The following is a 144,179-nucleotide window of genomic DNA, read 5'->3' on the forward strand; positions in this document are numbered from 1 at the left end:
GTCTTTGGCTTTTCAGCTTCACGGCAGTGCATTCACTCTTCAGCTTCACAACAAGATATCTACTCTAGCTTTAGTCATAAGAGGCAACATAAACTCATAAATAATTTAGGTTAACAGCTTTGCAGTGTTTAGCTTCACGATCTAGCAGGTCTGTGTGACTGGGACTCTCTCACTGGTGTTCTCAGTGGCCTTTTCAAGCCCATCTCTGTCATCACTGTACTGTAACAAGAAACAGGTGTTACACCAGATGATGGCCAGCTTCCTCTCTCCCCAGTGACAGACGCACAACCACATCTCACTCCACAGGGTCATTAATGTGTAAAATAAAAAAAATAAAAAATAAATAAAAAATAAAAAATAAAAATAAATTATTAAAAAAAGAATTCTTGAAGGGTTAGGGTTGGATTAGGGGATATCATTAGCTCAGTACAAAACAACAGGAGTCAATGGAAAGTTTCCACAAAGATTTGTGTATGTGTTGTTCCCCTTCTGTCACTCACTCGACATTGTGTTGATGTAGTGACATTAGGGGTCGCTCTTGAGAGCCCCGATCACCTCAGATCTTTGAGAAAAGGCCAACGAGTTTTGATGAGTGGAATTTGCATGACGAACTCACGAGGTCGTGGAGGGCACCTTTCGATGTCCGAAACAGACTTCCGGGTTTGACGGCGGGATCAGGCGGTTGTGATGCACCTGTGCCCGCAAAACGCCGCCACCTAGCGGGATCGTCCAGCGCTCCCCTCCAGAGCCTGTAGGACTACATCGTCTCTGGCAGCCAAAGCCTACAGTGCCGCTGGACAGGCCGCCTCCGCCCTGCATGCCATGGCCCTCCTGCAGGTACACCAGGCCAAGGCACTAAAAGAACTGCACATGGGTAGTCCTGATCCCGATGTGCTGCAGGAGCTGCATTCGGCAACCGACCTCGCCCTCCGGGCGACGAAGGTCACGGTGCGAGCACTAGGGCAGGCGATGTCCACCTTGGTGGTCCAGGAGCGCCACCTGTGGCTGAATCTGGTCGAGATGAGGGACGCAGACAAAGCATGCTTTCTCAACGTGTCCATCTCCCAGATTGGACTTTTCGGCGACACCGTTGAGGACTTCGCCCAGAAGCAGACAGAGGCCATCCAGCACAACTTGCCCCGGCGCGGCTCAAGATCCCACACCCCGTCTGCTCGCCGAGGGCGTCCCCTGCGGTGGCGAAAGTCCAGGTGGCTCCGCCTCAGCCCGAGCCTAGCTCTCAGCCCCAGTGTAGAGCCCCCCGGAGGAAGCTGACACCCCCATCTCTCGGGCCGGCATGAGGACCCGGAAGGCTCCTAAGCGCCCCTGAGATGGACGACCCAGGGAGTGAGACGTCCGCTACAGAGCTGGTATCCAGACCACTCCATCCCCTGCTGGAGGGCCAGGAGGTAAATCCTTGGTTTCCTTTTATGTTTGCCTTACCCCAAATGGGCTGCAGTACCCAAATTGTCAAAAAAAGAGCGGTTTCCTCGCTCCCTGGGTCACATAATCAGTGTTCACGGCCGCCAGATATGAGCATTCACAGCCAGCCCCGCGAACGTGGCCCTCCTGCCTACGTGTGCCATGCCACACCTACGGCCAGACAGTTGTGACGAGTCTCAAGGAAGGCCCAAGAGGCCCTCCTCCTCAGTCGCTAACCCGCCCTATGCCGGGTACGCAGAGCAAGGTAAGTGCTTTGAGGTCCCCCTCAGCGCAGCCGCCTCGGGACGAAGCAACGCTCCTCGACGTGGCGTTGCCTGCTCCCCCCCGGCACAAGGCCCCACCCCCAGGTACGTCAGATGCGATCATCCCCTTAGCTCGCCCGGAGCTTGGACGCATGGCTAACGCTTTCCAACCTGTTGCAGTGGCTGGCCAGGACCATCTGACTCGGCTACACGATTCAGTTCACCAGGCGCCCGCCCTGGTTCAGCGGCGAGAACGTTGCCACCCTGTGTGCGGAGATCACGACCTTTCTACGCAAGGGCGCGATAGAGCCTGTCCCTCCAGCCGAGATGGGGAAAGGGTTCTACAGCCCTTACTTCATCGTACCAAAGAAAGGCGGTGGGTTGTGGCCAATCTTGGACCTGCGAGTTCTGAACCAGGCCTTACACAAACTCCCGTTCAAGATGCTAATGCAGAAACACATTCTGGCGTGCGTCCGGCATTAAGATTGGTTCGCGGCGGTAGACCTGAAGGACGCGTTCTTTCACGTCTCGGTTATACCTCGACACAGACCCTTCCTATGGTTTGCTTTTGACGGCCAGGCGTATCAGTACAAGGTCCTACCCTTCAGCCTGTCCCTGTCCCCTCGCGTCTTCACGAAAGTCGCAGAGGCAGCTCTTGCCCTGTTAAGGGAAGTGGGCATCCACATACTCTACCTCGATGACTAGCTGATTCTAGCACACTCTCGGGAGTTGCTGTGCGCGCACAGAGGTTTGGTGCTCAGGCACCTCAGCAGTCTAGGGCTTCGGGTCAGCTGGGAAAAGAGCAAGCTCTCCCTGGTTCAGAGCATCTCTTTCCTCGGCATGGAGTTAGACTCGATCTCAATGATAGTGTGCCTTACAAGCGAGCATGCGCAGTCGGTGCTGAACTGCCTGAAGTCATTCAGGCAGAGGACAGCGGTTCCACTGAAACACTTTCAGAGGCTCCTGGGGCATATGGCTTCCTCAGCGGCATTCACACCATTCGGGTTGATGCATATGAGACCGCTTCAGCACTGGCTTCAGACTCAAGTCCCGAGATGGGCATGGCGCCGCGGCACACATCGCGTAGCTATCACGCCGCTCTTTCGCCACTTATTCTGCCCTTGGACAGACCTTGCATTTCTACGGGCAGGAGTTCCCCTACAGCAAGTGTCCAGACATGTCGTGGTCACCACAGACGTCTCCAAACTGGGCTGGTGTGCCATGTGCAACGGGCATGCAGTCTCCAGTTCCTGGTCAGGACCACGATTGGGTTGGCACATCAACTGCCTAGAGTTGCTGGCTGTACTACTCGCCCTATGGAGGCTATTGCCATTGATCCAGGGCAAGCATGTGTTGGTCCGTTCCAACAACACAGCGACAGTAACATATATAAATCGCCAAGGTGGCGTATGCTCTCATCATATGTCGCAACTTGCCCGCCATCTCCTCCTCAACGCCACAGCAGATGCGCTGTCGTGGCAGGTAACGCTTAGCGGAGAGTGGGATTCCACCTCCAGGTGGTCCAGCTGATTTGGAGTCGATCCGGCAAAACACAGGTAGACCCGTTCACTTCCCGGGAATCCTCCCACTGCCCGTTCTGGTATTCCCTGACAGGAGCCCCCCTCGGGACAGACATGCTGGCACACAGCTGGCCCCAGGGGCTGCGCAAATACGCATTCCACCCAGTGAGCCTTCTTGCACAGACCCTGTGCAAGGTCTGGGAGGAAAAGGAACAAGTCACCCTCGTGGCCCCATACTGGTCAACACAGACTTGGTTCTCAGACCTCACGCTCCTCATGACAGCACCTCCCTGGCGGATTCCTGAGGAAGGACCTTCTTTCTCAGGGACGGGGCACCCTCTTGCATCTGTGCCCAGACCCCTGGAATATATATATCTGGCCCCTTGACGGGACACGGAAGGTCTAAGCGGTCTACCACCAGCAGTCATAGACACGATCACTCAAGCCAGAGCTCCCTCTACCAGGCAGCTTTATGCCCTAAAGTGGCGCTTATTCGTGAATTGGTGTTCTTCCCGAGCCGAAGACCCCCAGAGATGCTCAGTCGGGTCAGTGCACTCATTTCTGCAGGAGAGGCTTGAGGGGTGGCTGTCCCCCTCCACCTTGAAGGTTTATGTAGCCGCTATAGCGGCTCACCACGATGCACTCGACAGTAAGTCCCTTGGACAGCACGACCTGATCATCAGGTTCCTCAAAGGCACCCGGAGGCTTAATCCTCCCAGGCCATGTCTCTTCCCCTCATGGGATCTCACCGTGGTCATCCTGGGCCTTCGGAAAGCCCCATTTGAGCCGCTAGAGTCAGTCGAGCTGAAAGCCCTCTCCTTAAAGACGGCCCTCCTGATCGCGCTCACCTCCATCAAGAGGGTGGGGGACATGCAAGCATTCTCTGTCAGCGACACTTGCCTGTAGTTCGGTCCGGCAGATTCTCACGTGATCCTGAAACTCCGACCAGGCTATGTGCCCAAGGTTCCCACGACCCCCTTCAAGGATCAGGTGGTGAACCTGCGAGCGCTGCCTCGGGAGGAGGCAGACCCAGCCCTGTCGTTGCTGTGTCCGGTGCGTGCTTTGCACACCTACTTGGATCGCATGCAGATCTTGAGACGCTCTGAGCAGCTCTTTGTCTGCTTTGGTGGACAGTGGAAAGGGAACGCCATCTCCAAACAGAGGCTTGCCCACTGGATCGTGGACGCCATTGCATTGGCGCTCGGTTTCTAATATCAGGATTCTGTCTGAGTGGCCTAAGAACATAAGAAACATTTGTCGGGACTGGGAGTATAAATGTTCAGATAGCATGGTGGATATGAACAAATATGTAAAGATGAAGAGAAAATAAGACAAGAGGCAAAAGAATGGGATATACAGGGAAATAGTTAGTTTTGGATTCAGTTATTGTTGTTTGATACTTTGTTACAGTAAATAAAACAACAAATAAAGTTTTGATAGAACGAGGAAAATCAACTGAAGAGTTGGTTGTAATGTACTTACTGTAGAGGGGTATTCTTGGGCTCCACACCATACTATTTCAACTTAGGGTTTTATTTTTATTATTATTTTTACTATATTTAATTTAATTCAGTTTCTTAATACTCCAAAGCATTAGGCACATATTAAACCTCCAACAAAACCTTTCCCACCTCAGGCATTAAAGTCTTATATTGAATTTTGTGTGATACAGTCACCTTTATCTATAACTCTGTTATGGACAAAACTGAAGTTTATATATATATATATATATATATATATATATATATTTGTATATATTTAAGTCCTTTTTTAAAGTGTTGGTTCTCAAAAATCAAAAAACACGTTCTTTGATATATATCAAAGAATGTGATTTTTATTTTTGAGAACCAAGACTTTAAAAAAGGACTTAAATATTACCGGAGCCCAAGAATAACCCAGAGTATTTGTGAGAAAGACATTAATTTTCAGAAATAATTACAGGTTAGTATATGAAACACTTTGTAGAGGTTTGTAGAGAAATTCACAAGTTCTCACGAATCATACCCAACTACTTAATAAGAATTTTACACTGACACTTTTTTCCATCATGATAGTACATTTTTTCCCATTCTGTCTTAAGGCCTTTGTATTCCAAATGTGAATTTTCACTGCAATTTCTAGCCACGATTAAAATTTTGAATAGAAACAATGGATTCCTATGGAGCCATTCATACGTGGATCAAACATTCACGTTCCGATAAAGCAAGGTTTTTTTTTTTTTGTTTGTTTGTTTTCAGTTAATGTGTTGATTTTTTTCTTCTTCACCCACCAAAGAAATGCCCTGACCAATAAAATATGAGCTTTGGACCACGTGTCAGAAGCTGCTGCAGTTAAAGCACAGAAAGCTGATTTGACCATTGACATTAAACTTTGAAGTAACTCAAGGAAGAAATCCTAGATCAGCAGTGAGAATGTGTATTTCATTTGCATCAAATGAAACTAACTGAAACTTTTTTTTTTCACATATAGGTTTCTTAACATGTAAATGATATTGCTGCTTCACTGCCTTGCATCCACTTTAAAAAACTCAAACTCTCTGATCTTATGTGGATTGTCTTAATAAAGTATTCCATATTGCTGCATTTTTTGTCCTTGTGTTTAATCTTACATCAGTTCTTTTTTTATCTCTAATATAATATATATTGCAGCATCTTTGCCTTTGTATCACTTTTTTAATAAACAACTTTACTAATCTTAAGTGTTTTTCTTTGCCAATTATTAATATTTATACTATGGCTGTGACTTGCAAAGCACTCTGTACATATGTCTGTGGGGTAAAATTGCTTGTTGATTAGTGCCATCTGTTGTAATGTGCAAACAGCGATTAATCACCTCGCTTTTAATGTGAAAGGACCATTCGTCGGCTACTCATTTCGCATTATCGCGTTGCCTCTGGTGTGCAAAGGCCTTTAGAGATGTGAGCGATTGCACATTTAGTATCAGTGTTCGACCTCAAAGCTGTATTGTTACGTTATTAAACTTCTCTCAGAACTTTTTGTCATGTGTTTTCTCTCCTTTCCCACAACTTCTTCCATTTTCACAGCATTTGGTTTCTATCTGCAACTTCAGAGTGTTGCTATTGATTTGATTACACAAGTGCAGTAAAGTGTGGGCATTCCAGGCCAGGCCTATTTAAAGTGACATTATTAAAGTATACGGTACCAATACACAAAATATTATCTACACACTGTTTCAAAAGTACAGCCGCAATACTTAAATATAATACTTGTTTACGTATATGACTCCAATGTGATAAAATCACTTAGTACCATGTCTGTGTAAAGTTATCCAGTATTTCAACATTGTTGTCTTGAAAATGGAGCACAGGAAAACCCTGTAGGCATACTGTAAATCCTGGTAACTTTTACACCAAGAGTTGACATGACTTTGAGATATCGGTTTTCATCATTGTCTTCTATTTTTGAACAAGCTTTCGTGTTATCCTGTCCATGATCAGACGTACAGAGAGGACCAGATGGAAGATACTACGTCTCTTAACATACTGATTGTTTGCAGCATGAGTAGCAGAACTGTGGCCAACATGCTTCTCTGGCTCGGTTATCGACTGCAGTACATTCTGACAGGTGATTCTGATCTCACCACGGTGTTCTGTGTAAAAGTCTGCTCTCATATCTGGGCCAGGAAGCACTGTCATGTCCACGTGTGACTTCGAATGCTCCGTAGTAAATGTGATCTCACCATGGTGCCCCTCTCATATCTGTTCCGCAAATGCTGTTATTTCTGCAGGCCAGAACCTCTGTCACGTCCGCGTATTTTGAATTCTCTGCTGTAATGCAAGCTCATGCATGAGGCAGCGCAGTGATTGGATGGAAGTGTTTTTTCTCATGAATGTGGAGAAACGGTCAGAATCGAATGACGTGACAGTGTACTCTTCAACCAACCACAGCTCAGAGTTTACACATATACCTCATATTTTATGACATTGCTTCAAGTTTTGTTTTTAAACTGGAAGAACGAAATAGCTAAAAAAAAAAAAAAAAAAAAACACTTTACCCTTAAGAATAAACATAATAAGTTTGTTTTCAGTTATGTGCAACCTGTACATACCTGTTAACATTTCGAAAAATGTGTTTTGGGGAGTCAGGACCCTTATCTGTCCATACCCAACCTATCTAACATTAATAGTATGCTACCTCACAGCACGTAAGCACTGGAATAGAAAGAGACACCACCCCCCCCCCCCCCCGCCCCCCTCTCTGTCTCTCTCTCTGTCAAAAAAATTAAATACATGGAATCTTTTGCTCGCTCACTCTATTTTCCTCTCTGTTTATATCAGTCTTTCCTCCCCTGCTCTCTCTGTAACTTCCCTTCCCTCTGGGGAATTATAGCATCCTCCCTTAACACATGCTAGTGTGTATTTAGGTTGGTATTTTTAGTGTTTCAAACATATTTTAAGCTGAAGTGTGTATTTTAAAAATAAACACCAAATATCTTGAATATCAATGTATTCAAGACCGACATAGTTTTAACTAAGATAGGTTATGTTAGGATAGGTGGACATAGGAATCTTGGTATGTGGTGATCTGATTCAGTCAGTCTGTTTAGACTTTGATTTTGTTCTTGAGCTGTTTTTATTTATTTATTTATTTATTGCATGTCTCAATCTTCACCAATCCAAGATGGAAGAAGTCTGTCTAAAAAGTCATTGTCACAGGTTAGGTCTCATGGGAGGAATGTTTGTCACAGAGGAATGTGCTGTAAAAATGGAATTGCTGCCAAGTTGTTGGTCTAGTCACCAGCGTTGTTCACATCCCTACTGTCTGTCTCAGCAAACAGAAGAGGTTTTGAAAGACTGTTTTGACACACAGACCAATAAATAGGTTCTGATGAGTCAAATGTTAATCATAGTTTAAAAGTGACCACAAACCAAGAAAGAGAGAACATTTGGGGCTTCACGTATTAAACTTTGCATTGATTTTATCCTAATGGTATGCATACGAGTAAAAGGCAGATTTTGCATACATACATAAACTTTTTCAGACTTATAAACTTGCATGTACAGCAAACCATGCATTACAAAGTTTACTTTATGGAGCCTACATGCCTTTCTTTTATTATGAATACCCTTGTTTGCATATACTTTGGAGATGGTAATTCAGAATATAAATAGGAGGTGATACAGACTATAAATGTTGCGTAGTCTCCCAATAAGATAGATAATACACATGGGAAAATATCTTGTTTTCCAGTAAAAACCATTCTTTGTCCCCACTGTTCACTGAGCCCAGGAATATTACAGAGACAGGTGTGATATTTCATGGCACCTTTTTCAGTGATATCCTACAGGTAATGGGGGTGATTTCTGCATGTCATTTACTAAAACTATTACAGTACTTTCAGCCCCTTTAAGTACAAACCTAACCTGAACTTTCTCCTTGAAATCATTGTGAAATGTTATTAAAAAGTATGCCTCCCCTGCTAGAAAACAAATAGAAAGGTCTTCCATAAACAGCACATCCATTACCAATCTTTCCATTTTTTACAGATATTTTAATGTCTTTTCAAAAGATACATTTACAAAGCAGAGATTTTAGTGTCTTTTCAAAAGATGCATTTACAGAGCAGAAAGCACAGGAAATTATGCTTTTTAAAAGTGCTTGTGATAAAGGAGGTGTACAGATTAGAATTTATGAAAAACAGAGGTGTAGTCTGGCCACAGGTTTACCAGGAAACAGGGCTATTTTCCACAAATACACACATATTACACACCCATATTTGTCTGTGCAGACTGAATGGTGGATTTGTTGTGAAAATCTCCAGCTAGGGTTAGAAGTTGTTGTGAATTACTCATTGCAGGCTCTGACTTTTTTGTCCATGTTTAAGGCCCCATTTCTTCAGTTTCTTTTGTACAGTTTCTTTCAGCCCTGAGGCTGTGTACTATAAGTCAGAGTCTTATACAAGGATATTTCATGACATATGTCAATTAGCAAAAATAACAATTACATCTCCATAACAACTGGGTCAAACATGGGAAAATGTTCTTGCTATTTAAATGTGTCAGTAAATGTGTCACAGTTACTGTTTGAAGTCTTTTTGTATGTGTTTATGTAAGTGAGAGAGTGGCATTGCGTCCCATTACTCATGTTTAGCCATTTTAAAATGCCATAACATAGAATGTTACAGTACATCTTTGCAAATGTGAGTCAGAATCATAAAATACATTTTATAAGGGTGCTCAAATTTGATCATTTTCCCAGTCTCTTATATAGGCTATCATTTTATTCAACGCAAATCAATATTTCATGTCCATTTATTTATTTATTTGGTTAGTAGCCATGTAATAGGCAGGATAATGAACAGACAGCCGGTTGTTATCGCTAAGTAAGCCTCTTCAAGGTAATACAAGATTCTTGTGCTTCGTGCTGGGGTCCTGATCACCCTGTCGGGGTGTATTTTTCATTAAACAACTGGCTGACTGAACATTATCCCTTATTAAAACTTTATGATATCCAATATTTAGCTTTTTTTTGTGTGTGGATTTTAATAGATTTCTGTTGGAGGATTCAATGTAGACTGTCTTTCCTCAGGGAAGATTTGAGGTGGACTCATGTGGGAGAGCTGGAGAGATTGGAGGATACCTTCAGAATAAGGCTAAAGGCTGCACAGGAGCACAGCTCAAAGGTGATGTTACAGAATGAATCACCTTTTTTAGGTGATATGAAATTATTTTTTGTTCTCTCTTATAATGATTAAAGTTGACTTGGGATGGATAATATAATCCGAGGTCAGTCCAATAACGTACAAAAAAGAAAATATAGCCTGTTTTTGGGGGAACAACAATGGCCCCAAAGAGTATTTGGCCACATAAGCTGCACTTAAAAATCTATGAATTTCACTGCAATAGATAACAAAATATTAAACCAAGTGGCATCTGCAAACAAATGATGCTAGACTTAACAAGCTTCTTTTAGTGAAATTGTTTCACTTGGAAAGCATGTTTCTCTCCTTAAAATAAGTGCTTCTTGGTTTAGAATTTTGTCATCTAATGATCAGATAACTAATTATTACACCAAGAGGCATTAATTTTGGGGCCTACTACATATCTAAACTTACTGTATATATTCCCTTTGCACACCAGAAAGGCAAATATAGAAGTTAGTGTTTCTATTCTGTGTGTAGTTTCACTATCATAAAAAACTCCCAATACTTTTTTCTCCTTTCCTTCTCTCTGAAGTTCAGTTTAGTTCTCTATTTTAATATTTGAATTTTTTTTTTTTTTTCTTTTGTGGACTGAGGTCAGCCCTCAGCATGCTAGTTTTAAGAGGAATTTAGTGAAAATTACATTTAAGACCCGTTTGTTTCCTGCAAATAATAAAGACATAGTCTATGTACAAGTGTTGTCAAGTACTGTCAGACTCACACAGACATAAAGTCTTTCTCCATCAAACACACTAAGATGCTCTCTCTCTCTCTCTCTTTCTCAAACACACACACATAGACAGAGCCTGTTGTGTTCCTTCACATGCATTCTGTCTGCACCCTGTGCCCTATGAAAAACACGATGGCCTTGGTCATGCCCCACTAAAAATACATAGCATGCCACCACCCCCTCTTTGTTTTTTGTAATTGCTGTAACCATATTATCCGGCTGCTGTAGTTCAGAAATCCACTTTCTTCGATATGACAACGACTATAGAAAGTCAACACAAACAACTTTATTTGCTTTTTATACCGACCACATGAGGCCTAAATTAACCATAGTGTAGAAAGGCCATGTTTTATCTCATAGCCATTCTGCCCTGTGTGTAATTTTTTAATGACAAAATCATTGTGTTATGCAAGTGTTCACTCAACATGTAAATATGGCAGAGTGTGATGTAAGTGTGCAGGTGTTTAGGAGATTTGCATTGGGCTTCCTATATGGTTAGGTGTCGTGCTGCCCGATTTTCATTTTTATTGTTTTTATTTTGTGTATCACTTTGCAAATGCGGTTTTATGTTCATGTGTGTCTTTGTGCACTGGCCATTTATAGTATGTGTTATGGCTGAAATTGATTACATTTGCTGTCATTTGACTGAAGCTCTAAGAAATGTATTAGTGAACTGTTGACATTAATCTGATGTGATCAGTGGATCTTCTAAACTTTTATTTGACTTCAACCCTTATTTAACCTGTATTTGTTTGTGTGTCTATGTGTGTGTGTGTGTGTGCGTGCGTGCGTGCGTGCATGCGTGCGTGCAGTTGGAGACCTGTCTCCATCAGTAACAGGCTGAACAGGAGAATCAGCTGATGCTAAAAGAGACTGAGTTAAGAAGTAAGCATATATAGAATTGGACATCCAAAAGCAAAAAAAAAAAAAAAAAAAAAAAAAAAAAAAACAGGAGCTGGCTAGCAAATATCAGACTGAAAACAAGCAACTACAAAATAAGGTACTAATGGCTGACCTCTGGCACACAATGTCAATAAAGTGAAGCTCATCTAGGTAGTGAAATGCATGTTTGTTTTCAAATGTTTTTAATGTCTGGATGTGAGGAGCGTGTTTTTTAAAGGTTGGAGCATCATTGTTTTCTCTCGCTCCAAGAGCGCTCCACTAACGCTCCATCATGAGCACAACACATGTTAGCACCCCATAATGCAGCAAGAATTCACCATGTGTTAAGCAGTGTTAAACACTATTGGCATGAAAGTAAACGTATATTAAACATTAATGACGGCGAAGGAGAAGAAGAGTGGGTAGGTGATTGCCACGAGCATAGGTTTGTTGTAGAATCTTAAAAGGAATGTGTCCAGAAAACACAACAATTTCCATTCACATGTGGAAGGAAAATCTAAAGGTCAGTTAAACATACTGTATCTGTTTCTTCCCTATTAAATATTTTAAATAACAATATCATCATTCGTATCTAATGCATCACCATCTCAACTGGATAATGTCCCACATTTATTAGAATTTAACTTTTAATGCCCTAATACAACAGCTGAATATCGATTTCTTAATATTGTGTAGTTTGATTAATTAACTGTCATTTAAAATGTATTTTAGTGCCGTGATTTATACAATTTACATTTGCAGATGAAGAAGCTCAGCAAACACAAGTCGAGGTAGGAGTGGTAGATTTAAAATCTTTAAAATATTTATAAGCTTTAGTATTTCTGAAAATAAAGTATTGGACATATATTTTTTATAGTCTTATCTAGTCTTGATAAAAAAGTGTTGAACATTCTGAGAATGTCATTTAGCAACTTTTTTATAGTTAACAAATTATAGGGCAAAATATAAATTAAATTAAAAAAGGGCAATAATACATAAACCTAATAATATTTTATTACCAATATTTAAATATTGAATTACCAAAATTGTGTTTAATTTATTTATTTATTTTTGTAGCATACATATATTTGTTTTTCATTTGGTAATTTATTTCATTTATTTAATCCTGAGTATGTTGCTGACATGTTTTAAAAGTAAGCTAAACAATTATTTAATAGACTTAGGCTAATGTTAGTGTTCCAATAAAGCACATTAAAGCTTTTCTTCTAGTATTGTTGATTTATTTTTCATTTAATACATCTTCTGCACAAAGGTTTGTGATATTTAAAAGCATGCTGAAACAACTTTACAGTGACGTGGAATTTAGGCGCAAATTTTGCCATGGAGCGAACACAGGGTTCTCTTATCAGTGAAAGGTAATGGACAACTCGGAGTGGAGCTGGAGCGTGGAGGGGAAATTGTTGCCGCTCCGCTCTACTAACATACTCTAGTCTGGAAACTTAGTCCAAATCAATGTCAGTGTGGTATGACCAAGGAGGGTTTTTATATTTGGAAATATTACCATCATCTTTACCCTTCATCTCAATGGCAGTCCCCCATTTGTAAGAACTTGACACAGCCATTTTAAACTTGACTTTCCTTTGTCTCATAGAAACATTTACTTTTCGGCCTGTTCCTCACAAAATGCTAAACACTAAACACTTTTATTATAGCGCGTGACTTGTGAGGGCAGAAACATACTTTACACAAGTTTGCAAACGCAGATGTGAGCGCTTGGATAATGCATTGCCATCCGCGGTTCAGTTAAACATACTTAATGTGTTATTGTTTTACCCTTTTGCCAACATTTATAATGCAATGCATACTTGCGTTATGACACATTTTGGAACACAAATATGCATGAAATCGAGTGTAGCTTGAAGTGTCTTTGTTCAAGCACTTGTGTAGATTATGTTTCAGCTTAAAGCCCAAAGTATATTTCGGTCAGTCGTGAACGCTAGAGTGCGTGTGTGAGGAAGTCTGGAGATACCTGCATTTGTATAACTCGAGTCTGAAGGAATATAAAGACATCTTTATGGGTTTTAACTCCTGAAGAGAAAGTCCGGTATCTCATAGCAGTCGTAGCGCACATGCGCCAACCACCTGTGCATGCGCGCACAGTTATATGGAGTATACTTCGACAGGCTCGCGTTCGACTGTATGCAGATGCTGAGCGTTCGTGTCAAACTGAAAGTATACCTAGGGCTTAAGGTGATACATTTTAATGTTTGCATTATCACCATTTCATTAAGGTGATACATTTTAATGTTTGCATTACATATCCAACTACATTTCCAAGCTTATGTGAGCTGTTTATGACACTATCGGTTAGGTTTAAGGTTTAGAGCAGTGGTTCTCAACCTTTTTTTGATGAACGCCTCCCTGCTCCATTCCCGTAAACAAAAATTAATTATATTCCCTCACTCCCCTAATGTAGCCTGACAAATTTAATAGAGCTGAAGTAGTGATATGATAATATTTATTATCAATCTATTTCTGCCTAAACTACAGTTAGTGATACTATAGTAAATTCAAGGGTGGTGATGTAGAATTCTGTGCCGAATTCAAATGGTTTCCGCTGCTCACGCCTTGCTTCTCACTGATTCTTGACAAAGCTGTGAGTTTAAGAACTCGAGCTTTAAGAGCTTTGCACTCGCACTGCTCTGTCCATTGAGCTGTATCTATCTACAGAGCCATACAGGTGCATTAGCCGAAGTTGTGCCTCCGCCTGTGTATTTGACGCTGCTAAACCAGATACTTCAGATGTGTCGCTAGACTTCGTCAGATGAACCATGGTACAAATGCATACCAACCCATATAACTGAAAGCCAACTGATATACTCTTAGTCTAGATAAACATTCTAATGCAAAGAGGAACTTGACGATAGATTTGATTATTATTACTGATAAATGCCCCCCATTTGTAAACTAACGCCCCCCTCTCTACTAATTTGCTTTCAGCACCCCCGTTGAGAACCCCTGGTTTAGAGTATTGAAGTTGGAACTCGCTTTTAGGACCACTCAGTGGACATTTTACCTTAGAACTGACATGATATATGCAAGGAAATTTACAGTATTATCATTTTGCGAAAATGTCACAGCAGACAAGGAATTTTCATGAAATCAGGCTCAGCATCTTAGACTGTGCAAATCAGTGAGACACTTGTGGATGTGGCTTCATTTGGCTCAAACTTTTCATATTTTTATGATTTACATTGTATTGTATTTTTGTTTAGAATATTTATTTTATTTTGTTATTTTCCTATACTATTGTTTTTTCCCTGCTGTCTGCGACCCTGTCTGAACAGACCTGCTAGCTGAGATCTGTTCTGAGCTGTATTTTCTGTTCTCTCACTTTCTCTTCCAGCCTCCTGCATCTCTCTCCCTCCTTCTTTCTCTGAGCTTGTTTGGTTTTTGGCTCACACCTCTCCTTTGTTCATGGCCATAAATGATGTCTGATTACTGTCTGTTCGGTGGAGTCTGACACCCAATGTGTGCATATGTCTGAGTGTGTTTGGTCAGAGGAAAATTGGTGGAGGTAGGTCTACTGGTCCAGAAGTGATGTTGAGAGGTTTTGTCTGCATACATGCCAGAGATGAGGGGTTTCTGTGCACGGTTGACATGGGGAGGGGATTTGGGGGTGGGGTTGCAGGACAGAAAAGCTTTCAAAGTTGGCATGATGCCAAAATGCCTTTTGAGGGGCCTGATTTTATCTGAAAAAGTCTGAGATTACTAGTAAAAATTCATAATTTTGCTCTTTGCTAATTGTAAACAGTTTTTTAAATTGCATATTATCTACATAGCAATTTAAGTGAAAAGTTCAATTGAAATTGAAATTTTGTTTTTGTTATGACCTCTTTTGCTTTAATTGAATGCTTTCAAGCTGGCATGGACTCCACAAATTTGTGAAAAACCTGATTATCCATTTTTTGTGGTCCTGACATAAAAAAATAAAAATAAATATCACTTTCCTTGATGTTTTGACATATAAGAGGTCATTGTACTATAAAAACATACTATAAGTTTCAGAACTGTAAACTTCCTGTTCACTGCAAAAAGAGCATTTGTTGAAACCAAGCTGTCAAAACTACTCATTTACTACTTCCTCCACATTATGATGTCACACTGTAGTAGACATTTGCATCTGACCACATCCAAAACAATACATCTATGCCTACTTTACCTTATCACTTTTGTTGTCCGCCCAGCAGCGGTGAGCAGTGAGATGGCAAGTAGAGAGTGCAGGTCAGTCAAGAGCAGAGAGCCAATCATAACAGTGGGCGTTTACAGTCAGGAGAAGAATCACCAAAACAGAGCATTTCTGACAGAGGGTTAGAATGAGGGTGGAAAATGATTTACAAATATTTGACTGTTTTTTGTGCAATAAATAAATAAATAAATGTTTTACTAATATTATAAGTGAAACTCAAGGAGCATATTAAAACAATAATAAAAAATAATAAAAAATAGGCATGTCATGACCCCTTTAAGAATTCACAGTGAAGAGGATTTGAGATTCTAGATTGGCATGCAGTTTCTGATACTAGAACTTCTGCTGTCACAAACAAACACAACAAACAGAACCTTGCAAGCTTGCATTTAGTTTTTCAGTGAGGGTGCTGCAGTCATTCTGTCCAAACAAACAGAAACAAAAACTAAGATTGAAAAAGGAACAGCTACAATGCCGCTGCTGTTAAAAATAAATAAATAAATAAATAAATAATAAAAAAACAAAAGTGGAAAGAAATTTGCTTGTCTAGGTTTAATCTGAATTTTTTACTGTCAGATGGAAATGTCGATTACACTTCCTGAGCTTCAAAGATAGCTTTAGTTGTCATTTATACAGCTAAACTGTGCGCTTGGTCAGGTTTGAAATGAAGTAAATATTGGAATGTTTACTGCATGTCCAAAATTTAAGAGATGTTTGAGCATTCAACTACCAACCTGCCATACATCATGCATACCCTAGTGTTAATTGTTTATCCTTAAATCAGGCCGCACAAACATTTTCACTCTCTGCATTTTGGTTTGGCCTTTAATGCAAATGCATTATATCAAAAAACATATTTTATTTACAAATATCACAAGTTTGAATTGATTGCTATGAATTTTTAGTCTTTATATCCATTTCTGGCCTCTTAATTGGACTACTACCTGCCTGATCTAAAAGGAGAAATTAGTAGTTCTCAATAATAAAATATCATACAGTTCATCATGCCTACATGGAGAACAGTGAAAAGTACAGCTAGGCATGAGGGAGAGATGAGTCACTTAACTCTGAAAAGGTCTGTCCATGCATCAATAACTGTATAACTGCACCAATAAATACTGTATATATAGTTAAATTTAGTGGTTGTAAAAACACTTGATTTTGTTTTAACTATTCAAATGGCCCCCAAAATAGAGCCCCAAGGTAATTTGTGTTTGAGACACCTGCTGTAAATGACATTGTAATTAGTATTGGAGGCAGATGTTACCATCAGAATGAAATGTTCTCTTTTTCAACTGTATTTGTATCCCTTTCTCTCTCCTTCTGATTAGATTCCAGCTCTGGCGCATTCAGCCACACAGGAGCTCCATGAGGAGTTGGCATTGCTGCAGGAACGCATTAAACAGCAGAATGAGGAGACACGGCATATCCGTGACAGCACCTCCCAGAGGAAGCAGCACCTACTGCAGGAGCGGAGAACAGGAGAGGCACAGCTGCAGTCTGCCCTGCATGATTTGCAGCAGAGGACACAGGAGCTGCACCAGGCTCAGAGAAACATACAGCAGCTCAAAAAAGATAGAGACACCCTAGAGGAAGAGGTGAGGCACACACACTGGGATTATCTCTCCATCTGGTCACTTTCTGACCTTAAACAAGGAGGAAGTTTGGAAGGGGTTATGGACTGACATAGGCCAGTTGTTCTAATGAGCCCTGTCACAGCCTGTCAATCCAGTAATAGATTTAGCAGACTGCACAACATGTTGGTTACTGCAGTCTCATTTTCAGATGGCATGCCTGCTATATGATGCATACTGAACACAGAATGGCATGAGCTAACTGAAATCCCCAGTTCCAATCTGATTGGCTGGCACATGTAACTCAACTGGTAGAACATGGTGCTAGATACGCCAAAGTTGTGGGTTTGAATCCATGAATTGATAGAATGTGTACCTTAAATGCACTGTATAAAAGCAGATAAAAGTGTCTGCCAAATGCATAAATATAAGTAAGTTCCCATGACTGCTACAACAGTCATGAACTAAACTCAGAATTTGTGAGATTCTTGAAATTAATTCAGTGCATTTTATTTGAGACACTGGGTTGTAAGTAACCAAAATATTCATAAGCACACCTGTATATTTTGCTTTGTTCTACAGTTTACGGGCAGTGCTCAGCCACAGTAAACTGGGGCTGGCCAATCGATGATAACTGACAAATATCCGATGCCGATTGCGACATTCATTGACAGACGATGATTGACAATATCAGGAAGTTACAAAATCATGGAGCTGGGAAGTCGCCAAACATATGAAATAGTAGCCCAGGATATGAAATTAGCACCCACCAAATGTGGGTAGCCTATAGCCTATCATAGGCATGGGCGGTAATTTTGCTCATCTACCCGCCACTGTGGTGGGCTAACTGTAAGACGTCTCGGAATCGAAAACACACTTTATTATATTTTGAAGAACAGACGAAAGAAAAGTCATCTATGCACATCTATGTTTGTTCAGAGGCGTGCAGCAGGAGCGTGTCTCATGGAACACGTACATGTAGAGGTCTCACTTTTTCTTTTCTGTTTCTGTCATCTTAAAACTCTTTGCAAGAGTCGTGTCATCTATGAGAATGCTGAAAATGACCTCAGACCATCTCAGGAGGTGCTCGAAGTTTAGTTCGCTTTATTTCCACGGAGCATTTCACGCTTAACATGCATTGTGAACGCAACTCTGCAGGTTCACTTTATAGCCTATACATGTGTTTGTAACTTAAACAAGTTCACCTTGAACCTAAAATGTATTTATATTTTAATTATTATTATTATCATCATTATTATTATATTTACATTTAGAATTGTCTTTAGATCTTTTGTATAACTTAAAATAATTTGTATAACCGGTAGTAATTTTCCACCTGTTGTAGACAGATACTTGCGTGACGGCAAATGGAAGGATGGTTATATATGATGTTTTGACCACTTCGTTATTTTAATTGCTTTAATTGTTTTAATTTGAAGTGCAGTTTGGTTTATCTTTGGTTTAAATATCTTTGGTTTAAGTTTTTCGTTTTTCAATAAATTTGTTTTATTTTTTAAAGCAAAATCAATAAAGCAAGTATATATACCGATCCATCGGCCGGGTGGTTGACGATGTCATCAGATATCACAATATTTTTTTAATAAAACTATCGTGTACTTATTTCTTGCATATTGCCCAGCCCTAGAATAAACTGCAAAGTGGACCAGACTTTATGCCGAAAATCTAAATTCTGTTACTGAAGACTAGATACTGCATACCTGCATGCAGTTTTTCCTGTATGTTGTTTGCATTGTGTAAGGTAGACATGGATATATCAGAGGTGAACTTACATCTCATACAGAAGAAGATGATTGATTTAGGTAAATAATTACAGAATAGCAAACCACTGAATAGAAAAACCAAACAGGAAAAATATGTGCTGAGACAGCCACAGGAAGATGGTTAAAGAGTTGTGGGAATTCTTTCAAACTACAGCAGTTCTGAGAGGAGAGACACACAAAAAAAGGGGGAAAAAAATGAGCAGCAGACAGAGATTCAGACAGACAGACAGATAGACTCACTACTAAATTATGCAGAGGTGAGACTGTGGTGAAACGCAGAAAGCACGGCACAGACAGGCAAACAGCAGCCAACATCAGGATACAAACTAGCAACTGGAATAACTAGAAGTGCAGACAGACACTGGCTTAGCAGAGCAGATCACTCATACCTAGGCCTTTACACAACATGCTGGTTGTGACATCACAAAACATTTGAAGACTTAGCTTATGAATATTTATTATTTATGCATAAACAATTTAACATTAACTTTTACTGTTTTGAGAAATTCATCGTCTATGTGATGTATTTGATCTGGAGATCTCCAATTTTTCTAATCTGATGGTTATTTACTTTTAGAGCCACATGTAAACAGCAAAGTGTAAAACCCACATTTTAGCATAATAGTTGAGTGACTGGTAATTTGTCAGCAATGCATCAAAACAGATTGGCATTTACACTGCAAATGTAATGTGGTCAAATGCACTGTACCTCTGAAGTGGTTTGAAAGATCCGATAACAAAACGTTTTGGACCCGGTTCCACTTGTATTTAGCAGTAATCACTTGTGATCAGATCTCCCAATCCCCTTTTACATCTTTTTATTAGATGTAAACAAGGTCTATAACACAAAATAATTAAATGAAAGCTCCTAATTGGAGATGTTTTCTCCGTATTAGTTGCATCCTTGTCACATGTGGTGGGGCCAAGGAATAAAGTGCCAGGGACATGTACCCAGTGTCCCCAACATAAATGATGCCCATAAGTGTACAGGAGTGAATAACATGTCCCAAAATAAGAAACAGCAGAGGTGATACATGCGTAAGAGTGTAGGAGAGATGAGTGAATCATTCTAGTCAGATGAAAAGAGAACAGAGGGAGGAGGGAGGGAGGACAAGACAAAGAGACAGTGGCGGAGGGAGGATAAACGAGAAAGAGAGAAAAAAACATATTTGGGGCATTACTCTGTTGACAGGCATGCCTGTGTCTCCAGGGGGCAGTCTGTGGTTTCAGTCACGACACTCTTGTCAGTTCTCTCTCACGTTATCCTACTCAGACTCCAAAACCCTCTTCTCCACCCCCCAGGGTCTGCCACCCACCCCCACCTTCCTCGGCCCTCTCTGCTGCATGTCTCGCCAGTTCATCTAGTTCAAGGTGCCGTGACGTGAATTTCACAGGTGACATATTCTTTTATGCTGGCCCCAGAGTGCTGCGTCTATCCCTCTCTCATTTCCCCCCACTCTTTCAAAGCAAATAGCTTTCTTTTGTGAGAAAGATTTTGCTGCATTTTAAGAATCCATTAAAGCTATCTAAGATCTGACTGTGATATAAAATCAATACCTAAGGGCATTTAACAATTCACCTTTCATAAGAAGCACCTTCTTGATGTTCGTTTTCCTCTTCCCTCCCTCCTTCTCTCCCCCTCTCTCTTTTATGTCTGCTTTTCATCTTGTCTTTGAACGGTTCCTGCTCTCTTCAGAGGCATGCTCTGCCTTTAGTTGATATTTCTGAGGATTTATGATGTCCTAGGTTTGAGAGAGGGACGGAAATGTGGATGACTATAGCTCTGTCCTAAAACCTAGTAAGCATACATAGACAGCATATTAAGGCATAATAGGCATGCTCTTGACGTGAAGGCAGGTAGGCAGCAACATTATGCTGCTTTCTAACATACCTCATTTTGGACATATTTGGACATGCCAAACATTTGGACGCGCCAAAGAGTAGGCCGCCGCAATCCACCCCAAACCACTCCCTACACTCTCAAACTACTTATATTTGTATGTTTCTAAATATTTTGCAAAAAATGTCAAATAAATTAAACCTGTTAAAGTTACAGCGTTAATGCATGTTATCTTTTCTCAACGCATTTACCGTTAACAAAGCATAAACTAGCATATACACTGGTTGAAGCATCTTTGTAATGTGTCCGCCTGGAGTCATTACACTGAAAGCACACACCACAAACACACACACACAACAGCCAAGTCAGTGATCAAATGATGGAGAAAGGACCTCTTAACACTATTTGTTGTACAAAACAAGATGGGACTTGTAACAGAAATCTTTGTAACAGTACTTTGCAGCCTCTGTAAGGCGTAATTTAATTACCACAGAAGCACGCCAAGTTTTAACTATCACGAAAATGCAGAATGAGGCAGTTGTTTGCAAGCACTTTTCATGTGGAGTTTAAAGTGGTGCTTGATCCTGGCGTTGACACCCTGGCACGAATCATGAATGTGGCTTCACGATTGCTGTAGCAAAGCGGATAGCCACAGTCTGTGGAGGATGAGATTTTAAGAGATTGAATGTGCATTGCAATGAATATTTAACCTATGGTTGCATATTTCTTTCAGTTAGTCAACCTCCCACTTAGATGTTGCAAAACATTTAATGTTACTTGAATGGGTGGTATTTTAGTACATTTTTATCTTTATACTGTGGATGGCTTTGTTTGGAAAAATTTTATAATTGTTACATATTGTTTTGTTTTCTTTCCTAAGAAGAAAATTAGTGCATTTTGTCAGGAAAAGAGGTATATATAGAGTAAAATTTCAGCATTTTAAAATCTGTGATTAATCGCGATTAACTATAAAAAAAAAAGAAAAAAAATGCGATTAATCACAATTAAAAAATGTCATTGACTGACAGCACTAAAATCTATGGTTTCTGTATTAATAATAAATAAATAAATAAATTGTTTTACAATTTTCCATTGTTTTTAATTTGATTACATCATTCGCAATGCTTTAGGGGATTGTAGTTAATACCCTCATGAAAGCTGGAAAGTACAGTTTACAACTACAGTTGTTTTTACAACAAATCAAAGCTTGTCATGTTGTGAATAAACTTGAAGCTGGATCAAATTAATCAGAAAATACTTCCGGAACCAAGGAGGCTGAAAAAGTGGACAGGCACTGTTGTACTTGATTGATTTCCTATATAAACATGAATTAGACGGACGTATTTGACCATTGTGCCACGTCTCGCTTTTTCTCTTTTTTCAGCATCTCGTGAAGGAGTGCCCCATTTTTAGTCAAGTAAAAAAAGCATTTAAAATGTGAACGACCCTTTAGAATGTAGCTGCCTATGTAGGCAGTACACAGCAAGGCAGATCACTAGGTTTTGGAACTGAGCTATAGACACAATGTACAGAATGTAATGTTTTTTATTCTCATCTGATAGCATTACGCTTTTTCTCCTCATGGCATAAATAAAGAATATATCATTTTCTCTTCCTTTAAGTTTTAATTTGTACTTTTTATCTTACTTTTTTAATATCTTACATTGCATTCATATCTTGTATAATAATAATTTGTTTTATTCCTCAAACTTCATTTGACTGACAAAATAAACACAGCTATTTTCCGTTGATTTTCCTTTTTCTCTCATTGTTTCTCTCTCACACAAGCAGATACATTGTTCCCTTTAAATTCTGCAAACACGCAGCTTACAGGGAACATCGAATGTACTTCTTTGCTTTTCAGTGTTATACTCAAGAGGGGTGTTCACAAACATCTGAGACATGCTAGGAAAGACAAGATCTTCTCTCGCACATGTGACATTTCTTTGGCTTCCATTGGCCTTCTTCTCTAAGAGGATCCGTCTCTATTTCCCCACAAACACCTACACAGATACGTTTTTCTCAAATTGTTATTCTGATAATATCATTTGTAATGAAAACCTTTGCATTAAATTATAAAAGAGTCTTAAATTCTTCACATGAAGAAGCATTTTCACAAGTGAACACGCTGTATATTTGCTAGAAAAAATAAAAAACCTGCACACAAATTAAAAATAAATGCTGAATCAACAAAACTGGAGTACACATAAATAAACAAATAACAGTGAAACTTTTTAGTGTTGGTCAAGGGGTCTTTTGATCTCAAGTTGTATAATATTTAAGCAATATCACACGAGCAAGAGCGCAATATGGCCCTATATCAGCACTACTGTGATTCGGCCGCAGACATGAGGCTGCAGGTCGAGTGCTGTAGGTAATCACAGCAGTGCTGATTAAGGGCCAATATAGCATGACTGTGAGTGTGATATTGCTTATATACAACAGTTCAATGAACAAGTACATTTTTTTAAATTAGGAAAAACTGAGTAAAAAATGCATTTGTGCATGGAACTACTTTCTTACACCACGGATCAGAATCTGCCGTTGCTGGTTCAAATGAAATGATGCATCCAAACCTCTCAAAAACATCACTTCAGAACTACTAGTATCACAGCTTGGGCTGTTTCTAACATGTTATTGGAGAAACAAGGATGTGTGTGTGTGTGTGTGTGTGTGTGTGTGTGTGTAAGAGAGAGAGAGAGAGAGAGAGAGAGAGAGAGAGAGAGAGAGAGAGAGAGAGAGAGAGAGAGAGATGGAGCGTGTGCGATCACCAGATGATGATGCTGTAGTCTGTTAGTCAGCTTTCTGAAGATAATGTCATTTTGGTGAAAATTTTCTCAGTGGAAAAACAGCCATCCAAGCGGGGGTATTCCTCTCTATTTCGTGGTAGCCGGTGTGCAAGAGTCTTTCACTATAGAAACCGCAATCTCCTCCGCCATTTTGTCCTCTCTGATGTGGAAACTCCGGTAAGATGTAATTGCCTTGAGTTTGTGTAATTAATCAGTCTGTTGTGTCTCTCAGCTGTGATGAACATTAATGCTGAAGTTGTTAGTTTAAAGCCATTTAAAGCTATTTCCTAGTTTTAGTAGTGTAGCAGTAATACGAGCGATCATGGAGTGCTGTTGAATATAAACACTGAGTGACACTGACTCACTTCACGTCACCAACTGGCTCATATTACACACAAAAATGGTCTTTTGCCTCCACCTGCTGACTAAAATATGCAATGTCTCAAAATTAAATGTAAAGAGACAGATGGCTCTTAACACATCTGCACTGCTCTTACACTTTAGTTTAGAACGGCACGAATACAAGCGGAGTGATACACACAGTGAAGCGTCCGAGTGCTGATGGTGTGAGACTATCAGTACTCATGGAACGTCTCTCCTGCAATCAGATTCGAGGATCGGAACTAACTGTTGTATATATTTAGGGGCAGTGGTGGCTCAGCGGCTAAGGCTTTGGGTTACTGATCAGAAGGCTGGGGGTTCAAGCCCCAGCACTGCCAAGTTGCCACTGTTGGGCCTTTGAGCAAGGCCCTTGACCCTATCTGCTCCAGGGGCACTGTATCATGGCTGACCCTGCACTCTGACCCCAGCTTAGCTGGGATATGTGAAAAAAAAAGAATTTCACTGTATATGTATAATGTGTGATAAATAAATATAATTATAAAAAAAAAAATTAATTATATTAATCTATGTTGATGTCAATTTGGATGCGAGTGATTCCGGTTTCAAAACCTCTTTGTTGATACAGCTTTATAACAAAACTGAGCAAAATTGCTATTGCATATCAGTGGATCTAAGAAACGGGTGAGCAGTTTATTCCATTCCATAGTATCCATGGTGCGGTACAGAAGCAGAACACACGTCTGGCTGCGGGGGCGCGCGGCCTGGTGCTGCTCTCGTATATGCTGCCTCTACCGGCGTCCGCAACTGACTAGAGCGAAGCATGATGAACTTGAAATATTTTTGAACAAGTATATTCGCTAAACAGAGACGGAATGTGTCAGATGGATCAAACAAAAACCGAACTGGAGAATACAAATAATCGAATGGATTGACAAACAAGCATTTTTTTATTTTTTAATCGAAGGTGCCGGAACGCCGTTCCGGACCATACCAGCCCAATTTAACCTCTGTATGTGATATAAACTCTCTGGCACTTTGCAGCTACGTGTGTCGGACTGGGCGAGGAGTGAAGCAAAGGTCACGGTGTCTACACAGATGCCCGTATAGCGTTTGACCTTTACTGACACGCACACTCTGTCTCTTTGGTGCAGTTTGATAGTGCATGCCTTGTTAAGCAAGTATGTGTGTGTGTGTGTGTGTGTGTGTGTGTGTGCATGCATGTTGGTAGATGAGATGCATGCTTGGTTGCTGTGTGGGCATTTCGCTGCAGGGAAGAATCTGTTACACGCGAGGTACAGTCCAAATCTGGAATTCTCACCCCCATTTAAAGGTGCACTCAGTAATTCTAATCCAATACACCTTTTGTCAAATTCTGCAAATATCTCCTCACAGTCTGCTAGCTGTCCATTCTGTGGGTGGGCTAATCTAGTATTTGTACACAGCCCTGGATCTGTAAATGGGACAAAAACAAAGTGGAACAGACCGATCCACACAACACTACTTCAGCCAATCAGCAACAGGGGGTGGTTCTTGCACGTGCACAGGATGGGGGGTGGGGGCAGAGCGAGAGGGAAATTCATTAGAAGAGCTACGGCAAAACTGGCTGATGCGAACATTCTAAACTCCAAGGAGGACAAATGGCTGAGAAACAGACCAAGAGAAAAAGGTCAGACGAATATAAACTAAAAAAGAAGGATTATGATATGTCGAGGGCTAGGAGCCACGTCAACATCGGCGGTGGAGAGACTTCTGGAGATGCAGAAGTTGCTCTTTTTCTTCTCGATAAGTGGGGTAACATAAATTTTGCTATGTTTCACAGAACCCATTTATGCTGTTGTTGTGATGTTAGATTTAGTAGCAGGAGAGATGTGAGTGTCTGGAGCTGGTGTGCTTAAAACCGTCTCACGTGCATGAATTTGGGGGGCGGAGCTTCCAAAGGAGCACTGAAGGAAGGGGTGTGTTTGCTTTGGCAGTTGAGTTCAAATATCAACAATGTTTCTCAGGAATCGCTGATTGCACCTTTAAAGCATTCTAGGATTATAATAACCTTCAATATTTTGCCAGTGAAACTGTATTTAAGTTACACAGAATTTCAGATACATCGCAAAAAATTTTTATTCTTACTCTGTATTTTTGTCTTGTTTTCCAGTAAAAATATCGAAACATTCTTAAAACAAGGTTTTAAGTCTTGTTTTCAGAGACATATAACAAAATTTTGTGAATTTTATGCCTAAAAAAAGAACAAAATTCTGCCAATGGAATAAAAAAACATTTGTTTTTCCTTTTAAGTTTTTTTTGTTTTTGTTTTTTTTACCCCATTGGCAAACAGTTTTCTCTCTCTCTCTCTCTCTCTCTCTCTCTCTCTCTCTCTCTCTCTCTCTTTCTCTCTCTCTCTCTCTCTCCTTGATTTAAGTATAAACCTCATTACATTTGGTTAGATTTCTCTGTAAGCAAGGCTTGTCAAGTAAATGTGTCTTGTTTTAAGGATGTTTAGATATTTTCTCTGGAAAACAAGACAAAAATACTGAGTAAGAATATAAATTTTTGCAGATTTGTTCACCCAAAAAAAATGAAAATTCTGTAATTTACTTGCTCTCATGTTGTTCCAAACCTGTTTGACTTTCTTCTGTGGGACACAAAAGATTATAGACAGAATGATAGGGACTGACAGCCTCAGTCACTATGGGACTTAATGTGTATTTTTATAAATATTTTATTTTATTATTTGTATTTTGTGGCTCGCTTTTGTGTGAGCTTACTTGGCAATGAAGCTCTTTCTGATTCTGAAAATGCATTTGTTTACTGCAGTATCTTAGTTTGACCATTAGGTGGCACTGTTTCACACAAAAATTTAAGCTGGCGGAATCATGGTTGCAGATGCCGGTCGTGGCCTAAATATGCCACACATGTGCATCTGGAAGGGAATTACTAGAGCTTTTGTGTGCGTGTGGAAATGCAGGGTATTTACACGAGGAAGCCGTGAGTTTCCACAGGCATGTGTGTGGAAAGGCTAGAGTTTCCAGTTGCTCCAAATGAAATCTTCACTGCATTTGCTCTGAACTACACAGAGACACATGAGCATATGACCTTGCACACTGACCTGTAGCTCCTGTTAGTGAGATAACTCAGTTCACAGCTCAGCTCAGCTTAAATTCTACATCATCATATTCTATTTGGTTTCAGCATTTAGAACATCACATTAGATATTTATATGGGATATTCTGTAGGTCTAAGTGTTTTGTGTTTTACATTTCCTACTCTTTTTTTCTGAATCACAAGCAGTATGTATGTCAACATACATCAGGTTTTGACTAGGCGTCATTGCAAGGATGTACAGACATACACATTTTACTCTAGGACTATTTAAATAGTGTTAAGTCATCACCTGTCACACTATTAATAATGTAATAACAAGCTTAAATACTATATACACTTACATTTTGTGCACTTTCCATTAATAAGGTTCAAAACAGGGCTATAAACTATTTAAATTGAGTTTTCAGTGAAAGAAAGTGCTTAACCTTTAGTTTGTCCACCTCAGGATTTTTAACTAAATAGTAAACTAAATGTGCTTGTGATGAGGAGGTGGGCATGGCCGGGCCGATTTGAGTTACCCAATTAGCGGGAGAGAGATAAAAGGAGGAGCCAGGGACACCAGAGAGAGAGAGAGCGAGAGAGAGAGAGAGAGAGAGAGAGAGAGAGAGAGAGAGAGAGAGAGAGAGAAAGAAATATCTTCTACATCTCATCTGTAGAATACTGGGGTAAGCCATCTGGACCACCAAAACACCTCACTTTATTTCACAATGACTTCTTTCACTATAAGCTCTTGGAATATTCAAGGCCTCTACTCCACAATCTTAGGGGCCAAGACTTTCAGAGTTTCTGAAAAAACATTTATAACCAGGACATAATTATTCTGCAAGAAACATAGTGCAGATGAGATGTGGACTGTCACTGCCCTTTAGGATACAGGGAAATTGTATTGTCATCGCTTAAAAACTGTAACGTGAAATGCAGAAGAGACTCTAGTGGGGTCATCATTTGGTACAAAGAGACTTTAAAAAGCAGCCTATCAATCATGAAAAAAGACTCAACACATGTTTGGCTTAAACTCAAAAAAGGCATCATAGACTGTGATAAGGACCTTTACATCTGTGCAGCCTACATACCTCCATCAGAGTCGCCGTACTACAAGGACAATCATTTTGATCAGCTTCAGACGGAAACCAGCCAATTCCAGGCCCAGGGAAATGTGATGTTATGTGGGGACCTAAATGCAAGGAGAGGTTCAGAATCGGACATTACAGATACACATGGGAATAACCACATACTGAAAGCCAACACACATCTAACCCCCACCACTACAACACGGAACAATCCGGACAGTACAGTCAACAAAAACGGTATGAAGTTAGGGTATCTCTGTCGAGGCCTGGGTCTGTATATGCCTAATGGTAGTATCCGAGGGGACTCTTTAGGTCAATTCACATATTGCCCAGTCTTGGGTCTAGTGTAGTAGACTATGCCATTACAGACCACAGTTTTCCTTATCAGACCACTGTCAAATGAATGTGTTCCTAAAGAAAATCCAACACTATAGAACAGACCAAGGGCCCAGCAACCTGTTCAGACTAAACCCAACATACAAATGGTCCCCAAAATATGAGTCTGAATTCCTTAGTGCAATTAGCTCAAAAGAAAAGTCAAACCTAATCAATAGATTTCAAATAACACAGTTTATGGCTAACAAGATTGACGTAAATTCCGCAGTACAACAAATAAATGATATTAATCAAAGGTGCTCAATCAAAGCAAACCTACTCCGTTTAAACAAGAATTGGAATCTACAACAACAACAAAAAAATTACCAAAACCCTTTAGACTATCAGATTAGCAGAGAAGAATTGACAGATGCACTTAAGAAACTAAAACCCAGAAAGGCATGTGGTTTAGACAACATTAGAACAGAAATGCTGAAGCACATCCCTGCATTGATGCAGGAAGCCTTGTTAAAACTGTTCAATCTGGTTCTGCAAACTGGCTATTTTCCTGATAACTGGAGTATGGGCTTAATACACCCACTATATAAGAGTGGAGACAAATTCAACCCCAATAACTACCGAGGCATTTGTGTGAACAGTAATCTGTGGAAGACTTTCTGTTGTATTCCGAATGCCCGGATACAGGCCTTCCTTACCAAGCACAATGTTTTGACTAAGAGTCAGATTGGATTCCTACCAAACCACCACACCACCGACCACATTCACATGCTACACACAATAGTCAACCAGCACGTTCATCAAAAAAGTAAAGGCAAAATGTATGCATGTTTTGTTGATTTAAAAAAAGCATTTAATTCCATTTGGCATTATGGTCTATATTATAACAGGGTTGGGAGGGTTACTTTTGAAATGCATTCCACTACAGATTACAGAATACATGCTGTAAAATGTCATTTGTAACGTATTCTGTTAGATTACTCAAGGTCAATAACGTATTCTAAATACTATGGATTACATTCTTCAGCACTGGTAGATTTTTTTCACTTGTTTTGACTATAAAAACTCTGCCAGTACAGTAAGACAAAATACACATGTTAAAAATACATTCTCTGAAAAACCTAAATATCTTATGCAGTGTTGTTTCTAAAACAAGGTCCATCAAACTTATCTTGTTTTAAGGATTTTTAGATATTTTTACAGGAAAACAATACAAAAATTATTACCAAGAATATGATTTTTGCCCTAATATCAAAAGTAAAAAAAAAAACTTTTCATGATCATGTGGATTATTTTTACCAGATTCATCATAAAATACAATAACAAAGGGTCAATGAAGTGATGCTCATTTTTGTTCAGATCTATCAAATTAAAAATACATTCAAAAAAATCGCAATTCACACAAACCATTTACTTGAATACACCTCTTCTATGATGAGCATATTTAAAATTACTCAGTTTAAAGTTATATTGATATTTTTTTCTGGGGCTTAAAGTTAAAAAAAAAAAAAATTAAAAAAAAAAATCATGTGGTGACCAGAGACAGTAAAAAAAGTCCAAATACATCCAAAAAAGAAATGTTGGCATGACTAGTGCATAATAATATTTTATTGTTAGTTCTTAAAAAATATTAGCAGTGAAACAATTGTGTTTTAAAATATTATTCATATTTAAAAACGCTTTTGTCCACCAAAACAAAGTCGTGGTGTAACCAACATGTAGGTAGCCATTTTGTTGTTTATGTTGACCATAAAAACAATAAAACAAAGTGGACACCTTTAGACCCTCAAGACTGAGTATGAAGTTTTAAAAAACATCTGATATTTATTTTGACATTTTAATGAAAAGGCACATTTTGTTCAAGACGTGTGGTGTAACCCTGAGAAATCTTCTTGAAATTTTTGACTCAAATTCATAATATTTATAAAAAATACTTTTTACCTTGAAAAATATGTTTGAAAACTTTTTAGGAAATTAATAATTAAGTTGTTTAAAAGTTCTGATTCCAAAAAAGGACTTTTATTACAAAGTAACAAAGCTGAGATGGTCCATGGAGCATCTAATCTTACACTCTAGAACATGCATTTTTATACAGTTTCTGTTCTCCTTATCTCTTTGGGTGATGGTCTCTTCATCCAATGAAATCATCTTATGCCTACCTAGTTTCGTCATCACCGTCTCCCTTCTAGCTGGTCATCCTTGACCCCAACTTGCTTCAGTGATGGCAAAAGCATGACTATTTAATTTTATATGTATAAAACACACTGTAATCACTTCATATGGTTACATAGTTTATACTGACTAACAATCATTACTTTCTGTATTCATTTGATTAGTATATTAAATGATTTGCCTTATTACAGTCATTGGTTACACACATTCCTGTAAGACGGGAAATGTGTACACACCCACATACATTTGTTTCATCTCATTTCTAGCGCACATATATCATCACGGGGCACCAGACAGTGCCTGACTCTACTCTTATTAAAACATTATATCATCCTATATCATCTGCCTCTTTAGGACACCAGACAGTGCCTGACTCATGCTCTAATTAAAACATAATATCATCCAATATCAACACATACACATCTCCTTCTAGGTCATTCACAGAAAGGGTCATACAGAGTGATACACAGAGAGGCTGTATTTAGAGGCTCCATAGAGGCTCCATAGAGAAGTTAAGTTGTAGTTTTCCATTGATTTGCACTTTGATTATTAAAAGTAAATGATAATTAATCAATTAATCAATTAATGAATGATTAAATATCTAACATAATGAATAACATTAATAATGCAGTTATTCATAGTACATTGATTACACATTGTCATTTTTAGATCATTGCATATTGCATACATACTCATTCAATTATCAAAAATGGATTAACTGAATGATTAAATAAAATATTCCATAGGTGCAAAGAAAGTATTATAATACTTTTTGCTATAAAAGTTTTTGTATGAAATGTATGAAACCAAATTGGACATAAAGATTACATTTCCGAGAACATGACACAAGTGTTTTAAACTAGATTTTTTAAAATATTTCTAATTTTAACACCTTGGACAACCTTATTTGTTAATGACCACTGCCTATATATTAACTATTAAATATTAAATATATTAACTTCTAAAGATATTTTTTGTTTTGACTAATCAATGCTTTACTCATCTGCCACTATGAGGTGAGGGAGGTCCTGAACAGAGCCTGCGTTAGCAACTAAAATAACTAAGCTTTAAGAGTGCCATGGCTTTATACCATTGCTGTTTTATAATCATTCTCCTTCTTTGTCTCTCTTCCTTTCAATCTCTCACTCTGCCTTGCTCTTTTTCACTGTCACTGCACCATTTTCCCTTTCTTTGTCATATAGAAGTCTCTGCTTGAGGAGACTATAAGGCGTGAGTGTGAGGAGAGGGCAGAACTGACCTCAGCACTGACCCTGGCCAAAGAACAGCTGCTGGAACTCAAACAGTCCACAACAAAAGCCCAATACACCCAGACACACATCCGTCTGTCTATATCTACAGCCACGAACCCTGGCCTCCCCAACCCCACGCTTCATCCTCAAACACGCAACCGTGGCAGCCCGTCCACTCAGGGCAGCAGACATAAGGGTTTGGCTGAGTGGCATTTTGGCAGTGTGGGCAGAAATGTGGCATCCTGGCATGGAACGACACGGCCTGCACCCACTCTGCCCAAAATCAACAAAGACAGAGTCATGCAAAAGCATTGTCAAGCTAATGGGCATAAAGGACAAACTCTGATCCTCCCAATAAAGACCCCTTGATTATTCAGTATGCTTCTAGAGTAACACATTACAACACCCCTTCTACAAGTTCTTTTTAACACACAAACATTCCCTTGATAAAACTATAACTAGCACACAGCAAACATTCAAAAGGTCTCACATATACTTGCCCACATCCTCTAATGCAGGGCTACTCAACTTTGTAAAGTTCATGGGCTGCAAAGCTGGATCCCTGTACCCTCGATGGCCACACTCTTATATATACAAATTATAAGTAAACATTTTTTAGTAAAAATGTTGGAATGTTAGTTAAAGGGATAGTTCACCTATAATTAAAATTCTCTCATCATTTACTCACCTTAATTCTGTCCCAGATGTGTATAATTTTCTTTCTTCTGCTGAAGACAAATCATGATTATTTCAAAAAAATATCTCAGCTCTGTGGATGAGAGACAGATCAATATTTAAGCCATTGGCGTTTTTACTTTAAATCTCTACTTTCACTTTCAGATGTGAAAGTGAAACTAAAACGTGGCCACATGTGACTACAGATGTGAAAGTAGAGATTTATAGTAAAAAAAGGACTAAAATATTGATCTGTTTCTCACCCACACCTATCATATCACTTCTAAAGACATAGATTTAACCACTGGAGTCACATACACCAGAGATGTGTTCATAAACAAGAGCGATATATCCAAAATTAGCACCAAAAGTCCTTCAGTGACAAGTCATAAAGATTTGTGGAAAAACGGTTATTTTTTCCTGTAAATACTGTTGTCATGAAGAGTACATATATCTGATGAGCAATTCAAGAGATTGGACAGATTCGCGCTGTGTTGAGTAAGTGAGATTGCGAGCACGTATGTTTAATTGACAGACCGTGCATGAGCACACGTACTGTGTATGAACGCACGCGCAGACATCATTCATGCTCAGGTATTATTGTTATTTATTTATTTATTTGTAACATCCTTATTTATTTAGTTGTATTCCCTCTCTAATGTGATTCAGCAATGTAGAAAACTAGGGTAAATCCTCGTGAAAATGGACACCTCACAATTGATACAGAGTTGATAGGCTGCTGATATATATATTTCTGATGATGATTTCACAACGTGGGATGCAAAGAATCACTCGAGGGCCGAGTAGCGCTGCTGTAACACAAGGGTCTCCAACCTTATTTAGGTCAAGGACACCTTGGTGGGTAGAGAGACGGAGCTCATATGTTATAAATGCATGGTGATGAATATGTTACATATTGTATAAAACTTTGTGTTTTGTTTTATGTCTAGAATAACATGTGTTTGGTACCATATATATGTTATGTACATACTTTATTATGTTTACATTGCAAATAACATTTCCATTTAAATAATCATTAAGTGATTAACAGCAGGCAACCTTTTTGACATGCAGGATAAAACAACTTTTATAAAGTTACTGGTATGGCTTATGTCTTCATCTCATGTCAGTGGTCAATTTTACACATATGTTCCAAAATTAAGTAAAATTTTGTAGTGAGGAAACTTTGTAATGAGTGCAGCTTTAATTACCCAGCAAACACAGGATGTTTATCTAACGTTAGCATGGTTCCCGTTTGGTTATTTTTTGGGAAACCAATTACTAACGTTCTCTTTAGGTTCTGTTTTCCATAACTATTAACTGACGTTCCCAGAACGTTCTCGGAACCCAACATTTTTAGCTGGGTATGTTGATTTCACCATTATGTGTGTGTGAAACGTTAAAGGGATAGTTCATCCAAAAAAGAAAATACTCTCATCATTTACTCACCCTCATGCCATCCTAGATGTGTATAACGTTCTTTCTTCTGCTGAACACAAACAACATTTTTTAGAAGAATATTTCAGCTCTGTAGGTCCTTACAATGCAAGTGAATGGTGACTAGACCTTTGAAGCTTCAAAAATCACATAAAAGAAGCAAAAAATAATCCATATTCCATGCATGTTCAGAAGTGATATGATAGGTGTGGGTGAGAAACAGATCAATATTTAAGTCCTTTTCATTGCTATAAATCTCCAATTTCACTTTCACATTCTGAAAGTGAAAGTGGAGATTTATAGTAAAAAAGGATTGAAATATTGATCTGTTTCTCATCCAAAGTGATTGCATCACTTCAGAAGACATATTAAACCATTGAAGACATATGGATTACTTTTTTGGTTCCTTTATGTGATTTTTGGAGTTTCGAAGGTCTGATCACCTTTCACTCGCATTGTATGGACCTACAGAGCTGAAATATTCTTCTAAAAAACTTTGTATTCAGCAGAAGAAAGAATTTCATACGCATCTGGGATGGCATGAGGGTAAGTAATCGATAAGAGAATTTTCATTTTTGGGTGAACTATCCCTTTAAGGACAGTGTAGCCTATGACAGGTTCATAATCTCAGAGGTATCTATTTATTTACACCAGGTAGGCTATTGTTCTGAAAGCAAAAAGCAACTAACATACAAGAACCTGTTGGCTGTCATCTGCTCAACTGCACAGTGTGACCAATACAAAGCAGATGAGTTTACCCCTCTACTGCATCACGCTATCAGCATCTCACGATGGGCAGTGGTCTTCAGTGGCACAAATGATTTTGTCTGTAATAATGTTTGGCTTTCCATTTAGTTCACAACTAAATAAAACAGGATGTGCAAATCTCTCTGGCTATCGCTCGCTAGTTCTCGTGCCAACCTTACACACTGATACCCACACACACCACACAAGGTCTGCCAAACACACATCTTCCCATTTCTCTCCCCAGAGTTATATCTGCTTTAGTTATCTCATGTGATTGACATTGGTCTCTTTGTACACAAGGTCTTTCCATACTCTCTCCCTACTCTATTTTCATTTCTCCTCTGATGATGAATTAGCTGGAGAGCATGTGTGGCACTGAAGTCATTTCCTAACTTGGAAAAGTGCCACAAAATGGAACATTTGTGCTGAACTTCATACTTTTACTTTTTCTTATTTTTTTCTTTCTTTCTTAGCTTAATGACTTGTTTATCTGTGCTGTGTACAAGCATTTTGAAGATGTGTCTTGAATTTGAAAAGTTTCAGTCCAAGTTTGTTTTGTTGATGATAATGCTACAGTGACAGGATTTATCCACATTACCTCACTATGTGCCATTTAGTCTTTAGTTTATGTGCCATTTAGTCTTGCAATGTTTTGACTAAGTTTGATTAGAATAGTTTTCAAGTAGACTGAAAATACCTTAATACACAACTATATCAAACAAATCTGTTCATAAAAATGATTGTTCGTATGTGTATTTTTGGTGTATGCTTCTATCATATTTGGACAAGCATGTTTGTTCATTCCCACCTCCCCTTCATAGTTAACACGCGCTACCTTCCAGCTGCACTCTTCAACTTTGACCCATGGGCTTTTATCCTTGACTGAGCTGTATGCGATTCCTGCCAATGTGACCTCACTATGTCTTCCTCTGTGCTTTGAAGTGGTAAAGTCTTTCAAGTAGTGCCAAACAGAGTAACTCTGTGTGAATAATCAAGAACACAGAGGCCAGGAAGGCCTGGAGAAGACATTTTTCCATGCCTAGAGCCTTCATTAGCCACGTTTCCACTATCAGGCCAAATGAGGGCATGTAGTGTGTGCCAGGGCCAGGGGTTCCCACTGTCACTTCATTGTGCTGCCTCGGGGCTTTCTCAAGGGCAAACGGCCACTGGCCTTTTGACCGCCAATTACCCTTGGGCCAAACAAGGCCAACTGGGTGTTATGTAACGTGGGTATGGAAAAAGATGAACAAAACAGAGCACCAGGCGCGTATCTGAACCTCAGTATCTTTTTATTACTTCCCTCTCTCCTTGAGTCTTCTTCGACCGACTCCTTTAGATTCGTTCTCGATTCAGACTCATTTAGATTCACATGTATCCCACAGTGCCATCTAGCGGACATTAATAATATGACAATGCAACGGTATTATCTACATAATAGAACACAACACTGGGGAGTGAGGCGGGTTCAATGTCAAAGTTGGAGTTTCGCCCAAACTTTCCAGGTTGTGTATCCAGGAAAATTAAGAATGAAAAAAATATAGCTGGCACAGTACAAATCCATTAAAGGCATAAAAGTGGTGACAAAGTGAAGAACTTTCCATGGTTCGAGACCATGGACGGTGTTAGTGGAGAGGAGAGACCACTCGAGACACCATGGCAGTTACAGTCTGTGAGTTGTCAACGCTAACTTATCTTGCTAGCTAGCTAATGTTTACAAACGATATAAAATCGATAGTCTAGATAACTAGATAAAATGATACCTCAGCTAGAGCTTCACTCTTGCTTGTGAAATGGGTGGAGGGTGTGATGTTGGCACCAGGGCGGTGAGTTAAGGGCAGGTTTTAGGGCAATGGGCGCAGTGTTTGGCCCATTGGTGGGAACGCAGATCGGTTTTGGTCTCGTGGTTCAAGATCCGAGGTTATTGGCCCTGGCTGGCCAGTTGATAGCCATGGCTCGCACTGGCCTGATAGTGGAAAAGCGGATAATGAGCATTGAAATAACACCCGTTCAGTCTGGCCTGGTCAGAATTGAAAAGGCCCTGACCATCATATACTGCAGGGACGTGCCATCCATATAAGCAAAGTAAGCAGAGCTTACCTAACAGAAGGGTGAAAAGAAAAATGGCACTATTAAATATTTAAATATAATTGTTAATATAAACTACTGTTTTAGTTCAAATTCATCATCTTTCATCTCAGTTGAGCACCACACAGTTATTCTCAGCATTGCCGCTAGGGGCGCTACAGCGAATTTATAAACAGAGTAATAAAAGACCTTATTTTACTCATAAATCGGAAACCTCTGTTCTAAAAACCAAATAGAAATTTCAGAAGGAACGCATAGTGATTGAAGGCCTATTCGCACCAAGTCTGTTTTTTTCGGCGTGAATGTCCGTTCTGAACAAGCTTAACTAGGAACAATGGATTCCTATGGCGCTAATCATGCCGGGACCAACATATGGAGACTGGTCCGACTTTTTTTGCCCTTTGGGCTGCAATGAAAACTGACTGACCAATGAGATAAGAGCTTTTTGTCATTTTTACAAGCAAGTATAGCTGCAGGCCGAAGACCTTCACATGGGGACGGGGTTACGCAAAAAGTGGGTTGAGCCTACTCCAAAAATAGGCGTCACTTCCACACATGGTTAAGGTTAGGGGCTCCCTATTCTTTTCTGGCGGTTTGAAGCTGTACCTGCAGCTACATATATCCTTATTTTTCCGGAGTCGCTGCTGCAGCTCAATCCAGCGCGTTGGTGGCGCTAATTAACTGGCAAACACCGGCATTGGACGTGCAGATGATATACACCCCCGAAAATTATTTACTTAAAATATAATTAAATAAAATAGTTGCAGTTCATGAACCCTTTGTACTGCTAACATAAACCTGTTCTGAAAGTCTGCTTATGGTGTTTTGAATTAATGTACATTATTTAATATGTATATCACTGTGCCCGTTATATTTTCATGGCATTAAAATAGCAGCGAGGTTCTGCAATACGTTTGCACTATGCTCGTATAAAATATGTCTTACAAGACACTTTACATGCAATACTTTACTGTAGACAAACGAATTGCAGAACCACACTGCTATTTTTATTGCAAAGATAATATAACAAAATATTGCAATAATTTAAATAAAGACTGTCAGCCAGTGTTTTCGATTTATTTTATTTTTAATATTATGCATCATATTCTATACCTTTTATTCTTACTGTACATTATTCCACGTGCATTTATATCACTGTACCTTGTGTTATAGTATCCAAGCATAAAGCATTATAAAAAAGATAAATTGGGTTCGGGAGTCCGTTTGGAATAAACTTGCAGCAAATTACATGTGCAAATTTAAATGGATGCATATTTATGCAACAGTGCTCTTTACTTTTATCACTCACTCACACACACACACAAATGATATACTCCTCAAAATGCATCAACACCATGGAAAGAACATAATCAAACAGTTATACCAATTTAGATAAATAAATGCTTTAACAGCGTTCAAATGATTAATTTCTAGCAATGTCCACGCAGGAAACAGCAACATCGCCACTTATAGGGGTGAAATAGTTTTTCGTTAGGAATTTAATACGGCTTCAAAATTCACGTTTGAGGTGTGACTGTGTGCCATTGATGTTGTAGAACATAACGTCCAGGTATCGTCAAATAATGTTAACACAGACCTTATTTTTCTTATAAGTTCAACGCCTCCATTTTAAAAAACCCTTAGGAAAATCCCGAGTGAACCCATGGCGAATACTCTTCCGGTTAGTGCAAGCCCATCCCCTGACTATTTTGGTGTTAAAGGCTGCGTCCGAAAGCAGGAAAATGGTAGGATGAAAATAAGGTGCCTTTCAAACTGTTCTGAGACCTGTTTCCTATAAGATTAATTTGACAAAAAAATGCTGTTGATCAAGTCATTAACTGATTAGCCAACAAGTCAGCTGTCTTAGCTTTCCTATGCAGCCAATATCTGACACAGAGACTGTTGTATCGGTCAGGCGAAGAGCTATCACAGATTGCTACAAGTGTATCAAATATAAATGTAAGTAAATAAACTGAGTGAAACATGTTGATAACAAAGATCTTGTCTCCCGAGATATGAAAGAGCAACCTCTGAGAAATAAAAGTTTCCTCTGGAAGAAAATGAGGATGAAAAAGAGTGTTCTTGTTCTTTGACAGTGCAGATGCGTCAATCTATGAGCTGCGAACACTATCTTTTAACAGCAAATAGCTGTGGACACAGACACTCAGAATGCAGAGGTGGATGCAGACCTCCCTCAACCCTTCTGTGGGAAATGACGAGGCAGGCAGACACTCATCTCAATGTTCACACTGTGTGACCGCGTGAAATGACCCTTTCACACGGGGTGCGAGCATTTCCTCCTAAGGTGAGTGCGTCCAATTTTTCCCTGTTCCTGCAAGTGTGAACTTTCGGTTACTTGTGTGGAGCCGATACCGTACACATATCAGCCCACGTGAGGGCGCTAACACACCGAAAATCAAAATTTTGTCACACTAAACACGAACGGATGAAGAATAGTGAAGAAAATGAGTTATAATACACAAGTATTTTGGAAAGCGATTAGCAAGTTGTTCGTATAAATATGCAAACATTCAACACATTTGCATTGTGTTTGAGACAACTTATCCCAAATAATTTAAGCAGTTTCACATGAGCAAGAGTGTTATTGATGATGGGCAGTGGTGGCTTAGCAGTTTAGGCTCTACTGATCAGAAGGTTGGGTGTTCAATCTTCCAAGATGCCACTGTTGGTCCCTTGAGCAAGGCACTCCAGGAGCACCATATCATGGCTGACACTGCGCTCTGATCCCAGTAAAGGTCCATTTATACTGTGAAAAAAGTATGATATTATAAAGACATATTATGTTGTTTGCAAAATAAAATGTTTGAATAACTGGATTTATATCGTCATTACACTAAAGCCAAAATAAAGGTTTAAAAAACATTATCTGAAAAATATTTATTTATTTTTTTGTATAAAGTTGACCACATGTCTTGTGTCTACCCACCATAAGAGTACTGTTAAATTTGGGCTATAAACCTTATGGAAAAACATTCTATTGAAATCTATTTTTAATCCTTAGAAAACAGAATGAAATGATGATAATTATAATTTTCGTAAATGTAATTTTTTTTTTTTTTTTTTGTACACTTTTTTTCTTTCTCAGAAATGTTCCACAGATCCCCTAGCACTCCCTTGCGCCCCTTGAAAACCTCTGGTAAAAAAAAATGTCAGCAGTTATCCCATCAACGTGCGCTACCTGGATGGCTTTCGCAGTTGCGCGTTGTCTCCGTGTTTATATTTAATATATATACCAATTTAATATATATACCAGTTTAAGTCACTTTAAATACAGCGGTTAACATTTTACTGTACATGCATAGCCTATATAACAGTATATGTTTTTCTACTATTTATTTGAATAGAATAAAAGTGGCTTGTACATTGTACATAAAGAGAGCACATGTTACACCACTCCTTGTCTCTCTCCACTGGCTACCGGTTGATGCACGTATCAAATTCAAGGCTCTAATGCTGGCATACAGAACAGTTACTGGGTCTGCTCCAGCATACCTAAAATCATTTATGCAGAGCTACACGCCCACTAGAAGTCTGCGGTCGGCTAAGGAACGTTGCCTTGTACCAACACAAAGAGGCACCAAAACACTTTCCCAGACTTTCAGCTTCATCATACCACGTTGGTGGAATGACCTTCCAAACTCCATCCGTGAAGCTGACTCACTCTCTGTCTTCAAAAAACGACTAAAAACAAATCTTTTCCACGAGCACTTAACCAGTCATTAAAAATAAATAAATAAATAATTCTGTTGGACTTTATTCTGTTTTGAATACTATTATGATGCTAGTGATACTTTGTAATACAGCACTTTTCATACCACTGTCTCCTAAGATGATTCGCTCATGTTTTCCTCTCTTGTAAGTCGCTTTGGATAAAAGCGTCTGCCAAATGAATAAATGTAAATGTAAATGTAAAAGAAAATCTAAATTTGGCATATGGTCAAAAAGTTAGTTTCATACGCCACAGAACATACATAACTTTTTAATAATTTAAATGCATTAATTTAAACCATAAAAGGTATTAAAAATGTTATGTTCTAAAAAGGAATAAACAAAATTGGCTTTCAAAATTGACAGTGAGGCATCCAAAAGATTAGGGGAGAGGACAGGACAGGCAAAAATAAATAAATAAATAAAAATTGTTCACAAGCAAAAAAACAAACAAAAACACCTTTGTGAATTATTACAAAGCAGATAGATGCTGTGCATCATTGATTTACTGGTATTGTATAAGGTGTATGTTTTGACTGTTATTCAAACAGTGCTGAATTTTATAACATTTTCAAAATGGTTAGAAACATTTGAAAATGCTACAAAAGACATTACATTTTGGAAGACTGAAAAAGTCACAGAAATGTCATGGAAATGTCATGGAAATTACTACTCAAATGTGTATGAACCCTGCCGGGAACAAACTGAACATGCTTCAGCAGTTGTATTGCTGATGGCAGAATGGCAAAGTTCAAAAAATGTTTTGTGATCATGTGTGCTTTAACCAGACACTACTGTACAGATGTAAACGGCATTAACAGTCTGAATTCAGAAGTCTGGGGCAAAGTTTAAATATTATTTGCTGAGCTTGCATGTATCTCCTTCCTTTCTGGCATTTCATCTGTCAGACAAGGTTTTAAATCATGTAGATTTGGTAGCAAACAGCAGTCTGTCATGCTGTGCAGAATTACTGACAGGACAAGGCACACTTCGCAGACAGACTTAAAGGGGTCATGAAATGCTCTTTTTTATTTTATTTTTTTCATCAATCAATCAAAGCTTTATTAAGGACACACACGGTCCAAAACACAAACAATAAAACAGACAAATACAAACCCCCCCCCCCAACAGACATAGTCCACAATATCACCTATTTACATATAGGCTAAAACGGCAATGGTTCCACATACTGGAGAAGAACCTTACTTAACTAAGTGCCAGGTTCATTGTTGAAATTATACTGTTTGCAGAGTCTGATAACCTACACATACATCTGTACATGATATTGCGCAGCACAGCAGAGCAGGTGGGCATGCCGACACTGACAAACATTTGGCTTGCACTGCTCCATCATGGCACTTTAAGCAGCAGCCTCATTCCATCATTATATGCTACACTGAGTTTCTGCATGCTGCTCTTTCTGTAGCGCCGCCACAAATGGGCAGTATGCATAGGGGTACAATATGCTCTAAAAAGTGTAGTCTTCACAGATCCTGAGCACATACTAAATTTGCGAATCAACATATTATCTTGTGCATACATCATACGACACTGTCTGTAAATGTCCCTATCATCAGACAGGTCATCAGTTATATAATGTCCTAAGTATTTAGCCTCATCACATACTTTATGGACAATACCAGACAGAGAGAAGTCAGAAAATGACAGTTTCCTGACCTCCCTACTCCTAACAATCATAATATTACTCTTCTATGCATATATATATGTGTATATATATATATGTATGTATGTATGTATGTATGTGTGTGTGTGTATGTATGTTTTATTATCTTCCCTGAGGTCCACTGATAATGTTAATAAAGTTTTTTTTTTTTTTTTTTTTTTTTTTGCATTAAAACAGTTGTAATTTAGAATATGATCATTTTGCACCCTGTCTCTGGCCCTCTGTCTGAAACATTTAGTTTTGGCATAAATGCCTCCTTAAAACTTCAACGTAAATGCCCACTGTTCTGATTGGCTAACATCATGCAGCCCCTCGAATAGAGCCATTTTTGAAACTCAATAGGAAGTAACCGAATAAGCACCAAAACATCATAAAGCTAAATGTCAGGGTTTACACAAGGCAAATCCAACACATTGCATCCCAATATATTAAACTGTTCATCTCAAGCACAACTGTTAACACTCATACCCTTAACCAGATGTGAGAGTCACGTCGCGTCAAAAGCAATAGAGCCCATTATAATCAATGATGTGTCTACCATGGAAGTGTCCGTTGCGGCGCGTTGTGCCGATAGTGAACAGATGTCCCTTTCCCTGTTCCTTGTATGCATTTTTTTTGTACACTTTTCTTTATCAGAAATTTTCCACAGATCCGCTAGCACCCCCTTGAACTCCCCTGGGGTCCCTGGATCCCAGTTTGATAACCCCTGGTCCCGTGTACGTAGGAGCAGGGCTGCAGTTAGGAATTCCTAGGCCCGCTAAAAAATGTTTTCAGCAGTTATCCCATCAACGTGAGCTACCCGGACAGCTTTCGCAGTTGCGCGTTGTCTCCATGTTTATGTCTGTGTATCCCGCTGAATGCATTTAGATGTTCTCCACAATATGTAATAGCCGTTCTGTGGACCCCACCTCAAGTCCGGGCCCCCCTCAAGCCCGGGCCCAGGACAAAAGGTCCAGTTGTCCCCACTTATCTTGGCCATGAGTATGAGCACAGCTGTGATTCGCAGAGTGTGATTGCTTTTACACAACTGTTCAAAAATTAAGTAAATAATATTAAATAACTTGAATTTTAGAAAAATAAATTGGCCAGTTTGTGCATTTCTTCTCCATATATAATATAAAATAGTTCCAAAAGAAGCCAAAGCATCAAGCATAACTCACTGCACTGCAATCACTGGTTGTGAACTAGAGTTTCGTTTGTAAACGTATCAGTGTTTTTGAACAAATTAATTTTTAAATGAAGGGATCGTTCTCATTCACTTCTGTTTGAGTTCAGAATGGCACACTACCATACTAGTCAAACTATTTCTGTCATATAAAGATTTTGTTTTGGGGTGAACGACTCTGTGTTTTATAATGAATCAGTTAAGTCAATACAATGACTCGCTCATAAAAGAAGTTCTTTTGTCGCCACCTACTGGCGTAAATATGCAAACTCCAGAAATGATCACTGAATGAATCAGTGAATGAAATCAAAATGATGGATAACTCAAAATCCCCACCACTTTTTGGAAAACAACAAATACGTTGACATGGAGTGATGCGGAAAGTGTAGGATCAGTGCTGTCAGACTCTGCACTTTTGGAATGCCGCTCATCCAATCAGATTCATAGACTGGAACTAACCGTTGTATTTACATTTTCTGACAGAACCAGTGCATGTTGTTACAACTGCAATTCTAGGATCGCATTTGCAACAAAAAAGGAGGAGATGAGCACAATTATTAAAACAGGGACATTTTTTAGACAAACACACATGACTCGGAAAACCACACATATTGCTCAAGCAAAAATAGACACATTAATTATCCCAAGTAATGCATGTTGAATGGAGTCCAGAGAGGAATGAGACTCAATGGCAGCAGGAGAGGAAGCAGGTTAAATAGACTGGGAAACGTGCCCACCGGTTTTCCCAAACAGCTTACCAGCCCAACAATCACCTGCCAGAACAAAGGACACACAAAGAGGGAAAAAAACCTAAGCAAGTAGCGGACCAATGGGGTCATAACAATCGTAATTTTATATACATACATATATATATATATGTGTATATAAAATTAATATCACACGAGCAAGAGTGCGATATGGCCCTACATCAGCACTGCTGTGATTCGGCCACAGGCACGAGGCCGCAGACTGAGTGCCGTAGGTAATCACAGCAGTGCTGATTTAGGGCCATATAGCACAATTGCGAGTGTAATATTGCTTATATACAATAGTTTAATGAACAAGTAAATTTGAAAAAATTAGGAAAAACTGAGTACGGTCATAAAAACGCATTTGTGCATGGAACTACTTTATTACGTGGCGGATCAGAATCTGCCGTTGCTGGTTCAAACCAAATGATGCGTCCAAGCCTTCGTTAATAATTCAAAAATGTCACTTCAGAAATAGTATCACGGCTTGTGCTGTTTCTAACAAGTTATTGGATAAACAAGGATGGATGTGTGTGTGCGTGTGAGAGAGAGACGGAGCGTGTGCGATCACCTGTTGCCACTCCCAAGCAGAGATGCTGTCAGTTTTCTGAAGATCAGCTTTCTCAGTGGTAAAATAGCCGTCTAAGCGGGGGTATTCCGCTCTATTTCGCAGTAGCCGGTGCGCTAGAGTCATTCACTATAGAAACCGCAATGTCCTCCGCCATTTTAAACAGTATGTATCCAATGTGGAAACTCCGGTAAGAGTTAAGCGCCTTGAGTTCTGTAATCAATCAGTCTGTTGTGTCTCTCAGCTGTGATGAGCCATAATGCTGAAGTTGTTCATTTAAAGCTATTTCCTAGCTTTAGTAGTGTAGTAGCGGTCACAAAGCACTGTTGTAAGTAAACAGTGGCTGACGTGGATTCACTTCACGTCACCAACTGGCTCATATTACACACAAAAAATATATTTTGCCACCACCTGCTGGCTAACATATGTAATGTAAAAAAAAAAAAAAAAAGACAAACAGTAGCTCTTAACACATCTGCACTGCTCTTACACTTTAGTTTAGAATGGCACGAACACTGGCGGAGTGATACACACACAGTGAAGCGTCCGAGTGCTGATGGTGTCAGACCGTCAGTGCTCATAGAACCTCTCATCCAATCAGATTCGAGGACTGGAACTAACTGTTGTGTGTGTGTGTGTATATATATATATAAAATGCCATATATATATGGCATTTGCTACATTTAAAATATATGGTGTTTAAAATATATTAAATATACTATCATGAGATATGTGAAAGGAGCCCAGACCATTATACCGTCGGGGGGTGCAGAATTCCTTGCTATGGCCCTGCCTACATTCTTCTGTTTTTAACGGAAAACATGACAGAAGACATGCGCTGATTGTTATTGATCTTCGTTGATCTTTCCCCTGGCCGCTAATGTCAAGTGTCCCGTCTGTGTAACATTGTGTAGCAACAGCCGATGTAAGGGCTCTCCCACAAGTCTCGCAAAATGTTTCTGTTTCAGGTCCATTTCTATCTATTTGTTTTCCATTATAATCTGTAATTATTAAAGGGATAGTTCACCCCAAAATGAAAATATTCTCATCATTTACTCACCCTCATGCCATCCCAGATGTGCCGATTTTTAGAAGAATATTTTAGCTCTGTAGGTCCTCACAATGCAAGTAAATTGTGACCAGACCTTTGAAGCTCCAAAAATCACAAAGGCAGCATAAAAGTAATCCATAAGACTCCAGCGGTTAAATCCACATCTTCAGATGTGATATGATAGGTGTGGGTGAGAAACAGATCAATATTTATGTACTTTTTTTTTTTCACTTTCATACTTTGAAAGTGAAAGTGGAGCGTTACGGTAAAAAGGGACTTAAATATTGATCTGTTTCTCACCCACACCTTCATAGGTCAGGTCACCATTCACTTGCATTGTATGGACCAACAAAGCAGAGATATTCTTCTAAAAATCTTTGTGTTCTAAAGAAGTAAGTCATACACATCTTGGATGGCATGAGGGTAAGTAAATGATGAGAGAACTTTCATTTTGGGTGAACCTTAACCTTTAACTTGACAAATGCATGTAGAACTAATGCACATACACTGGCGGTCAAACGTTTTGAATAATGTACAGATTTTGCACTTATGGACTGAAATTGGTACTTTTATTCACCAAAGTAGCATTCAACTGATCACAGTGTATAGGTAGGACATTACTATTGCAATTTGAAAAAAAGATTCAGAACCTCTTAAACTACTTCAAAGAGTTCTCAACAAGAAATTCTCCACGTGCAGCAGTGACAGCTTTGCAGATCCTTGGCATTCTAGCTGTCAATTTGTCCAGATACTCGGGTGACATTTCACCCCACGCTTCCTGTAGCACTTGCCATAGATGTGGCTGTCTTGTCGGGCACTTCTCACGCACCTTACAGTCTAGCTCAAGGGTTCTCAATTGACAGACTCCGGTCCGGATCTGGACCGAAGGACAATTAAATCCAGACCGAGCTCTGAATCTTTGTGCTAGTTATCTGACTATAAATAGCGTTCAGCGCTAGAGAGAAATGTTTCTCTCTAGAGCGGGAATAAAGCACGTTCAGAGCTACTTACTTTATTCCCGCTCTGCGCGCATTGCCTCTCTCCCCACTATAGACATGAGGCGCCGCATAAAGCCTAATTTACTGTAAGTACGAGTTGCAGGTGCGGTTATTTTAACAACAGTAGCAAAGACACCGCTACAGATACTGGCATCTTTCACTTAAACACACTGCAGAAAACTAAAATTAAGTAAAGTGAAACTATCTTTATCTGTCTGATATGTGATTCAGCCGGTTCAGCTAAGCTAGGTTTGTGTCGGGACAAGTTAACGTGCCGCCTTAAGACAATAACGTTTTTTCCATCTGAATTTAGCTTCATTAATCAGCATGTTATGAGCCTTTAATAAAAAACTGATTTTTGTTCTAATTTTGTGAAAATTAAGCAGAGATGTCATCATGGCAAAGAAAGCCTATATATACTTAAATTAATCAAACAGATATTTAATGCTTCACTGTTATGTAAATTGTTTGTTTGTTGTTAGTAGATTCTCACTTTAAGGAAAAAATAAAAATGGTCCATTCAGGCTTTTACATTTTTATACATTTTCTCTCAGGGGACACCCCTGAACCCACAGTATTTTATCTGTCAAAAGGCCTGCTATGTCCCATACATAGGTATAGATTCTGAATGTAAAAATATTTCAACAAAACTGGACTGCTGTCATTCAGCTTCAAAACAAACAGTTGATCTTATCTTTTAATATTCACATCCAAGTACCCTCAACTGATGAAGTCTTGATGAAATATTTTAATCTTTTGGTAGAAAAGATCTCTCAGACCCCACTAGCTGTCTCTGGGCCCCCAATATCCTCATCTACTGTTGCTGTCAACATGGCAAGTTATAAAAACGATTAAAAAAGATACATAATTTCCTAGCCTTATAACTACTGACACCATGTAAGCTACATACTATCCGGACCTTTGCTGGGAAGGAAATGTAGAGACCGGACCTCTTGAAAATTTAATTGAGTACCACTGGTCTAGCTGATCCCACAAAAGCTCGATGGGGTTAAGATCCATAACACATTTTTCCAATTATCTGTTGTCCAATGTCTGTGTTTCTTTGCCCACTCCAACATTTTATTTTTGTTTTTCTGTTTCAAAAGTGGCTTTTTCTTTGCAATTCTTCCCATAAGGCCTGCACCCCTGAGTCTTCTCTTTACTGTTGTACTTGAAACTGGTGTTGAGTGGGTAGAATTCAATGAAGCTGTCAGCTGAGGACATGTGAGGCATCTATTTCTCAAACTAGAGACTGATGTACTTATCCTATTGTTTGGTTGTATCTGGCCTTCCACATCTTTTTCTGTCCTTGTTAGAGCCAGTTGTCCTTTGTCTTTGAAGACTGTAGTGTACATCTTTGTATGAAATCTTCAGTTTTTTTGGCAATTTCAAGCATTGTATAGCCTGCATTCCTCAAAACAGTGATTCTTTTTTGCCACTTTTGACCTAATATTGACCTTAAGACATGCCAGTCTATTGCATACTGTGACAACTCAAAAACAAAACACACACGATGTTAAGCTTAATTTAACAAACCAAATAGCTTTCAGCTGTGTTTGATATAATGGCAAGTGATTTTCTAGTACCAAATTAGCAATTTGGCATGATTACTCAAGGTGTTGGAGTGATGGCTGCTGGAAATGGGGCCTGTCTAGATTTGATCAAAAATGACTTCTTTTTTAATAGTGATGGTGCTGTTTTTTACATCAGTAATGTCCTGACTATACTTTGTGATCAGCTGAATGCCACTTTGGTGAATTAAAGTACCAATTTCCTTCCGAAACAGCAAAATCTGTACATTATTCCAAACTTTTGGCCGCCAGTGTACATATAGTATATAGACTATATATAGTGCATTCAGAAAGTATTCAGACCCCTTCATTTTGTCCACATTTTGTTATGTTGCAGCCTTATGCTAAAATGCTTTTTTCACATCAATCTACACTCCATACACCATAATGATAAAACAAAAACCATATTTTTGATAACTTTGCAGATTTATTAAAAAGAAAAAAATGGAAATATCACATTGACGTAAGTATTCAGACCCTTAACTCAGTACTTAGTTGAAGCATATTTGGCAGCGATTATAGCCTGAAGTCTTTTTGGGTATGATGCAAGAAGCTTTGCACACCTGGATTCTTATCTGCAGATTTTCTCAAGCTTTGTCAGGTTGGATGGGGACTGTTGGCAGACAGCCATTTTCAGGTCTCTTCAGAGATGTTCGATTAGGTTCAAGTCCGGGCTCTGGCTGGGCCACTCAAGGACATTCACAGAGTTTTCCCTCAGCCACTCTTGCGTTGTCTTGGCTGTGTGTTTAGTGTCATTGTCCTGTTGAAAGGTGAACCTTCAGCCCAGTCTGAGATCCTGAACGCTCTAGACCAGGTTTTCATTAAAGATATCTCTGTATTTTGCAGTGTTTAGCCTTCAACCCTGACCAGTCTCTGCCGCTGAAAAACACCCCCACAGCATGATGCTACCACCACCATGCTTCACCGTTGGGAATGGGATGGTATTGTGCAGGTGATGAGCGGTGCCTGGTTTCTTCCAGACATGATGCTTGGAATTGAGGCCAAACAGTTCAGTCTTCATTTCATCAGACCAGAGAATCTTGTTTCTCTCAGTCCGAGAGTCCTTTAGGTTCTTGAGGTGCAAATTCCAAGCGGACTTTCATGGGTCTTACACTGAGGAGAGGCTTCCATCTGGCCACTCTGCCATAAAGCCCAGATCAGTGGAGTGTTCTAGTGATGGTTGTCCTATTGCAAGTTTCTTCCATCTCCACACATGATCTCTGGAGCTCAACCAGAGTGACAATTGGGTTCTTGGTCACCTCTCTTACCAAGGCCCTTCTCCCCCCGATTGCTCAGTTTGCTCAGCTCTAGGAAGTGTCCTGGTTGTTCCAAACTTCTTTCATTTAAGAATTATGGAGGCCACTGTGCTCTTGGGAACTTTCAATGCAGCTGAAGTTTTTTTTGTAGTCTTCCCCGGATCTGTACCTCAACACAATCCTGTATCTGAGCTCTGCAGGCAGTTCCTTTGACCTCATGGTTTGGTTTTTGCTCTGATATGCATTTTCAGCTGTGAGACCTTATATAGACAGGTGTATGCCTTTCCAAATCATGTCCAATCAATTGAATTAGCCAAGGGTGGTCTCCAATCAAAGCGTAGAAAAATCTTAAAGATGATCCAGAGAAATGGGATGCACCTGAGCTAAATTTCCAGTGTCATAGCAAAGGATCTGAATACTTATGTCAGTGTGATATTTCAGTTTTTTTATTTTTAATAAATTTGCAAAGTTATCAAAAATCAGTTTTTTGCTTTGTATTTATGGGGTATGGAGTGTAGATTGATGTGAATTTTTTTTTTTTTTTTTTTGTAACCATTTTAGCATAAGGTTGCAACATAACAAATGTGAAAAAAAGGGTCTGAATACTTTATGAATGCACTGTATATATACAGCATATGAAAAGTTTTCAGCTGTATTGATTTAATGTTTAGCACAATTCTGTTCCCTTTAATACTGGTTACTGGACGATTCCGTATTATAGACTACATGACGGTTTGAAAAACAAACGAAAGAAAGAAAAGCCATCGATGCAAGTGTTTGATTCGCTGTTTGTTGTACGCTTTCTTACAGAATGCACATGAAGAATTTCTCTCTCTCAGTGGTCCGAAAACAGTTTGCAAGAATTTTGTCTTTTATGTGAGTGCTGCAAATGATCAGACCATCCCTGGAGGTGCTCTGAGTTTAATTCACTTTAAATCCAGCAGTTAACATTTTACTGTACATGCATAGACTATATACCAGTATTTGTTTTTCTGCTATTTATTTGAATAGAATAAAAGTGTCTTGTAAAAAAAAATCTAAATTTGGCCTATGGTCAAAGAGTTAGTTTCATATGCCACAGAACATGCATAACTTTTTTATAATTTAAATTAAATGCATTAATTTAAACCATAAAAGTTATTAAAAATGTTATGATCTAAAAAGTAATAATAAAAAAAAATGGCTTTCACAAGCCAATTCAAAATTCACAAGCAAAAAAAACCCCCAAAACACCTTTTTGAATTATTACAAAGCAGATAGATGCTGTGCATCATTGATTTACTGGTATTGTATAAGGTGTATGTTTTGACTGTTATTCAAACAGTGCTGAATGTTATAAAACTTTCTAAATGGGTAGGAAAATTTGAAAATGCTACAAAATACATTATATTTTGGAAGACTGAAAAAGTCACAGAAAAGTCATGTAAATGTCATGGAAATTACTACTCAAATGTGTATGAACCCTGCCAGGAACAAACTGAACATGCTCCAGCAGTTGTATTGCTGATGGCAGAATGGCAAAGTTCAAAAAATGTTTTGTGATCATGTGTGCTTTAACCAGACACTACTGTACAGATGTAAACGGCATTAACAGTCTGAATTCAGAAGTCTGGGGCAATGTTTAAATATTAATTGCTGAGCTTGCATGTATCTCCTTCCTTTCTGGCATTTCATCTGTCAGACAAGGTTTTAAATCATGTAGATTTGGTAGCAAACAGCAGTCTGTCATGCTGTGCAGAATTACTGACAGGACAAGGCACACTTCGCAGACAGACTTACATTCTTAAAGGGGTCATGAAATGCTCTTTTTATATATATATATATATATATATATATATATAGTTTTATTATCTTCCATGAGTTCATCTCAAGCACAACTGTTAACACTCCTACCCTTAACCAGATGCGAGAGTCGCTTCACATCAAAAGCAATGGAACCCATTATAATCAATGATGTTGTCTACCATGGAAGCGTCTGTTGCGGCGCGTTGCGCCAACAGCAAACAGATGTCTCTTTCCATTTTGCGCTGCATGCGCTGGTGCTACTACTGCGAACAACACAAATAAGCGGTTTAGAAAGTTTGTCTCGATGAGCCTGGTATAGACAGCCTCAAGCTGTTGCATCGCGTCACGTCAATGGACATGCCCGGTGTAAACAGTGTGTCAGCACGTCAGTCATGATGACATCTGAAATATTCATGAATGAAACTGTTTACTAGTGTTTTTTGTGATCTTGTCCAAGTGTTTTTAACTGCCCCATCCTTCAATAACAGTTCCTTTTCAAAGCTTGAATCGCACCAACAACTAAAAATTGTGCAGATGTGCAAAAAAGCATCCATGACGTGCTTGTGCTCAAAACAGCAGGGCAGCATCTGAATGACAGAGAACTTCTGTTCAGAGTTGTAACTTGACACAGCATCTTTTAAAAGTGGGCCGAGATATGTATCAAGTGGTCAAAGACATCAGTCTGTCCATGTTGATGTAGGAAAAACATTTAAATCCAGATAGGCACATGAAGGTGTCCTGTGTAAGTCCACTTAGGATGAATCACTCATGACAGGCCCAGTCTCTCTCCTCTTCACCTGTGTGACTAACTGAGCACCAGTGGGCGGGGCCCAGAGTGCAATGACGGAAAAATATACATTGCATATACAGATGTATTTGGTCCTTGTGATGTCAAGTTCCACGAATTCCAAACAAGCCGTTTTTCCAGCTTGGTTTGAATAAATTCTCTTTTTCTATTAAGGAGGGAGATTTCAGTTCTGAAACTTACAGTATGTTTTTATAGTACAGTGACTTCTTATATGTTAAAAGATCAAGGAAAATTTGATTCCTCATGTCATGACCCCTTTAAAGCTGCAATATGTAAGATTTTTTGGTTAGAAATGAACAAATTGCCATTATTGATTGAGTACATAAGCAATCAGTGTTCAAAACAATGTCCTTACCTACCTCCAATTCACTAAGGTAAGCCTATAATTTGTATTTTGAGCTGTCGGGTTCGATTTGGCACAAAATCGCTGGCTTATGACGTGCGTCCTTGCGTCATTATGTCATGTCTGTGAACAAAGGAAAGAAGAGCCGGCTGTCTCGTTCCCGTGTAATCAGTAGATGCGGTAATGCACTGTTTTAGTTTGTGAGTAGCCAACAATGCATTCAGCCTTCAATGACGACAACAATAGACAGTGTTTTTTATACCTGCCACCTTACCACCTAACAGCGTCAGCATTTACAGTCACTTTTAGAACTTTATTTACCAAGGAATTTCTCTTGTAAATTTTGTCTTCAATACTATTAAAATAGAATGTAACATTCTAAATAAAACAAATAGAAAATATAACGGTACAATACATTATAACAATATTCCAAAACATTCCATATTAGAAATATGCAACACATAATCAAAATATTGTGATCATGATTCGAAGCTCCATAACACACCATAAAGTGTTTTCGAGCTTCAAATCATGATGGTGCCTAGGACACTGCAGATGACAATATTTATAGAGAAAAAGGAGTTACATTTTGGTCTGTTTCTCACCCAGAACCGATTGTATCGCTTCAGAAGACTTGGATTAAACCAATTGAGTCATATGAATTACCTGCCTTTTTTCTTTTTGGAGCATGGAAGTTTTGGACCCCATTGACTTGCAGTGTATGAATATGAAAAATCTATACATCTAAGAAAATATTCATAAGTCACACAAATTAAAGGGTGAGTAAAGATGAGAGGATTATCATTTTTGGGTGAACTGTTCCTTTAGTTAACCGAAAGAGTTATGCACTTCAGCTTTGTATATACAATGTCAATTTAAACTAGATTTGACATATGACAGAAGCAAATGTGATGACTGAAATGTATAGCCAAACTATTGTTAGAGATGAGAAAAGTGCCCTTGTTTATGAGAGTTATGACACTGGGGCAGATTGCTCCTTGTTTTGGGGCACTTGCACTGTCCGGGTGAAAGATGATCCAAACTGACCTGAAATCGGAACAGACTTCCCTGCTGAAAAAACAAAAACCTAAAATCAACCTAAGCTAGTCTTCGTATAGTCATTAATAATGGTTTTCCAACGTATACTTTCAAAAGTATACTATAGTTTGATGGAACTATTTGGTTGGTTCAAGAAACATGATATCCCAACACGTTCTCACTCCCAAGGCGTCAAAGACTGACACTTGTGCAAGAGCCCAGCGCATCAATGTACAGATGGCAAAAGCGGCCTTTGGCATCAGTTTGCAACGCATCTGGCAAGTAAGTTCTTTTCAACGAGAAACCTTTGACATCAACTGACTGATGTGATGGGCATTAGAATTTTAGCATCGTTTAATTATAGGTTGGGGTACAGTTTTGTCATCGTGACTTATGTTGGGGGAATGATTTTCATTTCATTTGAAATCAGCAAGGTTTATTCACAGTGGTTAATATTTTGTCTTTTATTTATCTGTCTATTTAATCTGTCTGTTCGCATCCTGCACTGCTGAAGTGACCCGTTTCATTACGGGTGTATTCTGAGTCTTACAATCATGTGAAGAACAAACCTAAATGTAGGTTTTTAGTCACCGATCACGGTCACCCGGCGACCACCGTTACACATCCTGCACAAGTTTCATTATAACTCATTCAAAATTTGCCGCCTCAATCGTAATGACATGGGTTTGACGTCAGAGACTCAGCGATTATGCCATTGGCTCTCGCGTGTCTTGTGACTGAGTGCAACGACTTCAAATTCGGATGTACATGTATTTTTTGAATGAGATGTGCCGGTAGAATTAGGATGACACAGGATCAGGATGCCTTCATGGAGGGGGAACATTTTTACCTATTAAAACCTTCAGTTTCACTCTGCTACTCACACAATGCCATTGTATGGTTTGAAAAATTATTATAGTGCATTTAAAAAAAAATAAAAATAAATGATCATGACTGTACTTTATCTGCTTGTTGCATCTTTGTTGAGAACTGGTTAGGTTTAGGCATAAATGTGCACTTGTATATCAAAGTGTCTGTCATGTTTTATATGGTTGATTATCGGTTAGGTTTAGATATAGGGCTGGGTTAGGGGATCTAAAATATTATATATGATTGTATAATGTAATATCACACTAATATATTTATAAGTATAATAAAACATCCAGGTTAAACGCACAAAATAATTCTCATTGAAAAAAATGGGGTTTCTCACCGTGTCAAAGAGAGGACACCAGGGGGCACCTTTGGCGTCATCATGAAGACGTGGATGGCTTCTGCACCAGCGTCAAAATTGGTTGCTTAGGGAATGAGAACGGGTTGGATATCAAAGATATCACAATAGTCATGTGTGAGACAATTTAAAATCCAAATGTAATAGTATTGGAGCACGTGTGTGTGTGTGTGTGTGTGTGTGTGTGTGTGTGTGTGTGTGTGTGTGTATATATGTCTCTCTCTCTCTCTCTCTACACATCTGTGATTCGAAGAATGTTCACACAGCTTATCCTTAATTATAGCCTGTTGTGTAAAGGACTCAAGAGACTTCCTGTAAAGCTCAACCTACAACCGGCCTGTTTCTCACTTAGATCAGGGTCACCATTGCCTGAAAAAGAATGAGGACTGAAAACTCTGTCATCATTTACTCACCCTTGTGTTTTTCCAAACCAGTATGACTTTATTCTTCCATGGAGCACAAAAGATGATGTTAGGAAGTATAACAGCCTCAGTCACCATTCGCTTTCATTGCATCTTTTTATCCATACAATGAAAGTGAATAGTGACTGAAGCTGTCATTCTGCATAACATTTCCTTTTGAGTGAGAGACTACAAAAATCTGTGCACATGTGTGGTAGGGCGGAGGGCGGGGCCGGGTCGTGATTCCGCACACATGGCCCTTAATTAGGCTGATTAAGCCCGAGAGGGATAAAGTTGACCGGAGACAGCAGTGCGAGAGAGAGAATTACAGGCAGCTGTCCTGTATGTGTTTGGTTGTGTCTTTTTGTTTTAGTTAATCATTAAATATTATTTATGTTGTTAAGCCAGTTCTCGCCTCCTCCATTCCACTGAGTGTGTTACAGCATGATTTTTGGAACATTAGTCCTGTAGTTTTGACTTCTAGTTAGGCTACATAAAAAAAAAAAATAATAATAATAATAAACGAGCCAGCCAGACGTATAAGGGCGGAACTGCTCCTGTGGGGAAACAGATTTGAGTCTGACCGGCATCCTTTCCTGATCCTCTTCCCCATCCACAGTTGTTTTCCCAGCACTATTCAAATGCTATCTAAAAAAAACCATTAATGTCAGGAGAATACATTTGTAGTGGTGTCAAGCCGAGTATTTTGCACGTCTCCTTAACCACATTTAGAAAACATTGGCTTAAAGGTGCTATATGTAATATTTTTACTATACTAAATCATAAAATGACCATAATAAGTCCTTAGAGAATTAAGAAACATGCTAAGTTGAAATACTGGCTTCACCGATAACAATGCTACAGCCAGTATATTCTACTTTGAAGTTTCCATTCCGGGCCAGAATTTCTGTTTATTTTTTGGCCTGTGTAATCCCACCCACTGCCCACTCACAAAGTATTTCAACACCAATGAGTTGCCAGATTTGAACAAGTTTGCAGGCAAACAACACTGCGTTCTGCAGCCATGGAAGGCAAACGAACTGGATCAGAGATAACCGATTCCACACAACCTATAAAGCCTCGCCATCCATCTAAAAATCACTGTGACCAGAGGTGTAGTAAAACAAGGATAAATACTGGAGATGCCTTTGGAAGATGGAGACCGCTTAAAGCCCAGAAATCCTTTAAAATGGATACTGAGTTGGCTAATTTTCCTGTTGTGTGTCCTCATTCTGGCAACCCGCATGAGCTTAGAGTCTGGGGCGGGGCAGACGACTCTCCAATATTTTGAATTTGTAATGCAGTACCCATTTCAAACGCTTGTTGTCAATCTTACATATAGCACCTTTAAATACATTTTGCAATCACTGCCCTAAAATCCTACTAAACCATCTAACAACATCATTTACACAGTCACTTTTAGAACTTTATTTACCAAACAAATGATCTTGTGTAAATGTTTTCTTCAAAACTTAAAATAGAATGCACCATTTTAAATATTCCAAAACATTCCATATTAGAAATGTGCAAGACATACTTTAAATATTACAATCAAAAATGAAATATTACAAACTCACTAAGTCTGTTCCAGAACTTAGTGAGCTGCTGTGCTGTCTCCTGCCTAAATAGGCAGATGTCTTCTATGGCAGCATCCTTACTGAAATGATGCCTCATGAGCTCAATTTGGAATGCTCTACATAGATGGCAGCTCCGTACATCATTGAAATTGCGCTCCAAGACTTGATGACTCTTTTTCAATACAGTTGACGTAAGAACAACACGATACTCTGAGCATAAATACGCATAGTACACACACACACACACACTCTTGCTTCGTCCGCCATCTTGGATTTGTTTTTCCACCCAGCTCATCACAGTGCATACTGGGATCGCCTACCCAGGGAAAGGTACATACTATGATACCTTAAAATTTGTCCAAAATGAGGAGGTAGCATAATTAAGATACCCTTTGGAACAGCCTTCGCCTATGATGTCTTAAAATGCTGCCTCAGAAGGAAGCTCACTAGGTTTTGGAACGACCCACTGTGGTCATGATTTGAAGCTTCATAACAATTCCTTACGCTTGACACATATGCAGAGTGTTAGATGCTATTAGGCCTGTCGCGATTATTGAATAATTGTCTGATCGTGGTTATTTGAGAACCACGACTATTATGCACTTTAAATTCCAATCAAACATTTTACTGTCCAAATAAGGGAATGAATGGTGCATTTGAGTGCCTCATTCAGCTGAACTCTGACCATCTGCTGAACCACACCATGGACCGCAATGAGTGCAGCTTCTGAAGAGTGCGTGAAAATAGCACTTCAAAACCGGACTTGAAGCGCTGTGACTCATGCGCCATATGTGGACAACGGAGGTTGAAGCCAAAGTCCTGCGAAAATATTTAAAAAAGTAACAAATTAATTTAACAATCATGTATAGGTCTGGGTATCGTTACAGATTTCCCGATTTGATTCTGTTAATATGGTGTTAGCGTTTGTTTAGTGGCTGTATCATGGCAGACATATGACATTAGAACGTCGGTGGCTGGTGTGTTAATGAGCCAGCGATTGCCTGCTCGCTCTACCTTTGTTCCTGTTCCTTCATCTTTGACAGATATGCTACCTTGACACTTTTGTTCAGCGGACTCAGAGTGGTGCTAGAAGTTAGTGCATGCTGACAGGGTGGGTTGAGGCATGCAGCTATCCTTATGGTGCTACTGTGGTGTGTCTTCTCCCCTTGAAGAGCTTAATCTGATTCGAATGGACCCATTTGTATGCCGATGATTGGCTTGGTTTTGAGACCCTAATGCGGTAGGCTATTGGTGAGAACTTTCACACTATCTCAAAGGGGCCTGACCAACTTGGTAGGAACTTTTTAGAGATTACTGCTGGTCTGGTGAACTTGTAATAGAGTACCTTGTCACCTACTTGGTACTTGTGGTGAGACGCTTTCCTGTCATAGTAGGCTTTGGATCCCTTGATGCTGGCTTCCAAGTTCTTCTGGGCCCACGCAAATGTGGCCCGAAGATGATCGCGCAGGTCCATTACGTATTGGTGCTCCGTATAGGCAGTTGCAACACTGACGTCTTCCACCTCCACTCCTGTGGAGCGGTGCAGAGTAGACTTAATTGCCATCAGCACCAGGGGGAGTTTCACATCCCAATCTCTGCCATTGCTGTTAACATACTTTTTAAGCATGTTGATAATGGTGCAGTTGGCACGTTCGACCTCCAGATGACTGGGGATGATACAGGATGTGGAAGTTGTCTTCCACACCCATGATTTCATACATGGTAATCATGACGCTTGAGGTGAAATGGGTGCCTCAATCCGAATCAATAGAGAGGGGTAGCCCTCAGTGGCTGACACATGGTTCAGCAGCAGGAATGCAGTTGTTGTGGCTGTGTCGTTAGGAGCAGGGAGGCATTCCAGCCACTTGGTGAAAGCGCAGGTAACTGTGAGGAGGAACTTGTTACCTTGTGAGGACTTGGGGACTGGTCCAGTGCAATTCACCTGGAGGTGGGACCATGGAAACGTGATCCCTCGGTTTTGGAGTGGGTCCCGATCCAGCGGTCTGGAACTGGCTACAGACCAGGCATCCTTTGACATAGGACCGGGTGTCGCAGGCCATCGATGGCCAATAAATGACTTGCTGGAGGGTCTTGAGGGTGGCATTGTAACCCAATGAGGGTGGCCTCCGACAGGGGAGTCATGAGTGTGGGCAAGCATCACTCCCCTATGATCGGTTGGGACAACCCAGCGAGCTGGTCCCTGGTCAGTTTAGGTATAGACCAACAAACATTTCTCCAGTTTAAGATGTGGCTGGTCACGAAGGAGAGCATGTAGCTCCTCCGACATGCGGTGGGGTTTGAGAGGCCCCTTGTGTTGCAGGGTTTGCTACCCACTACCGGATGGTTTGGATGGCGGGGTCTTGCTCCTGCATGGTGATCAGATCTGCATCACCAGGTCTCCATCCCAGGTGCAGAGTCTGTGGCCAGGTCTGCAGGTCTTCTTGCCTTTCTTTTGCCTGCCAACAGGTGCGGTAAACACAATCATATTTTTGGGTAATTGAAAGCCACTCGTCTTGACACTCCCAGGCCGTGCCCTGTTCCATGCCTAGCTTGGCTAGGCGGTCGGCTTTGTCATTACCATCCTGACTTTTGTGGTGGAATGCACAGCCATCCACATAGACGATATACAAGAGTATACGGCCATGTCACCTCTGGTGCCCAGGGTAGCGCTGCAGATTGGTTTACCTTGTAGCACTTTGTGGTGGGCCACCGTGATAATTTTGGTCAGGAAATTGGACAGGACACCATCCAGGTTGTCGTCCCTGACTAGTGATGGAGTTAATTCTCCTATCACTGGCAGTGTCAGTTCAAAATCATGAAACAAATTATCGACCAACATCCCTAGCGATCGCCACGCCATCACCTGTATCGGGATGTGTGTCAGGTTCTGAACCAACAAGTAGGTTGAGCGGTGGCTCAACTCGAGCAGGGACATGCCACAGATGGTCAGATTGAGTTCACAGAAGCGGGGCAAGGGTTGAAAGAACACCTGTGGACCAGGTATCTTCTGTCCTTTAAAGATCACCAGGTGGATGGGAACTCTGTTGCACGTGGATAGTCATATCTACCTTGCTAACAACCTGGCATGCCTGGGGAATGGTCTGGCCGGATATCATGTGTTCTACCTCAATGGTCATAGAATGCCATTCGGCCCGGGCTTGGGACCATAGAACCTGGTTGACTGTGTCAAACTGAGCACCTATTCTGACAAGAAGGTCTGCCCCCATGAAGAACGGGGTTGGATTTCAGGGACTATGACCTGCCTTTTCCCAATCCGTACGGAGAGGCCGCATACCCCACTCGCTTTGAGGAGACTTTGTGGTGACCCTGCCAAAAGGATGCGATGACTTTGCGGTGTAAAGAACGGAGGAAGACTGTGTCAACAAGTCATCGTATAGGTCCTGGCTCATAGCGGTCTTTTCTGACCAGAACGCTGCAAGCGCTTCTGGTGTCACTATACCATTGATGTGCACGCCTCCCACTATGTGGGGGTTGTACAGGGTTAAGTTCGTGTTCTTCAGTGAACAAAGGAAAGACTCGTGGTCATGAAATTAGTTTTGACTATCAACCTGCGGTGGCTGTGGGCTTGCATGTGGCATAGAAGGATTAGAGCCAGGGTCAGGCTCTGGAGGAGGCATGATCATTGGTAGGGGTCATCTGGACTCCTGGATGATGGCGACTTGTCCATCTGAAGCTGGCGAACTGTTTTCTGGACCATGTGCCCTCAGTGTGTCAACCTGAGCCCACATGTGTCCACAACACCAGTCAATAAGCAGAGCCAGTCGGTCCAGTAGGTCCTGGCCAATTAACAGTGGTTCCGTATTAATGGGACATATGTAAATGGGGTGTACCAGCATCATCCCTTGAAAGGTAATGTTGATCCATGTCCGTTTTGTAATAGATGACCTATCTTGTGTGTAGCTTGTTATTCTTACATTGCAGGTCTCGATCTGTAATGGTTTGCCGAGGGAAAGCATTGCTCTAGCCACCTCTGCGAAGGTGTTGGAACCCATCAGACTTATTTCGGAACCAGTGTTGAGTTGTGCGTGGGAGCTGATGCACCCCCTACCACTACTGATGTGTATATGTGTCAGGCATTGCCCTTACGGCACAGATCACCCAAGAAGGTCAGAAAAGGAGGGTGTGGTGTGTTAGGAGTGACTGTTTTGGGGAGCAACTTGGCCTCCTCTGTTCCCCTTTCCCAACCTACAAAGTAAACTTTGGCGTTAACCGGAGGGGCTACATAGTCTAGTCATGCTGACGGGGGGTCAGTGCCGTGTTTCTTTGAGGATTTTGGCAGCCCTGGTGAATGACGGAGCATGTCAAGCTGTGTTACTGACTCCCTCAGGCATCTCCTGATTATACCTTCCATTTCCTGTCTCAAACCTTGTCCTCTTGGGGGGGGGGGTTTGAAACATTGTCTTCCCACTCACCTTCTTGTTTGGGTTTCCGTTCGAACCGTACCTTTCCTTTCGGCCGGCGATCATTTGCCATTTTGGCCCGGCGTGATCCTGGTGGTGTGTCTTTTCACCACCCCCCTGGTTCTGTTGCCCACCCTGCTGGCGATGTGGTCGGTGCCCTTGGGGTCCTGTTCTAACATTCATCTTAATGCGAGGCATCTCGTTGCCTTCAAGTGCTAGGTCGGCGTTTTCTGAGGTTTGGATCCCCAGGACTCTGGTGTCGCCTTCATGCCCTCGAATAGCACACACACATCTCCCATGCCAGTTGCGCATACCTTCTGATTTACTGCATGGTAGGTTTGCCCATTCTGCAGTGCATTGTGACTTCATATTGCGCACTCTTGTGGAGGTTGTGAAGGAAGAGAGCCCATTCCTCCTCTAGACCTGGTGCATTACGTCCTTGGAAGTAAGCGGTTCTTGGGTGTCTGTAATACTCGCGTGGAGGCACATGCCTCTTCTGCACAATGGCAAAAGCGCCTAGGGTAGCGGAGGCTTTGTCTTTAGGGCGAATACTCCTCGCGTAGGGCTTTTCACAGAGCGGAGTAGTGGTCTCGGGTACCAGTCAGTCAAATTTCCATGAACACATGGACAGTCCTCACCGTGGTCTTCCATATGAGCTTGAGTTTTTCACACGATGAAGCATAAGGGGCCCACATCTTGCAGTGCTTGGGTTGTCTGACCTCTGAAGAGCTTTAGCTCTGGTCACGTGGGGCGATTGGCGACTCATTTTACCGGGGCAGTAAAAATGCTCACGACACAGTGGCTCTGATAGCTTGTTGTGTTACAGTTGCTATAATGCTGACACGAACGCACAGGTGAGAGGCTTCGACCTGTGGCTTACGGGTTACTGTAATGCAATGTGAATTTCACTGCAACCTCTCCTTGGTGGACGTTAATTAGGTGACCTGACACCTCTCTGTAACATCTAGGCGAAAGTGTTTGGAGTTAAATAACAACAACAACAGCAGGCTTGGAGTAGACTATCATAAACATACCAACCCCTAATCCACTCTAAGAGCACTTTCACACCACACTGGCTAATGCTTGGCAAGTCATGAGAGAAGTAAATCATCAAACTTTGAACTAATGATTCAAGTTATTACTTTGGATTCCAATGCATACCCACTGTGACAAAACTGGCATGTAGAATGCCTTACACGAGGCTCCATTAATGTTGGGTGCTTTGTTCAGGAGCCGGTTTGGTTATTAGCAATAATTAATAATTATCAAAGATAATTAATAATTATTAAAATCAATAGGACATTGATTAGAATCATCATTAGCTTATTAGTCCTTTAAATCAACAGTCATCAAAGATAACTTACCAATTATCAAAATCAATAGAATATTAAGAAGGAATCAGGGACTAATAACCAGACAGACAACACAGCAAATATCATTCGTGGTAACAGTAAATTACAATAATACCTTGAGTATTATTAGCAGCAATGAGCAGACTCGGTGGTCTGTAAACTGCATAAGCAATAATCTTGATACACAAGAATAACACACTATAATAATCTATCTCTGCTCAGACATAAACCTCTTCATGTGAGGACACGGGTAGAATGTGTGTTCGTCTGTCGTTTGACTCTGACTCGGTTCCTCGAGGCTCAGGTGATGAATGGAGGCCGTTTCCTCACTCTGTCAGCGGGCGGTATGCCAGCTGATTCTCGGTGGGCTGGCAGAGAAATCAGCAAAGTCCACTCTGTTGAAGAAGGAAGAGAAATCTTCAGGCAAATGGGTGAGACGCGGATTGCTCAGCGGTCTCCTTCAGATCCGTTAGCGTGCTCTGTTGAATACGGAGAAATCTCAGCTCGTCCAATGAGACGGAGATTGTATGGCCAAAGTTCAGGTATGTACGTTACTTCCTTGGGCAGTGAGGCTACACCTGGGAGCAGCAAGGCTGCAACTAGATGCAAGTGAATACTGTCACTGGAAACCATGCCCAGAAGGATCTCTGAGGTTCTATACTCTCGATGACATCATGGCTGAGGGACACATTCTGTTGTGCGTTTTATCCAATAGGAGTTGAGAGTTCGATCCTTCAGAATTTCACACACAGGTGTAAAGAGAGCAAGGCTTTATGGGATCTGTAGTCTGTTTTGGACTCCCTTTGTTTGATTTTGGCGTCATTGTTGATATCAGGCTTTGAGTGTTCTTATAGGCCGCAGTCAAGCTTTATGAGTGTATGTAGGCCTGCCTTTGTCTCCTATTTGTGTACATGAGGCCCAACAATGGTTATATTTCAGTTATAATGTCCCTTTTGATTACATATGAAATACATTTTCTCCCAGCTAATGCTGTGAATTTTACAGGGGACCTTTCATATTGTACCTACTGTAGTTAGAAGTATACATTTTAGTAAGTATGTTTTATGGGGTATTTTATGGGGTATGGAGTATTGACGCTGACTGCCACCCCTGGAGTTGCAAGTTCGAATCCAGGGTGTGCTGAGTGACTCCAGCCAGGTCTCCTAAGCAACCAAATTGGCCTGGTTGCTAGGGAGGGTAGAGTCACATGGGTTAACCTCCTCGTTGTCGCAATTAGTGGTTCTCGCTCTCAGTGGGTTGAGTGGAAAGTTGCGTGTGGATCGTGGAGAGTAGCCTGAGCCTCCACATGTGGAGTCTCCGCAGGGTCATGCACAACGAGCCACATGATAAGATGCGCAGACTGACTGTCTCAGAAGCAGAGGCAACTGAGACTTGTTCTCCGCCACCTGGATTGAGGTGAGTAACCGTGCCACCACGAGGACCTACTAAGTAGTGGGAATTGGGCATTCCATATTGGGAGAAAAAGAACCAGGGTCATTAAAAATGAACAGTGTAGTGGACTAAAGCACTGACATGATAATTGGAAGGTTGTTGGTTCAATCCCCACAGCCACCACCACTGTGTCCTTGAGCAAGGCACTTAACTCCAGGTTGCTCCAGGGGGATTGTCCCTGTAATCAGGGCACTGTAAGTCACTTTGGATAAAAGCATCTGCCAAATGCATACATGTAAATATATATGATATTGCATATATTTTGTGACATTGTTATTGTTTAATTGCATAATTTGTACTATTTACAGTTATTTACACTGATTTATCGAAAACGTGCTAAAAACCGGTACTGTCTCTTTAAGGAAATTTCTGTTCCTCTCATTGTAGTGGAGGGTTGTGCATAGGGTTATTTAATTTTTTTTGTGCCCTGCCCTAATTGTGTAATGGCAAATATAATTTTTTTTTGTTGTTGTTGTGTTATACACATAGTGTACATGACATAGTGACACAGAGGAGCCCTGTGTCATGACCAAGATGATAGAATGAAGAAACAAAAGCTCAAAGATCTTATAATATTAATATAATATAATAGCTATTCAGGTTGGCTGGCAAAATGGAACAAGACTACAGTTGACCAAAAAGTCAGACCGATATTTTAAGTATTTTGATATTTAAAATATAATTTTTAAAATAATTAATACGTTTTTAAAGCCTTAAAGAAAATCATGTAAAATTTATATAAATAAATGACTTCTTAAGGTTTATGAAGCACACATACACCTATGACAAAAGCATGACAATTTGTATGACAATTAATCGTTAGAGCCCTAAAACAAACAATTTATCGCTATAATCGCAAGTATTTGTTTGACAATTAATCGTCAGCCAAATTTCATAATCATGACAGCCCTAAACCCTTTTTACTTGCATTGTATGGATATGGACACATTATACATCTCTGAAAATATCTTCGTTTGTGTTCTGCAGAATAAAGAAAGTCATGCGAGTTTCAGATGGCATAAGGGTGAGTAAATGTTGAGAATTATACATTTTGGGTGAATTAATTCTTTAAACTGGAATAGGAAAGTATTTTAACACCAAAAGAGTAAAAAATATCAGCTTTGAATATTACAATATGTAAATAAAACCAGATTTTACAAAATAATGACAGAAGCACGTGTCATTGCTGAAACGTTCTGCCAAACTATAGTTAGAGATGAGAAAGTGCCCTTGTTTTTGAGAGTTATAACATTGGGACAGACTGGTCCTGGATTTTGGGCACTCATACTGTCCAGGTGAAAGGTCCGCTTGGACCAGCATAGCCATGCTGTTATGTCCACCAGAAAAACATGTGTAGTTAACTTAACTTGCATGGTCTTTCTGTTGAAGCTGGTTAACCCAGGTGGTCTTGCTTGGTGAACTTGAAGCAACAGGTTCTTTGAAGTTAAACAGGTTATTGAATGTGGTTTTGCTGGTATAGAAGTTTGAGCAGGCCAGTTGTCTTTGCATTAGCAGCCTGGTAGGGAGTCTATAGAGACAAACAAACACACCATGGCAGCAGGGCTGAAAGTGTGAGTTGCTTTGAAGTTATCATGCCATATGTAAGAAAAGATCAGTAACTTGCATGATAACTGAAAAAGAATACATTCTCACAAATGTTTTTATTATTGTTGATTAGATACTCTAAGTGATGTGTTTTCCACATTGAGTTGTTGAGGGGCAGTTACTTGTGTGTTATAAGGGACATTCTTTCCAAAAATATGCAGACTGACACACCTATTGCATTTTAAATCTGTCAAACTATTTGGGTTAAAGACAGCTTCATCAAAAGATTTCCACGAATTAGTCGGGGCAAATTTTGGCAGACATTAATTTTCATACTTTCCTGGGCAGTACTAGACATTCCAGACTTTAACACACACCCACATGTGTTGTTCAGATTTTTGAAAGATTGCTTTACAACATTAGTGAAGGGCAACATCTCTCTGGCAAAGAACCTACTTCATCTGTGCATTCTCTACCAGTCGGGTATTTCGTTGTCCGGAAAAATACATCATGTGTGTGAATATATTCGTTTTGTTCCCTCCTTCACTATCTATCTATCTATCTATCTATCTATCTATCTATCTTTCTATCTTTCTTTCTTTCTTTCTTTCTTTCTTAAATCACAATATCCAATTACATTGGCAACCCCGGGCTGAGGGATCGATGATGTAAATTGATCACATCATCACATTAAATCAAATACATTACTAAATTAAAATTGCACTCCAAACGAAATGAAAAAGCAATTAAAATAACGAAGTGAGTATATATATATATATATAAGTAACCACCTTTCCATTTACCGGCAGGCAAGTATCCATCTAAACAGGCAGGTGGAAAATGACGTACACAAATGGAGACATAAAAACAATTCTAAATGTAAAAATAATAATTATAATGATGATAATAATCATTGAAATATAAATCATGGTTTGAAGTGAATGTGTTTTTGTATTATTTTATGATTTAATCACAGATATATAGGCTGCAGAATTGTGGTCACAGTGGACTGCTCTGTGGAAATAAAGTGAACTGAACTCAAAGCACCTCCTGAGCTGAGATGTCTGAGGTCATTTGCAGTACTCATAGATGATACTGTTCTGAGACCGGTGTCTCATTGCAGTCGTAGTGCGCTTGCGCCAATTGCATATGTATGCACGCACAGTTATATGGAGTATACTTTGTATATACAGTATACTTTGACAGGATCCCACTCGACTGAACGCAGAAGCTGAGCGTTCGTGTCAAAATGGAAGTATACCCAGGGCTTTAATCAACAAGTTTTGTGTTCTCTGTTATGTTTCTTGCATACCTTTTTATTTGGAAGCTAAACACAACAGAGACTGCTTCCTCTGCCTGTAGCTGGACATGTCCCACTGTTCATAGTAGCTGTAGGTAGAGATAGAAATATGGCTGCAGGAAGGAAAGGTTTCCTGACTTGCGTTAAAAGCGTAACGCCTCCTCTGAGCTCTGAAGGTGCAGCTTGCTGATGCCCAACCTCCAAGGTGAAAATAATGCATTTGAATGGTCAGATTTTCTGTCATTCTGCTCAGCAACTAAAAACGGTTCAAGGAATGAAAACGAAAAACAAGCAGAATGTAACTGAAAACCAGAACAAAGTAAAAATCGTATTTTTAAATGCTGGACTAATTTTGTTCCGATAATTTTTTCATGAAACTAAAGGCCAAAGGGTTTATTACAGTATATTTTCTGAACTACACCACTTCATGTTGCCCGAAAATATGAAACATTTAAACCTTAAGGAAACTGCTGCATCACATATTTCTTTGCCTAATTGCCCGTTGTGGATGTCATATTCAGTGAATGAAGACCTTTTTAACAATTATGTATATTTACTACATATACATGCATGGCTAATTCAGATACAAGGAAAACATTTATTAGATGTAAAAAGTACTTTTCTCAGCTGTTTCCACGTCTTCATTGAATTATTGTTAGATATGATGCATTAATACAGATTTGATGCTGCCGGGTTTTGACTCGGAAGCAGATCTTTAATTTAAAATTTTACTTAACTGTTAATTAACTGTTTGCTTGTTACAATTTGTGTTGTGATAAATTGCTAATTTTATGTTTATATTGAGGCAAGTGGCTTATTTTGAGCTTGTTTTTCCAGACCAGATTGCTTGCTTATCTTGTGAGATCTGGCAATGCTTAGCGCAGAGTACTGTAATTTTAAAAAGAATATTATTAACCGAACATTATTAAATTTTGTTCTAACCGGTAACCATTTGGAAAGGAGGCTGCGGAACTTTTAAACCAGAACAAAAAAAATACAGTTTTTGCTCAGGACGAACCGAAATGAAAATCATATAGTTTTTAGTCCCTGACTCTGCTAATACAAATGAATTACAGAACCTTTCAAAATCAAGGTAGGTATAGCTGCAGGCCAGAGATCTCTAAATGGGGGTGAAATCTCCAAAAGAGAGCAGGGTTACTCCAGAAGGTCATTGTGCCAAATCCAAAAGGGAGCGTCACTTCAACTCACGGTTAGGGAAAGGTTAGGTTAGGGGCTCCCTATATCCAGAGGTGGGTAGTAACATGCTACATTTTCTCCGTTACATTTACTTGAGTAGCTTTTTGGAAAAAATGTACTGTACTTTTAAGAGTAGATTTAATGGTGGGTAATTTTTACTCTTCATTACAATGGGGGATGTTACTGTTGTTACATTACTGGTTTTAATTTAATAAGAGTTAATAAATGCATAATTTATTGAGAGATTTTTGAATGGGACTTTTACGGCACTGGAACTTTACAGTGGCGCTCTGTCACTAAGTTCATCACTGCAGAAACAGCAGTAAGTGCTTAAAACAAACTTTTTCTTTCACACAGTGAAAATGAAGAGTTACGTTTATGCAATGCCTTCATTCAACACCAAAACAAGCGGGAATTTCAGCATACAGAATTACGGATTCAACTAAGAAAACGCATTGCTGTAAATTGTGGTGATAATGATAACGCTGGTTTTTTTTTGTCATGGTAATGGTCAGTTTCAGCGTGATTCTGTACCTACGGGCTCTGTTGATCTCAGTTTTTAAGTATACATTTTCTTATATCAGTGCTGCAATACATCAGTGCAAATAAATCCATGTTACAAACTGTCTACAATGGATGTGAGTGATGTCGCGTCACAACGCCATGCAGACGCATCCATTGTAGACAGTGTCATTGATTATAATGGGAGCAATTTGTTTTTGTCGCATCGTGCCACACCACTCCCATATGATGTAAACAGAACGTTATTTTGCTGTGCTGATCGCGTGCTTGATAATGCAGCACGAACATACAGCGATGCATTTTTCTTAAGGACGACAGAGAACAAGCTCTGAACTAAATTAAGCCTAAATGCGCTTCTAAACACAGAGATAAGGATCTAAATTCTTTTGTCAGTGTATATAACTGTAAGCTACATAATATACTGAACTAAGAATACATGCGGGAAATTTAAAAAGATGTGAAATAGCGACATTAGGCGTTAATAACGCATGATCTTCCTTTGATTCATAACTAAGAATATACAGTATTATAAATAATAATATAAAGTAATTGAGCCTGTGAGACATTTAGTTTTTTTCTCTAATAATCGCTAGGAACGTTTCCAATCTTTTCATCTAATTTTCAAACCCGATTTGTCAAGCATCCTTAAAGTGATAGTTCACCCATAAATGAATATTCTGTCATCATTTAGACTCATTCTTGTTGTTCCAAACCTTTGTGTCTTCGTCTTCTCTGGAACCAAAAGCAAGGTGTTGGGCAGAATGTTAGGGACTGACATCCTCAGTCACCATTCACTTTCAAAAATGACAAACAAATGGAAGTGAATGGTGACTGAGGCTAAAATTCTGTCTAACATCTTAATTGTGTTCATTGTGTCCAAGTCATACTGGTTTAGAACATGAGAGTGAATAAATTATATCATCATTTTCATTTTTAAACTATCACAGTAACAGTGGGTATAAAGGAAGACATAGGCACATGATTCATGCACGCAAGTTGTTTAATAATCAGATCTTTGCAATGTAACTAGTTACTCGCTACTTGAGTAGTATTTTAATTCGATACTTTCTTACTCTTAGTCAAATTATTATTAACATCAGTACTTTTACTTCTTGAGTAATTAATTTTCAAAAACTGAATACTTTTACTTGAGTACAGTTTTTGGCTACTCTACCCACCTCTGCCTTTATCTTTATTGGCAGTTTGGAGCTCCCACCCCTTGTTGGAGCTATGCCTGCAGCTATATCCTTCTCTCAAAATCACCTGTGAAAGGAGACGCAGCAAAATAGAGCTGCAGTGCGATAATGAGCGGTTACTTATTTATTGAATGCACATACATTGTTAAATAAACGCAAGAAAGAACGTTTCATAATTTGAGTTTGTTATCTAAGTTTGTCACCCCTTCTCTGAAGGGTTTGAAGGGGCTGACTGCACGTCACTGAAGTAATCACTGACTGTAATTGCCAATGTAAAACTGCAGTATGAGTGCATTAGAACTAATGAATACAATTCACAAATTACAGGAAAAAATTAAATGGAGCAGGGCACTGTACTCTTCTGTTCATACTGCAGGTACTGCAGTATGGATCTGTTCAGCCTGTCATTCACTCAATGGTACCATGGAGCACCATAACACTTTCCATGTGCGTTAATTAAATCTGGTTCCTATTAGTTAAATCGCTTGGTTACAAACGCATGGAATTTATATATGACCAAACACCGCAACAGTTTTGATTGGCCATTTCACAAAAATACATTTTTGTAAGAAATAATCTGTTATTAAAACTCCTTTCTCAAGCTACTGTGTCAAGCTTGGTCCAAACTCTGGCAACCCTGCTCTGAAAGCCCCACCCTATAAGCTTATTAAATTGTCAAATGTGTCAGTAGGCCTGCAACTGCCTACACAAGACATAAACGTGTCTTGTGGTGTACAGTACTGGTGCCTGAACATGCCCTCCATCCTCAACTGAGCCAGTATTTTTTGAATAAGTGTTTGTTTTCCCCCGAGTGAAAAAAAATGCTGGAACAGTCTACCTTAAGGTCAGAAGGTTGAAACAGAAAAACTGTGATCTCAATAGCTGAATTGTTCAACTACTGCCCATGTAAACTGCCATTAGTTTGTAAAATAGCAAGATTTCTGATGATCACTAGAACGAATTTCACACCTACAGTATGTACACCATGCTATTTGATTTTATTACAAATATTTTTTACAAAATTGATATATTGTTACTCAACTCCCTATAGCCACCTGCCTTCCTTAGACCACAAATTGGTACTTCATATACATTAAAACATATATTAAACATATGGAAAAGCAAAAACATAAATATGTATCTCTTAAAGAAACATATTATTTTGAAAATAAACTTCTTTTGTACCTAAATATGCTCGTATGCCTCTGAACACATTGAGCAGATTAATCCAAAATAAATTTCCTTGATAGTTAAACTTTTATTTTCAGTTATAACACATGGAGTAGATCCATTGACATAAGAGATAGAAAAATGAAACTTCCAGCTCTTTGGACTTGATACTCAAGATACTCAAGGCACTATTTGGGGTCCCTTACTTGCCACAATGGCAAAACCCTCTGGAGATTTTCCAGTCACTCTTTCAGTCCTCTGAGGCCACTAGGTACATTTACCTCTAGGTACCTCTAGGTAAATGTTGGTAAGTTACATTCTAATTTTGGTGTCTTTCAGTCAGCAGTGCTTATACGAATTGTCACTGTCAGAATGGAAGAACATTGTGAAAAAAGGTGAGGGTGTGTGATGATGATATGCATAAATAATGTGGCTTTTCCTCTGAATTTGACCAAAATGAAAAGTAGGAGATATAGTCGGTTAAAAAAAAAAAAAAAAAAAATGTGGCATTTCTAAATAGTTTTCATTTCAAAGTTTCCATAAGACTTAATACAATAAACTTCACAAAAACAATGTAATTTGGGTGTTGTCCACTGTGGCATTCATTGAGAAATATCCTGTTAGATGTACATTACAGGACTTTTTTTATAGCATTTTTACATCCTGAGGATGTGCTAACAGATCCAAATATATTAAACAGTCCTTCTAACATTTTTGTGGTTGGTTGGTTATTTATTTTGACAGATGCTAGTCTTAATTATCAGAGAACAGAGGAAGTCTGCCTGATAGCTAGTTCACAAGGTGAAATTCTGTGTGGGTGACAGAGTGGATGAATGTGAAGCACGTATGGAACCAGCAAAAAGGGAATTGCCAAGAAGCCTCTTGTTTATGCTGAACTTTTCACCCAGTGAGTGAAGTTTAAAAGAATCTCACAGCTGAAATGATTTCCTTGTCCATTTAATGAGTGTGAGTTTTTTTGTAATAAAATTTTATACACACACACACACATTACATATATATATATATATATATATATATATATATATATATATATATATATATATATATATATATATATATATATATAGACACACACACACACAACATTTAAACCCCCAACCCCGCCTTCCCAAAAAACAATCCTGTGGTCACACATAAGTAAATACACACACACACACATATTTATATATATATATATATATATATATATATACATACACACATACATACACACATACATACAGGTGCATCTCTATAAATTAGAATGTCGTGGAAAAGTTCATTTATTTCAGTAATTCAACTGAAATTGTGAAACTCGTGTATTAAATTCAATGCACACAGACTGAAGTAGTTTAAGTCTTTGGTTCTTTTAATTGTGATGATTTTGGCTCACATTTAACAAAAACCCACCAATTCACTATCTCAAAAAATTAGAATACATCATAAGACCAATAAAAAAAACATTTTTAGTGAATTGTTGGCCTTCTGGAAAGTATGTTCATTTACTGTATATGTACTCAATACTTGGTAGGGGCTCCTTTTACTTTAATTACTGCCTCAATTCAGCGTGGCATGGAGGTGATCAGTTTGTGGCACTGCTGAGGTGGTATGGAAGCCCAGGTTTCTTTGACAGTGGCCTTCAGCTCATCTGCATTTTTTGGTCTCTTGTTTCTCATTTTCCTCTTGACAATACCCCATAGATTCTCTATGGGGTTCAGGTCTGGTGAGTTTGCTGGCCAGTCAAGCGCACCAACACCATGGTCATTTAACCAACTTTTGGTGCTTTTGGCAGTGTGGGCAGGTGCCAAATCCTGCTGGAAAATGAAATCAGCATCTTTAAAAAGCTGGTCAGCAGAAGGAAGCATGAAGTGCTCCAAAATTCCTTGGTAAACGGGTGCAGTGACTTTTGGTTTTCAAAAAACACAATGGACCAACACCAGCAGATGACATTGCACCTCAGATCATCACAGACTGTGGAAACTTAACACTGGACTTCAAGCAACTTGGGCTATGAGCTTCTCCACCCTTCCTCCAGACTCTAGGACCTTGGTTTCCAAATGAAATACAAAACTTGCTCTCATCTGAAAAGAGGACTTTGGAACACTGGGCAACAGTCCAGTTCTTCTTCTCCTTAGCCCAGGTAAGACGCCTCTGACGTTGTCTGTGGTTCAGGAGTGGCTTAACAAGAGGAATACGACAACTGTAGCCAAATTCCTTGACATGTCTGTGTGTGGTGGCTCTTGATGCCTTGACCCCAGCCTCAGTCCATTCCTTGTGAAGTTCACCCAAATTCTTGAATCGATTTTGCTTGACAATCATAAGGCTGCGGTTCTCTTGGTTGGTTGTGCATCTTTTTCTTCCACACTTTTTCCTTCCACTCAACTTTCTGTTAACATGCTTGGATACAGCACTCTGTGAACAGCCAGCTTCTTTGGCAATGAATGTTTGTGGCTTACCCTCCTTGTGAAGGGTGTCAATGATTGTCTTCTGGACAACTGTCAGATCAGCAGTCTTCCCCATGATTGTGTAGCCTAGTGAACCAAACTGAGAGACCATTTTGAAGGCTCAGGAAACCTTTGCAGGTGTTTTGAGTCGATTAGCTGATTGGCATGTCACCATCTTCTAATTTTTTGAGATAGTGAATTGGTGGGTTTTTGTTAAATGTGAGCCAAAATCATCACAATTAAAAGAACCAAAGACTTAAACTACTTCAGTCTGTGTGCACTGAATTTATTTAATACACGAATTTCACAATTTGAGTTGAATTACTGAAATAAATGAACTTTTCCACGACATTCTAATTTATTGAGATGCACCTGTACATACACATACATATACACACAAATTATCATACTCACTTAAAAACTATACTACAATACTCTCTCACCCGAGAGCCCCCCAAAAATTCCAAATACCTGCCCCATTTCAGGACAAACAAATCTAAATCACCCCGTCTTCCCAATAACACCTCCTCATAAGCCGCTACCCTCCCCATCTCTGTGCGCCACTCCGGATATGGGGGCGCACCAGCTGACCTCCAACCCCTCAAAATAACCTTCCTGGTGATCATCACACAGGTCAGAACCCAGTTCTCAATATGGCCATCTCCCACATCGATGACCGCCCCATTGCCCAGAACACACAGTCTGGGGCAAAACTAAACCCGAGTGCACACCAGGTCGCACACAAAATTCTGAACCTTTGACCAGAATTTCTGGATCTCGACACACCACCAAAAAACATGGGCCATGTCTCCATCCTCTGATTGGCATCTCCAGCAGGTGGGTGTGTCTTTAAGACCAAGCCTATACAGTCTTGAGGGGGTCCAATAAAATCTATGCAAACATTTTTAATTGTATAAGACGCACCAAAATACTCCCAAAAATAGCTACTCCCAAAAATAGTACAAAGCAGGTGGCGCAGTTGTAAATACCTATAAAACTGAGGTCTGGGGATCCCAAAATGTTGGACCAAGTTTTCAAACGATCTCAACACTCCTTTCATATAGGTCACCTATTATAGCAACCCCCCTCACAATCCACCCTGGCCAGCAGAAAGGGGACTTGCCAATACGCAATCTTGGGTTCAGCCATATGCTCGAGGCAACATTTTAATAAGTATTCAATTTAAACCATCTGGACACTTTAGTCCATACCAAGTGTAAATGCGAAATAACGGGGTGTAACTTAACTTTTCCGATTAGTTTGATAGAGATGCTTTGTAATGGTGAAATAGGGGCAAGAACTGCCTGTTCAATAACAAACCAGGGAGGGGCTCTCTCAGGTGGAAGTGACCAATGAGCCAAATGTCTGAGACTGAAAGCATAGTAATAAAACAAAATCTTGGGTAGGCCTAGCCCACCTTTATCTATCGGCCTGTGTAACTTAATAAAATGCAATCTGGGACATTAACCATTCCAAATGAAGGACTTCGTTATGCTATCAAATTGTTTGAAATAAGAGAGGGGACATCTACAGGGAGAGATTGTAGCAGGTAGTTAAATTTTGGAATACAATTCATTCTAATAACATTAACCTTCCCAATCATCGATAGATGTAATGAAGCCCACCTGCCCACATCGCGCTCAAACCTTTTTATTAAAGGGTCAAAATGAACACTAACTAAATCAGACAAATTTGCTGGGAATAAAATCCCCAAATACTTAATGCCCTGTTGGGGCCACTGGAAGGCGCCCAGCTGGAAAGCCGTTACTGGACAGTACGCTATCAGAGCCAAAGCTTCGGATTTAGACCAACTGACTTTGTATCCTGAGAACTTGGAAAAGGAATTAATAATTCTGTGGAGGCAATGCGTAGATCTAGTAGGCTCAGAGACAAATAATAAAATATTATCTGCATAAAGCAGAAGCTTATGCACCACACCTCCTGCCACCACCCCTGGAAAATCATCCTCCTTTCTTATCGGGCTGCTAATGGTTCCAGGGCAAGACAGAACAAGAATGGGGAAAGAGGGCAACCCTGCTGGGTGCCCCTATCCAGAGTAAAATAATCTGAAATTAATCAATTTGTTTGTACCGCTGCTACAGGGTGTCTATAAAGTAACTTAATCCAACCAATAAATGTACTCCCGAACCAGATGGGTTCAAAAGACTCCAAATATCTGTAAGACCAAGATTTTTACACACCCTGTGAAGCATCTGTGTTGCTCTAGGGGGCTTACACAGTTTTGCTTCACTATGATCAAGGACTGAGTCCATCAAGAGATTAAAGTCTCCTCCCAAAATTATATCATGAGGGGTGCCAGCGGCTTGCAACATCCCTTCAAGATCTATAAAAAAGCCCTGATCATCAGCGTTAGGTGAGTAAATATTAGCCAAAATCAGACTTTGCCCCTGAATTTCTGCTAAAACAATAATGACTCTTCCTAATTTATCATTAAACTGTTTGAGACATTTGAATTGTAAATGTTTATTTACCAATATAATGACTCCCTTGCTCTTACTTGAGCCAGCACTAAAGAAAAAATGTCCACCCCATATCTTCCCAAATTTTCAGCTTCCTGCGGGGAAAGATGCGTTTCTTGAAGAAACACTATATCATATTTCTTACGGTTAAGAAAAGAAATAACCTTCCTTCTTTTTATGGGGTGCCCCAACCCATTCACATTCCATGTGGAGAGAGATAGTACACTTATATTAACATTTGACATTTTGATATAATAGAAAAAATAAATTGTGGGCCAAAAACAAAATTATGAAGACCACATTTCAACATTAATGCAACAATAAAACCCTGAACTTCCCCCCCAAACAAAACAAACAGAAAAAAATAAAACATGCGCATAAACCCAGCGCACGACAGCGCCAACCGGCGTCAATCCCTTTAAACTCAAAGAGTCCATGTACGCCTACGAGAGCCCCCGTGACAACTTTGCCATCGGATTGCTCAATTTTGCCTCACAGATTTATAAGGCGAAATTACATAACATCAAATTTTTTGTAAAACAAACCCCAGCCAATAGGCAGAATAAACACAAAGAACATTTAGATTCACAGAACTGTCTCGAAGGTGTGTTCCTTCACAAAACAAATTCCAGACGATATAAAGCTATTCATTTTCCTCGGACAGACAAACGAATCTTCAGTGAGCCAGCTGATGAGTGCAGCAGATGATGTAATCAATCCAATGTCCTACAAAAATACTCAACAAATCATATTCCAACCAACAGGAGGCATAAGGACAAGGAACTGACAAATTTGTTCATAACTGTCCCGAAGTAGTGTTATTTAACAAAACAAGCTCCAACCGCTAGGCGGAACCAGCACAAAAGTAAGAAACTAAACACGCATCCCGGTTCCTCGGATGGTCAAGAGTCAATTCACTTGAAGACCACATAAAAGTATATCCTATGATTTACACAGTCCGCCAAATTTATAAAAGACATCCTTTGTGTCTATTCTCAATCTGCCCAGGAACTTCATTGTAAAAGTGATCTTCCATCAATGCAAAAGTTTCTTTAAGGAAAAGCGTTAATCTACAAAACAAACTCCAGCCGCTCGGCGGAGCCAATGCAAAAGGAAACAAAAATGCTGCCCAGCTTCCTCCGAAAGCCAGAGTATGTACAGTGAGTCAATCCACTCACAAGAAAAACACCCAATGGTTACTCACCCAATGTTTCAATAAAAGACATTGCCTGATTGGGACATGTAAATACTTTGCTGCCATCCTTGGTGTTTATTCTCAGTCTGGCTGGAAACATCAGAGCAAAAGTGATCTTCCGCTGATGTAAGAGTTTCTTTCATTCCTTAAACCGATTGCGTTTCTCACTTGTCGAGTTCGCAAAGTCTGGGAACAAGAAAATATTGTAATTCTTCCAAGAAAGCTTTCCTTTGCTCCTCGTCTAGCGCAACACGAGATCTTTATCGGATGATTAAAAAATTGGGACAGAATCGATCGGGGCCTGTCTCCCTCAGCAGATCTGCGAGCCGGGACTCTGTGAGCTCGCTCAATTTCCAGCTTGTGGCCTGTTATGTCGTGCAGACTCTGGAAAAGCTCATCTAGGAATTTCACCAAATCTCTGCCCTCTTCATGCTCAGGAATTCCAACAATTCGAATGTTATTCCTGCGGCTTTTATTCTCAATATCTTCAAGCTTTTCAAGAACACATTCCAAATCAACTTTGGTTGCGGGCAGATTAGCGGCCAATTCCCTCTCCGATGACTCCAAATAATTGACTCGTCTCTCAACATCCGTCACTCTTGTGACTAACTCTGAGAATTTTTTTTTCCATCGCCATAATCGATCGACGTATTACAGCGAGATCCTCCAAGTCCGCAAGTACCTTCGTCAACATCACCGACATGTTGGACAGTTGACGATGGATTCCTTCTCCCGCCGCGCCATCCAAATCGAGTCCCCGGTCCACAGGCCTGTCTGGGCTTTCATCTTGAACCCATAAGTGTCTTTTAATGTCTCCAGAGCCCGAGGATTTTGACTTCTTTGTTTACCTCAAACAGCAAATGTGTAACTGGGTGTATCGAATTTCACCAGATTATATTGTGAAAATAATTTTAAAAATTAGCAAAGTGCGCAGAGCTGTCTCTCACACGTCTGCCCTTCGCATGGCGTCACCAGGACTCCGTGTGACTTACTTTTTGTAATCTATGCTACTGGTGACGCATAGCTGAAGGAAAGAAAATGTGCTGTTTTGCTACATGCCTTGGGTACAGAAGGATAAAGACTGTTTATACCTTACCAGACACAGGCAATACTTACACCAGGACTGTCGCTGCACTGAAAAGACACTTCATTCCTGCCGTTAATGTTGTCATGAAGCAGTAAAAATTAAGACAAGGCTGATGAAACTATTAATCAGTATCTAACTGCTTTATGGGAGCCTTCGGCTGCATTAGAGTTTGGCGATATGAAAGAACAAATGCTACGCGACCAGCTGGTGGAGCGAGCGGCCAGTGCACACGTTCAGGTCAGACTCTTGCTTGAACCGGACCTTACTCTAAATAAAGCGGTCTCCATAGCTGTGCAAATGGAAACGGCATTAAAGAACTCTGAGATTCTTTCACATACTTCATATGTACAGGCCATACAGAGACATCGGAGTGTAAAATGCCCACAATGGACAAAAAGACACCTGCCTCTCATACTGCATCAGACCGTGCCGTTGCAAAATCTGGACACTGCCACTCATGTTACCATAGCGTAACCACAAACCACCTGGCAAATAAGCCTTCATGTCAAGCGACCAAAGCGGAATGCTATTCCTGTGGAAAAAATAGAACATTTTGCTAAAGTTTGCTGCTCATCAACACAGAAACCAGTGCATGAGGTTGTCATACCAGAGCTCACTGTTATATACATGATTGAACCAATGGCTGAAAGACAAAATTCTCTGCTGTGTGCAAATTAAAGCAGATGATGGACAATATCATGCATTGAAATTAATTGTTGACATGGGCTCATCAGTGTCCATTCTGCCCAGTGTCTATTCTGCCATATTTTGTTTTATGCACCCTAAATGCAGCAACAGTAAAACTAGTTTCCTGATCTAAAGAGACCATTCTGGTGCATTCTGGTTTCTCCGCAGACGTCTCAACAGCAGTGGGTAAATTTTATGTGGTGAAGTCAGGATCACATTTGCTAGGAATGGATCTTGTGAAAGCACTCCACTGCTGTTTTGAAGATTATACGGTGGTCACAAAAAAGAACCCTGTAACAATACCAGTGCATGCTGTTTGCTGGATTCATGAACAAAGTTAAAGTGAAAGCAGATGTCGTACCTGTTCAGCAAAAATTGCAGAGATTGCCATTGTCAGTCAGGCAGGCTGTTTTAGATGAACTCAACCCTGTTGGAAAATGACATAATTGAGCAAGTTGATGCATCTCCATGGGTATCCCCAATAATATTGACACAGAAAAAAGGAGAAGGAATTTGCATGTGCTTCATCCTAAGGGAGCCTAACAACGCTATAGTTGTAGATAGTCACCCCTTGCCCCATATAGAGGAACTGTTTGCAGAACTGCATGAGGCGACAATGTTCTCAACTATTGATCTAGCCTCAGCATACTACCAGGTTCCATTACACCCTGAAAGTCATGATTTTAACTGCATGTATCACTCTGGAGGGGTTGTTCCATTACAAGCGTGTCCCAAATGGACTGGCTTCGGCCGTGCTGCTATGGTGACCATACTGCATGGGTTGCCATGTGTTCAAGTCTACCTGGATGACCTAATTATTTATGACAAGGAGACCACACATGCTGCTCATTTGAGATCTGTACTGCACCGTCTGGATGAGGGTGGTTAAATGTAATGTTTACGTGCAGACCCTGAAATTTTTAGGGCACACAATATCCTAAGACGTTCTGCAGCCTGATTCTGATAACTTAACGGCTATTGAACATGCACCTGCTTCCCACGACACTATCTCACTGTGGTCATTCCTGGGTCTTATTTCCTGGTATAGTAAGTTCCTGCCAGATTATGCTACCGTGGTAGAAATGTGGCATCAAATTTCGAGAACTTCTACTGTCATAAACTATCTTTGGACTAATGAGGCAGAACAGAGTTTTGCCATCCTGAAAGAAATCATTGACAAGAGCCCCATTCTAGCTCTTTTTTTTTTTTTTTTTTTTACCCTAAATTGCCAACTTGTGAGTACTGATGCTTCTGATTACGGTGTTAGAGGTGTTCTTTCACAATTTCATACAGATGGTACTGTGCGCATAGTAGCATTTGCCTCCCAAACTCTTTCTCTAGCTGAAAGTACTCGACTGTGGGGAGAATTTGGCTCATAGTCTTAATAATGATAGTATTTGACTAACTGGGGCCCAGGTCAGGAAGTAGACAAACTGGTTAATCTGAACGTCTGCTAGCTGCCTTGAGACATCACATAGGTCACATAAACTACAACACATAGAGACTGTATCATCTAGATATCATATAGAGACTGTGTCTGTTCCCTGAACTATCAAACACAAAACTCTTACTAAATCATTTAGAAATTTTTTATTAAGGTCAAACTAAAAAAATGAAGATAAACATCATATGAAGGTAGGGCTACTAAACATTAGATCTCTTTCTACCAAAGCACTAATTGTAAATGAAATTATTGCAGCTCATAGTTTGGATGCGCTATGTTTGACTGAAACCTGGCTTAAACCGGATGAATATATTAGTTGAAGGTTATTGTTACAAACATGAGCCTTGTCTGAATGGTCAAGGAGGAGGTGTTGCCACAATTTATAGTGACGTTTTTGGTGTTACTCAGAGGACAGGATATAAGCTTAAGTCTTTTTAACTAATAATGCTTAAAATGACACCATCGGATATAAATAAAAAATCTGTCGTCTTTTGACCTTACTACAGTATACAGATCACCCGGGCTTTACTCTGGTTTCCTTGGTGAATTTACACATTTTCTGTCTGATCTAGTAGTTAATGTAGCTAGAGCTTTAATTGTTGTTGACTTCAACATTCACTTTGAGATATTTTCAACTCTCTTGGCATCAGACAAAAGTGACAGGACCAAATCATCACCATAATCATACGCTATATTTAATTCTGTCATATGGAGTTGATGTTGATACTTTAGAAATTCAACCACAGAGTGATGATATCTCAGATGATTACCTCGTCTCTTGTTTGTTGCGATCAGCTAATGTCACTCAGTCTACACCACGCTATCGTTCAGGTAGAACTATTCTTTCAACCACTAAAGATAGCTTCACTAATAATCTTCCAGAATTGTCTCACATACTCATTAAGCCAAAAAGCCTAGAAGAACTTGTTGAAATAACAGAAAATATAAATACAGTCTTCTCTAGCACTCTTGATAGTGTCGCCCCCTACGATTAAAGAAAAATTAAGAAAAAAGCTGTGCACTGTGGTACAATGATAACACAAATGCTCTCAAGAGAATAGCTCGGAAAATGGAGAGCAAGTGGAAGAATAGCTACAGACAGGCACTAAAAGCTGCCAGGTCAGCATATTTAGCAAACTCATAGAAAATAACCACAACAATCCTAGGTGTTTATTCAGTACTGTTTCTAAATTGGTTAGGAATAAAGCATCGACTGAACAAGATATTCCGTCACAGCATAATAATAAATGCGTCATGAATTTCTTTATGAATAAAATTGAAATAATCAGAAATAAAATTGGAACTATGCAATCAACTGTCACAGCACCTCAGAAAACAGTGTCTCATAATTTTGCTCACGAGCAACTTCAATCCTTCGCTGTCATAGGTCATGAAGCGCTAACAAAACTTTAAAAACAAAATCAAAAGCCACAACATGTATGTTAGATCCAATACCAACTAAGCTCTTAAAGAGTTATTCCCAGTAATCTCAGAACCTCCTCTTAATATTATGAACTCCTCGCTATCCTTAGGACATGTCCCACAAAACTTTAAAATGTTATCAAACCGCTTAAGAAGCCACAGTTTGATCCTAGAGAATTGACTAATTACAGGCCAATTTCAAATCAACCATTTATGTCGAAAATACTAGAAAAGGTAGTGTCCTCCCAACTTTGTTCATTTCTACAAAGAAATGGAAGATATGAACTATTTCAGTCAGGATTTAGACCCCATCACAGTACAGAGACTGCACTAATCAGAGTTACAAATTACTTGCTCTTATCATCTGATCGTGGCTGCATTTCTATTCAAGTGCTTTTAGATCTTAGTGCTGCCTTCGACACGATAGATCACGACATTCTCTTGAATAGGCTGGAGAATTATGTTGGCATTAGTGGGCTTGCATTAGCATGGTTTAGGTCCTATTTATCAGACCACTGCCACTTTGTATGTGTAAACGAGGAATTGTCAGATCAAAGAAAAGTATGGAGTGCCACAGGGATCAGTTTTAGGACTTTTTCTCCTTTTACATGCTTCCCCTGGAAGATATTATCAGGAATCATGGAATACGTTTCCACTGTTATGCCGACGATACCCAAGTTTATATTTCTCCTAAACCCAACAAAAATTCACAATTCTCCAAATTAACATAGTATATCAATGAAATCAAAGATTTGATGGCCATAAATTTCCTTCTACTCAATTCAGACAAAACAGAGGTACTAATGATTGGACCAAAAACCGCTAAAATATAATTTGACTCTCGATGGATGTACTGTTACATCGTCGTCTTCAAAGAACTTAGGTGTTATATTTTATACTAATCTGATCTTTGAAAATCAAATTTACAGCACATGCTCTCTGTTGCTGATGCCGAAAAGTTAATTCATGCATTCATGACCTCAAGACTAGATTATTGTAATACATTACTGGGAGGATGTCTAGCAAGTTCAATAAATAAACTTCAGTTGGTTCAAAATGCAGCTGCCAGAGTGCTGACTAGAACCAAGAAAAATTCTCATATTAGCCCAATTTTATCGTCGTTACACTGGCTACCTGTTATATTTCATATTCATTTTAAAATTCTGTTAACTACATACAAAGCTTTGAATGATCTAGCTCTACAGTACTTAAGTGACCTTCTAAAATGCTATATTCTGTCACATTCATTATGATCACAAAATTCTGGCTTAATTCCCAGAATATCAAAATTCACAAAAGGAGGTCGATCCTTTTCATATTTGGCTCCTAAACTATGGAATAGTCTCCCTAACAGTGTTTGGGATGCAGACACTCACTCAGTAAGTCTAGACTAAAGACTCATCTATTTAGCCAGGCATACACCTAATTTGTCCATCAACTCACAATTAGGCAGATGTAGTTAGATCTGCCAGAACCAGAAACATTCATCATGATCATAACTCTGCATAAAATTGAATGGCATCTATGCTATTATTATATTTGTTTCCATGTCTCAACCTCAGGATTCATATCCCAAGGTTACCTGCCAGATCCAGCTCCTTTCCTGCTTGGTGTCGGACTCCACTGCTACGTGTCGCTGAGAGATGACGACAAACTTCAGCCAGTGCTAGCCAGACATCCCTTTGGTTTTTTGACTTAAGAGGATGAACTGATGCCAACTCCAACTGTAATACATCATGATGGCGCCACGGATGACCGCCTCGGTGTGGAGCACTCCTATTGTTTTGTTGTTTTTGTTTGTTTGTCCTGTGTTTAGTAATCTTTTTCCAGTCGGTTTTACCAGAGATGAACTGCTGAACATTCGACAGCTTATACCAGACAGTCGTTTCCCAGTTTTTGAATATTCAGACGTTTTGCTAGACATTTTAGTTGGAGGCGCGGCTTTGTTGTTCAGGAGACGCAGGCGAGGAAGATGAGCCGGTGCGCTGGTCAGACTCTGTCGGCGGGGCTTTCGAACAATGCTGCCAAGCATTCATCTTGCGAATCTCCGCTCTCTTCCTAACAAAACGGACGAACTACATCTCCTCACCCACACAAACAAGGACTTTTCAACCTCTGCTACCTTGTGCTTCACAGAAACCTGGCTGAGTGAAGTCATTCCGGACAGCGCGTTACACCTGCCAGGCTTCCAGCTGTTCAGAGCAGATCGCATCGCGGAGTTAACGGGGAAAACGAGAGGCGGTGGAACATGCTTTTACATCAATGAAAGTTGGTGTACAGATGTAACAATGTTAAAGAGGATGTGCTGTCCTAATTTGGAAGTGCTCTTTATTAACTGTAAGCCTTTCTGCTTGCCGCGGGAATTTTCCTCGTTTATTCTGGTGAGTGTGTATATCGCGCCAAACGTGTGTTTGAATGCAGCGCTGCAACAGCTGGCTGATCAAATCACAGACACGGAACAACAATACCCGGACACGGTTATTATTATTCTTGGGGAAGCAAATCTCACACGTGAACTGCCCAAATACAAACAGCACATTACATGCCCCACCAGAGACAGGAACATTCTGGATCGTTGCTACACAGCAATAAAGGATGCATATTGCTCTGTCCCTAGAGCAGCTTTGGGACTCTCTGATCACTGTCTGGTTCATCTTCTTCCAACCTACAGGCAGAAATTAAAATCAGCTAAGCCAGTAGTAAGGACTGTAAAGAGATGGACCACTGAAGCAGAGCGGGAACTACAAGCCTGCTTCGATTGCATGGTTTGGAGTGTTTTTGAGGCTGCAGCCACAGACTTGGACGAGCTCACAGATACCGTTACATCATATATCAGTTTCTGTGAGGATATGTGCATTGCTACTAGGACTTATTTAAAGTTCAACAACCACAAACCATGGTTTACAGCAGAGCTCAGGCAGCTTCGTCAGGCCAAGGAGGATGCTTACAGGGGTGGGGATAAAGTCTTGTACAGTCAGGCCAGGAACACACTGGACAAGGAAATCAGAGTGGCTAAAAGAAGATATTCTGAGAAGCTGAAAAACAAGTTTTCAGCTAACTACCCTGCATCAGAGTGGAGTGGCATGAAGCAAATCACAAATTAAAGGACTCCTACCCCCAACCCTGTGGTGGACCAACAACTGGCTGATGACCTGAATGTGTCCTACTGCAGATTTGAAAGGCCCAATCTCACACCCCACACCCACTCTGACCTTCACTTCACACAAACACCAACACCTCCTGCAACCCCCATCCTCCCCCTCCTGCTACTCAACCTGCACTTAAGATCTGTGAGGATGATGTGAGCCACATCTTTTGGAAACAAAAGACGAGGAAAGCTTCAGGCTCAGATGGCGTCTCACGTAATATGTCTTTGATCCTGTGCTAACCAGCTGGCCCCCATCTTCACAAAGATCTTCAATAGATCACTGGAGCAGTGTGAAGTCCCATGCTGCTTCAAACGCTCAGTCATTACTCTTGTCCCAAAGAAACCAAAAATCACAGGACTTAATGACTACAGACCTGTCGTCCTGACGTCTGTGGTCATTAAATCATTTGAGAGACAGGTGTTGGCCCACCTGAAGAACATCACTGGACCCTTTCTAGATCCCCTTCAATTTGCTTATCGAGCAAACAGGTCTCTGGATGATGCAGTCAACATGGGATTGAATCATATCCTGCAACATCTGGACAGACCAGGGACATATGCAAGGATCCTTTTGTGGACTTCAGTTCGGCTTTCAACACCATCATCCCAGCTATACTCCAGAATAAATTACACCAACTCTCTGTTCCCATGTCTATCTGTCAGTGGATTACCAGCTTTCTGACGGACAGGCAGCAGCTTGTGAGACAGAGGAAACTCACTTCCAGCACCTGTACCATCAGCACTGGTGCCCCCCAGGGATGTGTGCTCTCCCCGCTACTCTTCTCCCTCTACACCAATGACTGCATCACCAAGGATCCCTCTGTCAAGCTCCTGAAGTTTGCAGACGACACCACTGTCATCGGCCTCATCTGAGATGACGATGAGTCTGCATACAGAAGGGAGGTTGAACAGCTGGATGTCTGGTGCAGTCAAAACAACCTTGAGCTGTACACGCTCAAAATGGTGGAGATGATTGTGGACTTTAGGAGGAACACCCAACACTGACCCCCCTCACCATTCTAAACAGCACTGTGGCAGTAGTGGAGTCATTCAGGTTCCTGGGCACTAACATCTCACAGGACCTGAAGTGGGAGACACACATTGACGCCACAGTCGCTGCTGATACAGTTCTACTCAGCAGTCATTGAGTCTGTCCTCTGCACTTCAGTAACTGTCTGGTTTGGTTCAGCTATGAAATCAGACATCAGAAGACTACAAAGGACAATTCGGACTGTTGAGAGTATTATTGGTTGCCCCCTACACCCCCCCCCCCCTTCAAGAACTATACACTTCCAGAGTGAGGAAAAAGGCTGGAAAAATCACTCTGGACCCCACTCATCCTGCCCACTACCTTTTTGAACTGTTGCCTTCTGGCCGACGCTTCAGAGCTCTGAGCACCAAAACTGTCAGGCACAGGAACAGTTTTTTTCCCAGGCTATCCATCTCATCAACAGTTAAATTGCCCCATTGAGCAATAACTATGTGCAATACACAGTTTGGTCTTTTTTTTTTAAATAATTATCCAACACATCCAACCTCTTCTGCCATTTCATTCCTTTGGGGGAAAAAAAAAACAAAAAACATTTGCACTGTACATAACAGATTTGTATTTGCTCTGTACATAACAGATAACAGATTTGTATTAGATTGCACTATGTGTGTGTGTGTGTGTGTGTGTCTGTGTGTGTATGTACGTATGTGTTTGACCATTTTTTATTTTTTATTATCTATGTCTTGCTGCTGTTTTTGTATTGTTGTACACTGGAAGTTCCTGTCACCAAGACAAATTCATTTTATTTTGGCAATAAAGCTGATTCTGATTCTGATACTTCATATGCCACTGCCTGAACCTTGGACTTATGATGGACCCCACCGAACCTCACCGAAATGCCCTGCAGGTTGAACTGCAATGCACCTCATCATTTATCTCTGCCTGCATCACCTTTGTCTATTGATGGACTACACTTCTGAAATGGAATACATAGACTATCATTTAATTGCTAACAAATGCCATCATCAGCCAACTAACAAAGGGCAATGCATCTATGTGATGCTATCTTTTTCTTTTTAAAACACTGGACCTTAACTTTTACTTAATTTACAGATTTAAAGCCATGACTTGCACTGCACACAAATAACTAATATTAGCATTATATTCATATTGTTTAGCCAGAGGGGAACTGGCCCCCACAGTGAGTCTGATTTCTCCCAAGGTTATTTTTCTCCATTAACTAACATATTATGGAGTTTTGAGTTCCTTGCCACAGTTGCCTTTAGCTTGCTCACAGGGGTTCTAAATACAATTATTATTTATTTAATTTCTATACACATTTTACAATCATATTTAATCAAACTACACAATCATAACTGTAAGACATTATAGGTATTACAGTTTCATTTTGTTGTTTTTATTAATGCATGATTTCCTGTAAAGCTGCTTTGAAACAATGTGTGTTGTGAAAAGCGCTATACACATAAAAATGACTTGACGTTGTTCTGTGTACAGACCACCAGGCCCTTACCACAACTCTTGCATCCAAAGGCACAGGAAGAGCTGGCATGCAGATTGCTAGGTGGTCAGCTCATCTGTTGTGCTACTCAAATGAGGTCAAATACCGCCCTGGGAAACACAATACAACTGCAGACTGCCTTTCCCAAATCCCTTTACCAGAGACGGGTGACCAAAAATATGAACAAGAAATGGTTGCCACTGTTTCTAACTTACCTTGTCTGCCTCTGAGTTCACTGCTTCATCAGAGAGCTGCCCTCAGTTAGCACAACTTTGTGCACAGATAGAGAAGGGTTGGCCTAAGACCAAAAAGGAGGTGCAACAATAACTAGAACCTTACTTTCACATGTGGGATCATTAATTATGCGTGGTGACCACTGTCTAGTTGTTCCACTGTTACTGCATACAATACTTGTCAATTTAGCTCCAAGGGATTGTACTTACCAAGCAAAGGCTTTGTGAACTCTACTGGTGGTCACAGATGGGCAGAAGTGTAGAGAATCTAAATGCCTCACGTTTGACATGTCAGTTGAACGATAAAATGACCAAGCCCACTCCTGCACATCTCATACCTGTGGAATTACCTAGTGGTCCATGGGGAAAAAATTGCCATCAATATTGTAGGACCATTTGAGTCTGCCACATGGTAATGTCGCTATGACATAATGCTGCTAGACTACTAAAGCAAGTGAATGAATGTTACATTTATATAGCACTTTTCTGACACTACACTCAAAGTGCTTTACACAGTGAACAGGGGACACTCCTTAACCACCACTAGTGTGCAGCATCCATGCAACAGCAGTTATAGTGTGCCAGTACACTCACCATTTATTGGTGGAGAGGAGAGAGTAGATTTATAGAGCTAATTAGTGGATGGGGATTATTAGGAGGAGGACATGATTGAGAAGGGCCAATGGGGGGGATTTAGCCAGGACACTGGGGTTACACCCTTACTGTTTTATGAGACATGCTCTAGGATTTTTAATACCCAGAGAGAGTGTCAAGACCTCAGTTTTTATGTCTCATCCAAAGGACTGTGCCTTTTTACAGTCTAGTGTCCCCATCACTATACTGGGGCATTAGGACCCATACAGAGCACAGGGTGAGCACCCCCTGCTGGCCTCCCTAATACCTTTTCGAGCAGCAACCTTAGTTTTCCCAAGGAGGTCTCCCATCCAGGTACTGACCAGGCTCAACCCTGCTTAGCTTCAGTGGGCAACTGGTCTTGAGCTACAAGGTGATATGGCAAGTGGCTGGAAGTAGCTTTTGCATTGCAAGTGACAACAGATGTCATAAACTTTCTCAACGTAATCTTCAGTAGAGAAGGCAGTCCACACAACTTGGTGTCAGACAATGGTCCACAATTGACTTCTACTGCTTTTGCTGACTTTCTGAAGGAGCGTGATATCCAACATGTGCATTCCAGTGTATAATATCCACAAGTCAATGGGGCAGAATAACGATTTAATAGAGTATTGAAACAGTGCATTCAGTCTGCAATTCAGGAAAAGAAACCCTGGAAATTGACTGTTACAAAGTTCAAGTATAATTTCCATGCAACACCACATGCTACCACATAGGCCACACCAATTGAACTCCTATGTGGCCATAAGATGCTTACTAAATTGAATGTATTGCCTGTCAGCAAGGAGACAAAGAACTATATTGAGGTTAAAGACACTGTGACACACAAACAGCAAAGAGTATGCTGATAAAAAGAGCAGAGCATAAGTACCAAAATATAAGGAAAAGGACTGGGTACACATCAAGAAACCAGAGCTTGTATACAAAGGCTCAACCAAGTACACAGATCCACTGTTGGTGAGGTGGAGATGTGGTCCAAATACTTAACTGTTAGATGATGGGAAGAAATGGAATGTATCACGCTTCACTGTTTTTTTTTTTTTTTTTTCTCTTTGTTGCATTGTTTTATTTACAGTGTTTGTGGCTGAAGTGAAAAGGTCTGAATTTGATTCTTGTTAAGAGGACTCAAGTGTGAACCCTCAAAGAGTAGCCTAGGTATTTTTATTGGCAGTAGAACATGGGCAAAATATTACCAAATATTGGTCAAAAGGAATCATGTACTTGCTTTTGGTTTATCATATCGCAGTTCAAATCACAATATTTTTCAAAATAATCGCAATGACTTTTTGTCCAAATCATGCAGCCCTACTCTGTCTCATGGCCTGACTACACTCAAAAAAAAGGATTTTTGATGCTTGTTCAATTTACTTAATAAAAAAAAAAAAAAAAAAAACACAATTCTAGAATATTTTGTCACAACTTCATTTCATTGCATTCTATCCATTTAAACTTGTAAAATGGAAGTTTACTTAATCTATTTATGTTGAGACTACATGAATACTTTTTGTGGTGTTAATGTAATTGAAAGGCTACTGCAAACTGAATAGGACCATACAGGAATAACACAATGTTCAAAGCAAACATATTAGTTGATAATTTGTTTTAACTTTAAGCATCCTCAAACATTAGAAACTGTCTTTATAAATGTTATAAAATGAATGTTCAAGAGTTATCCCAAGTAAAGGCTCACTTAACTTTCTTCTGTGACAATTGTTTTGGCACCCCATTTTTACCATAAACTCTTTCTGTTTAGGGGAGCCCAGGGCTACTGTAACTATCACAGGGAAGTTGTCACAAGGGGTATATCCCAGTAAGTTTAACTCAAGTCCAATTAGACAAATGTGTTTTCCCTTGCAGTGGTTTTGTATGTTGGTTTCAAACACCTAGTTCAAAACAATTAAATTTTAAGTTAAATGTAGTTACATTTTTGTGAAGTCTCTTCTCCAAACCAAAATTCCAACATCAAACAGTATTTTTGCTTTAATAAAATAATAAACTTTATTTTTATATAGCTTTTCAAAGCGCTTTACACAGTAAAAACATAAGCATTTAATAATACAAAGCACAAATATAGTATATAAACATGCATATCAAAACACAGATAATAATAAATTAGAATACAAAAATAAAATAGTCAAGTAAAAGCTATCCTGAAGAAATATGTTTTAAGAAAAGATTTAAAAATGCCTAAAATCTGTGTTTCTCTTATATCAGCTGGAAGTGAGTTCCACAATTTAGGAGCATAAGAAGAGAAAGCCCTGTCACCCATAGAATGTAAACAAGTCTGAGGGACAACCAAGAGATCAGATTCGGAGGAGCAGAGATTATGTTTTGGGGTGTAAAGGGTTGAAAGCTCAGAAAAATACTCAGGAGCCAAACCATGCAAAGCTTTATAAGTGAGCATGAGAATTTTAAAATCAACACGAAAACTGATAGGGAGCCAGTGCAAGGATTCCAAGATAGGAGGGATGTGATCACTTGTCCTGGCCCTAATCAGGATTCTAGCTGCCGAATTTTGCACAAATTGCAATTTGTTTATTGTAAATTTAGAGATGAGCAAGAAGTGCATTGCAGTAGTCAATAGGTGAAAAAACAAAAGTGTTGATCAGTTTTTCAGCGATATAGAAAGATAGCATAGGGCGTATTCTTGAAATATTTCTGAGATAAAAAAGGATATCATTATTCTGCACATGTGGATCAAATGTCAAACTCGCATCAAATATAACTCCTAGATTTTTCCGTTTTCTCTGAAACTCAAAAACAGAGTCATCGACAGATGCAATTGAAGAGCCAGCTTTACTAAGCTGGTGAGGAGAGCCAAGAAGCATAACTTCAGTCTTAATGTTAAGACAAAGAAAATTGTCACATTTTTATCTCAGAAATACTATTTGAAAGATATGAGACTGCCACATTATGGTAAGGTTTAGAGTGGATGTAGATTTGTGTGTCATCTGCATAACAATTATAGAGAGCTCACCAAGAGGAAAAATGTAAATACTAAAAAGGAGCCTAAAATTTAACCCTGGGAGACACCAGAGTAAACAGAACCAATCTCAGACCTACAGCCACCCATAAAATAAATGCCTACGATCAGCAAGATAAGATCTAAACAAGCTTAATGCAATCTCAGAGACAACAAAGACAGTTTCAAGATGGGTGAGTAAAAGATTGTGATCAACAGTGTCAAAGGCAGCACTGAGATCAAGGATGAGGATAGAAAGAGAGCCAGAGTCTGAAGCAATCAGCAAGTCATTAGTAACCTTAACCAAAGACGTTTCAGTACTGTGGAGTTTTCAGAAACCAGATTGAAGGGGCTCAAAAAGATTTTAATAGTGAGGTGATTATGTAATTGAGAGGCAACAACATGCTCTAAGATTTTTGCAAGAAAGGAGATATTTGAAATAGGACGAAAGCTGTTGAAGTTGTCCAAATCCATGTTTCACTTTTTTGGAACTGGAGTTACATCACCGATCTTAAATGCTGCAGGCACAACACCAGTGCACAGGGAGTCATTTATTATACTGGGAACAGCCGGACACAGAGATGTGAAACAAGATGTAAATAAACTAGTAAGGAGAGGATCTGGTATGCTAGTGGTAGCTTTCATGCATGATACCCCTTTACTAAGCAAATCAGGGTCAAGTTGAGAGAAATATGAGAGAGGGGTGCCAGAAAAACTACATAAACAGAGCGGTGAAGCAGAAGAGCAAATGGAGTAGGAAGAATAAGTTTAATAAGAATAAGACTGACATTGTCAGTCTTGGAACTAAAAAAAAATATGGAACTTTTTACATAGTTGATGTGAGACAGGCAATGTGGTGACATGGTTAACTTTGAGCAGTCAATTTAAAGTATGAAAGAGATGTCTGGGATTGCTATGGTTATTTTCAGTAATCTGAGAAAAATATGAAGATCTGGCAGATTCAATTGCTGCTCTATAATCACATAAGTGGTCTTTCCAAGCTTGGTGGAATATGTTTAACCCAGAAAGACACCCCTTATGCTCCATTTTACGGCAAGCTGCCTTCATATAGCGCAGATTGCTTTTATACCAGGGAGCAAAATGCGAAAAGGAAATATTTCTAGATTTTAAAGGAGCAAAGGAATCCAAGTTAGAAACGAGAACATTATATAACGGAGAAGTTGTGTCCACAAGGGCAACAGTAGATGAAAATCAACCTAAAGAGGAAACAACAGAGTTGGTCTGATCAAATGATTTCCACTTTCGAAAATTAAAAATAAGAGAATGTTTGAATGTTTCAAAGGGGCAATTCCAGATTGAAAAAGATGGCTAAATAGTCACAGAGTCCAATGTCAGCAGGTGAAAACTGAGACGCAAAAGAATCATTAGCAATGATAAGATCTAAGGTGTAACCTATGTTATGAGTAGGACCATTAACAAACCTAGTAAAATTAAAACATTCCAATAAAGATAGAAAGTCCTTGGCAAACACAGAGTTTATTTTGGTCAATGTGTATGTTAAAGTCACCCAAAATAAGGAGACACAACATAGACAGCAAATCGGCAAACTCAGACATAAAGGCTTTATTTGGCTTTGGAAGTCTAAAGACTATAGCGATGGTGGTAGCATGAGGGGCATAAATACTCAGAACAAGGCATTCAAATGAAGTCAATTATGGCACAGACACAGTGCTTACGTTATATTGCAGTTTATGTATCACAGTGATATCCCGGCCTCTTCTGGTGAGTCACAGGATATCAAACAATCCATAGTCCGTAGGAGTAATCAAATCAATCAAAATCAAATCACTTTATTGTCACACAGCCATATACACAAGTGCAATGGTGTGTGAAATTCTTGGGTGCAGTTCCGATCAACATAGCAGTCGTGACAGTGATGAGACATAGGTGAGACATATACCAATTTACAATAACATCAAATTAACACAGCACAATTAAACATCTGTTATACACATAATTACACTCAACAATATACAAATAATAACATACACTGTACAGTATACAATACACACTATATAGATACACATTAATCAATAAAAATAAAAAATAAAAATATATTAAAAAAAGTATATATATATATATGTAGAATGTACAGTATTGTACTGTATTGACATTCAGGCTGTCGGTTGATAGTCAGTTGTTAAGAGAGAATATAACAATAATAATATAATTTATGACAGTCCGGTGTGAGATATAAGAGTAAGGGTAATAAAGTGCAGTGCTGATGTATTTGATCGTGGGAGATCAAGAGTTCAGAAGTCTGATTGCTTGGGGGAAGAAGCTATCATGGAGTCGGCTGGTGCGGGTCCTGATGCTGCGATACCGCCTACCTGATGGTAGCAGTGCGAACAGCCCATGGCTCGGGTGGCTGGAGTCTCTGATGATCTTCCGAGCTTTTTTCACACACCGCCTTGTATATATTTCCTGGAGGGAGGGAAGCTCACCTCCGATGATGTGTCTGGCAGCAGTTCGCACCACCCTTTGCAGTGCTTTGCGGTTGTGGGCAGTGCTATTGCCGTACCAGGCGGAGATGCAGCCAGTCAGGATGCTCTCCACAGTGCAGGTGTAGAACCGTGTGAGGATGTGGCGGTTCATTCCAAACTTCCTCAGCCGTCTCAGGAAGAAGAGGCGCTGATGAACCTTCTTCACAATGACTTCAGTGTGGATGGACCATGTGAGTTCCTCAGAGATGTGGACACCCAGGAACTTGAAGCTGCTGACTCTCTCCACTGGTGCTCCATTGATGGTGATGGGACTGTGTTCTCTGTCTTTTCTTCTGAAGTCCACCACAAGCTCCTTTGTCTTACTGACATTGAGGGAGAGGTTGTGCTCCTGACACCAGTGTGTCAGAGTGTGCACCTCCTCTCTGTAGGCTGTTTCATCATTGTCAGTGATCAGACCTACCACCATCGTGTCATCAGCAAACTTAATGATGGCATTGGAGCTATGTGTTGCCACACAGTCATGTGTGTACAGGGAATACAGGAGTGGGCTGAGAACACAGTCCTGTGGGAATCCAGTGTTGAGGGTCAGTGAGGAGGAGATGTTGCTGCCTATTCTAACCACCTGGCGTCTGCTTGACAGGAAGTCCAGGATCCAGCTGCACAGCGAGCTGTTTAATCCCAGAGCCCGGAGTTTCTCATCAAGCTTGGAGGGCACTATGGTGTTGAATGCTGAGCTGTAGTCTACAAACAGCATTCTCACATAAGTGTTCTTTTTTCCAGGTGGGAGAGAGCAGTGTGTGTTGTAGATGCAATGGCATCATCAGTGGAGCAGTTGTTTCGGTAAGCAAACTGCAGCAGGTCAAGAGAGAGAGGCAATACAGAGCAGATGTAATCTCTGATTAGTCTCTCAAAGCATTTGCTGATGATGTGGGTCAGAGAAACAGGACGCCAGTCATTTAAGCAAGTTATTTTTGATTGTTTTGGAACAGGCACAATGGTGGATGTTTTAAAGCATGTGGGGACTACAGACAAAGAGAGGGAAAGGTTGAAAATGTCTGTAAAAACACCAGCCAGCTGGTTCGCGCATGCTCTGATGACGTGATCAAAACGAGCATAAAAAGTATTTAGCTCATCCGGGAGAGAGGCAGCGGTGTTCATGGCGGAGTTTTTAATCCCTTTGAAGTCCGTGATGATGTTAATTCCCTGCCACATGCTTCTAGAGTTGGTGGTGTTAAACTGTCCTTCAATCTTGCTCCTGTACTGGCGTTTTGCTGTTCTGATGTTTTTCGGAGGGCATAACTGGCTTGTTTATGCTCCTCCGCGTTCCCTGAATTAAAAGCGGAGGTCCGCACATTAAGTGCCGTGCGAACATCGCTATTAATCCATGGCTTCTGATTCGGATAGATCCGTATTGTTCTGGTCGGAACCACGTCCTCTACGCACGTTCTGATGAAACACATTACGCTATCAGCATAAAACTCGATGTCGTCATCAGAGGCGGACCGGAACATCTCCCAGCCTCAGGGTGCGCGGTTACCTGCTCACTTATAATCCCATACAGTTCCTTGAGTGCCCGGTCTGTGTCGGCTTGTGGGGGAATGTACACAGCTGTGATAATGACCGCTGTGAATTCCCTTGGTAGCCAGAATGGTCGACACAGAAGCATGAGAAATTCCAGATCAGGAGAGCAGAAAGACTTGATAGAATGTACGTTCCTCTGATCACACCAGGATTTGTTGATCATAAAACATACTCCACCACCTCTACTTTTACCTGAGAGGTCTTTCGCTCTGTCCGCTCGGTGCACGGAGAACCCCACGGGTTCAATGGCTGAGTCTGGAATCTCCGCAGACATCCAAGTTTCCGTAAGGCAGATAATGCAGCAGTCCCTTGTATCTCGTTGGAAAGAGATCCGCGCTTTCAGCTCGCAGAGCTTGTTATCCAGAGACTGAACATTTGCCAGTAGAATAGTGGGTAGCGGGGGTCGATTTGCGCGGCGTCTTACTCTGATGAGAATGCCGGCTCTGTTTCCCCTTTTCCTTTTGCGTTTCCGCGGCCGTGCTGCCCAGACAAAGGGCTCCGCTTGCGTGTTTGTAAACAGCGGGTCGGCATTGAGGAATGTGAAGTCCGGTTTATGGTGTGAGATTGCTGAACCAATGTCCAAAAGTGTTTGTCTGTCGTAGACAATAAGGCAGACAACATCCAAGACAAAAAACATAAGAATTGTGAACAAAACAAACAAAATATTACTATGTTGTGTCGGAACTCACAAGGCAGCAGCCATACTCGGCGCCATCTTGAGTCCAAGATACATCTTGAGTAATCGGATTAAAAAGAAGTCCATCATTTTGTGTGTGCCATGTTTCTGTTAAACACAAGAAGTCTATTTTTTTGTCTGTGATGATGTCCAATAAAAGCAGAGCATTGTTGTTCACAGAGCGTGAGTTAAACTCCGTTTTACCAGACTCTGAGATGCTGAAGAAGACGATGAGGACTCCAAACGGAGAAGCAAAGATAAATTGTTGAGGTTAGCACCAGTATAAAACTGTCTTTCAGCTTTATGCCAAAACACAGGTACAGAGATGGCAGGAGAAGATGAATGGACATAACTGCATTCTGAACTCCAATGGATGTAGCACTTGGGTCACAACAATCCAACACCTCGGCAGAATTCACGTGTGTTCTTCGCCAAATAATAGTTCCATTTTAAATTCAGTAGCTGGCTTGAGGTGTACCTTAAAACCATGCTCGGTGAATTGACGTCCACAGCAATCCCAAGAAGATGTAGATCCTTGGCAAGGCAACAGCTGGGCAGACTCCACTGGAGAAAACTCACAGATAAAAGCAACAGTCCAAGTGCATAAAATTATCCACCACATCGCAAGCAGGGAATAATAAAATGATTATTAATCTTTAAAACTGCAAAACTCCAGAACCCACGCTACCATTAAAAAAATAAAAATAAATAAACAAACGGCGAGAGGAATGGCAGCCAAACCCGCCAGCATTCCTTACCAACAGGCTTTTGCTTTAGCTGTTGTGTAAACAAATTAACACAATTAAATCACACTGGAGTAGATTCAAGCACGGGTTAACTGCAGTATATAATGAAGGTAGATTTTAAGCAAAAGTTTGAACTATTTTCTAAAAGGAATTTTTCATAGTCAAGTCAGGGCAGGTTGCCACGTGTTTTAAATTACATTAATAGAATTTTGGTGTTTCATGAATGCTTTTTTGTTTCATAATTGTTTTACTTGTTAAATTTGGCTGAAAGCCTATAATAGATTGTTTAATATAGGCATAGAGTTGAAGAGATGCAGATTTTGTTTACAAGAAACCTACACCGCTAGTTTAATGGCAGGTTCCATTGTGACAGCTCACCCCATATAGTGTAACAACACTATGAACTGTATGTTTTTTCTGGGGCGGTAATGGTGGAAATGTTCAATAGCCCTTTCATAGCCAAGACTTCAAGGTGTGTGGCTATTTACCAAAATTGACTTTACCAAAAAAAAAAAAAAAAAAAAAAGTAAAGGAGTGTCAACTAGCTCCTGTCTCCCATATAATAACTTTTATTAAATCATCAACATGTATTATATAATCAGGGGCTCTGTGTTTGTGAATGTGCAACGTCTAATCCAATTTTCGTGAGAGCGCTAATTCTAAGTGCAATTTTCGTGCCAGTGCAAAGTGCAAGTGGGTATGGGAGGGAGTGTGGGTGGAGGCGTGCAAACTGAGGATGTATACTATGTAAATGAAGTGGCGCAAAGCAAAATGTGCTATTTTCCTAAGAAATATGTCATTGTGCTAAGATGTTTCAATACCACCTCTTAACTCAGCACAAAGTCCAAATTCAGTTACAGCATTTGCAGTTTGGAGATTTCACCAGCAGGTGGTAATACATTTCATGTCCAAATTCTGAAAGTACAGAACATCAAATTATGTCCATTCAGTCACTGTTGAAGCCATTTGTTGAAACAAATAATTATGAGATTTGTGTTAAACTTTCTAGAGGTTGTTTTATTATTTCAATTATTATTATTTTGTTGTTATGTTTATATGTATTATTATTCTTGTATATTTACAATTGTATTTATGATTTAATTTTGACTAGTAATTTTCCAACTGTCGTTATAAATGGGGCCAGTGGAAGAAGTTGGAGAGAGTAAAATGTTTGGATTTAGTATGATTTTCTTTTTACCAATTCGTTATTTTTATTATATTTTCATTTCATTTGTTGTAATTTGAATTTTGAAATATTTTTGGTTTCATTTTTTCGTGTTTCAATAAATGAATTAAATTTTTCAGAATCGATCTGTAGAACTGAAGTGCGCACCGATTGCACTGTTAATACTAGCCATGATTTGTGTTAGTAGATGAAAATTCTTAATAATAATTACTTAATTTAATGGAGCATACATCCAAATTCTAACGAGAATCACATTTTCTATGCCTTAAAAGGAGCATGTCGCTGTCATAGAAATATGCCTGACATTCATCAAGGATGCAGTTAATGCATAAAAGTACGTAATTTTAAATTCTTCTAATTCATTGCATACAGTGCATTTACACTTATTAATGTGCTGTCTTCATTTAAATCATTGGTGCTTGAGGGAATGGACTATATAATATGACGCAGACACTGGAATAACCGGAGAAGAACCTCAGAATTAAATTGCACTTGACCCATCCCATGCATTTTGAATGGGCAATTTCGCCAAACCCACTTACGCCTAGACTTAGCGCATGCTTGCTCGAAAATACCAAAACTTCATGGCCATGCCCATTGACTTTGCACTTATGGCTTTAGGCATTGCCCTGCGCGTAACGCTTGTGCTCTTAAAATCTTTCATAGTCAAAATCTTTTTCACCTCGGTGGGGGAGGGGGGTACTTGGAGCATGAGTCGTGTCTTATGGTTCTTTAGGCTATATTGGTTCAGGCCATAATTGCTTAATATATGAGAAAAAATAGATGCCAGCCACTCCTTATCCATCCCCCAAATCCCGAACTCTATACACCAACAACAACCCTCCCTGTATCATCCACATTTGATCATAATATATAGTTGGTAATGGTTACTCACCCGTTGCTTATGCCTCATCCTTCTATCGCAAAGATAACTATGAAGTTTAAGAATTCATTGAAAAAGCCAGACTTCACACCATTAATTAAATGCCATAGAATATATTGCAACTAATATATTTTGTTCAGCAATACCTGTGTTGGTACCAAAACCCTTGCATTTCACAAAAACCTTCCAGTATCAAAAACCCAGATGTGTACAAAGAGCTAAAAAAGGATATCTTGAATCAATGAATAATTCTTTAATTTCACTTTATTTCTTCAGTGATTCTGGTATTTTCTTTCTTTCTCGTTCCCTTTCTTTCTGTTTTCTGACCTTGCTTGTCTTACTGCATGCCTTATACCTTATGTTTTCCGCAGGCAAACCATTCTTTTATGTGACTAAATTCCCATATAGTTTTCAGATTGTGCATAAACAGCTATGTAAATCTAGGGCTGGGCTTGTAATACTTCTCAAGTTCTCTTCGTTCTCTTACCGTCACTTCTATGCATATTCCCTCCCCTTTTCTCTGTTTTTTTCTGACAATTTTGAAAATATTTGCCATGAAAATAACTGCAGACCGAAAGTCAGTCCTTAAACCATATTTCCTATGCTTAAGAGATTTAATTAAGAAGACACCCTGCTTTATTCAAGTAAGTCTTGCAGAGTCCAGTTGTTGTAAATTTGTTGTTCTTCATGTCTTAGAAACCCTTGTGTTGTGTTATTTAGCATTGGCTTAATTTTAGGATTTTCTTTTAATGCTTAATGCTAAAGAGGCTTCCTTTTAAGTCTTATCTTATAATACAGTACTTTGTTTTTTCCTTTGTAATAACTATACAAGCCTTCTTGATTAATTCAGTCCCCACAAGGAAAAATTATAGCAATGCAAGTGTATGCTTCAGTAAAACACTGAGGCTGTAAAGTAAGCTTGTGTCATTTATCTCTTACTTTAAAAACCTTTCCACTGTGCCACTAAAACTTTGCTTCTACTTTTGCGTTGGGCATGGACATGACATGGACAAGTTTGCATAAAACTTTGATGTGCTCTGACTTTTTTATTTTTTTTAACACACGTCAACACTACATCCCAATGCCATTCCTAAGTGCTGTGGCATATCCAGGACATTTGTACTGGGGTGGCCAAGATGGGGCATAGACCTAGTGTGGGGTGGCGATACCGGGAGAAACTTTCTAAATGGCACATGATCAAAATGTGTAAATATCACATCGCTTTGCTTCAACATCTACACATGTAGAATAAATGAATTCTTAAACTCATGTTAGCATTCACTGAATTGTTTGTATTCAATATCAGACTGTTGTTTTGACATTTGACAGTTTTCTATTCCTGTTCTATTTCAACCTATTACAGTTTCTGGGAATCTTTGGTTATTTTAACATAACATCCATTTTTAAACCAGTAATTGTTTAGGAAAAGTCAGTTCCACATTTTTAAGAGCTATTCTCATTGTAGAGAATGAATCTTCGTATAACATCAGGTATAGTGTATAATCATTAAGAGATACAAGTACAGGTGATAACTGATTGAGGCGCAATTCAGTCAATCATTCAATCAATTATTCATTCATTTATTAGCTATAACTGCACTGTCCAGCAGAAATATTGTTAAATTGGGTACAAATTAGTGTTTGAAATTGGCTACGAGGGCTTATAGGTGTCTGTCTGGAAACCCCAAAATTGCAGATTGAGCTCTGAATACAGTAAAAAACAAAACTCTATTTACAGTGTCTACTCAGGTTTATTTTCCACATGTTCTGATAGCTTCAATTACTTTGAATATTACCAAATAAAATAGTTAGTCAAATCCTTTGCGGCATTTAAGTGCAATTTGCCCTGCCTCTGCATATTTAAAATGTCAAATAAGGTATAAAATCGTTGAAGATTTTATTGGTCAGACTGACCAATAATACACATAAAGAGCTCATAAATAACTCATGTAAAGATTTAAAGTACAGTTACAGCACAAACCCTTCCATTTCACACACAGATTAGCCATATATGTAACTTATAGCTATTGAACATATACATCTGTAAAACGCTTTACACACCTCCGTCATTAAATCAGAAAACATGGCATTTCATATTTCATGTCGATATAAAGATAACATGCTGAATGTGGTGTAGGGTCTAGCTTACTCTTTAACCTAGCTACTGTAACAATGAAAAAATGTTTTCACATTCACATGGAAATTCGGGATAAAGTAAACGTTAGATTAGATGAACATACCTCTAAAATAACAGCTTTCTTTTTGCCCACAAATCAACGTCATCAACTCATTGGAAGTTGGAGGTAGACGCTAGCTCGTGTCAGCTTCGTGCCTCTGACTGACCATTATACTCCAGATATGGCGCCCGCTGCCCGCGACCTGTGGCACCTGCCAGGTCACCCGTGGCCTGCCCCTCCCCCCACTGATCAAAGATCAGCTCACACAGCTTCAGTCCCACCACTACTATAATGGTCAGAAATATAAAACTGACCCTGGGTCAGTGTGGCTCTAAATCAACAAATGACCTGAAATGTCATCTTTGATTGACAGGTGTTTCTAATGGTTCTTCATTCTTGTGTTGATGAACATGATGAACTACCAATCAGTTCTGGGGTGGCCACAGGGTGGCCAATGAGATTTCAGGGGTGGCCCAGGCCACCACAGGCCACCCCCTAAAACCGCCACTGCCTAAGTGGCAGCCTGGAGATTGCATGAAAATGTCAATCCACTTAAAGTTGTGTGAAAATGTTCATTTATACTGGCATTCCATTCCTGCTCTTTGTCTCTTATGTTGCTTTGTAATTAATAAAAATTGTATTTATGTTTTTGCACAAACATCTCTTTCCCTTCGTGCCCAACTACCAATCAAGGCTTTTGTGTTACAAAAAGAAAAAAAAAGTTAAATGAGTCAGTGGAGAGAGTTGCACTATTTGCCCTGGCACTCCGATCTTAATATTTTGGTGAGTTTCAAATGTGTTGGGTGAGCTTTCGTTTCTGATCACTGACCTCTTGTGAAACAACAGCATCTGCACTACTGTAGAGGCAAAATGATGGATCTCATGTACACATCTGCCACATAGTAGATTCCCAAACTTTATAGTTTTATACTTTTATCTGTTTTGCTACTGAAGTTTCTATCCACTGACTTTGTGAAAATGAGAGAGATTTCTGTTTTTATATTAGTCTATATTAGGTGATGTTTTCTAGGCGGTGTTTCCAGGCCCTAAAGGGTGGGGGGTTATTTTGAGGCAAGGCTCTTTGACCAGCCAACTTCTGGGAAAAAACATTAACTTTTCTAATTGTTTACTGCTGAATTTCACAGACTTTCTGTCTGTTCTCTCTCAGATCTAGGCACAAGTGCAGTAATGGGTCTCATTTTTCAGACAGTGTCTGAGAAGAGAAATATGTAGAAGTTTAGTGTCTATTAAGAGGGTGTGTTCATACCTCATGTTCATGACACTTAAAGATGTTTCTACTTCATACAGCACATTGTTGCATTCTTTGAAAGTGAGATCATGGTGAGGTGAAATGGATTAATACAGAATTAATAGCAGTGTAGTTCTACACCAGTAATTTGCAAAAAAAAAAAAAAAAAAAAAAAAAATCAAAATGAAGCTGAAATAATGCAGATTAATGGCTTAAACAGAAACATACATCATCGATTAAAAGTGCTTTCAGTATTTTTTTTCTTCATTTAAAAAGATTTTAATACTAATTAATTGAAGTTTTGAAACATATAAAATCATGACCACTGACATGAGATGAAGACATGGAGAGGGTGCTCTCATGGGGGCTGCCATGTCATGACCAGCTGAATGCTACTCGCTTAATCTAGGTAACTGCCTTGTTATTGGACACTTTCACTCATGGATTAAATTTGACATGGCTGACTGTGAATGCTTTATAATGCATTCGATAATGGCATCTTTAACTGAAAACTATTGAGGTTTAATGAAGCTGCATCCATTCCCCTAGGTGTCAGTGTAAGTGCAAGATGACATGAACAAAACGTACTAAGTGCACCTTTAATACATTTTCAGTTGATTGTAGAATATTTCACTGAGCACTTTATTAGGAACACTATGGTCCTAATAAAGTGCCCGACATGGTCTTCTGTTGTAGCCCATCTGTCTCAAGTTTCAACGTGTTGTGCATTCTGAGATGCCATTCTGGTCACTACAATTGTACAGAGTGATTGTCTGAGTTACAGTAGCCTTTCTGTCAGCTCGAACCAGTCTGGCCATTCTCAGCTGAGCTCTCTCATCAACAAAGCATTTATGTCCGCAGAACTGCCACTCACTTTATGTTTTTTGCACTACTCTGAGTAAACTCTAGAGACTGTTGTGTGTGAAAAAACCTAGGAGATCAGCAGTTACAGAAATACACCAACAATCATGCCACAGTCGAAATCACTGAATCAAATTTTTTCATCATTCTGATGGTTGATGTGAACATTAACTGAAGTTCCTGCAGGTTTGACGATTCCTGTAGAGTTGCTGCCAGATAACATGATTCTTCATTTCTATTTCTTCTTTGTTTACCCTCTTTCTCTGTTGATAATTGGATATAGATTCAACATTAGCAAGCTTCCTGTCGAACTGTGATGCACCTCACTGACCTCTGCCTGTATCATCTTGGTCAAAGGATAGACTACACTCTCTTAAAATGGAAAACATAGACAATCAAATTAATTGCCAGCTAAAGCCTTTATCAGCAATATAACAAAGGACAATGCATCTATAGGTGGGTTTCCATCCAACTATTTTATGCACATTTTGAAATTGTGCATAAGAAATCCTAAATGGAAATGTTTGATATGCAAATAAACTTTCTAAATTTGCTTAAAATTGAATGCGCTAGGCAGGGTTGGGGAGTAACGGAATACATGTAACGGGATTACGTATTTAAAATACAAAATACAAGTAACTGTATTCCACTACAGTTACAATTTAAATCATTGATAATTAGAATACAGTTACATTCAAAAAATATTTTGATTACTGAAGAGATTACTTTGCATTTTATTGTAATTTGTTTCATTTAATATTTAGTCCTTTCAGACCTCTTCTGCCATTACATTCCCTTGCACTGTACATAACCGATTTGTATTTACATTTGCATATACAGTATATATATATATAGTCTATTGTGTATTCTACATATACTTTTTTCTTTTCAATATTTATCTATTTTTATTCAATTTTAATTATTTTTTAAATGTTTTGTTGCTGCTTTTGTATTGTTGTACACTGGAAGCTCCTGTCACCAAGACAAATTACTTGTATGTGTAAGCATACTTGGCAATAAAGCTCATTCTGGTTCTGATTCTGAAAACATTTATACATATATAAAAGTGCATTTGAACAGCGGTGAAACACTTTCTTATGATGTTACATTCATATGAGCAGACAGAGAAGTAAGTTTGAAGTTTGGAGCAGAAGAAATAGAAATAAACCTTGTGTAAATTGTCAGCTTTACGCTAAGCTAAAATGCTATATCTAGCCGTTTTACATGCACGTTACCAGGCACGATTTTTATTTTTTTTTTATCAAGAAAGTTCACGTTGGATCATTATTTCTTTTTTTTTAGTAACACCTTTGATATTAGGGCAAAAATCTTATTCTTGATAATAATTTTTGTATTGTTTTCCTGCAAAAATATCTAAAAATCCTTAAAACAAGATCAATTAGATTGATCTTGTTTTAGAAACAACAATGCATACGATATTTAGGTTTTTCAGAGAATGTATTTTTAACGTGTATTTTGTCTTACTGTACTGGCAGAGTTTTTATAGTCAAAACAAGTGAAAAAAATCTACCAGTGCTGAAGAAGTAATCCAAAGTATTTAGAATACGTTACTGACCTTGAGTAATCTTACTAAATACATTACAAATTACGTTTTACAGCATGTATTCTGTAATCTGTAGTGGAATACATTTCAAAAGTAACCCTCCCAACCCTGGCGCTAGGAGGAGGTGGATTTTCTAGAGTACTTGCTTCAATCTTGCAAATAAAACTGTCCCCAAAGCAGAAAGAGGTGATTCAGCTGCTCCATTGACGAGGCGGCTCCCTCATGATAATGCGCATTATGTAGTGGATGGAAATGCGCAACAATTCGTATTTTCAGAAATGTGCTGGATAGAAACATTTTGGATAGAAACTCGTGAACTTCTGCAGTTAATTCAGGATGGACTTCAAAGACTTTTTGTCATTAATCTTACAGTTCATACAAAATAATTTTGCTTAAACATTGGCCCCTAACATTTACATCGTTTACTCATTTAAACTATTACTTGTACTAGACATAAAAACTAATCAAATAAACTAGTTTAGTTTAGTTCAAACACACGCACACACAAGGATAAACATAAAACCTTATACTGGAGAAAAGATTTATTTAGATTTTACAGAAAGACAGACTGATGTAGAAACTCTTCTGAATACTTGATTATGTGTTATACTGTTTCATCGTCCTTATTTCTGTGAAGCTTGTTACTACATACTGTTGAAATAAAAAGTTATCAGCATGTTGTTTCAGTATGTCTTGCTTATACATAACACATAACATATATCAGAGATGCATTCTGGAAAATTTACAATCATTAAGAAATTAAATTCAAGAAATTAACTTTTTATAAACTCTTAATTTTACATTCAAAACATGTATGAAAACTCCATAAAAGTTAATTCATTCTACCTTTTTTTTTTTTTTTTTTTTTTTTTTAAAGAGTGTAGTACTAGTGTTTAAAAAATCAGTACAATGTTAATTTATTTATGTTTGGTTCAAATATTATGATCAGCCTTGAAGGTCTTGTAGAATGCTGTTTTAGATGGATTGTTGTGTTAAGTAATTTAGTCCTTTTGTTAAAAGAACAGTGTAGTATTAATTTTATTTACACTTATGTCAAAAATGTGAGGTCTGCCAGAAAGACAGCCATGGTCACAAAATCTTTAGCATGTATGCTTTTTCACACCAGTTTAAACAATACCCTTTTAAAGACACCATTGACAATTGTATTGAACCTTCAGTCAAAATTATTGATGTTAGAGGGAAACCCCACTGTTGTAATGGAAAATACAGTGCTGACGTGTGAGGCAAACATAAGGGTGCCAGAAAGACTGAAGCGCAGCTGTAGGGTGGAGATGATGTGGTCGCAGATAAACACCCATAACTTCATAAAATATTAAAGTTTACGTGTTGATAAAATGCGTCAGTGGTGAGATTGTTAAATGGTGCATGACATGACCTGAATTTGAAAAATCAGCTGTTACATCATACAACATTGTTTGATAACCATAAAAAAAAAAATCTTTTTGTTCTTTTTTTTTTATCTTTAATTATCTGATGAAGCAGACTGTAATGGGTTCAGGATGGGCAAGGAGGCGGCGGGAACCAGCAGAACAGTCAACATAACTTTAATGACATAAAAGAACTGAAACATAACATTAAACACGGATGCACACACACAGCAGCTGCATGTGTCTCTCTCTCTTGAACTGGCTTCTCTGGCTCCCATTTATCTCCCTCTCCTGCTGATTAGGTGACTCAGTGCTGGCTGTGCACCCTCACAGCCCAGCCACGTCCTCCTCCTCGTCACACTCCACTGCCCGATTCAGGCCGGGGCGCCATTCAGACTGGCTTACTAGAGGGGAGATGCTGCCCTTCTGGCTGTTCCACCACCCGATAGTCCTCCCTGCCTCCTGGGAGCCTGGGGAGAGATGAGGGGAGGGAGAAGGGAGAGAGAAAGAGTGAGTAGGAGAGACAGAGAGAGAGGAGAGGGAGAAAACTTGCTTGCCAGTCCCCAGACATGCTGTTGCCTGGTCTTCAGCCACTCCTCCGCCCTCTGGCGGACGACAGCCGCTCCTCCCCTGGCGGACGGCAGTGAGTCCTCCACTTCCTGGTGGAAGGCAGTGAGCTCCCCCACTCCCTGGTGGACAGCAGCTGCTCCTTCATCTCCTGGCAGATGGCAGTGACACCTCTATCCCCTGGCAGATGGCAGCGGTGAGGACTCCGCGACAGTGCATCCCTCCTCCTTCCCGGGTATCGGCACCAGAGTAACAGGTTCAGAATGGTTAAGGAGGAGGTAGGAACCGGCAGAACAGTCAACATAACTTTAATGACATAAAAGAACTGAAACATAAAATTAAATGCATAGACACACACACATGCAGCGGCCGCGTGTGTCTCTCTCTCGAACTGGTGTCTCCGGCTCCCCTTTATCTCCCTCTCCCGCTGATTAGGTGACTCAGCGTTGGCCCTGCACCCTTACGGCCCAGCCACGCCTTCCTCCTCATAACACTGACCCTCAACCTGTGCAGCTATTAAACACTGTCAGACTTTCTTATCCACAGCATACAAATTTGCAAGCTTATTGTTAACAGCAGGATGGCGCCATCTCTTGTAGAATATCATGGCTTGTGTAACAGTTCAAAACAATTACAGATAGCCTACTCCTTGTGAACATTTTTAAGGTATGAAGCAGATAAGAGCTATTCATAATGTGAGACTGTTGTGATCAACAAATGGAAATTTCATAGAGAGTAGCAATATAATACTGTAGTAGTAGTAGTAGTTTTCTTTACTTATCCCCGTAATATCTCCAACTCCTAAAAAAGAATGGGTGCTGTGGTCTAAGACAATTTTCTAAGCTTTTCTGAGAAATATGGTTTTGGATATTTGTTCCAGACTGGTCATGGGATAAACAAGCAATTTTCTTGCAGTAGTTAACATTTTCCTAAGCGAATTCTTTTGTGCAACACAGCATTACCAAACCAGCAGATGATACAAAAAGCCATGACACTCAATAAAAGCAATGAAAAACATATTCAATATTGAGGCATTTATATTGAAGGAAACCAACTTTTTGTCCCTTGCTGTTGATGGCTTCGGTCCATCTATCCCACTCCAGCTTGTAATCTAAAACAACTCCAAGGTATTTATACTTTGTAACCATCTGAACTGGCTCTCCTTTAACCTCTTCAACTCTGCGTACCCTCTGGCAGGTCCAAAAGGGGCCGCTATGTTGCACAAAATGTTTACACTTAAAATGTGCAAGTTTCCAAGTACATAAGTCAGGCATATGGGGTATCGTTTGAAAGCTTAAAATCGGAACTTTTCAGATAGTCATTTCACCTAGTGGTAGAAATATTAATATGAATATAAATGTCTTTCAAATAGCACTTAAGTAGACAAATCATATATCAAATGAAAGCTCTCATTCTCATTCTTTATTTTGTTGCCCTAATACCACACTTTGAAAGATTTTAAAAAGTGAAATATGATATTTGTAAGACATCAAATACAAACGTCTCTTTTATGCACCGATCACTGCTGTTGCCCAAATAGTTAAAAACTTTATATCTTCTTTTACCTTTGGCAGTTTTCCTTAGTCCACAAGAGGGTGCATTAAATACATAAACGATAAAACACCATTATATTATTGCAAAGAACATTCCGGGCTGTTAAAAAAGAGCATTTCATTTTCAACTAATGTGCATAAAATAAATGAATAAAAAGTTTTAGTCAGTCCATATTCTCAAGTGTTAAGTCAAAAGTAAAATTAGGGGGGTAAACGCTTCAGTATACAGTACACATGGTGTTACACTTACTGATGCCACGGTATACCACCCCCGACTCAAGCTTCATAATAACAGCAAAATACCACATTGTTTTTATTTAGTACAGTATGTAGGGTAGCAAAATTCCCAGATAGTAGTGGTATTCGGCTGAACTCGTGGTGAAGCGGCTCAGACTATGAGCCCAGGCCAGGGGCTGTTCAGACAGACGGAACACAACAGAATGGAACCAAACACAAGGATCTCGAGACAGACAGACATTTCCAAGTTGAACATCTTTCATGACAAAGCATTAAAAAAACTCATTACTTAATCTGAGAAATGCTTATAATTGAGCAAGATGGAACAGCCAAGTGCCTCCACCTACTGTAAGGGGCTGTTTATACCGAATGCTATTGGAACCATCAATTTGTTTTTCTATGTAAACGCAAGCTAGATGTATGTCTTTGTTTTTTTTTATTCAGCGTCTCATGCAGGAGCGCTGTTTTTTAGATGCTGTGTCTAATTAAAAATACATTTTAAAAGCATCTTGAGACAACTGCATTTTGTTAAACTGTATTTGTTGCGCTGCGTCTAGACTTTTTTAGTGCAAGAATGCGATCGATTTGAAGTCATCATCAGTGCTTGGCACAAATCCAAAATTCGAATACACAGTTTTAGCATTCGAATGTGCATTTTTTCCTTAAATTTGATGAATATTCGAAATTCTAATTTTTGTTTGACAGCCCTACCATTCAGGGGCTGAGATATTTGATGAAACAAAGAGGGTGGTGCATGAACTGAAAATTACACTGAATGTCTATGGGTGCTTCTCATTTCTAAAATTGTGGATCCTTGTTTCCTTTCCTTGCTTCCTTTCCTCGCTTCCTAGGTCCACCTTCTTAGGAAATGAGGAAAGGAAACGAGGACCGTGGAATCAAAGCAAGATGGATTTGTAAAATGAAATGTCCTGCTCACTCGCGCATCACTTCAGAGTGCGTTTTTGCGCAGCTGCGGTACCTCGGTGCGCTTGACGTTATGTTATTGAAACTTTATTTATTAATATATTCATGATAAATCCAAATAATTCAAGATGCACTGTTTAATTATGTGTCAGTTATGGTTTATTTAAACTGCAAAGGTGATTCATGAATTAAAACTATTGTGTCAGATGTGAAGGGGGAGGAGAATTAATATGTGTGTTAGGTGCTTTGACCAAAAAGTCTTCCACATAGATTGCTCCTGTGTTTCCTCGCTCAAGCGTCCTCAGTAAGCTTCCTCCGAAGATGCACAATTTAGAAAATGAGAAGCACACTATGTCAACAAGCACATCTGTGAGGGCTAAAATGCATTTTTAACTAAAGTTTTGTCATTTTATGATGGAAGGTAACATTCTTTTTTTCTAGTTCTTGCTGCAATAAAATAACACTTTTTGGAGGGAGATGGCGTGAACAGAACCAGAATTATTTGCTTATAAATTTAGGACAAAAAAAAAAAAAAAAAAAACCTTAAAAGTCCACAGTATGTGTAAATAGTGAGCTTTTAAATTTGAGTGTGAGAAATTGCAGGCGGCAGCCCAAAAATGCTCCAGAGTTAATGTGGTTAATATTGGTGATGCGATGAGGGCGCTTTCCTAAAATCTATGCACATCTCCTTTGTTTTGGAAGTATTAAGAAGGAGATTAAAAGTTTAACACCAAAAAATAAACTCAAAAAAATCAAAAATAGATCCATGACTGTCATTCACCTGGAGTAGATTGGCTTACTCTGTATCATCTACAAATTTGATCAGATATCACCCTGGAAAGAGCTAATACAACCATTTGTATACAAGATAAACCTACACCAGTAATCACTTTGTCAGACAAGAAGCAACCACATCTGCACTAAACTCTACAATTTAAGAAGTCCAACCACCACAAAATCACTCCTCCATCTAGGGTAAATTCAGTCACCAATCTTGGGGACAGAATATGTGGATGGATGATATTGAAAGCAGAGGAAAAATCAACAAATAACATTTTAGCACGTGTTTTTGGAGACTCAAGATTTGAGTGCTATATAACGTCATGGTCACTTGTGTAACCTCCGTTCCCTGATGGAGGGAACGAGACGTTGTGTCGATGTAGTGACACTAGGGGTCACTCTTGGGAGCCCGAGACACCTCTGATCTTTGATAAAAGGCCAATGAAAATTGGCGAGTGGTATTTGCATGCCACTCCCCCGGACATACGGGTATAAAAGGAGCTGGTATGCAACCACTCATTCAGGTTTTATGCTGAGGAGCCGATATAAGGTCCGGCCATTTCAGCGGGTAGTTCAGCATTGTGGCAGAAGGGACACAATGTCTCATTCCCTCCATCAGGGAACGGAGGTTACACAAGTAACCATGACGTTCCCTATCTGTCACTCACTCAACGTTGTGTCGATGTAGTGACACTAGGGGTCCCTATACGAAACGGCACAATTGGCTGAACTGTGTTACGTGAACTGACGGTGTGTGGTGGGCAGACTACTGTGTGCCTCATAGCCAGCACACCAGGTCGACACGTAACCTCTCCCAACATAGTTATGAGTGTCGAACGGCCCTTTGGGGACAAGTCGACTACCCAAAAGATAGAGACAGGCTTAACCCAGTCGAGGCCTCTTTTCCCTTTCTCTTTTTCCACTCCCTAAAAAAGAAGGGGGATTATCCGACTGGGACGCCAGGTCTAGTCGGGGGGTGTCCCTCCCAAGGGGAAGACACAGCGGAGACCACACCTCGCCCAAAGAGAGGGGGGGGTATTTAAGTGGAAGGATACGTCACATGGTCTTTCCAACCATGTGGAGAGTCTTCAAGGTAGATCCTGCCCAATGGGGGAGGAGTTACTACAAACATGGAGACTGGGGCAGAGGGACTCTGCCCAAGGAAGATGCAGTTTGCCAACAGGGAAACAGATTAGCGGAAGATATATATCGCATGGGGTTAGCCTTACAGGAAACCGCCACATGCGGAGCACCTACCCCAGAACAGGACTCTTAGTTAGCAGGTGTACTGGGCCGGCAGCGAATCTCTCCGAAACCTCGACTGCCACAGGGCTCGGAGGAAGTCAACCAGGGAACAAACTTGTGAAAACTACTGGGAATTAATGGCGCACGTCTTCAGCTCATAAGGAGGTGGAAGGCGCTATGTGGAAGCGATACACCCGGCCGGCTATCCCGGGCTTATCCACTTGTATTGCATGCCACTACCTGGGAAGAAACCGGTTCCACCCGGGATAGCCGGCCGGGTGTATCGCTTGCACATAGCACCTTCCACCTCCTTCCACTCTGCCCAAGGAAGACGCAAACTGCATCTTCCTTGGGCAGAGTCCCTCTGCCCCAGTCTCCATGTTTGTAGTAACTCCTCCCCCATTGGGCAGGATCTACCTTGAAGACTCTCCACATGGTTGGAAAGACCATGTGACGTATCCTTCCATTAAATATCCCCCCCCCTCCTTGGGCGAGGTGTGGTCTCCACTGTGTCTTCCCCTTGGGAGGGACACCCCCCGACTAGACCTGGCGGCCCAGTCGGATAATCCCCCTTCTTTTTTAGGGAGTGGAAAAAAGAAGGGGAAAAGAGGCCACGACTGGGTTAGCCTGTCTCTATCTTTTGGGTAGTCGACTTGTCCCCAAAGGGCCGTTCGACACTCATAACTATGTTGGGAGAGGTTACGTGTCGACCTGGTGTGCTGGCTATGAGGCACACAGTAGTCTGCCCACCACACACCGTCAGTTCACGTAACACAGTTCAGCCAATTGTGCCGTTTCGTATAGGGACCCCTAGTGTCACTACATCGACACAACGTTGAGTGAGTGACAGATAGGGAACGTCATGGTTACTTGTGTAACCTCCGTTCCCTGATGGAGGGAATGAGACATTGTGTCCCTTCTGCCACAATGCTGAACTACCCGCTGAAATGGCCGGACCTTATATCGGCTCCTCAGCATAAAACCTGAATGAGTGGTTGCATTCCAGCTCCTTTTATACACGTATGTCCGGGTGAGTGGCATGCAAATACCACTCGCCAATTTTCACTGCCCTTTTATCAAAGACCAGAGGCGTCTCGGGCTCCCAAGAGTGACCCCTAGTGTCACTACATCGACACAACGTCTCGTTCCCTCCATCAGGGAACGGAGGTTACACAAGCAACCATGACGTTCCCTATCTGTCACTCACTCAACATTGTGTCGATGTAGTGACACTAGGGGTCCCTATGCGAAACGCCACAATTGGCTGAACTGTGTTACGTGAACTGGCGGTGTGTGGTGGGCAGACTACTGTGTGCCTCATAGCCAGCACACCAGGTCGACACGTAACCTCCCCCAACATAGTTATGAGTGTCGAACGGCCCTTTGGGGACAAGTCGACTACCCAAAAGATAGAGACAGGCTAACCCAGTCGTGGCCTCTTTTCCCCTTCTTTTTTCCACTCCCTAAAAAAGAAGGGGGATTATCCGACTGGGCCGCCAGGTCTAGTCGGGGGGTGTCCCTCCCAAGGGGAAGACACAGTGGAGACCACACCTCGCCCAAGGAGGGGGGGGGATATTTAATGGAAGGATACGTCACATGGTCTTTCCAACCATGTGGAGAGTCTTCAAGGTAGATCCTGCCCAATGGGGGAGGAGTTACTACAAACATGGAGACTGGGGCAGAGGGACTCTGCCCAAGGAAGATGCAGTTTGCGTCTTCCTTGGGCAGAGTGGAAGGAGGTGGAAGGTGCTATGTGCAAGCGATACACCCGGCCGGCTATCCCGGGTGGAACCGGTTTCTTCCCAGGTAGTGGCATGCAATACAAGTGGATAAGCCCGGGATAGCCGGCCGGGTGTATCGCTTCCACATAGCGCCTTCCACCTCCTTATGAGCTGAAGACGTGCGCCATTAATTCCCAGTAGTTTTCACAAGTTTGTTCCCTGGTTGACTTCCTCCGAGCCCTGTGGCAGTCGAGGTTTCGGAGAGATTCGCTGCCGGCCCAGTACACCTGCTAACTAAGAGTCCTGTTCTGGGGTAGGTGCTCCGCATGTGGCGGTTTCCTGTAAGGCTAACCCCATGCGATATATATCTTCCGCTAATCTGTTTCCCTGTTGGCAAACTGCATCTTCCTTGGGCAGAGCTCCTCTGCCCCAGTCTCCATGTTTGTAGTAACTCCTCCCCCATTGGGCAGGATCTACCTTGAAGACTCTCCACATGGTTGGAAAGACCATGTGACGTATCCTTCCATTAAATATCCCCCCCCCTCCTTGGGCGAGGTGTGGTCTCCACTGTGTCTTCCCCTTGGGAGGGACACCCCCCGACTAGACCTGGCGGCCCAGTCGGATAATCCCCCTTCTTTTTTAGGGAGTGGAAAAAAGAAGGGGAAAAGAGGCCACGACTGGGTTAGCCTGTCTCTATCTTTTGGGTAGTCGACTTGTCCCCAAAGGGCCGTTCGACACTCATAACTATGTTGGGGGAGGTTACGTGTCGACCTGGTGTGCTGGCTATGAGGCACACAGTAGTCTGCCCACCACACACCGCCAGTTCACGTAACACAGTTCAGCCAATTGTGGCGTTTCGCATAGGGACCCCTAGTGTCACTACATCGACACAATGTTGAGTGAGTGACAGATAGGGAACGTCATGGTTGCTTGTGTAACCTCCGTTCCCTGATGGAGGGAACGAGACGCTGAACGAAACGCTGAACTACCCGCTGAAATGGCCGGACCTTATATCGGCTCCTCAGCATAAAACCTGAATGAGTGGTTGCATTCCAGCTCCTTTTATACACGTATGTCCGGGTGAGTGGCATGCAAATACCACTCGCCAATTTTCACTGCCCTTTTATCAAAGACCAGAGGCGTCTCGGGCTCCCAAGAGTGACCCCTAGTGTCACTACATCGACACAACGTCTCGTTCCCTCCATCAGGGAACGGAGGTTACACAAGCAACCATGACGCTACTGTTACTGACATTCCTATTATATTTTTCAGGTAAGCTGGTGAAAATGTGTAAACTATTGCAGTAATGTTCTAAATATAAATCGTTTTGATGTTAAATGCATATATCTGTTTCTATACACGTAATATACACCGTAAGTGGAGTACTTGAATATTTACACATTGGTGGGTAGTGAGTTAATTAGTTGCTGAGTTTGAGTCAGAAACTCAACTTGTTTCTATAGAGAGTTTCCACACAAATATAGTCAATCTTTGTTGATGCAAGTGAATATTTTTATGCAAAAGTGAGATGCACTGTAAACTGATGCATTTGATACCTTTATTATTGTAAGAGACATATGCTGTGTGCATTATTATTTCATCTAGTATTGTGTTCATTGTTTTGTTGTATTTGAGACATTTGTGCTTCTAATCGGATATTTGACATATCTGCATTTGAATACATGAATAAAAAAATAAATAAAAAAGTGAGACTCTGCATGAACAGTTCACATGTTGAAATGGAGCGTTGCCACAAATACTGATATTCCTATTATATTTTGCAGAAATTGCAAGAAATAAACAAGTAATATGTAGCCACCCTGTGAGCCAATGTGTTTTCATTCTGGGAAGTGCTACATATTTTGGCAAGCCACAGCCAAGAGCTGCATGTTACAGTGAGTGAGCTCCAGAGATGAACTTAGACAACAAACAGCAAGCATGGAGGAGTTGCAGGACAAAGTAAGCCAAGTGCTGCTGACACTGAATGCTCCAGACCTCATTTCTGTCTGTCAACGCCTGAAATGCAGTGAGCCTACAGGAGGGTTTGAGAGCAAAAGTAGACGTGCCCTCAACAGGCTAGTGGAGAAGACTTTGGATGACATAGAAGAGGATGAGGACAACAAGTTATTTCTGCAGTATCTTGAAGATCTTCTGTCCTTTGTTAATTCCTTAAATCAGCCAAACCCTGGTGTGACAAAGACTGTACAGAATGAGCCAAATGAGTTAGATATACTGAAAGAGAAATACTCCAAGTTACAACAGGAGCAATCTGAGGCTAGACAATCACTTGAGGGGGAGATTGCAGCAGTAGAGCAAAGACTGAGGGCCAGTGTGTTAGGACAGGAGACGAGAGCTACTACGATGTCACCACCTATGTTACCAGAAGTGACTCTGAGGAAGGAGTTTCAGATCTGTGGACAGATTGGGGAAGCAGGGCAGCGTGAAAAACTTTTACACCAGCCTTATGAACCAAATTGAGTCAGAACAGTGAAAGGGCCACCCGGAGGCAGAAATCATTGAAGCTGTGACATGTGCAGTGAGCCCAGGCCTCCATTTGAGGGATATGCTCGAAATCAAACAGGGCTTCACTCTCAAGGTGACTTCAAGGCTGACTCCTCCTCAGATGTACTGCACAGATGAATTAACATTTCACAAGATTCTAAAGAATCAGCACAGAATTTCCTGTTTAGAGGAATTGAACTCAGAGAAAAGCTGTTATGGAAATTAAGTGAGCAAGATGAAGATGAACAGTTTTGCCCAGAATTAATTCAAAGGAAATTCCTCCGCACTATAGGGACTGGACTGTTAAATGATGCAGTGAAATTGCAGCTCAAACCTTACCTTAGAAAGTGTCACAGATGAAGTGTTGATAGAAAGAGTAAATGAGGCTGCAAATCTAGAACAGGAACATCAACAAAAGTTGAAAAAGGCTGTCATGAATAGACCCCCCAGACTCTGTGAAATACAAACCTATGAGTGTTCCCATGAGCCCAGATTACCTCCTCAAAGTTGCCCAGAGCCCGATAAGGACCCAAAGGCTGCCACAGTTAAATGCAACTCAACCCTGAACAGCAAAAAGAGTCAGAGCAGATGTGAGGAGGCAGATTTAGGCACCAGCCAACTAATTGAACAACTCAGAGCAGAGGTCTTAGAGATGAAAAAGATGGTGGGTGAGACTGTGGAGTAAAATAAACACGAGGGAGAACAGAAAGAGATACCACTGCTGACAGAAACAGACTACGGGAATGCAGAGCATGTCAGGAGGCACAGGTTGGTGAGCAATGCAGGCACTGCTTTAAATGTGGTCAAGAGGGACACCTCTCCAGAGGCTGCCGACAACCTAGGGAGCAGCAGGGAAATGGTAGAGGGTTGCTGTGATGGGACCCTCAGTAGCCCATAAGTCAGAGTCCCCACTTAGTCACCCAGAACAGACAGCTGTGCCTTGTGACCCAAAAAACCGTGTTAATTACAGGTGCATCTCAATAAATTAGAATATCGTGGAAAAGTTCATTTATTTCAGTAATTCAACTCAAATTGTGAAACTCGTGTATTAAATAAAATTCAACGCACACAGACTGAAGTAGTTTAAGTCTTTGGTTCTTTTAATTGTGATGATTTTGGCTCACATTTAACAAAAACCCACCAATTCACTATCTCAAAAAATTAGAATACATCATAAGACCAATAAAAAAAAACATTTTTAGTGAATTGTTGGCCTTCTGGAAAGTATGTTCATTTACTGTATATGTACTCAATACTTGGTAGGGGCTCCTTTTGCTTTAATTACTGCCTCAATTCGGCGTGGCATGGAGGTGATCAGTTTGTGGCACTGCTGAGGTGGTATGGAAGCCCAGGTTTCTTTGACAGTGGTCTTCAGCTCATCTGCATTTTTTGGTCTCTTGTTTCTCATTTTCCTCTTGACAATACCCCATAGATTCTCTATGGGGTTTAGGTCTGGTGAGTTTGCTGGCCAGTCAAGCACACCAACACCATGGTCATTTAACCAACTTTTGGTGCTTTTGGCAGTGTGGGCAGGTGCCAAATCCTGCTGGAAAATGAAATCAGCATCTTTAAAAAGCTGGTCAGCAGAAGGAAGCCTGAAGTGCTCCAAAATTTCTTGGTAAACGGGTGCAGTGACTTTGGTTTTCAAAAAACACAATGGACCAACACCAGCAGATGACATTGCACCCCAAATCATCACAGACTGTGGAAACTTAACACTGGACTTCAAGCAACTTGGGCTATGAGCTTCTCCACCCTTCCTCCAGACTCTAGGACCTTGGTTTCCAAATGAAATACAAAACTTGCTCTCATCTGAAAAGAGGACTTTGGACCACTGGGCAACAGTCCAGTTCTTCTTCTCCTTAGCCCAGGTAAGACACCTCTGACGTTGTCTGTGGTTCAGGAGTGGCTTGACAAGAGGAATACGACAACTGTAGCCAAATTCCTTGACACGTCTGTGAGTGGTGGCTCTTGATGCCTTGACCGCAGCCTCAGTCCATTCCTTGTGAAGTTCACCCAAATTCTTGAATCGATTTTGCTTGACAATCATAAGGCTGCAGTTCTCTTGGTTGGTTGTGCATCTTTTTCTTCCACACTTTTTCCTTCCACTCAACTTTCTGTTAACATGCTTGGATACAGCACTCTGTGAACAGCCAGCTTCTTTGGCAATGAATGTTTGTGGCTTACCCTCCTTGTGAAGGGTGTCAATGATTGTCTTCTGGACAACTGTCAGATCAGCAGTCTTCCCCATGATTGTGTAGCCTAGTGAACCAAACTGAGAGACCATTTTGAAGGCTCAGGAAACCTTTGCAGGTGTTTTGAGTTGATTAGCTGGTTGGCATGTCACCATATTCTAATTTTTTGAGATAGTGAATTGGTGGGTTTTTGTTAAATGTGAGCCAAAATCATCACAATTAAAAGAACCAAAGACTTAAACTACTTCAGTCTGTGTGCACTGAATTTATTTAATACACGAGTTTCACAATTTGAGTTGAATTACTGAAATAAATGAACTTTTCCACGACATTCTAATTTATTGAGACGCACCTGTATATCCCTCTTCTAAACCACGCAAAACTCGTAGACCTCATTGGCAGGAGATTGGCTGGATGGAGTTCTGGTGGAAGCTCTGTGGGATAGTGGTGCCCAGGCAAGTCTTGTTAATGAGGAGTGGAGAAAAGTGAACTTATGTAACGTCTGTGTAAGATCAGTGATGGCTAATTACACTTTGTTTGAAAAAAAACCTTTTAGCCTTTTGACATTTGCATATAAATTACTGACCTGGCCTCCGCGTTTACATTTATATGGGTGCTAAATTGCAGATGGTCTTTATCACTATCAAAAGGATGCTAAAACAGGTCGCCTCTGGAGTGTCTCCATCAAGCTTCAAACACATTCCACAGAAAGGGGGATGACCCCCCCCGTGCCAGGCACCAGAGCAGTTGTCTGTCTCCAGTAATTCCAATACACGTCACACACACACCTAAAGACATTTTCTCTATTTAGGTCATAGTAAGCAGTTATAAATGTATCTGCTATATGCATGTGTTGTATGTATATTCCCCTATTATATTAACTTGGTTAAAACCCTTTACTTGTATTAGTTAGACGTTAAACGCATATATTCAAGTGTATGAGTGTATCTCTGCTTTAATATCGTCTGGAGGTTACCTTCTTGGTATCAAAATGATCTTCTCTTTATTTCTCACACCATAATGGGTGACCCCCATGCCAGGCACCAGAGCAGTTGTCTGTCTTCAGTAATTCCAATGCACGTCACACACACACACCTAAAGACATTTTCTCTATTTAGGCCATAGTAAGCAGTTATAAATGTATCTGCTATATGCATGTGTTGTATGTATATTCCCCTATTATATTAACTTAGTTAAAACCCTTTACTTGTATTAGTTAGACGTTAAATGCCTATATTCAAGTGTATGAGTGTATCTCTGCTTTAATATCGTCTGGAGGTTACCTTCTTGGTATCAAAATGATCTTCCCTTTATTTCTCACACAATAATGTACACCATGTGATCGTGAAATGCATCGAACAATTCTTACTATGTTTTGAATTAAAAGCTGCACTAGCGGTCCAGATCAGCAATAAAATGCGAATGGGCCATAAACGGAGACAAAGGATGTTTCTCCCGCTCAAAATGCATGCCTCTGATTGGCCACTCCACCCACAAAATGGGTGCGGCAATGAACTATCAAAACTCCAGAGTGCACACTAATCATCGCTCAAAAACTCTTCTTCTTGAGACCAACACACTCCAAAACTCTCTCTTGAGTTTAACCTTCTGGCAGTGTTTACCTTCAAGTAACTTTGTGGATTTCCTGTGGACTTCTTCAACTCATTCCTAAAGAAATCGTCGAGAACCTCGTCTACCGCATCAAGACTCTTATTCAGCAACAAACCAATGCAAGTAACCATTTACAACTGATTAGACGCGCGTTTAAGTTTGAACCCCTTTTAAGGTGAATTGTGCCTCTGATGATTCTCATTTAGGTTGTGGTTAACTGACGTGAAATACTGCCTTCTTTGCTCTCTCTCTCTTTCTTTTCCTTACTTTCCTTCATTCTATATATGTATGTTTTGCTTAGTTTGTTTGTATGTTAGTTATAGTTTCATTTATTAAATCCCTTATATTCACAATTGATTGTCTCTGTGTTCCGCTCACAATTCAAAGTCACTGAATGTTGCTCCTTGCTACATGCTAAACTACTGCTAGCACTGTATAAGTAGGAAGGCTATTGTTCCTTGGCCAGGAAAGTAATCTTCCTAGAATTGATAAATAATTATGTTGTCTGCTCGCTGGACGGACAGATCAAGTAATTGTAATATCGATTCTGCTACAGTTAATTCTAAGATCTAATCTAAATATTTATTATTAATTATAACCAGTTATAATTAATTATAAATAATTCCCTTTTTAAGCTAATTTGCTACACTTACCTCATCGTGCAGTGAAACCCCTTGATGAAATTTTACCGTCTGGTACATTGATTGGGCTGGCTGCAAATCAAACAGAAATACCGTTCTTGGGCTGGATAGAAGCTGAATTCAAATTAGACCCAAACTTGAGCTCTGCACAGCCACTGTTCGTACCCATCCTCGTATCATGTGACCCAAATGTCGCAGAACAGCCCATAATTGGATTCAGTGTAATTGAAGCAGTTCTCAGTGGAAAGAGGGGACAAAAGTCAGAAAAAGAAACAGTCTGTGAAGTAAGCAGATCTTTCTCTGTGACATTCAAAACCGCCAAATCAATGCTTAAGTTAATTCAGACCACAGATAATCGCATTGTAGTGAGCATTGTACACACAGGGAAAAAGAAAATTAATCTCAGGATCCCAGTTGAAGTGCCAAAGCCTTTTATTTGTCCCGAATGATGAGCCTGTGCTGCCAGAGGGGGTCACCATCAATGAAGGACTAGTTACTGTTCCTGTAAACAGATCCTTGTATGTGCCAGTGCCAGTTGTCAATATTAACAAGTATGATGTCACCCTTGATCGTCGCACAGTCCTGGGTCATCTCCAAATAATAAAGTCTGTATTCCCTGTGACAACTGAATAGACCCTCAGTGATAATGAAAAAACCACAGTTAACAAACTGATACAAACCCGACTGAACTGGAGAAAAGTGGAAGTAACAACAACCCAAAGACACAAAAGCCTGACCAGTGGAACCCTCCTGTCAACCTAGATCATCTGAGTAGTGCACAGAGAGAAATGGTGAGGCAGTTGTTAAGAGAAGAGTGTCATGCTTTCGCTTTTGTTGAGGATGATGTCGGCAGTATCTCCTCCTTGAACCTGCATATTACACTCCATGACACCACACCTGTGAAGAAAGCATATATGTCAGTCCCAAAACCATTACATCAGGAATAGTACCCGACCTATATATTGGTTGGCCGATATTAGCCTTTCACCGATATATTGTATCAGTGTATATTTTACCGATATGCGCAGATTTTAAAACTTTTTTTCAGAACATATAACAATGCTTTAGAATTGGTGTCATAACGTAGTTTGTCCAGCAGAGTGTGCTCCGACTCCATTGTTTACTGAGCTGAGCTGACGGTGGCTCTGCAGACAGGGTGGAGTTTAGCGGTGTCATCACGGTAAGTTGTTAACTAGTCTGTTAAATACATACTGGAAACTTAATAAACAGTGACCCCATCATTTTCCCTTTTCAATATAACTAATATAACATTAACCTTGTCTCTGACAACCATGTTACTCATGTCTGTTTGCTGTTAGCCAGCTATAGTTTGTCAGTGCAGTCAGTAATGTAGTAGATTGAAAGGTAAACATCAGAGCATCTTTTTGCAGCTCAACAGACAATGGTGCGGTGGTGGATTTTGTCTGTTGAGTGTTGATTTCATGCTATGTTGTTACCCAGTTGGGGAGACACAATGCTGGAAAGTAAACTAAACAACGTCCGTCTTTTTCTCTCTGTGACAAGGAGCTTATTGCTAACTAGCTAATAATGTAGCTACTTTCATTGTTGTCAGCTGAGTGAAAGCTAATGAGTAAACATGTATTTACCAAACTGTTTTGTTCATGATTCAGTTTGGTACCCCCTTCAACCGAATAATTCCAGTCGTTGCATTTATAAAATGTAATATTTAGAAGTCTGGTTTTCCACCATTGAAAGTTTCCCCTGAACCTGTGTTTATCTTGACTCGGCAGTATTAATATAGTCAGCATTTGACTGATACTAAACATACAGTACTGATGTTTATTTAGCTATTTATTTTATTTTTATTTATTCTTTATTTTAATGGTCAGCATTTGACTGATACTAAACAGTAATACTTATGTTTATTTTGCTATTTATTTTATTTGTATTTATTCTTTATTTTAATGGTCAGCATTTGACTGATACTAAACAGTACTGATGTTTATTTAGCTATTTGTTTTATTTTTATTTATTCTTTATTTAAATGGTCAGCAATTGACTTATACTAAACATACAGTACTGATGTTTATTAAGCTGTTTATTGTATTTTTATTTATTCTTTATTTTCTCAGTGTTCATTTCTAGAATTTGTTGAAAATGTATAATAATAATGTCAAATATTCTTTGATAAAAATATTTGTTTAAGAAAGCAGCCTTCTACCTTTGCATAGTCATATCGTTGCAAAATCGGTGAAAAATCCACATAGAAAAGGTCTGTTTTCATTCCAGCTCAAAAATTAAATATATCAGCCACCATATCGATAATCGGTGAATTTTCCCTCTCTAAAATCGGTATCGGTCTCAAAAATCCCATATCGGTCGGGCTCTAATCAGGAAGTAGAAGAATATCTACATGTTGTGATTACAAAGAATTGAACAGAAAATCAGTACCTGACCGAAATCTGATTCCAAGAATCCAAGATATGCTTGACTCTTTTATAGGCAGTTCCTGGTTTTCAGTGTTGGATCAAGGAAAAGCCTACCATCAAGGGTTTCTAGATGAGGTAAGTAAACCTCTCACTGCCTTCATAACACCTTGGGGTTTATACCATTGGAACAAGATTCCCTTTGGCCTCAGTTCAGCACCCGCTGAATTTCAACTGAGAATGGAAGAGTGTCTGGTAGGCCTTAGGGACATAATATGTCAACCTATCTCAATTACAACTTTGTTAATAGCCCAAGTTTTGAAGACCATGTCAACCACATCAGAGCAGTCTTGCAGAGATACCAACAGCACGGAGTAAAACTCAGCCCACATAAGTGTGAGGTCTTAGAAAAGTGAGATTTCTCAGGTGCTTGGTGTGAGGTGAAGCATATACAGTGGACCCTGCTGAAGTGGCCCCAGTGCAAGCCTTAAAAGAAAGAGTTCCCCCATACTGTAGGTGACTTAAGGAAAATGCTTGGATTTCTCTCATATTACTGTGCATACATACCTGGTTCCAGACTGGCGAAGCCCCCCCTATACCAGCTGTTGTCATTCCCATTTGATAAAGCACCTGTAGAGAAAAGGGGTAAAGGAAAAAATGCCACTGACCGACGCAAAGATAACCTCTTCTCTAACATGCCCATACAGTGGATTCGAACCCATCAAGAGACACTGAACTTTCTCATTGACAAGCTGATTCCACCACCAATCTTAGGTTACCCAGATCTCACCCAACCTTAAATTCTGCACTGTGATGCATCACAAGAGGGGCTAGGTGCAGTGCCATAGGCAACAGGGCAAGATGGTTGTGATTGGATATGGCTCCAGAACCCTAATCCCTCCTGAAAAAAAATTATCACATGCACTCAGGGAAGCTAGAATTCCTAGCACTAAAATGGGCTATATGTGAGCACTTCCGTGATTATCTCTATCATGCTCCACACTTCAAATTATATACCAATAACAACCCACTGACCTATGTCCTTTCAACAGCCAAGCTCAACACCACAGGTCACAGGTGGGTGGCTCAACTGGCAGATTTCAATTTCTCCATAAAATACCACCCTGGTAAAAACAATGCTGATGGCCTTTCTCGAATGCCACTCATCATTAACCAGTTCATGGAGCAGTGCACAAAAGGGGTGAGTCAAGAAGTCATCAGTGCTTCTGTTCAGGGAGTGTTAGTGAAAAAGGACGCCCCACTGGTCTGGGCCACTGCAGCAGACATGCATGTTCTACAAATTGATGATGAATGATGTTTCTGTGCCCACAGTAGACAAGCCTCTCTCAACAGAACAGATCGAGACCTACATTTCAAAGTCGATAACCAGCAGCCGACCAGACAAGCACTCAAAACAGAGACAGCAGATGTAAGGATTCTATTGAGACAGTGGTCTAAATTGCATATCAGTGATGAGGGCATCCTGTACAGAAAAGCAGGTGAAAGAGATCAACTCGTTCTGCCAAAAGAGTATCACCAGACGGTGTTCAAAGAACTCCACAAAGAGATGGGACACTTGGGAGTGGAAAGAACATTAAGTCTGATTTTTGATAGGTTTTATTGGGCCCGTATGCAGAGATATAGAACACTTCATCACCAACGAATGTGAGTGCCTGGGGCCGGTTGCACCAGTTGTGCGTAAGTTAAAACTTAGGCTAGTTGTGCTGTAAATGGGCACTAAGTCACAATTTACGCACTACTAAATATTTGAGCGTTGCACCATTAAACTTAGGTAGAACATAACCCTACGTATAAACTAATTATTTATGGAAGACTCCGGTCTGGAGTTAGGTTTGAAATAAAAAAGCAGACTGATATTTTATGACATCAATGAGCTCATATTTTGCGTGACAGGCATCAATCATTTCGACATACATTATGATGTTGACATTTACGAGAGAGAAAATAAAACTTACTTTTAAACAGCTCTTCAGCGTGAAACTGATCTAACAGTGCAGTTTTCAGGGTGCGTCGCCCGTTGTCAACTTTCAACACATTCAAAATATATATATATAGGATATTAAAATGAATAAATGTCTGTTTTTCCAGCCTGTTGTATTAGTATTTATTTATCACCCCTCATTTATTTTAGATACAGTTCCTATATATTGTTATTTACACAAGGCAAATATACTATTTATCAAATGTAGTTTTATTACGTATCGTATTTTAATGGGGATATAAATTATTACAGCTGACAGTTACATGAGCAAACAACATCGGAACATCAACTGTAACAAGATCAAACTGAATTACACAGCTTTTTAACAATTCTGTGTACAAATTTGAAGGCTGTTTATTGGATCAATTCAGGTAAACATCATATTATGCAACTATGCATTACTTTATGGAGAGCTTACGACCTACTAGTTAAGTCTTGCCTTAAGAACAGGTGGTGCAACCAAATTAAGCACTGACGTAGTTACAAACTAACTAGTAGTTACTAAGCCCTTGGTGTGAACTTTACGTCCCAACTTATGTGAGACCTTACGCACAGCTGGTGCAACCCTACCCTGATGCATAAGAAACTACACAAAGCGACCTGAGCCCTTCTCATTCCCATTGTCACCACACGCCCATTTGAGTTGGTCTCTATAGACTTTTTACACCTAGAGACCTGCAAACAAGGATTTGAGTATATTCTGGTCATCATAGATCACTACAAACGCTTTGCACAGGCGTATGCACTAAAAATAAATCGGCAAAAACTTTTATGGAGAAAACTTTCAATGACTTCGCCCTATGTTTCGGGTTTCCAGAAAAGATTCACCGTGACATGGGCCGTGAGTTTGAAAACCAGTTAATGTACCAATTGCAGAAGTGTTGTGGTGTTCAAGCTTCTCTTACCATCTGTTACCACCCACAAGGAAATGGGCAGGTAGAACGCTTTAACAGAACTCTATTGTCCATGTTACGCACCCTCACAGACTCTGAAAAACAGACTGGAAAACCTCACTGGAAAAAATGGTTCATGCTTACAACTGTACCTGCAGTGAGGCCACTGGGTTTTCTCCTTTTTACCTGCTTTACGGCCGCTCACATAGACCTCCTTTTCAACCTGCAGCCAACATGAAAACAAGAGAGTTTAAAATTGGCAATCCAGAATGCGACAAGCCTATGACATTGCATCTAATACAGCCGCCAAAGAGACTTCCAGAAGTAAACAGGGGTATGACAGAAAAATATATGGAGCAGATCTTAAGCCCAGTGGATGAGTACTCATCTGAAATCTGTCCGAAAGAGGTGGACCTGGCAAAAATCAATCCTATTGGGAAAGCAGAGTTCATGTTGTTATCAGGAGAAAGAGCGATGATAGTCCAGTTTATGAAGTTATACCTGAAGGAGGTGGTAAAATTCATGTGCTACATTGAAATCTCCAGCTCCCTTGTGATAGTTTGCTCCTGGAGAACAATGGATCAAGCAAATGAAAGTTAAAGGGACAAAATCAAAGAAAGACAAAGAGTACCAAAAGAATGGCAAAAGTGACATATCAGAAAGTGTGGATTCAGAAGATGGTGAGTTCCAGTTTCCTTCCTACCAGAATCAGTGCAATAGAACTGTTACTCTCAACCCTGAAGCAGAACCATTCACACCAGAAGTAGAGAAGCAATGGGAACCGCAGCAACAGAGGACTGAAGAAGGCACAACGGAATCCTTAGCAAAGAAGTACGTGGAGAATGAACCTGAGGAGCCCGAGGAACAACCAGAGACAGCAGTGGAGCAAGCATCAGGAGAGGATGAACCTGAGCTACCACCTGTACACACTTACCCACGGAGAGAGCGACACCATCCAAGAATGCTGACCTGTGGTTCTCTGGGTAAACCATCTGTTGTGGAAGTTGGTGTTGATCACTTGCACGTGAGTATGGTTCCTGATGTGTAGACTCTGTGGCCTGTTAAAAACAACACCAAAGACACTTGATAAAGGGTGACAATTAACACTAATTTTAATGGACAGTGACATGGACATTGAGTAATGATTTGGGGTGACATGGATACTAAGAAGTATGAGAGACACTATCCAAGAAACAAGAACAATATTGGCTGGTTCTATTAAGTAAACAGCAGGGACTGGTAGTAGACTAACTGAAGAATTGTATGCCAAAATTGAGCCTACTACAGTTGAGTGTTTATCTATGGGATAAATGTTACTAATACTGAAAACATGGGTCATGGCTGTGTGAAAAAGGTACAATGCGAGTAATGAGTATTCTGACCTAATGTGAATACATTTTGAATTTCAATTGATTTGAGGTACTATTCATCAGTAATGTCATTCAAATTCAGTAGGAACAGTCGTCGAATGGAAAATTATGGTTGATTCATAAATGTTCTTAGACATTTAAAATTTGAGTGAGACTCTGCATGAACAGTTCGCGTTGAAATGGAGCATTGCCACAAATACTGACATTCCTATAATATTTTGCAGGTAAGCTGGTGAAAATGTGTAAAGTATTGCACTAATGTTCTAAATATAAATCGTTTTGATGTTAAATTCATATATCCATTTCTATTCACGTAATATACACCATAAACTCAGTACTTGATTAGTTATACATGGATCGGTAGTGTGAGTTAATTAGTTGCTGCATTTGAGTCGCAAACTCTGTAGCTGTTGTTTCTATATAGAGTTTTTACACAAATATAGTCAATCTTTGTTAATGCAAGATGCACTGTAAACTCATGCATTTTATACCTTTATTATTGTAAGAGATGTGCTGTATGCGTTATTATTGAATCTAGTATTGTGTTCATGGTTTTGTTGTATTTGAGACATTTGTGCTTCTAATTGGATATCTGACATTTGCATTTGAATACGTGATTTTAAAAAAAGTGAGACTCTGCATGAACAGTTTGCATGTTGAAATGGAGCGTTGCCACAAATACTGACGTTCCTATTATATTTTGCAGAAATTGCAGGAAATAAACAAGTAATATGTAGCCACCCTGTGAGCCAATGTGTTTTCATTCTGGGAAGTGCTACATAAGCTCTATTTAAGAGAAAACAAAAGGACCAAAGAACATATACTGTAGTGTCTTACAGGTATCAGCATGCATGCCCTAACCTGATCCCCTCATTAGAAAGTGAGTCACTTTCAAAAAGTATGGCTTCACTAACTCATGACAGGTAGATGTCTGCAGTGTCTTGTCTCTTTCACACTGTGGGTGACACAATATTATCACTACAACACACACCCTTCACAGAATCCGTTCTGCCTTTATTCACAAAGTCACTTTCCCTGCATTGTTAGGGTCTCATGACAAGATAGAATTCCGGCTCTTGCTTGTCAAGACTCTTTAACAACTTGCAAGATTGTTTTTTTTTTTTTTAATCGAACCCAGCGTGAATGCAGCTTCTGTTCACTGTCTACTTTTTGTTCACTATGGAGTAGCCATATCTCTGTTTGTTTCATTGAAGACTCTTTACAGCTGAAGTTAGAAGTTTACATATGTTTAGGTTGATGTTATTAAAACTCATTTTTTTAACCACTCCACAAATTTCATATTAGCAAACTATAGTTTTGGCAAGTCATTTAGGACATCTACTTGTGCATGACATGAGTAATTTTTCCAACAATTGTTTACAGACAGATTGTTTAACTTTAAATTGACTATATCACAATTCCAGTGGGTCAGAAGTTTACATACACTAAGTTAACTGTGCCTTTAAGCAGCTTGGAAAATTCCAGTAAATTATGTCAAGTCTTTAGACAATTAGTCAATTAGCTTCTGATAGGCTAATTGGAGGTGTACCTGTGGATGTATTTTAAGGCCTACCTTCAAACTCAGTGCCTCTTTGCTTGCTTGCTCAACAAGCCACATGATAAGATGCACGGATTGACCATCTCAGATGCGGAGGCAACTGAGATTAGTCCTCCACCACCCGGATTGAGGCGAGTCACTACGCCATCACAAGGACTTAGAGCGCATTGGAAATTGGGCATTCCAAATAGGGGAGAAAAACAAACATATATATATTAGCCTAGCCTGATCTATAATAAATAACACTACATGTATCTGCATCTGAAAAATAACAGGGAGACATTATTACAGAGATGAAAAGATGAAAATTTTATTTTCAGTACACTGATCACCATTTTAAATCGAAATGTATAAAACAATTACATTAAAGTCAGTTAATGTGTAGGGTCTAAACTGCCCTTAAATGTGTAGTTCACCCAAAAATTTAAATTGTCATCATTTACTCACCCTCATACCATCCCAGATGTGTATGACTTTCTTCTGCAGAACACAAATGAAGATTTTTAGAAGAATATCTCAGCTCTGTAGGTCCATACAATGCAAGTGAATGGTGGCCAGAACTTTGAAGCTCCTAAAAAGACATGAGGGCAGCATAAAAGTAATCCATAAGACTCCAGTGATTAAATCCATAACCTTCAGAAGCGATATGATAGGTGTGGGTGAGAAACAGATTAATATTTATGTCCTTTTTTACTTTAAATCTTCTCTTTCACTTTCAAATGTGAAAGTGAAACTAAACACTAAACATGTGACTTTCAGATGTGAAAGAGGAGATTTAGAGTAAAAAAAAAAAAAGGGACTTAAATATTTATCTGTTTCTCACCCACAGTTATAATATCCTGTTAACACCCCCTTGTTTTGAGCACAAGCCGAAAAGGACATACTCAAAATACAATGGCTGTTGTTCATCTCCACATTGTATTACAGGCATAATTTTGGTCTCTTTTGGAAGTTTGTTGTTAAAAAGTAAAAATCAATAAAAGTCATGAAAAACAATTGTTAGAAAAGCTCTCATTTATTGTAAAGTGATCAGCTATTGTTTTTTCTCATAAATATTTATATGAAACAATATATGACACTGACCTTGTTGATGCATAGAAACATAATGGAGCAAAGCCACAAGTCTGATAATGTTCTGTTTCAAATTTGAGGATGATAATTTTAAAACTCATTCCAACTCTCTTTTACAAGACCACGGCCCTGTCTCAGTACCCACACTTGCAGTCTTGACCACTTGAGTGTGCGTGCACGTGACAGGAAGTGTTCAAGACTGTCCCATGTCTAAAACATGCCAAAGCTCAATGCACTTAACCCACACTAAATCCACACTAGAGCAAATACCGCTTCGGAGCGGTCTTTCAGGCTAAGTGTATCCCAGAGTTCATCATGATAAGGAGCCACACTCCGCCTACCCGAGCGATCTATGTATTTTCGCCATGATGTCATAAAGGGAAGCTTTTCAACATAAGTTATTTATTATAATCTGATAGTGAAACGTAAGTGAAGCATATATTTATTTTAGTATAAATGAAAGTATTCAACATTATATAACATTTTTGGGATGACTTAATATCATCATCATAATTACAAAATGTTATTCATGTGTATATTTATATACCTCTTTGTTATCCTTCTTGCCCAGTAATCATCTTATTTTGTTTGTTCTTGCCTAATACTGCTGGTCATTTTGGTCATTATCAGCCAGTGTGGCATACAATATGCAGTCTAGTAAATGTTTTAAAATTAAAAAGATATCAACTACTACCACAGGTTCTTTCCCATCTTTATGTATTTAAAATATAAGTTTTAATGCTTTTTATTTGTTGTATGAAACCACATACTGATAAGTTGTGTAAAACAGTCTTTGGTCGTCTTATATAAATGACAAACCAAAGCATATACACTGGTATCCAAAAGTTTGGAATAATGTACAGATTTTGCTGTTTTGGAAGGAAATTGGTACTTTAATTCACCAAAGTGGCATTCAACTGATCACAAAGTATAGTCAGGACATTACTGATGTAAAAACAGCACCATCACTATTTGAAAAAAGTCATTTTTGATAAAATCTAGACAGGCCCCATTTCCTGCAGCCATCACACCAACACCTTATCCTTGAGTAATCATGCTAAATTGTTAATTTGGTACTAGAAAATCACTTGCCATAATATCAAACACAGCTGAATGCTATTTTCTTTGTTAAATTAAGCTTAACATTCTCTTTGTTTTTGAGTTGCCACGGTATGCAATAGACTGGCATGTCTTAAGGTCAATATTAGGTCAAAAATGGCAAAAAAGAAACAGCTTTCTCTAGAAACTCATCAGTCAATCATTGTTTTGAGGAATGAAGGCTATGCAATGCTTGAAATTGCCAAAAAATGTCATGGTTACTGGTGTAACCTCCGTTCCCTGATGGAGGGAACGAGACGTTGGTGTCGATGTAGTGACACTAGGGGTCACTCTTGGGAGCCCGAGACATCTCTGGTCTTTGATAAAAGGCCAATGAAAATTGGCGAGTGGTATTTGCATGCCACTCCCCCGAACATACGGGTATAAAAGGAGCTGGTATGCAACCACTCATTCAGGTTTTACATTGAGGAGCCGATATAAGGTCCGGCCATTTCAGCGGGTAGTTCAGCGTTGTGGCAGGAGGGACCAACGTCTCGTTCCCTCCATCAGGGAATGGAGGTTACACCAGTAACCATGACGTTCCCTATCTGTCACTCACTCGACGTTGGTGTCAATGTAGTGACACTAGGGGTCCCGATACAAAACGCCACAAGGCTGAACTGTGTTACGTGAACTGGCGGTGTGTGGTGGGCAGACTTGCTGTGTGCCTCATAGCCAGCACACCAGGTCGAGACGTAACCTCCCCCAACACAGTTATGAGTGTCAAACGGCCCTTTTTGGGGACAAGTCGACTACCCAAAGATAGAGACAGGCTTAACCCAGTCATGGCCTCTTTTCCCCTTCTCTTTTTCCACTCCCTAAAAAAGAAGGGGGATTATCCGACCGGGCCGCCAGGTCTGGTCAGGGGGTGTCCCTCCCAAGGGGAGGACACCGCGGAGACCACACCTCGTCCCAAGAGGGGGGGGATATTTAAGTGGAAGAATATGTCACATGGTCTTTCCAACCATGTGGAGAGCCTTCAAGGTAGATCCTGCCCAATGGGGGAGGAGTTACTACAAACATGGAGACTGGGGCAGAGGGGCTCTGCCCAAGGAAGACGCAGTTTGCCAGCAGGGAAATGAATTAGTGGAAGATATAGATCGCATGGGGTTAGCCTTACAGGGAACCGCCACATGCGGAGCACCTACCCCAGAACCAGGCTCTTAGTTAGCGCATGTACTGGGCCAGCAGCGAGTCTCTCCGAAAACTCGACTGCCACAGGGCTCAGAGGAAGTCAACCAGGCAACAACTTTTGTGAACACTACTGGGAATTAACAGCGCATGTCTTCAGCTCAAAAGGAGGTGGAAGGCGCTATGTGCAAGCGATACACCCGGCCGGCTATCCCGGGCTTATCCGCTTGTGTTGCGTGCCACTACCTGGGACGAAACCGGTTCCACCCGGAGGTTGTAGAACCTTGCAAAGGTGTTGGGTGTTGCCAAGCCCACTGCTCTGCAAATGTCTGTTAGAAAGGCACCTCTGGCCAGGGCCCAAGAAGCCGCTACACCACGGGTAGAATGGGCTCGAAGCCCTACCAGGGGGCGGCATGTTTTGGGCAAGATATGCCATAGTTATGGCGTCAATGAGCCAGTGGCGATCCTCTGCTTGGAGACAGCGCTTCCTTTCAGCTGTACACCAAAGCAGACACCTGTGCCTGTCGAATCGACTCCAAATCAGCTGGACCACCTTAAGGTGGAGTCTCCACTCTCCCTTGAAGGTAACCTGTTGTGACGGCGCATCCGCCGAAATGTTGAGGTTGCCCGGGATGTGAGTGGCTTGCAGCGACTTGAAGTGCTGCTGACTCCGTTGGAGGAGACGGCAGGCGAGTTGTGACATACAGCAGGAGCGCAGACCGCCTTGGCGGTTGACATATGCTACTGCTGCCGTGCTGTCTATCTGAACTAGCACGTGCTTGCCCTGGATCAACAGCCGGAACCTCCGCAGGGCAAGCAGAATTGCCAGTAACTCGAGGCAGTTGATGTGCCAACGCAGCCGCGGACCCGTCCAGAGGCCGGTGGCTGCGTGCCCGTTGCCAACAGCACCCTAGCCCGTTTTGGAGGTGTCTGTCGTGACCATTACGCACCTGGAGACCAGTTCTAGGGGAACACCTGCTCGTAGAAACGAGAGGTCGGTCCAAGGGCTGAAAAGACGGTGACAGACCGACGTAATGGCCACGCGGTGTGTCCCGTGGCGCCATGCCCGTCTCGGGACTCGAGTCTGGAGCCAGTGCTGAAGCAGCCTCATATGCATCAACCCGAGCGGGGTGGCCACCGCCGAGGATGCCATATGCCCCAGGAGCCTCTGAAAAAGTTTCAGTGGAACCGCTGTTTTCTGTTTGAACGCCTTCAAACAGGCCAGCACCGACTGGGCACGCTCGTTCGTAAGGTGTGCCGTCAAGGAGACTGAGTCCAACTCCAAACCGAGAAAAGAGATGCTCTGAACCGGGAGGAGCTTGCTCTTTTCCCAGTTGACCCAAAGCCCTAGTCGGCTGAGGTGTGAGAGCACCAGGTCCCTGTGTGTGCATAACACGTCTCGAGAGTGAGCTAAGATTAGCCAGTTGTCGAGATAGTTGAGAATGCGAATGCCCACCTCCCTTAACGGGGCAAGGGCAGCCTCTGCGATCTTCATAAAGACGCGAGGAGACAGGGACAGGCCGAAAGGGAGGACTTGTACTGATACGCCTGACCCTCGAACGCGAACCGCAGGAAGGGTCTGTGTCGAGGAAGGATCGAGACGTGAATGTACGCATCCTTCGGGTCTACCGCCGTGAATCAATCTTGATGCCGGATGCTCGCTAGAATGCGTCTTTGCGTCAGCATCTTGAACGGGAGTCTGTGTAAAGCCCGGTTCAGTACTTGCAGGTCCAAGATTGGCCGCAACCACCGCCTTTTTTCGGTACAATGAAGTAGGGGCTGTAAAACCCTTTCTTCATCTCGGCTGGAGGGAAAGGTTCTATCGCGTCCTTCCGTAGGAGGGTAGCGATCTCCGCGCAAGGTAGCAGCGTTTTCGTCTTTCACCAAGGTGAAGTGGACACCGCTGAACCTGGGCGGATGCCCGGCGAAGTGAATCGCGCAGCCGAGTCGGACGGTCCGGACCAGCCCTCGTGACGGATTCGAAGGCGCAAGCCATGCGTCCAAGTTCCGCGCAAGGGGGACCAAAGGGACAACATCATCGGATGTACCGGCAGGTGGGGCCTCGCGGCGGGGCAGAGCTCGAGGTGCCACACCACATCGTGGCCGTGCTGAGTCCGAGGACATCGAAGCAGTTACCTGGCTCCTTGTGACCACCCCTGGAACAGCCTGGGACAGGGGAGGAAGAGGCCTGTCCTCGTGACCCGAGGAGACTTTCACATCGGGGGCAGATTTGTGCCACAGCTGGGCGCTCAGGGCGGGAGACCACCGCTGGAGCACCAACCTGCCAAATGGAGTGGTGGACGGTGGTCGTGATGCCAGCCGTACACACCGGATACGTGACCCAGGGAACAAGGAAACCACTCTTGCTGAGCTCTTGAGTACTGCAGCCACTTGGGCATGCAGCGCAATTAAATGCAAAAGGTAACAAAAAGATGAAGATCTGCTTACCAGGTCCAGAGCAGCGGGTTTCGTTGTCCCTGGGTCGCCCGTCTCAAGGGCGCTTTGAAGCCTTTCACGGGTTCTGGGCGGCCGCGAGACAGGTGGCGTCTGCTTCCTGCGGTGGTCTCCACACCGAAGGGGCGGGCTGCGGCGGAGCCGGTGCAGTCACCGCAGGGGGACACCCTTGGCGATGAGTAGATGGGGTGCGGGATCTTGAGCCGCGCCGGGGCAGGATATGCCGGCTAGCATCCATCTTCTGCTCTACCATCGAGAACTGCTGGGCAAAGTCCTCAACGGTGTCACTGAATAGGCCCTCCTGGGAAATGGGGGCAGCAAGGAATCGTGTCTTGTCGGCCTCACCCATCTCGACCAGGTTGAGCCAAAGGTGGCGCTCCTGGACCACTAGTGTGGCCATCGTCCGCCCGAGAGACCGCGCCGTGACCTCCGTCGCTCGGAGAGCGAGGTCGGTCGCCGAGTGCAGTTCCTGCATCAATCCCGGGGCGGAACTACCCTCGTGCAGTTCCTTTAGCGCCTTGGCAAACTTGCAGGAGAGCCATGGCGTGCAGGGCAGAGGCGGCTTGTCCAGCGGCACCGTAGGCCTTGGCCGTCAGAGACGACGTAAACCTACAGGCCTTGGACGGGGCTTTGGGCAACCGCGCCAGGTGGCGGCGCTCTGCGGGCATAGGTGCACCGCGAGCGCCTTTATCCACCGGGGGATTGCCGAATAACCCTTGGCCGCCCCACCATCGAGGGTAGTGAGAGCAGGGAAGCTGAAAAGATCGGGACCGGGCAGTAAAAAGTGCCTCCCACGACCTTGTCAGCTCTTCATACACTTCCGGGAAGAAAGGAACGGGGCGGGGCGGGGCGTGGCTTTGAGCGGCGCCGCGAGCCCAGGAACCAATCACCGAGCCGCGAGGGTTCAGGGAAGAGCGGTGAAATCCACTCTAACCGACGCTCGCGGCTGCCCGGGAAAGCATGTCTTCATCTCCACGCCAGCCTGTGATTGGGCGATCAACCCCGAAGGGAGGAGCCCAGCTGAGGCTTCCGACTGGACGAGCCCGCTCTCCGATGCTGCGCTCGAGAGCTCATCACTTTCGCGGGCTCAGAATAAGAGGTCGAACTCGCCGTGAGATGAGCCGGTGGACTCACCCGGAAGCCCGATCGGGGCAGACGAGCGTGCTGGGGAATGGGAGGTCCGCGGGGGGATACCCAGCGGAGGCGGTCCCATTGGGGTCCCCAAATCGCCCCCAGTGCTAGCCGCGCTGGCCTCAAACCCGTGGGTAAAAGGACCGAGGCGGGAGCCTCTGGGGTGGCTCGCTTTCTTACGAAGGCGAGCCACGACCGCAACGTTGCCATGGACATATTCTCGCAATGAGAACATGACCATCCACGAACGCTGTCTCCGCGTGAGCAGTGCCCAGACACGAAAGATAACGAGCACAACCAGAAATAACACACAATCAGAAAAGCATCTTTAAAAAGATGCGTTTTTAAAAAGAAGTTCCGTGTGTGCGCTCTTTTAGAGAAATATATACTCTTTTAGAGGGGAAAAATGCTCTTTCTGAAAATATACTCTCTAGTTTTTCTGCCGAAGCGCCCAGGGGCATTCTCTGCAGTGCACTAGTGCAGAGGAGGGATAAGCCGCTGAAATGCGCCGTCAGATCCAGCAGAGGTGAATGAACAGTAGTATTCAGCTCAGTGAGTGTGACCGTTCGGCTCCGAAGAGAAAATCTGAATGAGTGGTTGCATACCAGCTCCTTTTATACCTGTATGTTCGGGGGAGTGGCATGCAAATACCACTCGCCAATTTTCATTGGCCTTTTATCAAAGACCAGAGGTGTCTCGGGCTCCCAAGAGTGACCCCTAGTGTCACTACATCGACACCAACGTCGAGTGAGTGACAGATAGGGAACTGAAGATTTCATACAAAGGTGTACATTACAGTCTTCAAAGACAAAGGACAGCTGGCTCTAAAAAGGACAGAAAGAGATGTGGAAGGTCCAGATACAACTAAACAAGAGGATACGTACATCAAAGACTCTAGTTTGAGAAATAGAAGCCTCGGCTGACAGCTTCATTGAATTCTACCCGCTCAACACCAGTTTCATGTACAACAGTAAAGAGAAGACTCAGAGGTGCAGGCCTTATGGGATGAATTGCAAAGAAAAAGCCACTTTTGAAACAGAAAAACAAAAAGAAAATGTTAGAGTGGGCAAAGAATCACAGATATTGGACAACAGATAATTGGAAAAGAGTGTTATGGATCTTAACCCAATTGAGCTCTTGTGGGATCAGCTAGACTGTAAGGTGCGCGAGAAGTACCCGACAAGACAGCCACATCTATGGCAAGTGCTACATGAAGCGTTGGATGAAATGTTACCTGAGTATCTGGACAAACTGACAGCTAGAATGCCAAGGATCTGCAAAGCTGTCATTGCTGCACATGGAGGATTTTTTCATGAGAACTCTTTGGAGTAGTTTAAGAAGTTCTGAATTTATTTTTTATTTTTTTTTCAAATTGTAATAGTAATTTTTCACGTTATTAATGTCCTGACTATACATTGTGATCAGCTGAATGCCACTTTGGTGAATAAAAGTACCAGTTTCTTTCCATAAGAGCAAAATCTGTATATTATTCCAAACTTTTGGCCGCCAGTGTAATTTAATTTATTTGTATTAGAAGCTATTAATGGATCACACAGGTTTGTAGAATAAAGTTTTTATTTTTTAAATTAAGTTTTATGCAGTGTATTGTGAAACTAAGTTGAAAGAAATTGCTTATATTTCATATTTTACAACAGTTATGGATGACACAATTTTACAGTTACAGTAAAAAAAAAATTAATGTGCAAAGTATTGAAAATCAAAATAAGTAAAAATAATTAACTTTTACAATTATTTTCACACAATAAAATCATTATTAAAAAAATTTACTTACATATTTTCTACAGCACAATAGGCTACACTTCAAACAAACAGTAGTGTATTAATAAATGAAAAGATGGGTAAAATTTTCAGTTATTTAATATTTTAAGTAGACTATAAAATTCACTGCTACCAAAAACAATCAGTCTTAGCTGAGTGAAAATACAAAAACAACTGTCACAACCAGCACCAACATCTTTAAGTCTACGAGTGTCCCAACGTGCAATCAAAAGATTTCCACACACTTGCAGTCTTCACGTCTACTTGCACACTAGTGGCCATATTCTATTCGTAATAGTTGTGTACTCATTCTAATGCATGATGCACAAATTTCTGAATTTTGTGACTGGTTGAAAATTCTGCCTTAAGTATTGCTCTACAAATGTTGATTGTTTTCTATCAGGCATTAGAAAAACTTGATAAAGGCTGAGCATAATTATAAATTGTTTTATTTATTTTATCATCTCTACTCGCCTGGTAATTTATTATTCAAATAATACTCTACATCTCAAAATTAAAAATATTATTAAAAATACTATTATTGGAAAATTCACTGTTTGATTGTAATACATCAATACTTTTTAAAGCTACTAAAGTTATTCAGCCAAAAGCAGTAAGTGGTTTTCTCGTTTTCTTGTTATTGTTGTTTGATTAATAGCCTATTAATGATATAGACAACGGCAGCTCTATGAGGTTACAGTTACACTTCAAGTCCGATATTTCAATACTGTAGGGCTGAGCAAAATGTTGTTCTCTCTGGATTATGCATTTGAATTAGACCTCTCATATCACTTAAACCCAGTTTCCACCTGGTATTAAGGTGCATTTCAGGTGAACAGATCACATATGGTCAGCCCTACATACAGGTCTAAACAGGGTCTAAAACATTTTGTGATTGGTTCACAAAAACCACATAGGAATGTGGGCAAAAATGCATGTGTCCACATCGCATTTAAGGTGTATATGGTAATTGTAACAATTAAGACTGTAAGGAGGAAGCTGGGACCGGCTTGACAAACACATAGACATTTAATTACACTTTTCAGTGAATAAAGAATCAAAAAACACGCAATGCTTTTCAGCCAGCTGCGTCAAATCATAAAGACAGTCAGACATGCAGACAAGCTTCGTACATCTCTCCCGTCTGCCGCTGTCTCTTCTCCTTAAATACTCCCGCCTCCCCTCGCTGGACGTGAGGCCGGTGTGGCGCGCAGGTGGAAGTCATTCGCCACTTATCTTCCTGGCCTCGCTCTGCCCAGACGCCGCTCGGCTCCGCCCTGCTCACCACACTAATCCATCCTGTATGCGTCCCAGCAGCAGTGAAGCACCACCCTTCACCTGTCAATCAACCACTGCGCTTAAACAAACGTTTAAACTTTAATGGTTAAAAGCGGATTTAAAAGGAAATAACCATCTGATCTAAAATTATAAAAAGCAGATTTTTCACGCTTTCTTCATCTTTTCTGACTTTGTTGCTCTTTATTATCATGCAGTAACACACTGACATAGTAACTGATGTATGTCATCATGAAACAGAGACCCTCGCCTCCAAATCTGAACACAAGTGGTCACAGGAGATGCATTTAAGTGACCAGCGATGTGTCTCGCCTGACCACATGTGATTGGATCACCCGAGATGCATCGTAATACCAGGTGGAACGAGGTCATAGTAGCGCCAGACTGGTGCGAAAGTCTTTTTTATATGCATAATAAGGACTGTAGCATCTCCTATTGTCAACATAGGTTGATCCAATCTGGTAGAGCAGATAGGATTGCTCCTCCCCCACCAAACATCCGTGAAAACTGTGACCATTTGGCTAAAGGACTAACCTTTCTCACTGTAATACAGCTTCTGTCTCAGTAGAAAAGCTTATCATGTTTAGTCTCATTTTACAGCCTACAAACTGAATAGAAATGTGGTGAAGTACACTGCCGGTCAAAAGTTTTGAAACACTAACTCATTCTTTATTATAATTTTTTTTCCACATTTTAGAATAATAGTAAACTCATCAAAACTATGGAATAACATAAATGGAACTATGGGAATTATATTGTGACTAAACAAAATCCAAAATAAATCAAAACTGTGTTATATTTTAACATCTTAAAAGTAGTCACCCTTTGCCTAGAATTTGCAGAAATGTACTCTTGACATTTTCTCAACCATCTTCTTGAGGTATCACCCTGGGGTGCTTTTTAAACACTTATTGGCTGCTTTTCTTTATTATTATTTATATATTTTTTTTATTACATTTTATGAAATATTGAATTATAATGAAATAAATGTATGATTATAATGAAATAAATTAATATGGTGGCACAATTATATTTTTGTCTACAAAACTAATTTCAAACATTTAAGCATACGCCTTCAGATCAAAATATTTTTAAGATCATGAGAAACATTTCAGTCAAGTGTTTCAAAACTTTTGACCGGTAGTGTGTATGGAAATGTTTGGACAGTCTGTAAAACTATTTGAAGACTTTCACTTTATAATAGGTTTAGGGGAGCAAGGTAATATGCCTCTCCCCCTCCAGACCTGTGACCTTTGTGCGAGCAAAATTTGCAAAAAAAACATCACATCGGGCCATCACCAAAACTGTAAGGCTAGAAGCCTAGGCTGCAATTTTGAACCAAAAGTCAGAACAAAAAACAGTTAAAGGATGATGTGTTCTTAATTTAATTATTGATCTGACTCCATTAAGATAAATCTGATTCCAATGAAAGTTGTTGTAAATTTAGAATTGGATTGATTAAAAGAACAATACTTCTAAGAAGTAGATGGAAAGCGTAGGATTAAAATGAATGAATCAAAGTTAGAATCGCGTAAGCTATCAATATGAAAAAGAGATCCTAAGACCTTAAGAGCAAGTAAAGTTCTTTATTTTGTTACACAATTAAATATAAAAACTGTAGGAAATTGCATCGATAACAGTTGATGCACTGTCCTACAGGAAAGGCCACATATGACTCCCCGATCAGCTGCTAAGTATCCTTCTTATACCCTAAGCAAGATATTGTTAACATTTCAAAGAGAAGGCAATCAGAGTGGGAGGCAGTCACTGAAGGCCTGTATACACCTGGCTACTTCGTGTGTTTTCACTGATCAGATAGTTATCCGATCATGAAAAGAACAGGTGTAAATGCCCTCCGAAACGCAATCGAGACCGATTGCAATCTGATCACTCAGACCACTTCAGGAGGTGGTTTGAGATGCATTCCAGACAAAACCGGTCAAGTCTAAATGCATCTGGCTGTTCAAGTCACATATGTAAACTTTACCCCACCCAAACAGCGCAGGAAAAATGCGAACCATAACAGCTGTCACCGAATATTTGCATTAGGCTTGCGTCGTGCAGTAAATCAAAACAAAGAAAGAGATGAATGCATGTTGTAGGAGAGACAGAACTTTTTTCCTCATTTAGTTGATGCAGATCGCTTATGAAACTGAAACTAAACACTGACATGAGCACAGCTGACACACATGATGCGTCTTATCTATGACAAGCCTTGAGGGGAAAAACAGACAGTGCGTCCATACACAGACAAATACACTGGGCAAATTAACTTGGAATCAAATAATAAAACATGGACATTCATCCAGACTTTGATTGATTTAGCCAGTCTTCAGAGTCATCACTTCATGGTGTGATTGCTACTAACTGCCCTTTGGGTTTGGTCTTCCTTGAGGTAAGTACCTCTTAACTACATTTTAGTTGCAGGGACAGTTACACCATATAGACATATTTGTAGAATTTCTTTGCCTGAAACAATGGATCAGGGACAGAGTGTCAGAGTAGATCATTGCTTCATGGAGACATGGGCCCTTGATACGATGGTAAGAATATTGATGTACTAAATTGGTATCACACAGAAGTTATCAATCATAAGTCCAAGCGTAAATACAGAAACCTCCTGTCTGTGCTAGGGTATCTGATTCTTCGGAATGGTTTGAAAACTGTAGAAGAATCTCAAAACAGACTTGAAGGTATGCTCAGACTGGAAAGTTTATGCTCTGAGAAGATTCAGAAAATGCGTAAAAAAATAGACAGTTTTGAATACGAGAAGCTCGGTAAGGCAAGGCAGGCTGAGGAAAACAATCCAAGAGCTCTGATCCCTGCTAGACAAACTCCTAGCCGAATCAGTTAACCCTGGCAAAAAAGGTGCGAAATGTATAAATACATTATTGCAGATCTGGAAGGTAAACTAACTGTGTAAAAGATGTTTTCTCCCAAAACGCTTAACAGCGATTGGACTAAAAGTTATGTATGCTCAAAGGAAATGACTTGCTATGACAATAAAAAAATGTATTGTGGAAGAAGCATATGCCACAGTGCAGGAAATTGTAATCATATCTTCCCTTAAGGTGATGCAGCACGATAAAGATGCAAAGTCATGTACCAGGCTGCATGGTGCAAAAGCAGAAGAGCGTCATAACCCCCAAACTCCAGAAGAACATAGCAACAACCCAGTGGCAGAGTGAACAGGTTTTGTAGTAACTGTCACAAAATAGGCCATACAGAGGAAAGGTGTTGGTTACTGGACAGAGGCAGACCTCCACCTTATTTTGTGAAACACAGGAAGGCGCTTTCTGATGGCAAAGATAAGCAGTTCACTCAGCATATCCAGAAATCATCTGGATCTAAAAATCTTAAAGAGTTAACTACTTTGTTCTTGCAAGGCCTCCAACTATTAGCCTCATTTGCTAGTGGGCTAGCAGCCCAATAGTAATAATTAACATCCTAGTTGCACTGATCCTGTTTACCTTTTCAATCTTTAATTGTAATGAACGCATTATCTTTCTCATTTAATGCGAATTTTGATAGTTGTTTGTGATACTATGTACACATTGACTATTATAGTTTATTCCTTAAAACACATGATGGTGTCTGTTGTAAGTTAATCACTTAGGTAATAGGTTATAGATGCTCCAAGCATACTAGACCATTTCCATTCATCCATCCATTTTCTATAGCCGCATGTCCTATGCAGGGTCTCAGGTAGTGCTGGAGCCAATCCCAGCCGTCTCGGGCTGAAGGCAGGGAAATACCCTGGACAGATGGCCAGTCCATCACAAGGTGACACAGACAGGCAAACACGTTCTACTAGACCACTTGAGTAAAAGGGAATAACTTCTTATCAATTATCACTAATTTATGTAGTACTGAATTAATACTGTACACGCTTAGACTCACAAACTTCTAGATCTAAACCTTTGAGATAGTGATTTAATGACTACACACGTTCAGATTCTTATGTTCTGTAACACTGAAAATCTGAGATAGGCATTTCCTCACCCTGGATATCCACAAAGGCTCTGACTCACTAGGTTTACACATTAATGCTATCTGAACAATCAAGTATGACTTATGATTTATAATTGACAACAGGATTCAGTAGTACTGAACTATGTATTTTATCATGCTACTTTAATAACAAACATAGGTGTGAAAATACCTTGAGCAAGATTGTGCATTTCTTCACCTTTGTATGGAGCATGCTTGCATCTACAGAGCCACAGCTAAAAGATGACTCATAACACACACATACACACACAGCCAGCATACATTTTTAAACAATTATTTTGTTTTGGTTCTTTTATTAATTTTATTTTTGTTTAGCTGTCTCAAAACTTGCAGTTAAAGATAACCAATTGTCCATCCCTTTGAAAACAATTGAATTGACATTTGATTTGTTTTTCATTCAACATTCAACAGGCAATTTATCTTTCTTTCTTCTTAATTTTTTTGATTTATTATTTGTTTTTCAATATGAAGTTCAAATTTCTTTATTTGATTACACTTCTGTTTTGTTGAAGACCCTACTGTCAGAGGGGGGCAATTTATTTCAATGTTTCTAAGAACAGTGCATACCATTTATAGTCTCTTTCGAATCACAGGATTCTTGCTACCTTTCCTTTCATACACCCTGAGCATTTTTTCAAAACTCAAGGACTATATGCTCTTTGGCATAATTGTCAAAGATCAGGTTACCAAGTGGGACCAAATAACTGGTTATATGACTGTAAAAGTCTCTCTAACAGTTCACCACACATTTTTTTGTACTTGCAGTACTCTACATCCCATATCTCTTAATGAAACCAAGTTAATAAGTGTTCATTCATTACATGGTTATGCTGATGTTGTTCAAGTTTCACATACCCAATGGTGTGTCTCAGCGAAATGACCTTTTTCAGCTATGGGGGCCAACTATGTCCAGCCAATCACTCTTTTTGTTCGGAGGTCAAGGATGACTTCACCATGGGCCACTAACATCTTGGGAAGAGTACCAATGGACACTGACATCACCCCATGGTTAGAAGACACTTTTTATGAGGAGAACGTTCAGGTTCTCACAGACACAATGGAACTAGTCAAACATTAAATCCAGGAAACTGGATACCAACTCACCCAAGCGTAGGTGGAAGTGGACCTTGCCAAACGTACTACAAAGATCTTGCCAAGTGTCTCCACCCAGTCTGCTGAATATTCATACACCTGGTGGGACTGGGATTTCTGTGGATGTGTTCATGCCAGCATCTGTATCCTCAAGATCACCATTATTCAGTGCTGTTACTTCAGACATCATATCACCTCTATGCTCAGCCCTTGATACTGCAGTCGCGCTAGGACCTCTCAATTTCCTTGTGTTACGATGGACTTCAGGAGGGATTTGTAGAGCTGAACAAAATTGTGGTCTCTTTGGTTTATGAATCTGAATTAGATATCTCTTTCACATCAAATAGTAGCATCAGACTGGTGCAAAAGTTTCTTTTATATGTATATTAAGGACTGTAGCATCTCCTATTGTCGACATAGGTTGATCCAATCTGGGAGAGCAGACAGGATCACTCCCACCCCCCACAAAAACACCTGTGAAAGCTGCGACCATATGCCTACAGAACCTTTCTCACTGTACTCACTGTAAAACAACTTCTGTGTCTCAATTGATAAACTTGTCATGTTTAGTCTCATTTTACAGTGTGGTGAAGTATATGGAAATTCTGTAATAATATTTGAAAACTTTCACTTGATCATAAGTTTAGGGGAGCAAGTTAATATGCCTCTCCCACTCCAGCCCTGTGAACATTTTCCTCCGTATACAGCAATACATTTGCATATAAGGTTTTGGTTCCTTTCCATTTTCTCAGTGATTGCCTCCCACTCTGATTGCCTTCTCTTTGAAATGTTAACAATATCTTGCTAAGGGTATAAGAAGGATACTTAGCAGCTGATCGGGGAGACAGTCTTACATGGCCTCTCCCACAGAACAGTGCATCAACTGTTATCGATGCGATTTCCTTCTCAATACATTTTCCATTTTA

At 40.4% G+C, this 144,179-nt stretch overlaps 1 protein-coding gene and 1 long non-coding RNA gene across 3 annotated transcripts in view; one reads left to right on the forward strand and one right to left on the reverse strand.

Annotated features, from left to right (window-relative positions):
* Positions 1-38,018: 38,018 nt before the first annotated feature.
* On the forward strand, positions 38,019-115,572 carry LOC127456496 (uncharacterized). 2 transcript variants are annotated; one of them, XM_051725023.1, is made up of 3 exons: positions 38,019-38,834; positions 38,972-39,180; positions 114,816-115,572. In XM_051725023.1, exon 3 carries the CDS (start codon positions 114,970-114,972, stop codon positions 115,507-115,509), a length of 540 nt encoding a protein of 179 aa, XP_051580983.1. In that variant the 5' UTR covers positions 38,019-38,834; positions 38,972-39,180; positions 114,816-114,969; the 3' UTR covers positions 115,510-115,572. The 2 variants fall into 2 exon arrangements, with proteins under 2 accessions (XP_051580983.1, XP_051580982.1); XM_051725022.1 differs by lacking the exon at positions 114,816-115,572 and adding an exon at positions 83,306-89,641 and having other exon boundaries at positions 38,977-39,180.
* Positions 115,573-123,876: 8,304 nt separating this feature from the next.
* Positions 123,877-144,179, reverse strand: part of LOC127456503 (uncharacterized) — a 21,089-nt gene continuing 786 nt past the window's right edge. Inside the window, exons 2-4 of the long non-coding RNA XR_007899849.1 lie at positions 128,638-128,761; positions 128,206-128,346; positions 123,877-126,320 (exon numbers count right to left, since the gene is read on the reverse strand). This is a non-coding gene — a long non-coding RNA (uncharacterized LOC127456503). The remainder of the gene's footprint in view (positions 126,321-128,205; positions 128,347-128,637; positions 128,762-144,179) is intronic.

This window comes from Myxocyprinus asiaticus, chromosome 18, assembly GCF_019703515.2.
Source record: "Myxocyprinus asiaticus isolate MX2 ecotype Aquarium Trade chromosome 18, UBuf_Myxa_2, whole genome shotgun sequence".
Taxonomy (NCBI): Eukaryota; Metazoa; Chordata; class Actinopteri; order Cypriniformes; family Catostomidae; genus Myxocyprinus; species Myxocyprinus asiaticus.

What these genes read in the sequence shown, in the direction of transcription:
- LOC127456496 (XM_051725022.1), top strand. Translation starts at nt 83,762, where the DNA reads ATGCTGCCAAGCATTCATCTTGCGAATCTCCGCTCTCTTCCTAACAAA.